The 104,784-nt window shown below is 32.3% G+C and overlaps 9 protein-coding genes, 3 long non-coding RNA genes and 3 pseudogenes across 15 annotated transcripts; 12 read left to right on the top strand and 3 right to left on the bottom strand.

Moving 5' to 3' along the window:
• Positions 1-2,345: 2,345 nt before the first annotated feature.
• On the bottom strand, positions 2,346-4,139 carry LOC123221750 (annotated as a pseudogene).
• Positions 4,140-7,360: 3,221 nt separating this feature from the next.
• On the top strand, positions 7,361-18,189 carry LOC123221511 (annotated as a pseudogene).
• An 870-nt stretch (positions 18,190-19,059) lies between these two features.
• On the top strand, positions 19,060-27,471 carry LOC123221124 (probable UDP-N-acetylglucosamine--peptide N-acetylglucosaminyltransferase SEC). Its single transcript, XM_044643836.1, has 27 exons — positions 19,060-19,389; positions 19,811-19,956; positions 20,078-20,176; positions 20,253-20,303; positions 20,385-20,501; positions 20,638-20,694; positions 21,195-21,314; positions 21,415-21,494; positions 21,635-21,660; positions 21,862-21,971; positions 22,088-22,141; positions 22,220-22,287; positions 22,385-22,487; positions 23,580-23,782; positions 24,013-24,109; positions 24,642-24,713; positions 24,812-24,888; positions 24,990-25,191; positions 25,288-25,455; positions 25,575-25,685; positions 25,757-25,843; positions 25,970-26,097; positions 26,189-26,271; positions 26,395-26,500; positions 26,616-26,762; positions 26,888-27,008; positions 27,110-27,471. The coding sequence occupies exons 1-27, from the start codon at positions 19,248-19,250 to the stop codon at positions 27,221-27,223; spliced, it is 2,889 nt and encodes a 962-aa protein (XP_044499771.1). The 5' UTR covers positions 19,060-19,247; the 3' UTR covers positions 27,224-27,471.
• A 765-nt stretch (positions 27,472-28,236) lies between these two features.
• On the top strand, positions 28,237-29,208 carry LOC123221125. Its single transcript, XR_006503214.1, has 2 exons — positions 28,237-28,747; positions 28,834-29,208. It is a non-coding gene; the product is annotated as an uncharacterized LOC123221125 (long non-coding RNA).
• A 3,157-nt stretch (positions 29,209-32,365) lies between these two features.
• On the top strand, positions 32,366-34,664 carry LOC123220350 (annotated as a pseudogene).
• A 3,014-nt stretch (positions 34,665-37,678) lies between these two features.
• On the bottom strand, positions 37,679-39,637 carry LOC123220469. Of its 2 annotated transcripts, none has more exons than XM_044642695.1 (4): positions 39,167-39,637; positions 38,860-39,093; positions 38,449-38,681; positions 37,679-37,941 (listed from the first exon to the last, which is right to left on the bottom strand). In XM_044642695.1, exons 1-4 carry the CDS (start codon positions 39,170-39,172, stop codon positions 37,932-37,934), a joined length of 483 nt encoding a protein of 160 aa, XP_044498630.1. In that variant the 5' UTR covers positions 39,173-39,637; the 3' UTR covers positions 37,679-37,931. The 2 variants fall into 2 exon arrangements, with proteins under 2 accessions (XP_044498630.1, XP_044498631.1); XM_044642696.1 differs by having other exon boundaries at positions 37,679-37,938.
• LOC123220470 lies at positions 39,413-39,870 on the top strand. The gene is made up of 2 exons (XR_006503050.1): positions 39,413-39,499; positions 39,632-39,870. It is a non-coding gene; the product is annotated as an uncharacterized LOC123220470 (long non-coding RNA).
• Positions 39,871-45,995: 6,125 nt separating this feature from the next.
• LOC123219965 lies at positions 45,996-50,621 on the top strand. Its single transcript, XM_044641941.1, has 5 exons — positions 45,996-46,506; positions 47,544-47,594; positions 49,673-49,806; positions 50,068-50,168; positions 50,279-50,621. Exons 1-5 carry the CDS (start codon positions 46,135-46,137, stop codon positions 50,458-50,460), a joined length of 840 nt encoding a protein of 279 aa, XP_044497876.1. The 5' UTR covers positions 45,996-46,134; the 3' UTR covers positions 50,461-50,621.
• Positions 50,622-51,443: 822 nt separating this feature from the next.
• On the bottom strand, positions 51,444-53,109 carry LOC123220457 (syntaxin-related protein KNOLLE-like). 3 transcript variants are annotated; one of them, XM_044642682.1, is made up of 3 exons: positions 52,972-53,109; positions 52,802-52,914; positions 51,444-52,705 (listed from the first exon to the last, which is right to left on the bottom strand). In XM_044642682.1, the coding sequence occupies exon 3, from the start codon at positions 52,677-52,679 to the stop codon at positions 51,735-51,737; it is 945 nt and encodes a 314-aa protein (XP_044498617.1). In that variant the 5' UTR covers positions 52,680-52,705; positions 52,802-52,914; positions 52,972-53,109; the 3' UTR covers positions 51,444-51,734. The 3 variants fall into 3 exon arrangements, with proteins under 3 accessions (XP_044498617.1, XP_044498615.1, XP_044498616.1); XM_044642680.1 differs by lacking the exon at positions 52,802-52,914 and having other exon boundaries at positions 52,915-53,109; XM_044642681.1 differs by lacking the exon at positions 52,802-52,914.
• A 3,400-nt stretch (positions 53,110-56,509) lies between these two features.
• LOC123221966 (aquaporin SIP1-1) lies at positions 56,510-59,787 on the top strand. The gene is made up of 3 exons (XM_044644955.1): positions 56,510-56,951; positions 57,391-57,663; positions 59,481-59,787. Exons 1-3 carry the CDS (start codon positions 56,655-56,657, stop codon positions 59,637-59,639), a joined length of 729 nt encoding a protein of 242 aa, XP_044500890.1. The 5' UTR covers positions 56,510-56,654; the 3' UTR covers positions 59,640-59,787.
• Positions 59,788-60,801: 1,014 nt separating this feature from the next.
• Positions 60,802-65,610, top strand: LOC123221277 (apyrase 2-like). Its single transcript, XM_044644075.1, has 9 exons — positions 60,802-61,506; positions 62,042-62,170; positions 62,292-62,348; positions 62,442-62,528; positions 63,455-63,660; positions 63,883-63,974; positions 64,569-64,783; positions 64,873-65,062; positions 65,161-65,610. The coding sequence occupies exons 1-9, from the start codon at positions 61,186-61,188 to the stop codon at positions 65,268-65,270; spliced, it is 1,407 nt and encodes a 468-aa protein (XP_044500010.1). The 5' UTR covers positions 60,802-61,185; the 3' UTR covers positions 65,271-65,610.
• Positions 65,611-66,285: 675 nt separating this feature from the next.
• Positions 66,286-68,671, top strand: LOC123220556 (pentatricopeptide repeat-containing protein At5g15010, mitochondrial-like). Its single transcript, XM_044642810.1, has one exon. The coding sequence runs from the start codon at positions 66,680-66,682 to the stop codon at positions 68,471-68,473; it is 1,794 nt and encodes a 597-aa protein (XP_044498745.1). The 5' UTR covers positions 66,286-66,679; the 3' UTR covers positions 68,474-68,671.
• A 5,514-nt stretch (positions 68,672-74,185) lies between these two features.
• Positions 74,186-75,865, top strand: LOC123220557 (NAC transcription factor 47). The gene is made up of 3 exons (XM_044642811.1): positions 74,186-74,495; positions 74,627-74,952; positions 75,024-75,865. The coding sequence occupies exons 1-3, from the start codon at positions 74,321-74,323 to the stop codon at positions 75,573-75,575; spliced, it is 1,053 nt and encodes a 350-aa protein (XP_044498746.1). The 5' UTR covers positions 74,186-74,320; the 3' UTR covers positions 75,576-75,865.
• Positions 75,866-83,740: 7,875 nt separating this feature from the next.
• On the top strand, positions 83,741-84,386 carry LOC123220026. The gene is made up of 3 exons (XR_006502971.1): positions 83,741-83,861; positions 83,976-84,195; positions 84,276-84,386. It is a non-coding gene; the product is annotated as an uncharacterized LOC123220026 (long non-coding RNA).
• Positions 84,387-95,556: 11,170 nt separating this feature from the next.
• LOC123220303 (NAC domain-containing protein 87) lies at positions 95,557-97,391 on the top strand. The gene is made up of 3 exons (XM_044642428.1): positions 95,557-95,885; positions 95,975-96,255; positions 96,465-97,391. The coding sequence occupies exons 1-3, from the start codon at positions 95,699-95,701 to the stop codon at positions 97,167-97,169; spliced, it is 1,173 nt and encodes a 390-aa protein (XP_044498363.1). The 5' UTR covers positions 95,557-95,698; the 3' UTR covers positions 97,170-97,391.
• Positions 97,392-104,784: the final 7,393 nt, after the last annotated feature.

Genomic DNA, 104,784 nt, shown 5'->3' with positions numbered 1-104,784 from the left:
GAAAAAAACTTTCTTTAATTTTAAAATATTATTAAAAGAGATTCGAATATTTTCTTAATGTTTGCTCCATCGCTGTTGGCAAGAACTTTATGTTGAATTAATGAATGACTCAAGGAGTCTCTGTCATCTCTCTCTTAGGGTTCTTTGAAATAATTAGTGGATTGTATGATTAGACTGAAGCTGTCACTGATGGGAAGCAACCATCCATGTGCGGTGGTTTAAATTTGCAGGTGAATAGAAAGAGAGCATTTAAGTGGATGCTGCACTTATTGGATTGTTGATCGGTGAATTTATGAATTCTATCGCTTAATTCAATTACAACTTGAGAATGACAAGTGAGTTTTAGATATTTATGAGTGTTTTAAAAGTATATCCACCGAATACGTTGAATATTGATTCTTTTATTAAAAAAAAAAAATGATAAGGAGATGGACTCAAATTCATAAATTATATGATAAAGATTAAATGGCAGTTTCCCATCCAATATTTTTCTATCCAAAATTAATCTTTATAAAAAAACTTACATTGTGTTATGAAGTGAAATTATCATTTTATCTCAACCATTTCATTTTTAAAATTATTATATAATTTCCTATCAACAAAAATTAAAAATAAACTCTTTAGATATTTAAATAAAAAAAGCACTCACTTGTTTCCTTTCCTTTCACTCACACCCCTTTCTTTCTCTCCTTTTGATTTTAAATTAGGAATGATGATAAGTGATAGTAGTATTGTTATAGATTGGGTTTGTCAATAACATGTATTCGTATGTTTGATCGTGACCTGTAATTTTTAAAATACTAAGGGTATTAATGTGAGTCAATTGAACATCTTCAATCATTTTTTATGTCATATCAAGCCCATGAGCATGTGCGCAATGAGTCTCATTTACCCATATCATCCAAGTGTACAAGAGAATGACACTTTATATACCATATAATGTCTTATAAGACGTCATTTTATTTGTTGTCTAATAACTATTATTGTAGGAGAACTACATTGGTGGCGCAATCTTAATCTAACTTGTCCTATAATTCAAATAATAAGCTTTTAATATAACCTCTAATAACTTATTTGTTCTATTACTCTGACTATTCATTTAAGGATGACATATTGTACTAAATGTCAAATTTGTGCCTAAAGACCTCTACAAACTCCTCCAAAAATTTGAAACAAACCAGATGCCTCTATTCGACATAATTGTCCTGGGCACTCTATGTGACTTAACTACCTCTCTCACAATACAATTAGCCTAGCTGGCTTGTGGAGGTGGTATCCTTAACTAATGTGTTTACTTAGTCAATTTGTCTAGAGCTATATTTAAATTGAGTTTGTTTAAGCTCGAGTATAAAAGTTCAATATTTTCGAGCTCTATCTTAGGGTGTTTGGTTCGTAAAGTTTATGAGCTTAAAAATTTTAATATAAATCAATTAAAACAATATAATTTTGATTAATACACATCAGAATGACATTGTTTTAGTTAAATCAAGTTCAAAACTTAAACTTGAGCTTGACTCCTCTTAAATGAAGTAAGTTTGATCTCATTTCGAGCACCTTTGAAATGAGCTTGAGTTCGAGCTTGGATCTATTGAAGCGAGCCGAAGTCTAGCAAAGAGATGTCAAGCTTGACTCGGCTCAAATCCAACCTAAATTTGTCAATTATCAACTATGACACATTATACTATTTTTGTACCCTTGGAGTCCAACAATAAAATCTAAAAAAAAATGTATCTCTTCATATCTGACCACCAAAAATTCCTTTTCAAATCCTGTACTTTTTTATATTCCTATAAAGGTTGTGTAAAGTGTACAATAAACATCCGACAAAATATCCTCTGTATCAAGTTTTCTTAAAACAATATCTTAAAAAAAAAAATTATGACTTACTATGATGTAGAATTTATTTCTATTTATATCTAGTCCAAGTTGGGACCAAAATTTTTTATAACCACGTAGGAATTATTCCTATGTAAAGTATGACTATAGGAACATTTTACTCCAAAATAAAACTAAGAATTGAATATGCTAAAATACATGACAGTATTCTTCACCAATGTTTCCTTTTTCGAAGCCAATTACTGTCCTACGGCATAGGAAGAAGATATGCTGCGTAATTCTAATTTGGGGGTGATCGAGTTTAAAATATGTAGAATAATTCAGAATCAAATTAAGCTATTATTGAAGCATACAATTTTACCATTAATTTGAGATACAAATTTTTGTTTATTAATCTAATGGAATCCAAAGGATATAAATAAATAAATAAATAAGTTTAGTTTCTGAACTATTATAAAAATAAAGCACTTCCAAACCCATTATTTATCTTAATTTCTTCCTCTTCATAAATAACTTAATAACCACCAGTTACGATTAGAAAATCATAATCAAAAGACAAATAAACAATATGATAAAGCATTGGACATGCATTATCAAAATACATAATTTCTATAGTAAAGAAATTAAATCATGAGGACATGGAGTCCAAGGTCAAGATAGTGCTGAGATTCATGGGGGTCATATATTTGGTAGAGCCGCTCATGATGCGCTGAACTACTACTCTGTTCGCCTTCTCCGATGGATGAAATGCATCCCAGAATGCATACTGGCTACGGTTGGCGCACAAATTCGACAATCTTGTGCATAAACCAAGCCCATTATATGGTCCTTGCCCACAACATGCTACCTGTGATGTTGTAAATCCTGCAACGTTAAACGCAATAATCAATTTCTCTAGCTTGTAAGTTGATTAATCACTGTAGCGATGAATAAATTAACTGGCATACCATATGCTTGAGGGTTACTGACGAAATCCGTGTGCATTTGTTGAGTATTTACTCCAATAAATACGGTTTTTTTCGATTTTTTTGTTCAGCCCTTGTAGCATATTAACTAATTGCGGTTGTACAAGGCTGCCGCTCTTTGCAGTTCAGCTGAGCATCCGCCGTTTGTTCCTCGCATGGCCAGTTCCGCCGGAACACAACCTATCGGCCCTGTGCCTGTCACTAGAACTCTACATACTCCCAGTTTGTAAAGCCTCTGCATGCAAGTGAATTATGACCATGTTTTTCCAAATAATGTTATGAATAGACATTTCAAGCATAAAAAAACTATATAGATGATAATATATCATCATTTGATTGGGTATAATTTTATCTTTAATTTAAAATCATCCAATTATTTATAACATATCATTTGTGTAATTATTTTGTGAATTCAAAATGTATGCATATAGTTTTTATCAGTATTATATCTCAACATGTGTCCAATTCAAAATGGAATTACCATTAATAGCTTGCTGTACTCTGAAATGAGAAACTTGACATAATCTGGCAAAACGAATTGGCGAGATCTTGCAGAGAAGGGAACCAAGTAGTAGTTATTTACAAAATCGTTGCCACCAACCGTGATAAGTACAAGCGCCTGGTTCACAAGTCGGCGAGATTGTTTAGTTCCTGTGAGAGCACTCAGTCGACGTTGGTATTCTTCGAAGTAGTCAAGTTGTCTAAACATCCTAATTATGTTCAGCTGCAAAATTTTCATTTCAAATTCAGAAAACTACTTTTGCAATACACTGTATGATTTTTCATTTCAGCTGCAAACTGTTGGCTTACAAATTGGACTCCAGTGTCATTGAGAATTCCAATCCCTGCCGAAGCAAAGTTGGCACCAACCAGAAGCCTTTGTCCAGTGAGCTGCGGACTCAAGTATGGCAACGGGGGTTGTGATTGGCCAATTTTCTCACCTGCAAGTGGTGGATGCATATATTACAATGTAAATTATTAAACATGATATGTATAAATATAATGTTAAAAAAAGGTTAATAAGTCTAGCTAACTGATTAAGTCTGGGATGTTGAAGCCATTAGAGAAACGGCCTGTGGGTTGACGAGTGGGAAAATCAATCCCATAAGGGGGTGAGTCAGCTCGGGCAGTTGTTGCTAGATAGTTGTTGTTGCCGCTATCAACAAGTGAATCACCAAATATGAAGAAGGCTCGAGCCTCAGCGGTAGGAGCAATAATGGCTTCCATTGCCAATACAAGAAGCGAAATGAGCCAGAAATTGAATCGGGAAGCAGCTGTGGACATGACTGATTAATTTCTTAAAAACCCCTCAGTAGCTGCTTACTGAAAGGGACTTAGAATTGTGATGAACCTGCTAAATGGAATAGCTTTATATAGAGCTTGTGAAATAATCTCGCTGTACTGAATAATATTAAAAGGGTCTGTGATAAAAATGTAAGCTATTAAGGGTAGTTGTGCTAGTTAATCAGTGCACTGAAATTGTCATATTGCTTTGTGTAGGTACGTATGAATTCACTTTTTGTATTATTATTTCTCTCCTAATTAAGATAATAAAGTCTACTTAAAACAAACTGTTTTAAACTCAAGTTCAGTAACTGACTATATAATTATTAATTAGATAATCAAATGTATGATTTCAATATGGTATTGTCGAGTCTCGAATTCAAACCCAAGAGATTTGACATACTTAGTCACTTAAACTACTCTTTTGGGACAATAGTAGATTGAGATTGATGAAATATACTTGTGAACGTGTCATAAAGGAAAACAAGAAAAGCAGAGGCTGGGTGGTATAGACTTGTGAATAGTTCATAAAAGGAAAACAAGAAAAGGAGAAACAGATCAAGAAAAGAAAGTGAAATCACATGATGATTGGTGATAGAGGTGCCATTGAAGAAAAGTTGTACGTATTGAATTAAATTTGTACACTACCACCAGGCTGCCATCAAAAGATGCTGACAGAAAAATCCAGTTAAGAAACTGATGGAAAGACAAAGCTAATGTATAGATATAATGTAAATTATTTAATGAGTGGGGAAAAGGGTAAACTTTCATTTCATCCGTTTTAATGTCTGCAGGAATTTGTTGTTTGAAGCAAGTTTTCATGTGAGTACTTATTATTTCAATAAAACTATGTGTACCCACTTTAGGTACACAAATATATACACATTTATATATGTCATTATGTGATTGAATGATTTTAAATTAAGAATAAAACAATAACCAATCATATGATGACACATATGAGTGTGTATACATTTGTGTACCCAAAGTGGGTACACATAGTATTGCTCTTATTATTTACTGGCCCATCCTTCTGTGTGACAATGATAAAAATGGAGTACCTCCGTAACGAAAGAATTAGTTGAATAGCTTTCCATATATTTACACAATAGAACACAAAATATAAAGACTTTGTGCTAGTATTATAAAGGGAAATAATTAGAGTTAATATTCTTAGGTTGAGAAATCCTAATCCTCTTATACATGGGATATGTCTATACACACTTAGGAAAATCAACTAATGAATTTAATTATATGTATTATAGTTATATTTCTTGATACTCTCTCTCTAGTTAGAGAATGAATATCATAACATATGCCAATTGTAAGTGGGTAGGTACATATGAAGGACTAATCATTCCAACTTATAATTTCTCTCGACTTATATGATAATCTATCTTTATGTGTTTTCTTACATATTTGACCCTTAGGTATTTTAATGATGATAAAAATATAAATTAAAATTATTAACATATTTAAAAAAATATATTAAAATATTACAAAATGGATAAAACTTAAAAAATATATAAATAGACAGAATAAACGACTATTACCAAACAAAAATTGACTAATTATGAAGTCGTTTGTAAGTCGTTCTTTCATCCTTCACGCTTTAGAATTATGACAAATTAGATAAGGTAATGAATGATCATTCACCAAAAAGTGTCATTAGTTCATGACCATTTTCAACCATGCACAAGAAAGCATCCCCGTCACTCTAATGGCTATTTCGTCTCTTCCAGTAACATTTGCCTATAAGTTGAGCTCATTTGAAGTTGGAAAAGGTTGACATTATATTGACAAAAAATCCTAAGCTCCATTCTTTTAGCTCAACACTCTCACTCTCTCACTCTCTCACTAAGCTCAAACTCAAATATTTGAGAGAATCATTGTACTAAATTTGTGTTATCCGCCTTTACAAGGCATTCAAACACTCTTATACTTGTATTCAATCATTTGTTGGCGAAATCTCATATCAAACATTGTATTGAGCGAAATCCCGAACAAACTAAGTGTACAAATTTGAAGTGCATAGTAAAATTTCAAACCAATTGTTTAAAGAAGTGAATATAAGAGACTTGTAAGAAAAACTCCAAATCACTATATATATTGAATACTTTCTTTCCCTTAACTCTTTAATTTTGCTTATATTTATTATTGTTTTGATTTTTAAATTTGTGCATAAATTTTTAAAGATATTATTCACCCCATTTTAGGATTATTTTAGCTATCAAAGAGTTTTTCAATACATTCATAAAAACGAGGTTTATTGCGATATATAACGTTACTTGATTATTACAAAACAATAATCTATTACATGTTTGTAAACTTTAAAATCTTATAATAGATATTGCAACTAAGTTAACTCTAAACATGTGTTAGTCATAGCTTGATATTCAACTTTTACTAATGATAAAGAAACATCGGTTTGTTTCTTGGATGTGCGAATAGTTGTAACATAATATTTATACTTCTAATTTATTGGCCTTTTTATTCAATTTTTAATGGGTGTAACCATAATCTTTGAAACTATTAAGGGGCATATCGATAATTAAAAATTTTGAAAAACCCCAAAATTTTTTAAATTTTCATAAAACCCACTAAAAATTATCATCGGCACACTTGATATTTTGAAAAATTACAACTTTTTTTAAACAAAAGATTATATATCATTGACTTCTTTATATATACTTGTAATGTGGGGTGTAAATGTCATTTTTTAAAACTTACTAAAGGCAAATATAAAATTTTCCCCTATCTTGTTACAAAAATTAACATTTATCTTATATATTTTGAAAATATAACTATTACCCTAATAATTTGTAATATAATATTTACACATCTAATTTATTATGTTTGTTGTTTTTAGGGTATAACAATCATTGTTTAAACTACCAAAGACATATTGAAATTTAAAAAATTCAAAAATGATTCCAAACTATTTTTAATTTCAAAAGACCCTAAAAATTCTCATTAGCATCTCTAATATTTCAAAAAGTTATGGTTTACCCCACATATATGAATTTACATCATTAACACCTCTATTTATATTTGTACTTCTAAAATTTATTATTATTATTAATTAAAATTAATATAAATTAAGATATAAAAATTATTTAATAAACTTTTAGGGACAAAATGTTATTTAATGTTATGGTTTTTTTTATAAATCTTTTCACTAAAATTAACAAAATTTGTTGATAATAAATAGATGAAAAATTGTTTTTATAAATATAAAAGATGGAAATTTATTATTCATATTTAAGTTATTAACCATGGTAAGAGTAGGTCTCTCTTCAAATAGAGGAAAAATTTAATCCAAGAGAACACTGGCCCATCAAATCTATGAATTACTCTCTTAATTCATTTCTTGATATGGGCAATCAACAGTTCTTTCATTCTCCCTTATATAATAAATATAATAATAATTCATATTTATTTAATTTTATTAATTTTTTAAATAAAATAATAATTTATATTTAATAATTTTAAAAATAATTTATTTTTATGATAATCTTTTAATTTTAATTATAAATATTCCATAAATTTGCACAATGCTGAAAGTTGCCTTTAACACGTGCAACTCGCGTGATCTGAACTGAAACTCTTATCTTCCTCGGCAAAATTTCATTTCAAAACCCTGTAAACCCCCACTCTCTTATCCGCAGTAGAAACACCCCAACCCAAAAAAATGTCGCTTTTCCTTCCACTCCTGTCCCTTTCAGACATCGGTACTCTTTAAATGTCATAATCAAAACAAAGGTGTTTTGGTTCGCGCCGCAACGTCCACTCCACCGCAGAAAAAAACTCGCGGGAGGAGGAAGCAAAAAAGTGGCGATGATTCTTCATCTTCGTCAAATCACGACGTTTCCGCGGCAGAGCAGGGGCTTAGACTTATATTCATGGAGGAGTTGATGCAGCATGCGAGGAATCGTGACGCGCAGAAAGTTAATGATGTCATTTATGACATGATTGCCGCCGGGCTTAGTCCCGCCCAAGGTCCTTCCACGGGCTCGTCGTGGCCCATGTGCTTAATGGCGACGATCAAGGCGCGGTATGAAGGCATAAATATTATACGTTTGTAACTTTTAGAAGAACTCCAAAGAAATTTGTATGACATTGTTACTTGAGAACCAACGTTGGAAACAATTTTTTTTTTTGAAGATTTTTTAGAGTTAAATTCTGTTATTAAAAGTGATAAATTCGATTTATATTGAGGTTTGTGCAATCCGTTACAAACACTAGCAGTAATTGTGGAACCAGAATTTTGATTTAAGAGCCGAGATATAACATATTCTTAAACTATCAAAGTCAATTAATACATTGAAACTGAATTGTTGTGAGAAGTTAACATTTTCCTGTTAACATACTGATATTTAATCGTTAAGTAAAAAACACGAAAATTGTAAAGAGATAACATTTGCCTACCGAAAACCCTGAAAAGGTTGATCTAATATTCCACAAGTGGAAAGGTTGAGAGTAAGGAGGATTAATGTGGCAAGCTTTCGTGTTTTATGATTTTTTTTTTAATTTTTAAAATTTACAGTATTTACTCAACTTTTATTATGTTCTCATTTTATATTTGTGTGTATATCTACAGGTAGCTGTTAATTTTATGCTATTCGGTGTTGCATTTAGCTTTCTTTAATTTATTCAAAGGATGAATATCTGTTCCATGACTGTTTGAGTGGAGTAGTTAGTTGTTTTTATTAATCTTAGCATTGGTGTGAGCAACCGTAGTTTTATTCGTAAGTGGAAATCACAGCAATCCATGGCCAATTAGTATTGCTTAGTTGAAATGGACTGAATTTTATTGTTTAATGATTCCTTTTGTAAGGAGTTAGGTGTTGTCTATGTGGAATTTGAGTGTATATGGGGTTTATGAATTCATGAACATATTTGTATAAATGTAAATATGTATATGTTGTAATTTTGATTCTTTGTTTTACACGAGTTGGATTGACATTACAATGAAGAATCTTATTATGCAAGTGCAGATGCAATCACTCAAAAGGCAGTTGAGTGCAGGTCTCGTCCCTCTCCGTGAAACACTTGTTTCACTCATTCGTTTGTTTGGGTCCAAAGGGCATGCTACCAAAGGCTTGGAAATCCTTGCAGCAATGGAAAATTTAAACTATGATATTCGCCAAGCATGGGTGATTTTTGTTGGTACTATATTTTGCTAACATCATTAATTAGGTCACATGAATCAGTTTCCTTTATACATTTTATCAGATCACATATCTAAGTTGGTGAAGTTCCTTATTAGAGGAGCTTGTGAGGAACAAGTTTTTGGAAGGTGCCAACCAAGTGTTCTTGAGGGGTGCCAAAGGGGGGTTGAAAGCTACCGACGAACTCTATGATCTCATGATTGAGGAAGACTGTAAAGCTGGGGACCATTCCAATGCCCTAGAAATTGCCTATGAAATGGAGGCAGCTGGGCGGATGGCAACTACTCGTCATTTTAATCATCTTCTCAGTGTGCAAGTAAGTTTTCTGAATGTTGTTATCTTTTTAATCAAATATTGGAATTTTGTGGCTACATGCAAACAGTTTTTCTTTTATAATTACAGGAATGGTAACCTTAGGCAATTGGAGGTTTGGTTTAATTGAACTAATAAGCTACCAGAAAAAGGTGTTGTTTGGTTTATTAAGAAACAAGACTTTGAGTAATGTGATGACAGATTTTTTCTCCACTGCTATTGTACCTAAATGATGGAACAGTAATTGGCAACTAAGGAAAGAGGAAATTAAACACATAGCATAGGGAAACGAGGATTGTCTTATGAATTTCTGGTGCCTCAATCAGGCTTCACTAATATCTCATGGGTTCTATTGTGCAAAATCTTTCCCTCTAGATTACTTATCTCTGTGATGTAGCTCGTAATGTATAATACCAACCTGTGTTTATTTCCATTTGAATACATATTTTCTTCTTGACTATACATCAATTACAGTTATGCATGGAGTGGAATTAGGCATCAGTCAAGTATGAATATGCTAAGTGTTGGCTATTTTAAAGCTAATTCATATGTAAACTTTGATGCTGTAGACTTTAAGTTTTCCTATTTATCAGCTTGTAAAGGTCTTGATGGATGATAGTTGACTCAGATAGTTGATTGTTTCAAACACTCACAAGCTTTGTTTTTCTACTTGGCCAGTAGAATGTGCCATGTATTCAATGTGTCCATTCATTTGTGATTTTTGTTAAGAATATGAAATTTACTTGTTGATCATCATAAAATTGGACAGCGATGTTAAATCTAACTTTGATTTTTTCCTGTTCATGGAACAGCCTGCCTGACAAATATTTGAACAATCTCACCATGTGACCAAACTTAATGTCAAATACAACTTTATGGGTGTTGCGTAGAATAATCTGCCTACAAAGACAAATGCAGACCCTAGAGAGGGCCTGCCTGAGTAAAAAAATTAATTTAAATTTTAGGATTTTATATAAGAAATAATAATATGAAGTTTAGAATTTTTTTTATAAATAATGTGTGTGTGTGTGTGTGTGTATTTATGTAATTAAGTATCAAGTACTCAGTTTTCATTTATTTATTTTTATTTTGAAACAAATATATAAGAAATTTTGAACAATTGTTTTTTCATCTCATTTAATTTTCTTATACCAAAATAAATTTTATTTATCACCTGAAGTATTATCTCAATTCTCATTCATAAATATGATATATATTTATGCTTGTTAAATTGGTTGTGAATTATGGTGTTTTTATTTCTTAATTAATTATATATACTTGTTTTGATTTCATTATATGTTAAATATATTATGAAAGTAATGCTCATTATATCCATTCATTGTTAAGTGCATACCTCAAATTCTTTTTATCTTTAACTTCTTATATCATTGAGGTGCACCCAAAATATTTTGTTGAAAAAATCTAGACTGGTCTTAGATAATGTTTTGGCTATGCCCCTGTATAAAGCATGTGTGAAAATCACTATAGGAGGCATTCATTGTGGCCCATAATCTGGATGTCATTAAGCAATTTTCGCTCTTACTGATTCTATATAGCTTAAGATTTTGGAGTTGTTTGGATTGACCTGGCTGTTTTGTTCACAGATTCCACAGTACACTGACATCATGGTTTTCTTATTTTCAGGCTACTTGTGGAATACCTGAAGTAGCTTTTGCAACATTTGAGAACATGGAATATGGAGAAGGTTCACATTCTCTCAATATATTTGTGCAATTTCATGAATATTAGCGCATCATAAACATTAATGTCATATCAAGAGGAGAATCAGTTTTATGGAAGGCATACTTGAGATAAAAATTGTGCCCCTAATTTTTTTTATAATGCTCTTCTTGTGATGAGGGTCTTATTCATGGATGAAAATTTAGCTTTCGTTCATTTTTGCTCAACCCTTTGAAGAATTAAATTTAAATTTTGGTATTGGTTGGATATCGTTAACATCAAACTACCATCTCAAATAACAAACAAATTGTTGGAAGGGAATGGTGTGATGAAAGGTTATACTTAAACCAATAAATTCTGTTATACCACTAATATAATTGATTGTTGGATTCAATGTTTGTTCAAGTTGCATGAAATTCTGAAGTTTTTTCCCTCTATGTCCAAAGTTTTTATTGCTCTAAGAATTTTCTTTCCATTCCAGATTATATGAAACCTGATACTGAGACTTATAATTGGGTGATTCAAGCATATACACGAGCTGAATCTTATGACAGGTGAATTCCTTAAGACATTAATGACATCAACAAAATTACTTTTAATTTAAAAAATATATTTTTTTAATCAGATTACAATAAAATTGGGTTGTTTGGAGGAGGTGACCTTGGTTTAAGTTGTTTGTCTCTTTTTGTAATGTAGGGTGCAAGATGTTGCTGAGTTACTTGGCATGATGGTTGAAGATCACAAACGTCTACAACCTAATATGAAAACCTATGCGTAAAGAAAATTTTCTTTTTTCGTTGTCCTTAATTACAAATTAATAGTTTCTTAATAATTGAATATCTTCTCCCATATTTTCCTGTAAATTTATCTGCCATTAATCTGTTTTAATCCAATGCTTTAAGAGTTGTTTAGGTGGCAAAGGAAATAACCACCTCCAACTTCCTTTTCACATCCATTGGATTGCTATAAACCTGTGGTTGAGAATTTGTATCCTAATTTAAGGCACAATTTTATGTTACTATTACTTGACCCTAATAGTTAACTTCTACTTTGTCCGATATGCAATCAATATAAGGATTTGTTGTAGTCAATCCTATGATATTTAACTTTAAATGGCAAACCAAGTTGACGGACAAGGCTTCATAAATCTTAAAGTGTTTTCAAGGATTCTTTAGCATCTTCGGTGACTTGTAAATTATTTCTCCTTTACTTTTCACAACCTATTGGTGATTCTAGCAAGGTGAGACTAGGCATGCCATCATTTATTGCATATATTCAGTGTAGGGTTTTTGTAACTTGGTGTTTTGATTTTTCCAACAATAATACCCAAATCAAGGATGATTATGGCATGCATGGTAACTGAGAGGAAAATACTTGAAATACTCAAGACCTAAGACTCCTGATGAGCTTCTGTTCTAACAGTAGTGGCAAGGTATGGGTTGATATATGTAATTGGAGGCAAAGTAAAAATTAATGGAACTGAGTTGTTTTGGCTCTTGTTTGGGTGGAATGATGAGGGAGAAATAAGAGAATTATTGAAGTCAATAAGAGAGATGACACTTCTTCATAAACCTAAATTTAGAGGGGCCATTGGCTCTTTATGTAAATGTTGATGAGAGTTTGTCCATAGAGAGCAGATTTATAGGCAACATTATTTTTGTTGGATTGCAACTTAGGAGTTGATAGTATTTCTTCTCATAAATTTGCAATAAAACTATATGCAATTATAGTGAATACCAAATTTGGTACCAATGATGATGTGTCACTATGTGATTAGGTAATTTTGAATTAAGAATAAAACATACTCAATCACATGGAAACATATTATTGGTACCCAAATTAATACTCATTAGAAGTGCACATAGCATTGCTCTTATATTTGTCCTTGCTTCACCTTAGTTGCTGTGGAAAACTTTTCAACTCTTTTGTAAATTTTCCTTCTCATTTTTGTTTTTGTTTTTTTTTAAATGAGAAACAATGGACTTATATCATTGAGTTGACAGAAGCTAAACAAAAATGTGTGATTGTGTATCTGGGATTTGTGATTAACTAAAGAATAATGGCGAAAGAGTAAACAATCCTATAATTTTGTGTTTTACTGTTTATTTTTGTTAAATTGCGCCTTTATTCTTTCTGGCTTCTGTGGATGACATTGTATCTTCATGAACAGGCTGATAGTTGAGTGTTTTACCAAGTACTGTGCAGTAAAGGAAGCTATTCGACACTTTCGTGCACTTAAAAACTATGAGGGGGGAACAACATATTTGCATCACGAAGGAAACTTTGGGGATCCACTGTCTTTATATCTACGGGCTTTATGCCGAGAAGGTACAGTTTCTTGTTGAAACGATCTCAGATTTTAAGCATTTTGTTTCTTCTTTAAAGAGCATACAATTGTTCGAGAATTGAAATATGCAAGTAGAAGTTGTGATTTATGTGGCCTTAAAATTTTGAAATTGAAGGTATGTTTTATCATATGAAGTAGGGCTGGACTCGAATCGAGGCAGCTTGAGCTCGGCTCGAACGAGCCCAAAACGAGCCAACCCTAGCCGAGCTCGAGCTCGAGCTATTTGTCAGATTTTTTAATTAAAAATTTTGATACAAAATGACGCCGTTTTGACCAATATGTATTAAAACGATGTCTTTTTAATAACGAAAAACGAGTCGAACCGAATTCGAATCGAGTTCGAGCTTAGCTTTTACGAGCTCGAGCTCAACTATATATGAACCGAGTCGAGCTTTTTAATAACAAAAAATGAGCCGAACCAAATTTGAATCGAGTTCGAGCTTAACTTTTACGAGCTCGAACTCGAGCTCAACTATATGTGAACCGAGCTGAGCTCAAGCTAGGCTCGAATCTAGCCCTAATATGAAGGGTATTATAGGTAGTTGAGGTCTCATGTGCAAGTGTTTTTTTTTGCTTTATTTTCTTCGTCTTGGCATATCTCCCAATCTCTTCTTCATTTTCTTTTATTGTAGAAATTTTTATGGCCAAAAAAACTTGATTTTAGCTTTCAGTCAAAATTACAAACCTGCAAATTCTGTGTTAAGCCTTCTGGAGCTCCACATAAGATGAGTTGCAAACAAATCACAAAACAACCAGAGTGAGCCAACTGGAAATTATTTTGAGTTTGATATAAATCAAAATAGTGTTTTATAAAGCTATTAGCTTGTTTATAGTTAGTCATAATTCTCCATTTTCATAGGAATTTCTTCGTTCAGGCCAATCTGTTATCTAAGACTTTAGATCAGAACACTTCTTTATTTTTGTGATATGTGGTGGCGTTACTGGGTTTGTCACATTGCATTCATGTTACCATTTAGGTCTTTTGTTGTTAGTACTGTGATATATACCTGGTCCCAGCTGAATTTTCTCCCTGCAGCCAGCCTGTCTTCACTCTGGTCAGCCTGCCTCAGCCCTGCAGAATTGCTTCCTGTCCAGAAATATATTTCACAGTCCACCGCAACAAGCAAACTCTCAACCACAGATAATGCAGACAACTCAAGATAATCTCAGGAAATAGTTGAATATCTTTAATTGAATGAACAACTGAGTTATAAATTTATCCAGTTCAGCACTGATAACACTTAAAAAGATGATAATAATAACAATGTAATTCTGGCAACAGAGGTGCTGGATCCAACCAGGCTAAAGCCCCCAAAACCCACTCTTTCTTCTGTTTTTCCTTGCCTTCTCCTCCTCCAGCTTCTTCCCTTTTTAAAATCACCCCAGTTGGGATCATTCTCCCTTTTGAATGCTCCAGCTTTATCTGCTTTCTTTTTAAGTACTCCAGTTTGAATGTTCCAGCTTTATCGACTGAGCCCACTTCATCATGTGGTGGATTTACACTGTTGCCCTTTTCCTTTGGTATACTTTGTCAATAGGTGGCCTATCATTCTGTAAGATAATGTTTAGGTTGCAGTTTGCAGAATTACAATCTCTTTTGGGATTTTAGGTAACAATTTTTACATTGAATTCTTTATATAAATCCTGAATGTCTTTTCGCTGAATCAGGAAGGATAGTTGATTTACTTGAAGCTTTAGAAGCAATGGCCAAAGATAATCAATCCATTCCACCAAGAGCCATGATCTTGAGCAGAAAATATCGGACATTAGTTAGCTCATGGATTGAACCTTTACAAGAAGAAGCTGAACTGGGATACGAGATTGACTACATTGCTAGGTTTGGTTCCTAGTGAACATAATAATGATAAATTGCATCAAGAAAATAGTGGTCATAAGTTGTTTTTCTCACTCTATTCCCCAAACACCAGTCATTAGTCATTATTTGTAAGTTATTTTACCATTTTCTAGACACATGGAATTGACATTAGCAAATAGTGTTATAGAGCACTCAGGGCCTGCTGGGCTTGCTTCACATGAGATTGGGTGATGGAAATGGGTTCATTAATGAGGTGCATTCTGTAATTTAAATCAGTGTCAGTACAGTACTGAGTGAATTGTTGTAGCTTCTGGCACAAGGATTTATCTGGAATCTGATTCCCCAATCTGACCTAATATTTGAAATTTGAAAAAGTCCTTTGGTTGAAACTCATTAATTGATCTTTATTAATTATTTTCCTTTTTCTTGCTTATATTATCAATGGCCTAATGCATGCCTTTGTGCATAATTTAGGTACATTGCCGAAGGTGGGCTTACTGGTGAACGAAAACGATGGGTGCCTCGAAGAGGAAAAACTCCTTTAGATCCTGATACTGTTGGATTCGTTTATTCAAGTCCGATTGAAACCTCCTTCAAGCAAAGATGTCAGGAGGATTGGAGGATGTACCATAAAAAGCTTTTGAAAAAACTGCAAGATGAAGGACGTGCAGTTCTGGGGGATGTGTCTGAATCTGATTATATAAGAGTTCAAGAGAGGCTAAGGAAAATAATAAAGAGTCCAGAGCGAAATGTTTTAAAGCCCAAGGCTGCTAGTAAAATGGTAGTGTCTGAGTTAAAGGAAGAGCTAGAAGCACAAGGTCTACCGATTGATGGAACTAGAAATGTGCTTTATCAGCGTGTCCAAAAAGCAAGAAGAATTAACCGTTCTCGAGGTCGCCTCTTTGGGTTCCACCTGTAGAGGAGGAGGAGGAGGAGGTCAATTGCTTGAATAAACTGTCTCTGATTTATATTTTTCAATATGATATTCATTGCTTTTCTCTCATATTATATTTCTACAGTAAGTGTTCTCTATCAAGGTTTTAGTGATTGATATATAATATAAATGAGTCTCTAATGGCAGGTTGATGAAGAGCTAGATGAGCTCATATCAAGGATCAAACTGGAAGAAGGAAACACTGAGTTCTGGAAACGCCGATTTCTTGGGGAAGGCTTGGATGATGATCATGATAAGACTATGGACATGGATGAATCAGAACTTCCAGATGAATTGGATGATGATGTTACAGATGTAGAAGTTGCTGCAAAAGATGTTGAAGATGATGAGGTTGATGAAGATGAGGAAGTAGAACAACCTGAGACTGAGTCCCAAGATGTTGACAGGGTTAAGGAGAGGGAAGTTGAAGCCAAGAACCCTCTTCAAATGATCGGAGTCCAGCTGTTGAAAGATTCTGATGAATCAACTACCATGTCAAAAAGATCTAGGAAAAAAATGGCCAAAATGGTGGAGGTATATAAAGTCAATAAAGTGTGCTTCTGTTTTCTTTTTATGTAACTTCTTTTGGGTGTCAAGGTGAGTTCTTGGAATTATTAACATGTCAGATATTGGTTTGGTGATGAATGGTACTTGTTTTTCCTTTCTTATTTTTTTTTTTTAAAGAAAAAACAAACCAGACAAAAAAAAAAAAACCCTCTTTTGAAGGTAATTGTTATCCCCTCCTATATTTGTTGATAGCACTTTACTGCTGAACTCTGAATTTCTGTAAATCATTTTTACGCCTTGGTGCAGGATGATGATGATGAGGACTGGTTTCCAGAGGATTTATCTGAAGCATTTAAGGAGATGAGGAAAAGGAAGGTGTTTGATGTATCTGACATGTATACAATTGCAGATGTTTGGGGTTGGACATGGGAGAAAGAACTGAAGAATAAACCTCCTCAAAAATGGTCACAGGAATGGGAAGCTGAGTTGGCAATCCAAGTTATGCAGAAGGTAGTTTCCATAACTTGCGTTTCTGTGCAAACAATTCGTTATATGCTCCATTTTATTTCAGATCAATAAAACTTTGCTTTACATTTGTCGCTTTCTATATCCTGTGGGCTTTCATATAAACATTAGTTCCTAATTTTACGCCAGCAGATTCAAGCTGACCAAAATACTGGCATATGTTTCAGGTTATAGAATTGGGTGGAAAGCCTACGATCGGGGACTGTGCTATGATATTAAGAGCCACCATAAGGGCTCCTCTGCCTTCAGCTTTCTTGAAAATCTTACAGACAACACACAGCCTTGGTTATGTATTTGGCAGGTAAAACTCTATTAGCAGTCTTAATTCACAAATAGGCAAACTAAGCACGTTGGATGTTTCGTTTTGATAATGCTCATTGTTTCTGCTTAGCATAAATTGCTTTGGCTTTTTTGGGTGTTGCAGTCCCGTTTACGATGAAATAATATCGTTATGTCTCGATCTGGGAGAACTGGATGCGGCCATTGCGATAGTTGCAGACATGGAAACTAGTGGCATAACGGTACCTGACCAGACATTAGACAGGGTGATATCTGCTAGACAAACGGCTGAAGCTGAAACTCCGGGCGATGATGCATCATCATAGCTGCAAATATATATGTAGCCTTCCATTCTTATTTTATAGCCCAATTTTAAATAACTGAAAGCGCCATCTAGTAGTTGTAGGAGTGCTGTAGCAAGAGTAACGTCTTCACATTTTGGCAATGGCAAGTATAAAATGTAGAAGTAGGAGTAATCATCAAAACTGATAGAGTATTAAAATTTTTATATAATAATTATGGGTTCAAATCTATGTTACGTTTGTGAAACCCTTTTATTAATTACATACAAAAAAAGTATAAAATGTAGCGTGAATGTTTTTTGATAGGGGGTGGATCTTTTTTCTGCATTTAGACCGTGGTCTCAATTACTATTAAAAGTCAATGGGATTTAACTTTCATGAGGAGTTAGATTCAATTTAAATTGTTAAACTTTAATTTGAGTTTAGATGGATCCCAATCTAAAAATTTGGATATTTTCATAAATAATTCGTATTTGAATTCAAAGCTAAATAGTTTTTAAATCAAGTTTGAATTTTAGTTCATTCATATCATATTGACATTTTTGAATTTGAATTAATTTCAAATTAAATCTTGTTCGGGTTTAATATGCAGAGAATTCAGCAATACTTCAATATTTATAAGCAGATTTTTAATTGTTCATATGGTCGACGGTACTCAAACCATTAACAGGACACTCAATTCATCTTCATATATTTAAACAACTTAGAAAAAAAAAAAAACGGATTTTTTTAAGCTATATCAGTAAAATCCAAAGAATATTAATTAATCCAATAAAATTAAATTATTTTAATTAATTTTCGGTTAATAAACTTGCCCAAATGAGTTTAATAGAAATTTACCAAATTAAGACAGAAAAGCTGACATGACCGAGAAGAAAGAGATGATTGGCCAAATGTCATGATTCATGAAAGTCTGAAGTCCCCGCACGTCAAGTCTTAACAACTTGTCTTAACCCCTTTAGATACGTGTCACTGTTAACAGAATCTCCACAACACCCACCGGTAGAATGTTAAACTGTAGTATTTTCATTTAACGCTTAAGATCATGCCACGTGTCTCTCTATCCTCTTATTTATCATTATTCCCCCTCTCTTTCTTTTTTTCTCAAACATTCTCTTTAAAAAAATAAAAACATACAGAACGCTTGAACTCTCTGTCGTTTTGAAGCAAGCTCGCGAAAACACCGCGCTAGGGTTTAATCGTACGCTGTTGGATCTGGATTTCTGTTAGATGACCGGGTTTTGTTTTGGATGTTTGAGTTTTTTAATTTGATTTGAGGGAAAAAGATTATGATGATTTCGTTGCAAAACGGAGTTTCCCGGGCGTCGGTGGGCTCGGATCGGGCCGGTGAGGCTGGGTTCCCGACTGTGAAGCAGGAGCCGGCATCATCGCTGAGTCTCTCGTCGTTCAAGGGTCACGATTCACATGAAGGTTTGCATTTTTTTCCGTAATTTTTTGGGGTACCTGTTAGGGTTTTTGGGGTGTTTGATTGGTGAAACTAGATCTGTGTGTGTTATGATATTGTTTCGTCCAGAATTGTAAGTGGGCTTTTAATCTTCATTGGATTGTTTTCTTGTGTGCTTCTCTTTACTTTTTAAGTTAAAAATGTTTCACGAAAATGATCCCATTGTCTAAAAAATTCAGGTTTTTAAAGCAAATGATTGACTTATTTTAGTGATCATGGTGTTTCTTTTTTTGTAATCAATCGAATTTTTTATTTAAAAATACAGTCTAGTTTTATGCCTAGTGGTTTCGTGTGGAATATCAGGTATTAATCTTGGGGAGGTTATTGTGGCTATATTTTGAAATCATAATAATTGGGGCTAATCATGCAAACCTTTTTATGCTAAAGTCGATGAAGATATGCAAATGGCCCTTGCTCATCAAATGTACAAGGCTGGCAACTTTAAACAGGCTCTAGAGCATAGCAACTGTGTTTACAAGAGAAGTCCTCTACGCACGGATAATCTTCTTCTCTTGGGTGCAATTTACTATCAGGTTAGTTTGCTTAATTTGTTTTTCTTGCCTTGTACTGTTAATGTGAAGTTGATTCTTAGTTTAATTATTTAGGATCTTGGATGCATCTAATCATTAAGCATTGCTCTCCATTTTTTTGCAGTTGCATGAGTATGATATGTGCATTGCCAGAAATGAAGAAGCTCTTCGACTTGAGCCACGATTTGCTGAGTGTTATGGAAACATGGCAAATGCTTGGAAGGTAATTGCCACTATTCATATGAAGTCTACTGAGTAATATTAAAAGCCCACTCAGCACTGTGACTTTTTTGTTTCAGGAGAAAGGTGATATTGATCTTGCCATTCGCTATTATCTGGTTGCCATTGAGGTTTGTGCTTGAGATCTTCTCCCTTCCTCTATTCTACTTGTCACTGAGTTATTTTTATCTATATTATATGCATCACTGCAGCTTCGTCCCAGCTTTGCTGATGCATGGTCAAACTTGGCTAGTGCATACATGAGAAAGGGAAGACCTAATGAAGCAGCACAATGCTGTCGTCAGGCGCTTGCATTGAATCCTCTTTTGGTATGTTGTAATCTGGTTTATCATTTTCTTTTTATGTTTCCATTGTTTATCAACTAGTTGGTCTTGATGAGAAGTTTTTTTTTTTTTTTTTTAAGTTTAGAAGTAATTTCCAATTCCATATGGTTTATTATAACAGGTAGATGCACATAGCAACCTTGGGAATTTAATGAAGGCACAAGGATTGGTGCAAGAAGTAAGTGATGGCACATACATTCACTTTATATAGTTCGGCTTAATATTATTTTTCCTTAAGAGCATATAGCCCTTGATTTGGAATATTGGGCTACAAAATATCTACTTATTGTTGTTGATGCTCTCAGCAGTTAGTATATATGCTGTTGGTTTTTTTCATATTCCCACTGCCACCAGTAGTGGGAAATCTACACATCTATTTCATTTTGACTGTATGCTGAATTGGAATTGGTTCACCTGGCCTTGACTCTTCCTTGACCAACCTGCATGTGGCTTTTGAAGGCATTGCTATTTTGGAATTTTAGAGTGTGTCTATCACAGCATCTCCCTTTTCCTGTGAAGTTACTGATGGAGTAATTGATGTGTGGAACTGTGTCTTAATTTACAGTTCTATACAGATGTCAAGTTGTTATGTACAGGCCAGGGCTCAGATGATGGTTGGTCTTGTTGTAACTTCCATGTGCAAGACTCCCAATTGTCAGAATCTAACATTTTGTGCAGGCATACAGCTGCTACCTTGAGGCTCTACGCATACAACCTACTTTTGCTATTGCATGGTCTAATCTTGCGGGTCTTTTTATGGGATCTGGAGATCTTAATAGAGCTCTTCAATATTACAAGGTATTTTTTTGCAAATGTGTCCATCTGTCTTGCTATCATGTGTTTCAACTGTTTATTGTATTATTTTCTTAATGTTATTTTAATGTTGTAAAATTTTCAGGAAGCTGTGAAACTGAAACCTACATTTCCTGATGCCTACCTAAACCTTGGAAATGTTTATAAGGTAAGATGTCATGCCTTGTGTTCATAAGGTCTGGTGGCTGCTATTGCCTGGAATGGTCTTCTGTATCAGAAAAACAAGATATTTATTTTGCCTCAGGCTTTGAATATCATTAAGCTATTGTATCAGCTGTGCTGCCTCAAGACGCTTGTGTTATCAGTCAGACTCCCAATGCTATAGCTTTTGGTAAGTGCAACTATATTGCTACCGATTTTAGATTCATTTGAAATGATTTGTAGGAGTTGACTTTGTTTATCTGTAAATTCTGATCGAGCCTGATATATTGTTGGCTTCCAAACTGTTATTGGATATATTTTGCTGAGCATTGATGGTTGAGAATGATTTACGTCATCAATTACATGACCACATAAATATTTCATGCTGCAGGTAACTTGGCTAGTGCATATTATGAGAGAGGTCAAACAGAAATGGCAATCCTTTATTATAAGCAAGCCATCTCTTGTGATCCAAGATTTTTGGAGGCTTACAATAATATGGTTGGTCTTCTTTTTTAATGCAGTATCATATGTTTTAGTATTGAGTTTTTATATTCTATGGATACAGAGGTTTCTAACTTTTGTTTGGTTGGTTTGGTTTGTTCTGTTACTGGTAGGGTAATGCATTGAAAGATGTGGGTCGAGTTGAGGAAGCAATTCAGTGCTATAATGTGTGCTATTTTTCTTATGATTTTTATGTCTCCGTAGATATTTGTTCTGGAATTGACATTTTCTGTGTCTTGGTGAAGCGATGTCTGGCCTTACAACCAAGCCATCCACAAGCGCTTACTAATCTTGGGAATATATACATGGAATGGTATGCAATTCTGATGCTGCATATTTTATTGGTTGATTTACTTTAATGACTATGTTAACAAGTTTGCTAATGAGAAATGATGACTTGGAATATGCAGGAACATGTTAGCTGCTGCTGCTTCATATTACAAGGCAACATTGATAGTGACAACAGGATTGTCTGCCCCTTTCAACAATCTTGCTGTAATCTATAAACAACAGGTAGTTGTCAGGCTTTTTAATTAGAGCTGGTTAGGGTATTCAAAACTAGTTAACCAAACCGGTTCTGTGGTTTTTTCAACCAAATGGAAAATTTGGTTAAACTAATATGTTGAACTAAAACTGAACCGATTTGGGGCAGATCTGTTTTTGAGCTGAATCAAATAAACCAGGTAATTGAATCGAATTTTAAAATTGAAATTCCTTCTTGATCTTCTGGCCTTCTGTCCATCCACTTCTTGTTCCTTCTCTCCTTACTTCCTGTTTCTCTTTATCATTTTAGGTACCCTAATAGTTTCAATCAATGCTGTATCATCAATTACTTCACTCTTAAGAGAAGGCCTAACATTCACATCACTTACTCTTGCACCATCAATCTCCACACCATTATTTTGCACCAATTGTGCATTTCTTGACTTGTGAGACCAGAAACTTCAAGTTTAGCCAATAACTGCTTTTTCTTGGCCTCCAACAGAGCCTCAGATTTCGTTTCTTTTCCATCTTCATTGTCACCTTCCACAACCCAACTCATCTCAACCTTAACCTCAGATCCCTTCTCTTCATTTAACTTATCACATTCTTGAACTCTGGACAACCCACTTCCAGTTTCACAGAATCTTTACTAGTTTTTTTCAAAATCAGCAACACAACCCACCTCGCTATTCTTTGTTTCTTCAACTTCCAAATCGGAAGCTTTCACCTTTCCATTACAAACCACCCCATTGCCGTCACATCCAGAAAATTTAGAAACCATCTCACCTCCAATTTCAGACTCCTTTGGCCTATGTGCGTATTGCAATATTTTGGTGAATTTAGGAATCACTGGTATTCGAACTGAAAAATGGTTTTCAATATTTGCAACCCTATATCCAAACCAGATTTTTACAATATCCGAATTTTTGGTTCAGATGTCAGATCAGTTTGGATATCAATAAAATTTTAACACCCCTAGAGCTAGTGTATTGATTTTCCATTTCTGCAATCTTCTTTTTTTTTTGGGGGGGGGGGGGTATGTTAAGTAGAGTTTGGATTTAAGCCCTGGCCTTTGTTTTCTTTTTTGTAGTTCTGAATTTTCTACATGTGTTGTGATGACAGGGAAATTATGCTGATGCTATATCTTGCTACAATGAGGTTCTCCGCATTGATCCTTTGGCTGCTGATGGACTGGTCAATAGGGGAAACACTTACAAGGAGATTGGTAGAGTGACTGATGCAATCCAGGACTATATACGTGCTATCACAATTCGGCCTACCATGGCTGAAGCCCATGCAAATTTGGCATCCGCTTACAAAGATAGGTAATTGTTGCTCTACTTGTGCAGTGGATCTTTCTACATATATCTGGGGTCTCTGATGTAGATAATGTCTTCTGGAGTTCTTCAATCCTAGAAAATGTGTGAATTGCCATCTTAGTTCCACTGCATTGAATTTGAATGCTATTGCTTTCAGTACCAAGACTTTCTGTTGGGCTGTGCTATTAAATGTAAATATCGTGGTATCATTAATTTGACATTCTTTTGATATGCAGTGGACATGTGGAGGCTGCCATCAAGAGCTACAAGCAGGCATTGGTTTTTCGAGCTGACTTTCCAGAAGCCACTTGCAACCTTCTACATACCCTACAGGTGCAGTCTTGATGTGTATTATTGTATCATTCTGTTTCCAATGGCCTATACCTTCTAAAGAAGTTTTTGAAGATATATAACCTGTTTATTTTATTCCACTATGATTAATTTTGTTGATGAGCTGTATTGATTCATTGTATAGTATTTTAGTGTCAATTATCTCAGTATTTTCATCAATGTGGCATTCTAATAACATTGATTAGAAGTAAGAGTTGCAATGCTGCATGAAGCAGGGGAACATTCATTTCTGCCATAGATCTGAGATTTCAAAATAATTTCTATTTGTAATGATATGATTGTAGATTATTCTAGGAATAACTTTGCGTTCTAATGCTGTGGAATGCATTGATGGTCATACCCTTCCTCCAAGTTTTTGAGCATACAAGTGTCTTGTTGTGTAGTGACCATGCTATGATTTCTTAAGGTTTTATTTACTTAATTTTTATACGTTAAAATTTTTATGCTATTTTATTTAGGCCGAAAATGAGGGATTATAACTTACGCAATTTGATATTGATTTTATATGTTGCAGTTTGTCTGTAGTTGGGAAGACCGTGACAGAATGTTCAATGAGGTTGAAGGTATCATCAGGCGGCAGATCAATGTAATAAACGATCTCTATAAGTTTCTCTGTGATATTTTATTGTTATTTTTTCTTGAGTGTTTCCTTTGGAGTCCTAATTGCTGCAATTTTTATTTCAGATGTCTGTTCTTCCTAGTGTCCAACCATTTCATGCTATAGCGTATCCCATTGATCCAATGCTTGCACTTGAAATAAGGTATGATTATTCTCTTATCACAGCATGTAATGAACTGCATTTGCTTGTGTGTATATATGTACTTTTTTCTCTTTTTAACAATTTATCTTTCTCTTATGCAGCCGTAAATATGCAGCACATTGCTCTATTATTGCATCTCGCTTTGCACTTCCTCCATTCAACCATCCTGCCCCAGTCCGTATTAGACACGAGGGTGGATTTAAGAGGCTAAGGGTTGGTTATGTGAGCAGTGATTTTGGTAATCATCCTCTGTCACATCTAATGGGATCTGTGTTTGGCATGCACAATAGAGAAAATGTTGAGGTCTGTAATTTGAATTGTTTCCTCTGAGTAAAAAGTTCAGTCGTCTTGCTTTATTTTTTATATCATTAAATGTAGGAATTTATAAGATTTTTGCAGGTATTCTGTTATGCGTTGAGTCCCAGTGATGGTACTGAATGGAGAAAGCGTACCCAATCTGAAGCAGAGCATTTCATTGACGTCTCTGCCATGTCGTCAGATATGATTTCCAAACTGATCAATGAGGATAAGATACAGGTCCTTGTGAACCTCAACGGATATACCAAGGTATAATTTAACTCTCTTTGAATTCTTTTTTATATTTTTTTTGTGTTGGGATGGTGATCGGCACTTTGTATGGCAACTTTGAATTAGTACTTAAATCCGTAGCTATTGTAACTATGCAGGGAGCCAGGAATGAAATATTTGCTATGCAACCTGCACCTATACAGGTTTCATACATGGGGTTTCCTGGGACCACTGGTGCATCATACATTGATTATTTGGTCACTGATGAGGTATTCGGTGACTCAGTTTTTAAATATTGAATTTCTTTTCCTTGTCTAACATGTTTTCTCTTGACTGCCAGTTTGTTTCACCTCTACACTATGCACATATTTATTCAGAAAAGCTGGTGCATCTTCCACATTGCTACTTTGTTAACGATTATAAACAGGTCAAATTTTTTATATGATGGCAGAAAGAAAACAATTAATATTATTATATGCTCTTTTGACATATTTTATTGTCTTTTTTCCCCTGGTTGTGTAAACTTACAAGTATCTGTTAATTTCGTTTGCAGAAAAATCTGGATGTGTTGGATCCAAATTGCGAGCACAAACGATCAGATTATGGTCTCCCTGAAGACAAGTTCATATTTGCATGCTTCAACCAGTTGTACAAAATGGATCCTGAAATCTTTAATACTTGGTAATATGAGGATGGCCCTTAAATTAATATATTTACATGTACAGTAGGCACACAGTTCTCCATCTCAAATTAACAATTTTGTTCGTTTTAGGTGCAATATTCTTAAACGTGTAGCCAACAGTGCTCTCTGGCTCCTTAGGTTCCCTGCTGCAGGGGAGATGAGACTTCGGGCATGTAAGGTTTTTATATATGTGTGTGTGTGTGTGTGTGTGTGTGTGTGTGTGTGTGTGTGTGTGTAAAATCTTTTAAATGATAAGTCCATTTGATTAAAGAGTGTCCCTGGATTATTTTGTTCAGATGCTATTGCCCAGGGTGTGCAGCCCGATCAAATTATTTTCACTGATGTTGCTATGAAAAATGAACACATCAGGCGCAGTGCTTTAGCAGATCTATTTCTTGACACGTTAGCTGTTTTCCTTCCTCTGTTTCAAATAAAATATCAAGGTTTTGTTTCGTATCTTCTGTATGCTTACAAGGAAAACCATGTTTTGCTGCTTGGGTGCTTGATTTCCTTTCAGGCCTTTGTGCAATGCTCATACTACAGGCACAGATATTTTATGGGCAGGTCTGCCTATGATTACTCTGCCTCTTGAGAAAATGGCTACTAGGGTTGCTGGATCACTTTGCCTCGCTACTGGACTAGGAGATGAGATGATTGTTAATAAGTAAGGCATTTACATTTTAGTATTTAATTTGCATTCACTGTTATAATTGTAATCATATTTTTCATATGAAAGTAAAAAATGAAGTTGACATCCTATGATTGTTTTGGCCCGTCCGTGTGATACAGTATGAAGGAATATGAAGAGAGGGCAGTATCTTTGGCATTGAATCAGCAAAAACTCCAGGCACTTACAAATAAACTCAAGTCTGTTCGCCTAACTTGTCCTCTATTTGACACGACGCGCTGGGTGAGTGAAAACTAACATAATATGTTCCGGTCATTCTGCAGTTGCCCATTTGATGAAAAAAAAAAAAAGCTTAAAATCTGCTTTTGATGAATTAAATGCAGGTTAAGAATCTGGAGAGGTCATATTTCAAAATGTGGAATCTCCATTGCTCAGGGCAGAAGCCCCAGCACTTTAAAGTAACTGAGAATGACTTGGACTTCCCTTGCGATAAATAAGGTACAGGGAAGTGAGTGGGATTGTAGATTAAAAAAAAAAATCAAAGAGAAATAACAGAAAGATGATTGTATTTAGGAACAGAAACCAAGAAAAGAAAAAAATCAAAATGATATCTTTACTTATTCAGATGATGCCATGGCTGTGCTGATGGATTTGAGTGGATGAAGCACTTGTTTATTTAAAAGGATGGATTGGTGAAAACCATGGAGATTAGAAGTAATAAAATTACCAAAAGTTTCTCCTTTTATATTCCTGTCAGCAGTTGACATCTTACATCCATCTGGCCTTTTCATTATTATGACCATGATAACCAGATATGAGTCGGAGGTAAGAAATCTCTCTCTCTTTTGCTAGAGTTCTAGGTTTTCTGAAAGATCGGCTAACATTTTCATCTGGTTTTCTTCAATTTTAGTTTATGGATAAATTATGGGTAGTATTGGTGATGAAGCAGTAAAGCAAAACAATATATGAATGTACAAAAAAAAAATTAGAAATATAACAATAAACCTTATCAATTATGAACAGGATGTTAAAAATCCCAGCTAACTCTTTTCAATTATAAACAGACAGTCTGTGGGATGGCTATTTAGGAGCAACACAGTAATGCTTTTAACATTAAACCTGGGAACGGTATCTAGAATGTGCATTAGTGTCACTTTAAATGTCACTTTAAACCTAAAGGATGAGTTAGGGCGTTTATTTTTTTTTCCCCCTCGACATTCACCTTCATAATAACCATGAAAGGAGCAAGGTTAAGTGCTGAAAAGCTTTATTCTTTGCCGAGCTTGTATTTATGCGAAGAGCAATATTTTGTGTACTTATTTTGATTATGTAATTATGTATACACTTATATGTTAATATGATTAACTATAATTTTATTCTTAATTCAAAATCATCTAATCATATAATAATATATATAAGTATATACATATTTGTGTATCTAAAATGGGTATACGTAATTTTATTGCTGTGGGAGATGTTTAAAGTTGGTTTGTGAGATAAAGCCGTTTAAAACTATGAACAGGGCTCAAAGAATACTAGCGTAGTATGCCTTCTCTTGGTTATGGTTCCTGGGTAAGAGCTGCACATATTAACGTAATACAAAAGTAAATGACATAAGAGGTCAACATTCTTTGAAGTCAATTACTTAAAGCTCATAAAAAAGGTAAAAATGATGAGTTACAGCCTGTAAGAGAACAAGCTTTCGTTAAAGAATCATCAGGCTCTGTGTGTCCAATAATCAATTGAGCAAGGCCACAAGCCTCAAAATATTCTAGGATTTTTCTTCTTTTTTCCTGGGCCAAAAGCAAAATATCTCCTGTTATAATTGTTTTTATCATCCAATTCACTTGCCTAAAACCTCATGGTCAATAATCTGCACGTCAATAATAGCTTATGTTGCTACCTGTAGATCACAAGCACAAGACAAGGCCACTGCTTCTGCAAGAGAAGATGTTCATACTTGCAAAGGTTTTGAGAATGCAAAACAGAAGTAGTTATTGTTCTACTAAAGTATCATCAGGGTCAGTTGGGATTGCTGCACAATCAATATATTAGTATTTTTGCTATTCTTCCTATGTAGAATCTCTCTATCTATAATTTATTCCAGGTTGTTTAATTGATGAGCAGTTGTTGATAGTGACAACAAATTCTTCTTTTATAGTGAAGATAAAACCCAAGAATATGAAAGCAAATATATCAGAACTTGGGGACCATTGTTTCTGACCAATCATTTTGTCAATATGATGATAGAATCGTTGGATTATTAGTCAAAAAAGAACAAGTCATGAAAATTCACAAGACCAAATGGTTGGCAACTTTGCCCTGGCAGTAACAGAATCTCACAACTGTGTGGTCACCCTCTAGTCTCTCTTTTTAAAATAATGCCATCTTTTAATTTTTCATAGAGGCAGGTTTATTCAGGAAGATAAAAAGTCAGCTTTTTCTTCTAGAAAAGGGTCTCAATGGAATATTTTTTGTATCAGGGAGATGGAAAGTTGATATCCAAAGGGCTTTTGGTGGCTCTTTTTTTATTGGTTTGGGAAAGATTTATCCAGAAGGGTTGAGAGTTTTTTTTTTTTTTAAATAAAAAATAATCTTTTTCAATTCAATATCTAAGGTCAGCAATTAACCTTACTATATTAAGGAATTAGAATTTAATTTTGATATGGGTTGGTCAAGTCTTGTACACAAGACCATTTTTTTTTTTTTTTTTTTGAGAGATCTCAAGCTAACACAATGCTCAATATACCTTTGGGGTAGAAGGGTTGAGAGTTTCCAAAATTCACATTTAAAATTAGTAATGTGTTTTGAGTAAAGACTCATTTGCTGTTATTGTTAGAGAAGAGAACATGTAACTGTTGTTACACTTTTACCATGACCCATTAAAAATGTTTTTTTTTTGAAGCACTGAAACATTACCATTAAACATATGTTTATTTCGCTTATTACCATTATAACATATGTTTATTTCGTTTATTTTCAAAGGAACACTTAAAACACTTATCTAATAAGGTGATAAATTCTCGATATAGTGATTAGATCTATAATTATTATATTAAATAAATTAAGATTTTATAAATATAATAAAATTTAAATTTAAATTTAAATTTTTATAATATTTTATTAATTTTATTAATTTTCGGCCATTTGATTTTATTTAAAATTAAAAAAAAAAGCTTTTTAAGAGGCACAGTAATTGAGATTTGATTGCAACTGATACTGTCTTTATTACTTAATTATTATATAATGCCTTAATGATTATTTCTCACCCAAATTTGGATGAAATGAAAATTTTCAAGAGTTTCATTCTACATGCTAATTTTGTTGTTTAAGATAAACATTGAGGGGGTAAAAGGATATTTTATATGAAAAAAATCAATAACAAAAGAAATTTCTGAAATGAATGAAAAGCCTATAGGTTTTAGAAAGACAGACAGAAAACCCCTCATAAAGGTTTGTTTTTTTTTGCAGTTTTGTCATTAACCATCTGTCTAGTCCTTGTCGAACTCCAATAATCCACTTTTGTTGTTGCCGATAAGGAGAATTTGTCGCCCTCACCCATTACGCCACCATATGTTGGAGCCTTATCTTGGCTTGAACTTTCATTCAAACCATTTTCAACTTTTTTTCTCATCACCTGTTATTCTAGTCTTCACACCACTCATCAATAACATCCGAATGTGACCCAACAATCAAACCAACTTTTCTACTTCATTCATATCACCCATATTTTCACCTATCTCACCGACCAAACGAACCTTACCTGTCACCTCGTTTATATAATAATTCAAATTCTTGTCTTTTTAATCTTTGAATGCAAACAATCAAAAGCCCAAGTTGAACATAGGTGAAGTAGTTTAATTTCTCTTTTTTGTATGTAAGTAAGAAATCCAAGGGATTCGCAACGTAAACACACATATTCATAAGGAAAATTATGCAAATGCTACGAGTACTAAAATTACAATAGATTGTCTCTATGCACATCCTAAGTGTTTTCCGACTACTAAGAAATGAGAAAGAAAGAAAAAAAATAAAAGAAAAGAAATTCTAAAATAATTATGGTGGAATTATTTGTAGTATTAAGGATAAAAGTTATATTAACCACATTATATAAAGTAATTAAAATACATTTTCGACTACTAAAACTAACATTTGATTTTGACGGATGGGTGTAAAAATAGATTTTTCAAAATTAAATATTAAAAACCCTTGTATCAAAATTGGGGTGGGACATAGTGATTTAGCCTACTTATATATTTATAGAAAATATTTGCTTTTGCATTTTTTTTCAAAGTCATTCCATAGATAAAGTGGCCAATTAATTAAATAGTGATCCTAATTAACTTAAAATGTCTAAATACATGAACCCTTTTTATCTTTTAAAATAGATTAGATTAACATCTTAATCACACTTAACAGTTTTTTTGATAGCTTCATCGTTTCATTAATTGAATCTAATTTATTGATTTTGAGTGCCTTTTGGATATTATTTTCATAATTTATGAAATATGTAGTCAACCTAATAATGATGGAATCTTACAAGGAAAGACTATACCGATATTGTGCATGTTAAACACTTTTGGATAATAATTTTTCAAAGTAATAGTAATAATAATAATAAAAATAATGGATTTTATGAATTTTTTTAAATATGTTATCTCAAAATTTATGTCAAATAAATAAAAAATAATAAAGGATATTTACTCTCTTTTGCTTTTAAAACTCATTTGCAAAGAAAATCCTTTCAATATTATTTATTGGTAAGGATATAAGTATTTATGCGAATAAAAAGTTATATTTATATAATAAAATTATATGTATTTTTTAATACATAAATAAATACATGTTTAATATATATCATCATATGATTAAGTAATTTTAAATTAAAAATAAAATATAATAAATATTATATTTAGACATTAAAAAACTCATATCAAAATTGTAAGTATTTACAATTCAGTAATTTTATTCATATTATTTGATTATAACAAAAGAGACCACAATAGTATCCAAAATCTCAAGTGGGTACAATATATACCATTATTAATATCCATGTAAATCATTTGGGAAGCCACTTTTACATATAAACATGGCCTCCTTTGAAGGAATTTATTCCTCAATTTATATTTGATCAACATACAAGGATTTTAGGAAAAAAAATATATAATGATAAAAAAATTCTAAAATCTTTTGTAAAAATATTGAAAACTCTAAATATTAATGTTTAATAATTTTGAATAAGTTGCATATAACAATCTCACAAAAATAAATAAAATATTTATTTTCTCTCTATAAAAGTATTAAAATTTTTAGAAAAACTTTAAATTTAAAATTTTATCATATTTAAAAATTTTAACTTATCTAATTTTTGGCATCACATGATACCTATTTCAAGTTTTCAACATTTATTCAATAATAATACTATTTGATATTGAATTTACTTAGATAACTTCAATCGAAACATTGAAAAAAATGAAAATGATAAATATCTATTAATATTTTTTAAGTGCTTTCTTCTTCCACCTACTTGCATGGCAACACATGATTGGTTAACTGTGACTGTCACCAAAGAACAACCTCAGCCGATGAAATTATCATAACCCAGCAGCCCTCTTCCCTCAGAAGGCGGCCAGCATCAACAAAGAGCCAAAAACGGTTCACATAAAATAGTGGAGTCTATAAGTAACAAGTGTAAGCCAAACCCAATTTATGCTTTTCTTAAGAAAATTCTATGGGTTACTCAACTTGTTATGAGTTGCAAACCCAGTTTTGAATTCTCTTCTTTGTTCATTTTCTGGTTCAAAGTTTCAATCTTTTTTGTCTCTTTCACTTTCAAAACTGGTCTTTTATGGCCAACCCAAAAGTTCAGGAGGCTGATCATGGTAGCAGAAAGGTTTTTGAGTTGAAAAAGGAGTTACAGAGACTTGTAAAGACCATTCTTGATGAAGACGATTATGGCATGCAAGCCACTGATGAGGCCTTGAGAGTGTTGTCTTGTTTAAAAGAGTTGAGGTTGAAGAAATCTCATTCTTTTGGTGTTGATGATTGTTTGAATGTCCCTGAGATGTTTAAGTGTCCTATCTCTGGAGAGATTATGGCTGACGCTGTTGTGTTGGCTAATGGCCAGGTTAGTTTGGGCTCCTATTTTTTTTTCTCAATTTTGGTTGTTAATATCTGGGTTTGTTCATTTTTTCTTCTTTTTTTTTTTTTTTTTGGTTAAATTTTGTGTGGGGTAGAGATAATAGGATTGTTAAGTGTTCAATCTTTTTGAAATATGATTCTTCTTTGGAATTTTGTTATATGGGGTTTGGATTTTGCAGAATTTTTAACTTAATTTGAAACTTTTTTCCTGTGTTAGGTGTCTCTACTTTTTAGGCTTTGGGGTACTGTAATTTTGTCCACTTCGTGAAATTCGGAACGTGCTTTGGTCTAAGAGTTTTTTCTTTGGATTTCCTTTTCTATTTAAACAATATTTTTGTTGGCTCATAGCGAAACTATGGTGTAAATTTTGAATGTTGTGTGGTAGTTACAAGGCATTGATTACATCATCTAACCATAAAGTTTGAGCTCTGTATTGTATGATGATTTTATGGTTTATTGTTCATTTTAGTTATCTGTGTTGGATTTGCAGACTTTCGATCGCCCTAGCATTCAGAGGTGGCTAAATGAAGGCAATCGGACATGTCCGCAAACCCATCAAGTCCTCTCCCATACTGTCCTCACTTCTAATCGTTTGGTGCACGGAATGATTTCACGGTGGTGCAAGGAGGAGCAGGCAATGAGCTGCCGAAAGCCATTCAGGATATTGATGAGGATTTTGTTACTGATGTTGACCAGAGCTATTTAAATTCGCTGCTTGAGAAGATGTCCTTGTCCCTTTCAGATCAAAAAGAAGCAGCGAAAGAGCTTCGGTTGCTAACAAAGAGGATGCCTTCATTTCGAGCCCTTTTCAGCGAGGCAACTGAGTCCATTCCCCAGTTGCTAAATCCACTTTCGCCTGGCAGAGCAAGTACTGATCCTGATCTTCAAGAAGATTTGATTACAACTGTACTAAATCTCTCAATTCATGACGATAATAAGAGACTAGTTGCAGAGAATCCATTGGCCATACCTCTGCTTATTGATTCCTTGAAAACTGGAACCATTGAAACTAGAAGAAATGCTGCTGCAGCACTATTCACTTTATCGGCCCTAGATTCTAACAAGCTCATTATTGGGAAATCAGGGGCTCTCAAACCTTTAATTGATCTTCTAGAGGAAGGGCATCCATTAGCCATGAAGGATGTTGCTTCTGCAATATTCAATCTATGCATTCTCCTGGAGAATAAGAGGAGGGCGGTCCAAGCAGGAGCAGTCAGAGTGATTATGGGAAAGATCATAAACTATACACTTGTAGATGAGTTGTTGGCTATTCTTTCGATGCTTTCGAGTCATCAAACAGCCATAGAGGAAATGGGAGAACTAGGTGCAGTGCCTTGCTTGCTAAGCATCATAAGAGAGAGCACTTGTGAACGCAACAAAGAAAATTGTGTTGCTATTCTGTATAATATCTGCTTTAACGATCGCAGTAAATTGAGGGAGATCGGGGCAGACGAAAATGCCAATCATACACTTTCTAGACTTGCGCTAGACGGGACTTCAAGGGCTAAGAGGAAAGCCAGTGCCATCCTTGAGAGGTTGAATAAAGCTGCTTTAGTTTCAAATACAGCTTGATGATACAAACCCCCAAATTCAGGAAGAATCCCAAGTTCTCATTGTGTAAATACTCTTCCTTTTTCCCCCAATATACACATTGAATTGAGCTGAATTCTGTAAAAAGTTTAACATATTTACACAGAGTTCCAATGCTCAGGCAAGTTTTTGTCAAACTCATGCTCATTAGATTTTGAATCTTCTTTTGGTTTTTTAAAAGTCTTGAAATGAGCTAATCTTCCTACCTAAATATGACTTGCACAGTAATATCTCTACCATTCTTCAGAAATCTTTGGTCTTTTACAACTTCCCACTGATTGTGGTTGATTTTAGCAGCTTCATTTGTCCATAGTCCACTTTGACAAGTAACCACTGATAGTCAAGCATGAATTGAGAGATGATCTGGATTGGTTGAATTTAATATTGTTAACGGCAGCTTTGTTTGCTTCACTTGTCACGCCGGTAAATATTCAACATTTTATTGGCCATTTTGTGTCACAATCACCCAATTTTTTACAAACCCTTATTTAAAAATGTGTACATAATTCATCAAGTCATTGGTCACGTCCAGAGGGACCTATAACACTACATTCGGTAGGTAAATTAGGGTTACACTTAATAAAGGTTTGAATTCTACTAATTTTGATATGAGACATTTGAAACGCATGAGTGGGTAATATAATGGCTCCTGAAGCAGCCACAATAGTTGACAATCTATTTTCTGTCAAATATCAAGCTCTCACCGACACCATATATTTATTTATTTATTCTAAGTTTCCAATAACAAATTGGCAAAACTGTCAACCTCTAAATATTCCCAGCTAAGAAAAAGCATTTGTCTTTCTGCACTGAAGACGCGGTTAGGAGTTTTAAGACGTTAGGGTGTTGCTCTCAACCCATAAGTCATCTGTCAAAACCAGACCAGGTTGGTGCAATAATAAACTGAATATACACAAAACATCTCAATTTAAGACTGCAACCACATGAGAAAATCAATGATAATATAACTAGAGCTGTCAAGGGCCTTGCCGGTTTAAAGCCTGGATTGGATCCGCATTTCAGGCAAGCCCCATAAAAGGTATGGTTTATTATTAGGCCAAACGGCTATTTCCCACGCAAGGTATGCTTCAATCTCAAGTTTTCACCCTTTAACTATAGAAATACCAAACACCAACCTATGAGCAGTTAAAATTAATAGTGGTAGGGGTAAAATCATTATTTTCTCTATAATATTAAAAATAAACTAAAATAGAATTTACTTTTGCCCCCTAAACTTTAAAAACTAAAATTTTCCCCAATCTAAGTTTTAAAAAATGGTAGTTTCATCTTAGGGTTTCGTTTTGAAATCTCCGGCGACATCTCCGGCTCCATTGCTGATGACCTCTCTCTCCCGAAGCATCCTCTCCTTCTGACGATCTCTTTCCTCCTATTTGAATGCCCGATCGGTGTCTGAGAAGTTGTGGAAGATGAAAAACTTCATCGGGGAAGACGAAGTCTTCCCAGTCATCGTCGTCTTCATTTGGGAAGATGATCGTCTTCCCAGACGACGAAGACTAGACATCATCTGGGAAGACGATTTCTCTTCCCAGATGACGTCTCTTTGCATCGGATGGGTTGAGGTGGAGTTGAGGGGGTCGTCGGTGGAAGAGAAACCATCGGGAGGGGAGACGACAGGCGATGGCGTCAGAGAAAGTGAAAGGGTTTGGAAACTAAACCCTAGGGGGGAAATGCGATCTTTTCAAACTTAGCTTAAGGAAAAAATGTTAGTTTTTAAACTTTTAGGGAGAAAAATGAGATTAAATTTTTAGGGGTTAGGGTTTCGTTAAATTTAATCGGTCATGGGTGGGTGTTTGATATTTCTATAGTTAAAGGATGAAAACTTGAGATTGCAGCATACCTTGAGTGGGACATAGTCGTTTGGCTTATTATTATAGTAGATTGTGTCAAACCTGTGGATTGTCTAAGCCATGCCCAAGTCTAGAAATTAGGCTCCTGGGTCGACTCAGCGTGACTCATTTTTATAGGGGCCATGAAAAACTTTTTTTTTAAAAAAAATTGTGAATAAAAAGGCCCCTCCTCCAATCCAATGACTACAGGCTGTTGGTTAAATTTTTTATTTTTTTTATATATATATTTTTTCCCTATATAAACTCTCAAACTTTCTTAATCAATTTTTAATTTTCTCTAACAATTTAGTTTCTATTTATTTTACAATTTTGTCTTTTTTAATCTTTTTGAATACTTTGATAATAAAAAAAAAACTTAATATGTTTTAAATGAAAAATATGTTCAGAGATAAAGTATTCAAAAGAAAAAATAAAATAAAATAAAAACTAAATTTTAGACATAATTAAAATTTGATTAAGAGAATTTGAGATTGAAGAAAATTTAAAGTTTCCAGAAAATGAATTTTTTAATAATATTTTAAATTTTATATAAATAATAGAAATACACAAATGATTTTAAATCATTTAAAAATAAATTAAAAATGTAATTGAGAAGGTCGTCCACAATTTTCAAACTGCTTCGATTATATTAATTTGAAATTGAATATGAATTAATAATATTTAATTATTTAATTTAAAAAATTTATTATTAAAAAATACGAGCTAACCCGCCACAAACTCGCTGGCTGATTCTGTGAGGTTCAGTATGATACGATGCACCATAATTTGCGCCATATTACAGGCCCTCATTAGCTAGCTAACTTAACCTATACTGTAGCGGCCCTTGGCCCAGCCCAGCACAATAGACCGAGCTAAAGCCAGGCCCCGCCATGCCGCTGACATCTCTTGTCATAACAACAATATATTATGCCTCTGTACGATGAGAGCAATCATTCTGTTGACTTTTGCACATGAAAAATATTGGTTGGCCTTAATTTTTTTTTCACTGGGACACTTGGATGAAGGAGCAATAATAGAATGATACGACTATATACATAGATGATGAGCACAATCTCATACACAAACAACGATATATCACCTGTGATTAAATGATTATAAATTAAAAATAAAATAATATTTACTTATATAATAATATATCGATATTTATTGATAAAATTATATTTATTATTTTTGCTAATAATGCTACTCATAACAGAATCCACTAAATATGAGCTGTGCAGCAAAGCAAAGTTTGTTTGTCTTGGCATCTGGGCTTGAAGAGTCTAGCACAATAATTCAATTTAGTGCCCATTAACTTGACCCTTCTCACCAAAAATTATATCCACTCATTTTCCTTACCAACTATGCACTAAATAAGGCTAAGAATCACTAACTTTATTATTTCACAATTTACCTGCTACTGAAATTTAACATCTATTCTTCTTCTTTCTCAGTGTGTCACAGCTTGATTTTAGCTAATATCACACATTAACTTTACTGGAAAATAATGTGCACAGAGACCATTACATTACTGAATTAAACATTCCACCTCAACCATAAGACAAGCTGGTTGTGAAGGTCCAAACTCAAGAGGCACAAGCAGGCACCAGGCATGAAAAGAATCCTGTCATTTTCTTCTACATCCAAATAAACAAACAAACAATCAACATTAATTGATAGATCCAGAAATTTATTTTTATAATTACAGAAAGTAAACATTAAATTTACCCAGTAGACTGAGCAGGAGGCCTCCGGGGCCTGCCATTCCCGAGCTCTAGCCCACTGTTTTATTCAGGCCGAGCATTTGCCTGACTCCATCAGGATCAGGTGCTCTCTTGCCTTTAATGACTCCATCCATATATAATAATAAAAAAACACACCCTTTAAGTTGATACATATCATTTTCCTGTGGGCTACTTTGTGATGATAACTTGATTTGAATTTTGTATCATCCTGGGCATTTTATTCAAAAGTTTTGCTAACTTTTTTCGTCTAATAAATGTCTTTTTTTGCCAACAATCCTTCCAGGGGACCCAATAGAGACTTTTTTCTCTTTCCCTAAAAATTCATCTGTTTGCATATTCTTTGATTTACATAAAATGAAAAAATAAGTTAGAAACTGTTTGAGTGAAGTGGGAAATTACCCTGTTGTTGTGGGAGTGGAGGAGCTCAGGGGGATTTTGTAGAGATCTTCATCGACGGCTTTGGGAGGACGAACAGGTGGTTGGGTGGGCGTGACGACGCCGTATTTAGAGCGTGGTAGTGGTGGTGGTTGCTTTCTCGGGGGTTGAGTCACGTGATTGTCACACACCTTCTTCACTTGTTGCTGCTTTTTCTGCTCCTTGACTTGCGGGCCTCGCTTTTCTCCCACTCTTGTCTGCAAATGTGTTTCATATTCCAACATAAATAATCACTCCTTCATCATTATGTTTTAATCTTCATTTCATATTTAATACCGCATTTATACACTAATCAAAACTTAAACCAAATGTTTCTGATTAATTCAAGTACGAAAAATTAATGCTTTTTCCCTGAAAACCAAGAAATGGAGACACCTTTCTGGGAAGAGAACCATTGACACTTCGAGAAGGTTTCTTAGAATCGCCGGCGGGTAAATCACGGCCTCCGCAGCTACGGCGTACGTAAAGATCAGATTCACCGGAAGAAGAACTGTAGCGAAGCAACCCAGCTTGCCTTGCAGACTCAAAATACTGAGTAATCGGCAGGTTGTTTGAATAATCCCAGTTACCAAAAGCTGGAATTTGTCCACTTCTTTTGCAGTGATATTCCTGATAGAACAAGAACAAAATATTATTATATTATTATCAAAATACAAACTTGTACTAAGATTTTGATACTTACATCCATTGTAATGCAGAAGATTAAAGACAAGACAAGAAGGCGAAGACAAAAACAAAGAGAGATGTGAAGTGAAAAGTGTGGTGTTGAAAGAATTAGAGTAAGTTTAAAAGGAGGAGAAAAAGGGCATGAGGTTCTGAAGAAACCCAGAAGAAAAATAAATTCTTGGTCAGAATTACAGAGGGAGAATCTAGCAAGAAAGATACTTCAGATCAGTTCTTTAAATGGAAAATAGTAGCAAGTACACTACAGACTACAGTAACATAAAGCAAAAAGGAAAGAACATAAGGAGAAAGAAGAGGCAGAAGTCTGAACTCGCTCTCCCACGGGAGACTGGTAAGTTTGCTAAACTTTTTCAGATTATTTTAATGGGTTTCTGATTCAAAGGGCTATCCGGGATTCACGCGGCTCTCGGGGCCCAAAGGCTCAGGTTTTCAACATAAATTTGGAGGTTTTTAACTGTTACAGAAAGTGGAAGTGGGTGTAGTTGTGACGGCATCGCCAAACTCAGAACAAAAAAAGCCCTTTTTCTTACAAAGTGCTTTTGGCATTCCTGTTTAAGGGGTTGGCATACGTTTACCGAGTAATTGGTACTTGGGTTCTGCTGTTTGCATTTGATGGGAAAAGAAGAAAATCAAAGTGCGTTTTTAGGAAGTACTTGTCAGTGAGATCAATTCAAAGGTAATTTAGAGGGAGTATTATTTTTAGTTGCTTTTGGGTTTTGGGTATTACCATCATCCCATATATGGAGTTCTCAATATTTGTGAAATGAGTCTCCACACAGATGTTGGAAAGATAATAGAGGGGCTCTGTGGATCAATACATTCTATAATATTTTTTAAATTAAAATTTTAATTTATCTAATATAATAATTTTAAATTATTTATTATACTTAAAATTTTATCTAATTAATATGAAATGAAATGAATTATTTAAATCTAGTAAACTAAGAAGAATGAGTTGACCTGGCGTCAAAGTAAAAAACTTGTTCCATGTGAGCCAACTTACAACCAAATTACAAGAAATTAGTTCAAGTGTCTGTCAATAAAATAACCCCACTTTGACCCCACAATTATTTTATTAAAAAAAACCATTGGAAAGATACAACATATCTTTAAAATTTGTCATAATAGAGTAATTAACTAAGAGATTAGACGAATTTCTAGTGCCAAATCAATGGTGAAGGTGGGTTTGTGGAGGTTGAAGGGCATTAACCGAAAATGACAAAGGTGGGAGGAAAAGAAACAGTGTTGACAATAAGTTGAAATATAAAGGAGAAGAAGAAGAAACAGGCAGAGGGAGGTTTAGGGTTTAGGCCCTGTATGAATCACAGAAAGATACAACAAACAAAAGGCTTCCATTGGTGCATATCTTTCTGATCTAATCTAAACCCAACAAAACCTCGTGGAGTGATTCATGGAGCAATATTTTGACTTCAATAGTCGATCGAGTGTTGGGGTTTGTGCACGCTGCCGCGTGTGCCACCATTGCTGTCTTCCTTCTGTCTCCTAGCTTGACTTGGGGCCACCGGCCAATGCACATGCAATTTACCCAACGAAACAAAGTAAAGTCTTAGCTTGAATTTGGAAGTCAAACTTAACACCAACACGCCATTATTGTTTATAATTAACATGGTTGGTTTAGTTGATCATCATGTTGCTCTGACTGAACAGTTTCTTTGCTTTTTGCCTGATTAGAAGTACCGGCCATCACCGCCATCACCATGGACGACAGCAAATTCATTATGAAACACTTTTGTCCTTTTCAATAATAACAAAGGTATCCAACATACATTTAAGGGGCTCTTCTGTTATCTTAGCCAAGAACGGTTGCCTGCAAAAACTGGATGGTGAGACTATCTAAAGTCATAGGAATAACGACATGGTGATGAGGCCACAAGTGCAGCTGAGTCGCGCCTAATTTGGCACAATCCTTTTAGATGGGTTGTGTTGGTCTGCCTCAAAGCTAAAGTCTATGGCACGACTTTAGAGAATTGTTGTGAATTTCAAATAAAAATTACCTAACATATTTTGTTGTTTATGATTAAAGCACTTCAGAATTTTTTCAATAACTTCTAACTAATTTTCACTCTTTGTAATTTTTCTTTGGAATCAAGTACAGTAGATACAATAATCAATATTATTTTAATATTTTTAAATTTTTCTTCTGTTGATTTTGTAATAGCTCCAAAAATTTCATGATGTTTATATTATTTAAAATAAAAATAAATTATATTATATAGTATAAAAATAAACAAATTATAAGATAATAAATCTTAGAACGTTAATCGGTGAAATTTTTAAAAGTTGTAACATATTTATTAAAGCTCATCCGCTTTTGCAGGCTATACCCCAGGATGGCAGAACCCATTCCCATTGCCATAATTTGTTTCAGGGAGAAATTTTTTTTTTCTTTTAATTGTTCTGTGCTTTTGATTGGAATTTGTAATGTGTTATAAATTTACATGAAGAAAAAAAGAAAAAAGGATATCTTGGTACTTGTACAAAAGATTTTGGGTTAGATGAAATTTGATCAAAGTCCACCGATTCAGAGTTACGAAAAAATAATAATATATTATTATATAATTAGATATTTTTTTATTTTTTAATTTAAAATAACTCAATTAGATAATAATATATTTTTATTTATATATAAATTATACTTATAATATTATTTATAATAAATCACGTGATAAATGGGTTTATACAATGTATTGTATTGATAGAATAATAAATTTAACTGAGACTTTGAATTAATAACTACGTTTATTCTTGTAACATTTCTTTAAATACTCGTGAGTTTCGTTTCCCCTCCATTAATTCATTTCAATAGGATTTGGTTCTGATTCTAGTCAATATATTAAAGTTTTCAACGGAATTTAAGAATATCGCAAGTATTCATGTGTATTCTGTGATTGGATTTGGATGGATACACTGCTATTTTCACTTCTTAAATGAATGGGCTGAATTGGGTTTTGGTAAGGCCAAAGGACTATAAGCATGCTATTTTTGTAAGTATCTCTTTTTTAATTTTGAAAATCTCAAATATCTTTCTATAAATAGTTAAAATTAACAGGACCTTAATCTTTTAAAATTTTATCTCTTTTTCCCCTCCAAACTTTAAAAACTAAAAGTTTTCCTTCAACTAAATTTTAAAAAATAACAGTTTCCTCTTAGGTTTTAGTTTTCAGATCTCTGACGTCATTGCCCACTGTCTATCCCTTCGAAGCTTTCTCTTTCTCAGACGGTCTCTCTGATATTCATCTGAGAAGATAATCGTCTTTCCAGAAGTCTTTTTTTGGGAGGACAAAGAGCTTCATCTTTCCCAATGAAGCTCTTCATCCATCAACACATAGCGGGCGTCCAAATGGATGGAGACAGACTGCCAAAGGGAGAGGAAGCTTCAGGAGGGATAGACGACAACAATGGCACCGGATTTAGTGTCGGAGATCTAGAAACTAACTCTAGGAGGAAACTATCATTTTTTAAAACTTTGGTTGAAGAAAAACTTTTAGTTTTTAAAGTTTAAGGGAGGAAAAAAAGATTATATTTTAGTTTATTTTTAATATTATAGATAAAATAATGATTTAACCTTTACTATAGTTAATTTTAATCAGTTATGGATAGGTATTTGAGATTTTCAAAGTTAAAGAGGGGAAATAACATATTTTGGGTGGTAAATAGTTCTTTGGCCTTTTGGTAACCATAGAAAGCCCATCCAAAAACCATTGCAATGGCCCATAATATGTCCATTTATGCCCAGTATAATGCGCATTTTGCTCCTTATGATCTTTAAATTAACGAGGATGAATTGGGGAATCAACAAATTAAGTAAATATTTAAGTTATAATTTCAATGCTTTTAGAAAATAAGGTCTTCCACAATTTGAAATGTATTATAAGATTTGGTATTGTCTTAATATGTTCTAATTGCTCTTTAATTATAGTCAGGTGTTCAACTTGGTACTGTTGTAATGTTGATTTTTTTGTTTTGGTTGACTGAAAATGGTGAAATGAGTGAGACTTATTCCGGTTGCAGGAGGAGGATGGAAGGATGGGTTGAAAATGAAACCTTAATAGGGTTGGATTCGAGCCGAGCTCAGCTCGGCTCGTAGCTAGCTTGGGTTCGGCTCGATTTATTTATGACCAGCTTAAGTTTGGCTCGAGCTCGACTGAAACCAAACTCGGCTCGGCTCGAGTTCGGCTCGTTTTTAGCTCAACTCGTTTACGGCTCAGCTCGATTGGTTTTTCATATCAAAACGACATCGTTTTGTATATATATATGGATCAAAACGACGTTATTTTGTATAAAAAATTTTAAAAAAAATTTACCTAGTCAACCCGAGCCAGTTCGAGCTCGATCGAGCCGAGTAGAGCCCAGCTCGTTTCTGGCTCGAACCCAGCCGAGCCGAGCTCGAGCTCGAGCTAGCTCTGCTCGAGTCCAGCCCTAAACCTTAAGAGGGATAATGTTATTTTTTAAAACTTAATCATAAGAAAAATTGTTAGTTTTCTAAAATAATGAGATAAATTTTTATTATTTTTAATGTATTATTAGTTAAATAACGATTTTACCCCTATAATTAATTGATTATATTAATTTTAACTAATCATACATGAAAGATTGAGTTTTCAGTACTTAATAAATACCAATTTGGGGTTTCAGCAAACCTTGGGTAGGAATAAGTTTTTGGCCTAAAACGCCTGTGGGAATATTTGCCTAAGACCGCACGGGCAGGTTTAGTGTCTCCTCTGTGGTTGTGAGAAAGGAAATGGACTGCCAAAAGTATGAAAAAGTGAAGCCAATACTGGCTGCTAGATGTGGAAAGATTCTTTATACTGGGTAATTGGTTCACTTTTCTATAATGGTGTCATTGATATTTGGCTAGCTCTCACAAATCTGCTGTCATTTCATTTGTTTTAATAACTTGAATGCTGCATATAAGATGCTTTCAGTTGTCTAGGATGCTTTAGTGCAAAGACTGCAAAATGATATAATGTCTATACTTGGGGTACTTATAGGCAGTGCAAAATTGTAGGTTTTCTTGGATTTTAGGTGGGTAAGTAAAAAAGGAAAGTAGTAGGAACTTCGGTCGAATAATACTTAAAAACCAATTGTTGAAATTAAAGAATTTAAACTCATATAAATCTCACATCAGAAACTTATACTTTTTAATATAATATCTAAGTCTCATACTTTACACTTGAAATTTTGTAAAACTCGGAATCAATGAGTTCTTCTTCACCCACTTGACAACAAAAGAGAAGAGAAAGAACTGTGCATTGCTTTTCTGCTCTTTTTCTCTTAATTAATCATTGTTTATCTGAACCATAAGTAACTCAAGATCAAATTTTTTCGCTTAAACCCATCTTGGACATGCACAAACATTTCCTCTGTGCTTCACTTCTTAATTCCTATGTTAAAGGGGAAAAAAAAACTTAGTCATTAGTACTTGATACTTAGAGTTTACGCAAGTAATGAAAAATACCATTGGTTTTCTTGCCTCACTGGATTATATTTTGATTACTGATGCTAGACAAAAATTAATCCATTTCCATGCTATTATTTTTTATTGAGCACTCACATCATGTCTCATTTAGGGAATGCAAATCTCCTCTTGCCTCTCCTACTATATTGTAATGTGAAGAAAACATCTGTTAAACTTTGATTTATAAGTGGGCTAAGCAGGAACTATAGTTACAGATTTTCTTCATGCAGGAGCAATCCAGTGAGCTTAGAGAATAGCAGAGGAGATCAAGTTTCTGAAAGCCACTTTGAGACAATTGAAGAGATTATTTTACACTAATATTTGAGACAAAGAATTGTTTGAGTTTCCAGCTGCTTGCAATATCCATGAGAATCAAAGAAATCTAATGTTGAAATTTCATTTTTAGTTTATGATACCATCGAAGGAGGAGGAGGGCAAGTTGCATGACTTGCCTTTTTGTGCATTGTGCCATAAAGAGGCCTGTTTTTGGCTCAATGAATGGGCTGCCTTCTTCAAATAACTAGCTCATTAATTGAGTCAGTCATTTGCTGTTGCTTTATGATCATAGACTGAATTGAAAGTGAATTTTTTTATGTCCTAAATTTGTGCTTTTCTCGCATTAGAGAAGTATACGTGAACTTATAACTTCTACAAAAGAAAAACTTGAATATAGTTCGATAATATGTCCAACACACCATAAGATTGATACATGATTAATTCTTTTAAACCAACTATATCGAATAGATAAATCCTCTAATTTAGTGATCGATTTCATAACTATTATATTAGATAAATTAAAAGTTTAATATTGAAATATTATTATAAATGATTTAAACCCATATTCTTCCTTGGACTCTCAATTTTTCTCAAATAGGTTTTGTGGATTTTTGTTTTGCTTGTCAACTTTCACTAAGCTAGCATTTTAACACAAGTAACTGGTGAACCATTCAAGTTTCCCATTTTCATTAGGACCATTGAAGATTGTGCTGAATTTTCCTCTTGTTTTTAATGAAATTCTTGAAAAGTTTATATAAATGAAATGAAAATTATGATGGTATATGATCATATCGATGTTCCTTCCAGGGAGAAAATGAAAGGGTGATTTTGATTGACTTTTTCATACAAGAAAAGTTCTGTTGATCTCAAAATTTGTAAGAAATATTTCTTAAAATTATAAAAATTAACATAATTGTCTCTTAAATTTGATTAAAAAAATATATAGAATTGATCAAAAACTTCTCCTTGTTAAACTTGATCTCTGTCTATTGGCTCTCATAACCAGAATTATTAGTACAAAACAATTTCTTCAGGTCGGTGAAATCATTGAATTGTAATAAAATTTGAATCAATATTCCTAAAATCTCACAAAAATTCTATTTATTTTTGTTTTGGGAAAGAATAAAAAGAGAAATACTCATGAACAACAAAACAGTAGCATAGTCTTCCAGAAAGAAACATTCTTCCGTATTTTCTCTCCAATTCTCCCAATGAAGCCAAATCTCTTAACACCAAACTCTTCTTATTCCTTCACTCCTTTTCTGTCAATTCCTGCAAAGAACCCTGTTTTAATTCCCAAAACCTCAATTTCGCTACCCAAATTCCTCCCTTTAACCTCCCACTTAATCAGAAAACACTCTCTTTTGCCCCCAGTTCAATTTTCAACAACTACTACTACACCACAATCCTCCAATGAACAATCAACATCAAACCCCATATCAGAAAGTTCAGTTCCTGACGAGGTTTTGCAACCTCAATTTAATGTACAAGTAGCAAGTCCCATCGTTCCCTCATATTTTCCGCCCGCTAAACTGAGCTTGAGTGACCAAGCTTTCTTTTTGCTGGCTTTTATTGCTTGCACGGTATGCAATTTTCAGGATTTTCTGGTCGGGAGTTTAGAAGCTTTCAATTCTTTGATGGGTATTTTTTGTTTGAATTATTCATATGAATTTTGTGTGAGTTTCAAGTTCGTTATGTTGTTATTTGGTCGTGAGTGTAATTAGGATCTGTGTATTGTGGTTTTGTTCTGATGGAGCTTAGAAGGTTTGAATTTATTGATGGGTCTTCCTTGTTTGGCATGATAAATGAATTTGAAGTAGATTATGCTACTGAGTAGCTCTATAATGGTGTTGCAAAAACAGAAAATGCATTATGAATGATTAATTTATTGTTTTGGCATTTGCAGTGATTAGGAGTTCAAAGATTTTGAATTCTTTCTTGGTATTGTTTGTTACATGTGGTTTTGTGCAAATTCGAACAAGGCACTGCTATTGGTTGGCTGGTCATAGCGGGGAAAAACAAAAGAAGATTGTACTAGGCTCTGAAAATGGTTTTATGGGTTTTCTTGTGATTGAGAGCTTAAATTGAATTATTTAGTTTATATTTCTTCAACATTTTATCCCTGTAGTGGTCTAATGATGTTAACTGTTTGATTGGTGTGCAAATTAGGTTACTTAAATGGTAATGATGAGATTATGTCTTGCAATATCGAAAATCATTCTTTTACTCTGGGATTTTATATTCTGAGAGGTGTACTTAGTGTAATTTTTGTTTGGGTTTTTGTAGAATGGAATTACATGATAGGGACAACCATAATTGAGCATCAGATATCTCACAAAAAAAGTTTGGATCAGTGAACTATTTGGAATCTAACTATTTCAAGTGCGTGGATTATTTAAGACAAATTTAAGAGTTAATTATGAGGAAAATTTTGTATCCTATTAAAAGTTTGAATTTTGTTGAAATTCTTTCAGTATCCTTATAGTGTTGTTCTGCTTGAACTTCGAGTTGATATATGCCCAATGTTTCTTTTTCACCCCTTTGGCTTTATGAGTTTCTTGACTGAACTGGCAAAGTTTTTCCATTATTCACAAATACAAACTACTTCTGTTGCATGCAGACTTCTGTTGCTTTCACCAGCCTTGTAATTACAGCTATTCCGACACTCTATGTAAGTAATTGAACATTTTCTTTCCATAATGGTCTGGCATATTCAGTATTGCATAATATTTTATGTTCTAATAGATATTGTTCCTCATCCCTAACTTGGAATTTTGAGATTTCTCTGCCAATATAAGCTTCAATTATCTTTATTTTAGCTAAATTAGTATTGGAATGTTCGACAAATTTGAACAGCTGTGCTACTGTTGGCCATCAGAGTGTCTAATTGCAGTTAATGAGAATCAATATAAGGCATGAAAAAATCCAAAAGCCATAGTCGTTGTTTCTAATATGAAATTACCAGACTGTTAGAAAGTGACCATGAGTATTTAGAGTTTCATGAGCTCTTGAATCCTATAATTATTGGAGAATGTTCTATTGCGGGTTGTATCTAGCTCAGCAGTTAATTAGTTAGAGTATTATGCTTGGCAACATTATATTCCTTATTCAAGTGGAATTTATCAACTTATATTATGACCATCTAAGTTAATGCCCTCGAGTAGTTGGATATTCAAATGAGAACTCACAAAGTACTGTTGATCTCATGTAGGGCTGGATTTGAGCTGAGCCGAGCTCGGCTCGCAGCCAGCTCGGTTCATATATGGGCGGCTCGAGTTCGGCTCGATTCGAGCTCGGCTCGGTTCAGCTCGTTTTTCATTATTAAAACGACATCGTTTTTAATATATATTGATCAAAACGACGTCGTTTTGTATAAAAAATTTTAAAAAAAAATCTATCGAGCCAACCCGAGCCAGCTCGAGCTCGATCGAGCCGAGCCGAGTCTGGCTCGTTTCGGGCTCGACCGAGCTCGAGCCGGCTCGGCTCGAGTCCAGCCCTCATGGATGCTAGGGGTGAGCGGGTCTGGGTTCATACTGAAAATACAAGAACTGGATCTGGAAGTGGAACCGGCTGGTTCTTAAAATTTAGGGCCAAAACTGAAACTGGCTAAAACAGGTTCCAACCTGGAACCTGTTCAGTCAGTTTTGGTTCTGCCCACACTGTTGACTACTTGGATTGTGCAGGGAATTTGCACAATCATCATACCCATCTAATAGCTTAATAAAAGTTAAGCCACAATTTTTAGACTATATAGGAATCGACATCAATTATTTTCAAAGTACATTAATATAAAAATCCAAAATTACCATCACATTTTATGAAAATTAAACTTATAAAACATACAAAATAATTAGCACCAACTTATCTCACTCCACAAGAAGTTCCTCTTGATTGTTCTTGCTATCAACATGAAAAGATAAGAAGCAGATTAGAGTGTTTTGACTCCCAATTGCTCACTAGACATGAACACCACAGATGTCATCATTTTATACAAAGATATTGTTGATTGAATGGCCCAATTGGATCACTATTGATTCTAGACTTAAAAAATAACTTGGTTGCAAATTGAATATTAAACAATGGTGCAGAGTATGCGATCAAAGCTCTTGCAAGACTAAAATAAACCTAATAGTAGAACTAAAAGAGTGACCTTTTTGAGAGAAGAATTGGGGCGTGGGGGGGTTGGAGGGTTCAGAGGGAAGAACTGAGTGAGGTCATCCATGTTATCATATTCTTCTTCTCCATTGGCACTCTGATATGTTGATTCAACCATTTTTATTGTCTCAGAGAAGACAGAAGTTGAACAAGGAGATTGGGAGTATTTGCAGAGAAATTGATTTTAGGGTTCACGGGGAGGTCTAGCGTGTGTAGGGCTGTCGTTTTTTATATAGTAATAAAATGTGTCATTTTGTTAAAGAAATTGAAAAAAATTGGGTTGTGCACCCGAACTTTTATTTGGATCCAATTCTCAGGTTGATTCCAATTCATTAGGGGGTGGAATCAGAACCTGACAGTTCTAGAAAAACTGGAAACTCTGACCTACTAGGGGTAGGCCAGTTCTGGGTTGGAACCGGAATGTAAAGCCAAGCACCCACGGTTCTGATTCTTACAGGGTATTTTGTGCTGGGGAGGTGAAAGTGTTATAGACTTCTTTCTTTTCTTTCTGCCTTTTTGTAGGCAATCTATGGTTCCAAGGTTCATTTTATGTAAGCTTGGTACTATTTATCTGTTTCATATTCTGGCCTGTAGGCAATGAGTAGAGCAGCAGCCTCTCTTGCTAAGCTGGCAGATACTGCTCGAGAGGAACTTCCCAGTACAATGGCCGCAATTAGGCTTTCAGGCATGGAAATCAGTGATCTCACTCTGGAGCTGAGTGATTTAAGGTGAAATTTAGATCTTTATGATTTAACTAAATTGTTTATAACTTTGATCTGGCAATTTTGCACCCTTGTATATGTTGGAATCTCTATATTTTTTCCTTAGTAAGTATTATCAGGACTTCTTCAGTTAACCTATGGAAAGAACGCCTTTCAAATGGAGATTGTAACAGAGTCGTGTATCCATTTAATCCTGTAAATAAGAATCATATTTTCTATCACTGATTTAAAGTACTTACCTTATTGTTTATGGGAATTGTCATTTAGCCAAGAAATTGCTGATGGGGTCAACAAATCAGCCCAAGCTGTGCAGGCAGTGGAAGCTGGAATCCGACAGATTGGCACACTTGCTCGACAACAAACAATCTGTAAGTATATAGTGGTGTCCATTGCTATTTCCCTCTATAACCACTAAAATTATCTCTTCCTTACTTTGCTTTACCATGACTGATTTTCTGCAACACGTTATATGATCCAGCAATGATTCAAGAGAGGGCGAGTCTGCCTATCATCTCTTTGCAACCTGTTGTTGCTGGAGCTGCAAAGAAGACCTCCCATGCTGTTGGCCAAGCCACAAAGACGATCATGAATATGATCTCTAGAGGGCATTTCAGCTCCGTGAATGGAGATGATAATGGAATTGATAGTGTGGAAATCTAAAGAGGTTGGCTGTATCCAGGTTCCCTTTCAATGAATTACATACTGCCTGTGTAAATAGATAAAAGAAACTAAGGCAACAACCCAAATAGTTGATTGTATTTGGACAATACAAGTGCCCATAAATTCCAAATATCAAAGAAATAGAAGGTCCATTTGTTGCAGGTCTGCTATTTGAAATGCAGGGCATCATGAAATTTCCTCCATGAAATTCTGGTTTTTTTTTTTTTTCCCAAACAATGAGCAATATTTATGAATATCATTTCAACTTCAACTTTTCTAGTCAAGAGGTTACATATTCCTTTACATAATTTGACAGGCCTAGAAACGTCATTAGCTGATGCAGACTTTATAACCACTAAAAAGATTTCCATATGACCAAAGTCTCATTTCTTCCACCAATATGATGAATTCAAGTTTTATAGGTTAATTAGCTCTTGGTGGGCCTCCAAAGCTCAAAACTTGAACTTTGGAAGTTCGTTTTTTTCTTTTAGGTGGGAAGATAAAAGGGAAAAACTAATTTCTTTCACCATTATCCCACAAAGTCTCCATAACTGAAAATTTTCACTAACACCATGCTAGACCATAGAACCAATAGCATCTGGATTGAAGTACTCCTAGATCATTTAAAATTCAACATTTCACTCATATTCAGTTGTATGCAGATGAAACTAGTTGATGAAATTAAATTTTCATTGTTATTATTCACAGTAATCTCATCATCACATCAATCTAGAAATGCAGAGAAGAGCATGTAATTAATTAACTTGAAACTGCGGTGGACAAGAATATTTAATTCGCTTTGAATTTATCAATTGGTATATCAAACAATCGACGGATACTTAGTATGTCCGATGAAAAGTACAGATTTTAATTTGTCTTCCAAAATAAAGAATAATCCAGATGACTACGTATTCGTGTACTTAGTGGAGAGACTGAGAAAAAAAACAGCAGAAGAGGTTGAAGAGATGGAAAGGCGGAGAAGGTGGTCAAAGAACTTCAACAAGATGAGGAAATTGCTTAACAGAGCTAAATAAAGAGGAGCTAATTATGATTGGCTGAGATCTTTGTTCTCCAACCCATGAAAGAAGAAACCAAAAACAAATTTTTGTAATTTTCAATCAAGAGATTTTATTCAAACTACAATCAAGAAAAGAATAAGAAAGAAAAAATTCTTAGACAGGCCAGTCCCTGCATTAGGACTTTGAGGCTTCTCAAACCCAAACCAGACATTTTTAACAGGGCATTAAATCCTCCTATAAAGAGAGCCTTAAAATTCAAGAACTGGTAAAGCTAGTGGCAATAGGTATGATAACCAATAGAATGATCAACAACAGAAGAATCACACCCACACACATCCACTTTCTGCTGCTCCTCTGGTAGTCCTTTGCGGCCTTGAGCTGCTTGGTGCCGTCCTTGACATAATGTGAGGCATTCATCACATGGTGCTCAATGTCATCCATCTGCTCACCCTGTGCTTCTACCATTACGGCCATGTCCAAGAAGATTTGGTGCAGCTCCAACAAGCTCTTCTCAATCTCTTTCGCTGTGACATGCCTATCTTGAATCTCCACCACAGTCTCCAACACCTTACCCCTCCCATGCTCTTGTATTGCCCTTGTCAAAAACTCCTCACCGCCATTACCCCCATCAGATATGATTTTCTCAATGACATCCTCATTTGGGTACTCTCCAGTCACAGTGAAGTATCTTCTCCCAACTGTTTCCTTGTATTCAGTCATCATTCTCTGCCTCAGCCCTTGAAAATCCATCATTAACTCCTTTAACTTTTTTCGTAAGCCATTAGTAACCGCAATCCTAGTCCTGTAAATTGAGGTCCCTTCTTTGCAGCCTGAGAGGCGCTTGTTAGCAGCATTGGCACGGTCCATGTCTTCGAGATGTGACCTAATTGTTCTGGCCCTCTTGAGCACTGTGACAATATCTTTGTTGATCTCATTGCGCAAAGACTTGAGAGCCTCAGGTTTGTGCAAGGACTTGCTTTGCTCATTGGATTCTTGGAGTTTGTTCAATATTTCCCGGATTTCCCCCATTTCCTTCTTCACATTCTCAGCTTCTTCTAGGAAAAGGTTGAGGTTTTGGTCCATAGTGTTTGCCGAGGATGCCATTTCCACATCAAAGTCAGGACCAGCTTCAAGATCTTTCATAGCCACCTTCTTGAGATCAACATAGCTCATGAAAGACTTGGTCATTAGATCATTCATCTTTGGAACTTAGATTCTTCACTCTCCTTAAATGAGCCAAACAAATCCAAAATTAGACTGAAAGTAATCATGCAAAAATGAACCCAAACAACAAGTGGGGTTTTGGAAAAAAAAAAAAAAACCTTTTTTGTTGCTCTTGATTAAATATATCTTCAACTCGAAATGAAAATTGAACTATAGAAGCAATAAAAATGAACTAAAAAAAATGAAAATTGATGAAATTGGTGTTGTATACCTCCTTGAAGGAAGCAGAGAAAAAAACTAAGCGGCTGATGAAATTGGTGTTGTATACCTCCTTGAAGGAAGCAGAGAAACGGGAATTGCGAATTTGCGATCAATAAGAAGATCTCAAGTGGGGTTTTGAAAAGGCATGAAAACTTGAGCTCAGGTGGTGATTTGCTTTGCTTTGTTGTCAATTTGAGATTGATCAAGAGACACTTAAATGGAAGAGAAACACAAATGAACAGAGACAAAAAGTAGCCGTTATAACTAGCTCCCAAGTTCCAACGGCTATATTTTCTAATGCCCGTTGGGCCGTTGCTGAATCTTTTGTGTTTTCGGTTTCTTTTTATTTCTTTTAAATAAAAAGATTTTAGCTATGATTTATTCGCCAAATGTGGTAACGATTCTCTACAACCGTTCCTACTTGTTATAAATACCATATCAAATGAATGGCTTACACGCCTCACTAGTATTATAAATCGAATAATATTATAAATATAATTTTATATATAAATAATAACTTATTATTATATGAATAAATAACTAAAAATTAAATATAAAATAATATTTAATTATATAATAATATATTATTATTTATATATAAAATTATATAAAAAAATTATATCCATAATTTTATTATTATAAGTCTCTCTTGCTTTATCTTTTTTTTATTTGTAATGAGCTCTTGATGTCTTCCTTATTGTCATCTTAACTTCCATTTTAGGCATGATTACATTAGAATAACATTACCTAAGTTTGAATAAAAATATAATATAATATTATTTTTTATTTAAAATTATTTAATTATCTTAATAATATATAAAAAAATATCTATATATTTAATACGCATAATTTTATTAATTAGAATATTGTGTTTAAGTTTTAAAAAAATTAACGATTTTACTAAAACTAGTCACTAATGCTAAAAGTTAAAATATTTTCTGAAGTGGCAAAATTGTTGAGAAACATAAAATGTTAAAACTGATGATATTTCCCACATTAGCTATTGCTCACTACAAAAATTGAAAACACAACATTTCCCACTCAAACCGAGTTAACATAAACTCAAAAGTTAATTTGACTCAATTTGATTCAGTTCAAACTCATTTATTTTGAATATGTATTGTAGTATAATTAAGAGATTTGACTTTATCCAATAATTGAATTGAACTTAAACTATATAGAGTTCTGTTCAGTTTGACTCATAAACTAGATAAATAACTCAATCTAATTTAAACTTAACTCATAGATTGATTCGAATTATATTAAATAATTATTAAACGATATCATTTTATCAATAAATCACGAATTTAAACTACAAATCTAAGTCACATATCTTATCCATAAATTTTAACATTAAGCCAAAGTTAAACCAAATTATTTTCATTCGAATTAAACTTGAATTAAACTATTTTTTATTTACGTTAAACTCAAATCAACCAATATTTAGAATCGATTTGACTCATATCTATAATTTTATTATTAAAAAATCTATCAAAAAATAAATAGTAATTTATTAAAAGTAAAATAGATATAAAACTTCCCGCATGTGCGATCACGTGAGTGGAGGAGAATGAATAGCCAATAACATGAAGCCAATTAGAGCTTAAAACATAATTGATGAATGACAACACTTGGGGACTGCTTTTCTTCTTTTACAAGAAAAAGAAACTTCTTTTAAACAACTTTTCGGTGAACTTTGCCTTTTTCTTCTTGTCGTTTCCACTTTCCAGATGGCTTATTTTATTAAACTTAAATGCACCGAATAAAAATAAGCAATTATTGTACATGCATCTATCTTCCGAAGAATAATATTTCTAGTTTTTATTTTAAATATATAAATATATATTATTATATAATTATGTATTATTTTATTTTTAATTTAAAATTATTTAATCATATAATAATATATATATTTATATATTCGAAATAGATATATATAGTTTTATTATATTTCTAATTTAGTAAATATCAAATCACCGAAGAAACAATTATTAGGTATATCATACTTAATTGAGTAAACACCAAAATTATATACACAACTTTATATGATTATATGTTATTTTATCTCTAATTTAAAAATATTTAATTATATAATGATATATTATTATTTATATATAAAATTACGCATGAAATTATACATGTAATACTATTCTTGTCAACTGTGAAAACGCATGAAATTATTAACTACAAGAAAAATTGATTTAATGGAAGTCTGTCCTCTTTTCATATTAAAGAGTGGATCTTTATTTACATTTATTCAAATAAAATAATTTTATTAAATAATCTAACAATAAATAAAAAATGTTTCACTTTATTATAATATTGCACTTCACCATATAGATTATAAAATAAAAAACATCAGATTAAATTAGATTGATTTGAAAAAATAAGAGAAGATATAATTTGATGAGATTAAGATGAAATAATTTAGAGAAAAGAATACCAAATCCACTTCTTCTCCCCCTTTTTAAATTTTAATATGATGTGCGTTAGGTTTAAATGAATTGACTATTTTGTCCCTTTATTATTCATTTTCAATTAAAGAAAGTTAGTGATTTATGTCATCATGAACAAAGTAATATGATATGTATATAATTTTTTATACATAAATATATATGTATGTGACATATTATTATATGATTGAATATAATTATTTAACAATAAAAGTCATTCAACAACTTTGATTTATATACAAACAAATCTTATTAATTTATACATACTATAATAGTCTAATTGTATATTAAAAATTTAATTTTTCGTATTATATATCTAGTATCGTATTGTATTATATAATTTAAAAAATAAAAAAATAATAAAAAATTTAATTGATATGCCATTATTTTAAAAATATCACGAATACTTTTAAAAATTTAAAATTTCTCACAAATATCTCAACTATATTATCATTTTTTAAAAAAAGTATATTAATCCGTATCGATAATATATATTTTATAGTATAATATGTATCATATTGTATGATACATTCATTGTATCGTATTAATTCGATGTACCTCATGATACATATTTTTTTATTTACATCGTATTGTAACATAATATGTATATCGTATATCTTATAATATTAATAATTATAATCCATACAACCTAATGTAACAATATGCGATTGAGTTATTTTAAAATAAAAAAATGAATATTTAAATCACCAAATCATATCAGTTTATACGAATAATTTAATAAAATTTATTTGTGCATATAATTTTATTTTTAATTTAATAATGTTATTTAGAATAATGGCATATAAAAGAAGACAACTATTATGTGATAAAAAAGTTTGGGTTAAAGATAAAGTGAGAAAGCCTTGCAAGGCAAAAGTTTGAGTAATATTATGTGTATTATTTTTATGTATGCTCTTATATAAAAATTGATATATTATTATACTATTAATAATTATAAATTAAAAATAAAATAATATTTAATTATATTATAATATATTATTATTTATATACAAAATTATAAATATTTTTTTATTAAAAATATTTTCTGAAATTACAAAATGGTTTAGAAAAGGTAATTTGGTAATTAACCAAGAGTCACAGTATTAACCAATCGTTGAAAAGAGATAAACATCAAATCAGTATTCAATATCAACAACAAAACGAAATCAATCCTAACCAGACACCAGAAAACTAAATCCATTCAAATTCCAGGTCTTCTATTTCACTTCAGTTCATCTCCAAATAATTTAAGTAAATCACACCCACTGTACACTACTCTCAGACTCAGGCCGAAGTTATGGGTCCGATTAAGGCCTCTGTAGGTGATTTCTTGGTTACCTTTATGTGGGTGTTTTGTGCCTCCACATTTGGTCTTTTGACATCAGAGATTGCTGCTCTTCTGGGTGTGCAAAACCTCTTTTGGCCCCCCGCGTTAATCACCACCTTCATTATTTTTGTTTTTGTTTTCATTTTTGATTTGATTGGTGATTTTCTTGGTGGGGCTAGCTTTAATCCCACTGGTAACGCCGCATTTTACGCTGCCGGTGTCGGCGATGATTCTTTGCTCTCAATGGCTCTCCGCTTCCCTGCCCAGGTTTATAGTACTTTTTATATTTAAAGTTATTACAAGGAATTATGAATTGCATGCTGTCATCTCTTTGCAATTTCATTTTTTCATTTTCAGTTGCTTAGTTTCGCAGAATTTTTATGCTTTTATCTTCTTTGTGTACCTTTTTGGAAATTTTTGTTGACAGAATCTTTGATTGGATCTACTTTGCAGTAGTTTGTTGAACTGTTTTCATATATATTAGAGGGTTGTTTCATTTGGGATTAGAACTACTGATTCTATTTACCAAAGAGATACAGTTTATGCTGAAACTTCAAAGGTACTTTTACCGGAAAAAGGAATGTGTGAACTGTGAACAAATTGCTGAAAGGTGTACAAGGAGCCGTTTACTAAAAAATACTAAAAATAATTCCTAAGTTATGGGACATGAATTTTGGATGTAAATATCAAGTTTTTATTTTGACAGGCAGCCGGTGCTGTGGGTGGTGCAATGGCCATCATGGAGGTGATCCCACCAAAGTACAAGCACATGATTGAAGGCCCTTCTTTGAAAGTTGATTTGCATACTGGAGCCATCGCTGAGGCGGTGTTGACTTTTCTAATTACCTTTGCTGTGCTTTTAATTATTCTGAAGGGCCCTCGTAACAGTATTGTGAAGACGTGGTTGCTTGCTGTGGCAACTGTAGTATTGGTTGTTTCAGGTTCCACTTACACTGGGCCTTCCATGAATCCTGCCAATGTGAGTTGTCTGCCTTTTTACTTCTGTCCTGCTTAGAATCATAGTAATATGGAATTATTAGAACATATTATTTCTAAATTTAATAAAAGTTAACCAATTAAGATATTATCATGAAGCTATGATGATATAACTTATCTAATCTAGATGCAGTTTCTCTCATGAACAACATATAATTTCATTAATTCACTGAATTATCAAATTTGTCTACACTTGCTTTGTTGTACTTACAAGGTGATGCTGCAACTAGATCGGGTGGAATTTGGAAATGCTTGGTTTTTGATATAATTGTTGCATCATATTGATTTTTGCACTACCCTTAAATATACTATTGATTCCATTATTTGGCCTGCACAACTTTACTGAGAAAGTATGTTTATTACTATTTTTGTATCAACTTCTTTGATTGTGTTATATCTTATTGTCTATTGAATGGACAAAAAAAATGCATAATTCAGAAAGATTATTGGAAATAGTGATTTACAAGGAAATATTGCCCTGTTTATCCTAGTGAGCCATGCATCTTTGCTGTAACTATGATCAGAAAGGAAGCATAACCCCTTAGCATCTAATTTTTGAGAAATCATTGCATATTATTTATTTATTTTCCATTTTGCTGGTGACTCTATTTCATTGTTTGAAATTCATTAATTCATCATTATTATAAATTTCCCCGTAGTCAAAAAGAGGAATGCAATTTTGATGAACCCATTGAATTCTCTTCTGCTGTTAAATTAACATAGGCTCGAAGTTTAGCTCTCTTTATCAAGCATAAAACTTCAGATCTCTGCAATTCTCTCGCAGCCACTGTGTTCATAAATCACAGCCTTACCCTTCCACATGTTTTCACTAAGTTCCTTCCTTATCAATCAAGTCCATGAAAACAGTCCCTTGTATTCAATTTCATGTAGATATGTTTCAATCACTACAAAAAAAGTAATGTTGTTAAATGCACCTAATATATTTTCTTAAGCGTTTACATAAATACTATTTTTTTTTTTTTAACTGCAACCCTGTCTTCAAATGAAAAAGAAAAATTATATATGAAAGTTGTTGAAGATCTTTTGCAGAGAGCTATTCTTGCTTCACGCATTGTTAGTCTAGGGATTTAATGAGCAGTTGGTGCTAAAAAAGATGAACTGGAGACTAATGGGGGTCAATATTGGTATTATGTGGTTATCGCAACAATGGTTGCCAGTGGTGATGAATATTGATATTAGGGTCAATATTGATATTCTGTGGGCCTTTCCCTTCCTAACTGCATTTTGAGTTGAGGAGCTACTCAACTCTGGTAGGATTTTGTCCCTTTTAATTCTTAAGTTATGCCAATTTAGGTAGCTGATTCTTGCTGTAATCTGCTTTTCAATTCTTTTTTAGTCTTTTGGCTGTGATGGAAGGGATTATGAGGTCTCTGGCTGTGTTGATGTGCTTATGTCACATCTTTATTCATCACAAAGCCAAGGATGAAGGTCTGGGAATTTGGTAATGGAAAGTTATGCTGACTTTTTCTTGTTTGCTTCTTTATACAGTTTCTTGTCTTTGGGTTTGCATCCATATGTGCATTGAAATATGTTAACCCTTATAAAGCCACAAAAATAAGTTTCTTCTGGATTTTTAAACATAGCAAAGCCAGAGCTGATTGCGTTGCTAAGCAAGGATCATATAACATGCAGTGTTTCTCCTATGAACGGGCATAAAGAAATTGAAAGATGTCTATATCTTTCTTCCTAGGCAGATTTGTGCATTTGTATTTACTTAGCTGTTTTTGCATTTGCTCTAACAACTATAGGACTGAACATATCTTTGTATTGTGAGCATAGGCTTTCGGATGGGCATACATAAACAAATGGCACGACACATGGGAGCAGTTATATGTTTACTGGATTTGTCCATTCATTGGAGCAATAGCTGCAGCATGGGTGTTCCGTTTTGTCTTCCCTCCACCACGTCCACCGTCAAACAAACAGAAGAAAAACTAAGGTGGGAAATATGTGTTTTTGTTTATTTACCATTAGATAAAAGCTCAATTTCAATATTCATGTAATAATAATATCTTATTTAGTTCTATAATGCACTCATTTTTTAGTTGTCTATGATGAAGATGAACTGATCTCTTTTTCAAGTCAATTTGCTTGGTTTATACTTTATTGAGTCATTGCTGCTTCTGCGTTTTGTTTCTTTCACAAATCATGATATGTTATTTTGGCAACAATAAATGGTCAAAACAGAAACATTTTCTTTGTGTATCTTCTCTCTTTTGGTAATTATTGAACCCATTAGGCTTTAAGGCCGAATTTTGTCTTTCAAGGTTGACAACGTGTTAAAACCGCCGATGAATAAAAAATCGATTCATATATATTTACATATATACATAGAGGAATGTTATGGGTATATATTTTTTATACATAATTTGCGTATACAGATAGTGTATCTTTATGTGATTGAATGTTATTTTATTTTTAATTTAAAATTATTCAATTATATGATAACTTGTTATTTATGTATTTAAATTGTATATAAAAAATATATACGTATATTTTTATTATTTTAAAATATCTTATTACATATATTTAGCACGAAGAGAATATACTAAAATTTATTAGTGATTATCAAAAAGAAATAAAACTTGATATATTTTATCAGAAGTGTTAAATGGGTTCGGTCAATCTATAATTTGACATGGGTTTGATTTTTTTGGCCTAAGTCATTTAGGCTTGACATAGAAAACCTTTAGTTGTGCTAAGCCACGGGTCGAGTAGAGTATGAGGTATGACCCGTAGATCGGCTCAAGACAACACGATATTGTAATAACATTTTTTATAATTTTTAATTTTTTTTTTTAAGAGACTATCCGTTATTTTACTGACCAAATTAATTTTATGTAGTTAAAAAATAACCAAAAAAATCATTTTTCAGGTTGGTCCTTGAAAAGTCTATGGTTAGCTCGTTAAAGATTTAATATTTAGATTTTTTTAAGTTAACCCGACACAAGCCTCCATCAAGTGGTGGACTTTAACGCGACCCGATATATGGGCCAATGGGCTGTGCCAAGATCAGTCCCCGACTGGTCTGAGCCACTGTTGCCTGTGTACGTTACAACATCACAGAAAAAACGCGGTTGCTTCCAAAAGCAAGAAAAATAGGAAAAATGTAAAAATAAAAATGAAAGCGCTTTGCATTGTACATCACGTCATCTCCCTTCTCTCTCCGGTGACAATGTATAGAGTAACAACCAACCACTCCAATCACACTTAACATTGACTACATGATACATACATATGATTAACGTTACCGTTATACATTTCTTCTTCCCAATCTGAATTCTATAATTCACGATCTCACCATTTCTCAAATTCATCAACCCTGGATCCCTCACCGGACCTGCCATCTCAGTCGCTAAAGCATCCTCCTCCTTCCTCCATCGGCAACGGCCAGATCCGCTACCGATCACCTTCCTCCGGCGAGCTGTCTGAAACCGGCGCCACCTCTCCTTCCCACTCCGCTGACCATCTCTTGCCTGAGAAGATGTCTAAACGACCTGCTATTCGTCAGCAGGATTCGTTGCCGGAAAAGATCCATCGCAACAGGAGCTTTTTGCTGGTGATTTCCGTGCCGCTCATGTTGATTTTGTTTGTTTTGTTTATAATGCCGGGGCGGTCGCCGTCTTCCGAGACTGTAGTCGAGTACGAGATGACTGGACGGAAGTTCTCGCCAGATATGAAGATGTTGAACAGTTATGCTGTTATTTTTGACGCTGGTAGTTCGGGGAGTCGTGTCCACGTGTATTGTTTTGATCAGAACTTGGATCTCGTGCCTATTGGTGAAGATCTTGAGCTTTTTGTTCAGGTAATCTCGTTGACTTCTCCTTTGCTTCATATAGAACATTTGTTTATTTTCTACTGCTTGAATTTGAATTCACAACCTCATTTTACTGGAAATGTAGCAAGGAAGATGAAATGCCTTTAGATATGGTTTTAGTAATATAGAAGGCTTTGTGACTGATCTGGGGACTCGTTAACCTAGCACTACACTTTGCATTGAGGACAATTTTGTGAACTTGTAATTTGATAAAAGGGCCATACTTCGTTGACAAGTACCGTTACTAGGATGCTCTTTTGGTGACTTGTGGTATGTTAGCAAATAGACACAATGTCTGTAATCTTGCCTAAATTTTGCACCCTATAGTGTAGCCATTCTTTGTTCAGGAAGGGAAAAAAAAGGTATAATCCTGTACTACTGAATTGTTTTGATGATGCTCAATGGTTGAAGCTGAGCAGCTGCTAGTGGTAAATCAACTACTTGAGTTGTTTTTCGCCCCCTTGGCTGCTATAAATTGCAGTATTTGTTTAGTTCTGATCTTTGATTGGTGTTGGGGTTACAGATCAAACCAGGGTTGAGTGCATATGCAAATGATCCACAGCTTGCTGCAAACTCCCTAACTTCACTTCTTGATAAAGCTCAAAGTGTTGTTCCTCAAGATCTACGATCAAATACACCAGTTAGAGTTGGAGTGAGTGGCTATATATTTGTTCTGTAATTTCATTTATTAGGTTTTCCTTGTGTGATACTGTAGTGTGATTTTCTGAAATTTTTGGTTAAATTACTCAGATGGGTTTTTAATGTTTGTCTAGGCAACTGCAGGGTTAAGGCAATTAGAAGGTGATGCGTCTGATAAAATTTTGCAAGCGGTAATTTTGCTCTGTTATGCCATCCTTTGGTTGTGGTCCAACTCTTTATTTTATCTTTCATCATCCTTACAGCTGTTTAACATCCAATTTAAGGTTAGGGATCTTCTTCAATATAAAAGCTCCCTCAAGCCTGATGGTGTTACTGTTTTGGATGGTCCACAAGAAGGCGCTTATGAGTGGGTATGTTGTTTTCTTGTTTCTTTTATTTGTTTATTGGTGTGCTTGAATGCATATTTTTTGAATATAAAAGGATAAAGGTTTGACTGACTGGTGCTTTTGGTCCTTCGGACATGGACTCCTCCCATGGTCATGCAGAAAATTTGAGCTATACTGGTATTCTGCTATTCCACTTAACCATTTCCTATACCTCCTATTTAGCAGAGTGACTGAGGGGTGTACTATGTTTTCCTAATCTAGATCATTTTGTCATTTTAATTACTGTTGAAATTTCTAGTAATTTGGTTTTTGCCTGAGGACTTGGTGGAAGGAATAAAATGATATTGGTTGGTAGCCACAAAATAAATTATTGAAGTGCTATGCTTACAAATAATAATGGTTTTTTGGTTTGGCTAAAACTCTGTTATTTTTAAGGCTATATTTCTTTGGTAACTCCCTGTCATCATAATAGATTGACAAGCAGGGTCTCTTTGTACATAATCTTTCAGTGATTGACTTTAGATTCTGATTCTTCTCTGCTTATCCTAAAGGAAAAGAACTTTGCAGTCCACTTTTTCTGATGTCATGGCCTTATTTTTGGTGCTTTCTTAATTGATTTTTGGATAGCCTCTGAGATAGTCTAATCATATTGACATGGCAAACTCTGAATTAAGGCATCTATCATGCCTTTTCTTTTGAGAGAAGGAAAGGCTAATCAAGTGATAATTGACTTATTTTGGGCCTGACAAAGGACATATTGAGGCATAAACAATGGTAGCTGAATCTTGTCCTTGATGAATAAAAATTATGATAAACTGAATAGTTGTTTAGCATATAATGGAAACTGATGATGAAACATACCCATTATCATATAATTTTCCTGGGGTCTTATGATTTCATTTGTTTGATTAGATATGGTGAAGGTCTCTTACATGGACCTTGTTTTGCAGGTAACAATAAACTATCTATTAGGGAGGTTGGGGAAGCAATATTCAGATACTGTTGGAGTTGTTGACCTTGGAGGTGGATCTGTACAGATGGCGTATGCCATCTCGGAGAAGGAGGTGGCAATGGCTCCAAAGGTATCGGATGGGGAGGATTCATATATAAAGGAAATGACTCTGATGGGAACAAAATATTTCCTCTATGTTCACAGGTTTCCTCCTCCTTTTCATGCGTTGGTCTCATTATTTATTAGATGATGTCACGTTCAATCACCTGGCAATCATCTATAACTGGAAGGACATTCTGTTCATGTTATAAATAATTTTCAAGTTTTAAATTTACTTAAAAATGTCTTTTGTTCATTGAAAGAACTGTGTTTTCGGAGATATTTTGGTATTTTTAAATTAATATTATTTTGTCTTTTTGCATGCAGTTACTTGCACTATGGTTTATTGGCAGCTCGAGCAGAAATCTTGAAGGTTACTGATGACTCTGACAACCCATGTATTTTGGCCGGATATGATGGTATGTTCGGTTAACTCACTGTCAGTAGTCCTATTACATGATAATTTCAATGTATAAATTTGAAGCTGTATTATGTTTGTGTGAAATAATTTTTCCTTTTTTAAATTCACTTGCATAATAAATAGTTCAAGTGCTTAATGCAAGATAAAAAGTTTGACAGGTTCACTACAAAACCTACGTAAATAACACTATCTAACACTGTTGAACTGAGAGTAAACCCTCATTTCTAGTTGCTAATCCAAGACCTGATGACCTGGAAGTGGGCACCTTCTTTATTTGTTTTAGTTTGTAATAAACCAGACCAGAGGTTTCTTTATACGTCATTGCAAGACATTTGATACTTGGCTGTAGAAACCAGCAGCTTCCTGCTTTCCTCTCACTCATCACACTGATCTCCCTCTCTCTCTCTCTCTCTCTCTCTCTCTGAGTTGTAAAGTGGTCTTCTTGGATGCTATGGAGATTGTGGGTGAAAATGTGGAAAAAAAAAATTGTTGCATAATTCAATATGAGGTACCAATTACATTACTCTGCCTTCCAACATTAGATACAACATTGATATTAAGCTCCTTTTCTCTTCTTCGTAACTTTTTGAAGGATCTTATAAATATGGAGGGAAGGATTACAAAGCATCAGCTTCTCCCTCTGGCTCAAACCTGGAGCAATGTAGGAGTACAGCTATTGAGGCCCTCAAAGCTAATGACTCATGTACTCACTTGAAATGCACATTTGGTGGAGTATGGAATGGTGGTGGAGGTGATGGTCAAAAGAGTCTGTTCGTTGCTTCATTTTTCTTTGACAGGGCTGCAGAGGTATGAATCCCCCATGAGAAAACTAATTCCTTGTAGGATTTCCTTTTCTTAGGCTGCATAGCAGTGCTAACTTAACTATTTACATGTAGGCTGGTTTTATTGATTCTAAACTACCTGTTGCCAAAGTTCGTCCGGCTGACTTTGAGACTGCAGCTAAGCGGGCTTGTCAAACAAGATTAGAGGATGCAAAATCTGCATTCCCACATGTCGAGGAGGCTAACTTGCCATACATTTGCATGGATCTTGTCTACCAGCATACATTACTTGTTGTCGGATTTGGTTAGTTACACTTAAATTGTGTCAATTTGCATCAGTAATTCTGGGTAAGATTATTTTCAATTTCTGATTGTTCCATTATGATCATTCTTCTTGGACAGGCCTTGATCCCTGGCTAGATATTACCCTGGTAAAGCAAGTTGAATATCGAAATGCTCGTGTCGAGGCAGCGTGGCCGCTAGGGAGTGCCATAGAGGCTATATCATCATAGACATGAATGAATCACATCATCAGCTGAATTACACATTGAATGATCATTCAGGCGACACATGGGTCTTTTGGCGCCGGCAGAGTTCAAGCTGCAGGATCCCTGGTTGGGAATCGGAATTTGGTTTATATCTTGGATCCTGATAATAATGATAGAAAAAGAAAAAGTAAAAAGATTCCATTTATTATCATTAGTAATTATGTTACAAAATGTTCTGATTCAAAATTCTTGAGAGAATGTTTGATTCAATTAGTTCATTTAGACTAAATGGTGAGATACCAATTCATTTTTGTTTCCCTTAATCATTTTTAAATCAGATATACGGATATACCCTTTTCTTTCTGACTCTCTTTTTATTTTATCTTTATTATTTATTCAAGTTAATTATGAGTCATTTCTCTAACTGCCCAGAATATTATAGGAAGAAAAAATTTTAATTTTTCTTCAATTTTCAATATGGGAATGACTGAGAATCTTTGTTTTCTCGGCTTAGAGAAAACTTTTCTCCCATTTTTTCTCTATTCCTCTGAGAAAAATCTTTTATACTTTTCTTTCTTATCTTTATTAAAAAATAATAAAATATTTATTAAATGATAAAATATATTTATAATAATTTAAAATTTTTAAAAATAATTTAATATATAAGAGTTTAAGAAATATATAAAGAAAGGGGCATATGGAGAAGGAGATGCATTGATAATATATTTATCATCGTTCTCGTCTCATTTATGATTATGAGAGTTTTAGTTATTCTCGTTTCTATCTTTACTTAGTAATCTCCTCCTTAAATAGAGAAGAACGGAACAAAAACCTAATTTTGCATATAAAAATATCATCTCTATTTGTATAATAAAATCATATTGTAAGCACTTTGTTTACTTATTTGGGTAATTTTTATATCTATATATATATTTAAGTAGTTTTGTTAAATTATTAAATAAATACAATTTTATGGAGTTGGATATTATAATTTAAAATCCTTGCGTAAAATTTATATTTAGTTTAAAATCAATCAATTTGCATCACCATCAGAAGCTCCGATATGATCTGACGGTTATAATTGACTCAACCACAGGATAAACGCCCAGTGCTCAAAACTCACTGCACTTGTACATAAATGCATGCTGCCAGGCTTTTACTTGACTGTTATTGAGTGTTCAATCTGTTTCGAGCTAACTTCTCCATGTTAAAACACACGAGGATCAAATTAAGACTTATCATTTTTCCCACCTGATAAACCCAGTAAGTTTCATATAAAGCTTATTTGATCTTGTTCTTTTCATTCAGTCTTTTTCTCAAATAGTTTCTGCTCGTATTTTTGTTTAAGAAAAGTTAAAGAATCTCGTGCTATTTATTTGGTTGTTTTCGGTTGCATTGTATAGTATTTATCTCTGCTGATTGAATTGCTGGAAATGCAAGGAATCAGAGTAATAAGATCAAACTTATCATGTGTCGTGTTTCGTGTTTGCACCCATTTAAGTTCTGCATATATAAAATCGTTCCAATACACCAACCCCATCAATGAAACAACTTTGTTCAAGCCTGTCAATGATTTTAGGTTTGCATTGCAGTTCTCTTGTTTCTCCACTTCGAATCTCAAAACCCCAATTCCACCGAACATATCCAAATTAGAAGAAAAGGACCTTGATGAGAGTGATAGCGAAACTGATAATTGTCATGATTATGATGATAAAGAGGTTATTGATGTAACTGATAATAGACAACTGAATATTAGTGATGAAAGTGTAGTCAAAGATGTGAAATCCCTTGTTGATATATTACGTGAATTTGGTGATAAATGCTCTGAAATGAAAGCCAAGATTGAGCAATGCAGTATTAGGATGTCATCAGAGTTGGTGGTGGAGGTTCTTTCTCAGGTTCGAAATGATTGGGAAGCAGCATTTACTTTCTTTCTATGGGCTGGAAAGCAGCCAGGTTATGCACACTCTACACGCCAATATAATGCAATGATATCTATTCTTGGCAAAATGAGGAAGTTTGATACAGCATGGGCATTGATTGATGAGATGAGAGGGGGAAGGAACGGTCCTTCTTTTGTGACAAAGCAGACTCTATTGATCATGATTAGGAGATATTGTGCTGTGCATGATGTCGGGCGGGCCATAAATGCTTTCTATGCTTATAAAAAGTTTAAATTTGATGTGGATATGGATGATTTCCAAAGTCTTTTATCAGGTCTTTGTCGGTACAAGAATGTGCAGGAAGCTGAGCATTTGATGTTTTGTAACAAGGAGGTGTTCCCATTGAATGCCAAGAGTTTTAATATTATACTTAATGGATGGTGTAATATCATTGGTAGTCCACGAGAAGCAGACAGAGTTTGGAGGGAAATGAGTAGGAGAGGCATTTATTATGATGTTGTGTCATTCTCAAGTATCATGTCTTGCTACTCGAAAGTAAATAACCTTCATAAGGTGCTCAGGCTTTTTGATCAAATGAAAAAATGGGGGATTGAACCAGATAGAAAGGTTTACAATGCGGTCATTCATGCTTTGGCAAAAGTTAGGTTTGTGAGAGAGGCAATTAATCTCATGAAAACTATGGAAGAGAAGGGTATAGCTCCAAACGTTGTCACCTATAACTCATTGATCAAACCTCTCTGTAAAGCACGAAAAATTAATGAAGCTAGGGAGGTCCTTGATGATATGTTGCAGCGGGGTCTCAAACCCACAATTCAGACTTACCATGCCTTCTTGCGTATATTGAGGACAGGAGAAGAAGTGTTTGAGCTTCTTGAAAGTATGAGAAAGATGGGCTGCCAACCAGATAATGATACTTATATCATGTTAATTAGAAAGTTTTCTCGATGGTGCCAGTTTGACAATGTCTTTAAGGTGTGGGATGAGATGAGTGATAGTGGAATTGGTCATGATCGTAGTTCATACGTTGTGCTGATACATGGCCTCTTTTTGAATGGAAAGCTGGAGGAAGCACACAAGTATTATGTAGAGATGAAGGGAAAACAGTTTTTGCCAGAACCTAAAACTGATGAGATGATTCAGGATTGGTTGTCCAATAAGCAGTTTGCTGAGCGTCAGGTGGCAGAGTTCAAAGCTAATAATCTTCAGTCAGGTAAACATATGGGAATAACCTACAGGAGATCTGACGAGGACAGAAATTTTCTTCGAAGACCTGAGACTAGAAGAGTTGTGAGGGAGCGTGGATTTTCTTTCTGGGAGCACTAGAATTAAGTAATAATAAATTGTCATGGTATGTGTTTTGTGTATGAATTTGATTATTACTGAAATTCTCTATGAGTTTCCTTATGAACATAATAGAGGTGAGTGACCCTATACATTGTAAAATCAAGATGCTTTTTTTCTTACTGTTATTGGTGCTAAAATTCATCATAAATAACCAGCTGTCTTCAATTTATAGATCAACTTGGCCCAGATATGCTGAAGTTCGAAGTGTTGCCACATGAAGGTTGCATATTTATGTTTACATTCACATACTCTATTGCCATACAATGAGATGTTCTGTCATTTATCTTACTTGTCTGCTGATTATGATACTGTTGATACGTATCAGAAACTAGAAGTGTGCATGGTTTTTTTCACCTGCACCTGTTTATGGTTTCTTTTGGAGCTCTTGAAATAAAGGCTGATGGTTTTGACTCTGTTGGGATAGAGTGGGGATGTGGTGATTAACCGTGCACCTAGCAAAAGAAAGTAGACGGAGTATGCAAGTTAATAAGCTTTTCTTACATTTCTGTGGTATTTAAGCTTTGAGCAGTGATTGAGTTAGACTGCCAAACTAGTGTAGACTATAGCTTGCTACAGTTTTCTTTAAAGACTTGTGGAATTAATATAAGTAATGTTAAGTTTAGTTCGTAGTGGGATGGCGGTAGGTTTTTCCTTTGTCAGTGTATAACCTAGAAACCTTTGGCCTGTGCACCAGATTTGAAAGTAGGATTACTGCAAGATCCTACAACCTTTAACTTTCAGAACAACCATGATATGATATCTCGGATAGATGGTTCCAAGGAGATTAGTCTTCAACTTTTTAATTGGAAAGCAAGAATCATACCATTCAACTCAGCCCTGAGGGTTGGTAGGATAATATTTGTCTTCCGGTGCAATTTATTGAATTTCGTTTTTTTCTATTGAACTATTATTGACTTAGAAACAATAATATTTAATGTAGCACAATTGACAATATTAGAAACTGCAGAAATGCATGAAAACCTTAAACTGTGACTTGAAGCATATTTAAATAGAAATCTCTGCATTTCTTGCGAAAAGAAAACTACTAAATTTATGACAAAATAATTTGTAGATTATGTTGGTAGTTATAAAATCAGGGTGATTACATAAGGGTCTATTTCTTTTTGTAAACTTTTATATTTGCATTAGATGATCCTTTCTGCAATTTACCAGATTGTTAGCCATATAACAATGGTCTGTAAAACCAAGTAAAACCATACAGGCTCAATTTTAGAAATTTGTTATTTGTAGGAGGTTTTATGCGTGTATCAGTGGAACTGAATGTTCAGTTTTGTAGGACAGGAAAACAGATTTGCATTTCCATTCAATATTGCTCTGTGTGAGGTGGCTTGAGGTTGATTTCCTTATTTTAGTTTGTTTGATTTCTACAATGAGAAGTGAATTTGAATTGGTTCTGGAACCATTCTTTGGTTCCTGTTGTGTTGTTAACTTTCTGCAGCTGAAGTCTGAGTGTGGATGGGTTGACACATTGAAAAATGATTGTAGTTATGAACTTTTACAGAAATCAGGATCTGAAATGTCTTAATTGACATAGTTATGCTACCATTTAGATTGCGGTTCAGACATAATGCTAATTTAACCTGTTTGAGATCATGTGGCATTACAGTGAGGAATTCTTTGTTGCAATGTTGCATGTCTGTATGTCATCCTCTGTAAGTACACCGTTTCAGAAAAGACTCTATGTACATTTATCTCTAAATTTCAGTTTACATTGTTTTTCCTTTGGTCCTAAGTGTTTTCGGTTTTAGTTACATACGCATTCTAAGGGAGTTTAAAATAGAGTATATTTGCAGACTATAGTTTGGTAACAGTTAAATATCATTGTTGGGATTTTTCTACAAGCTCAAGTTTTAGGATTAAATGGTTTCTCAAAATGGTATCACTGCCAACTTGACCCAAAGGTAATGTACTAAAGTCCTTCCATTTCATTAATTAAATTATGGTATAAAGCATATAGGCAATATATGTGTGTTTTTTTGTTAACTTGTGTGTGTACTTTTTGTGTTTGGATTCATGAGACAAATCTATTAAATTAATATTTGATCAGGCATGTAATGAGATGTGTTATAGTTTAATACTTCGGCTATTGCTTATCATCTTAAACTTTTCAGATTTAGGCTTTTTAACAGAGAAGACGAGAAATAAAAGTGTACCATCTTTTCATTTAGTATTTAAGAAACACTCAAAACTGATGCTGTGTCTGCAATATATATTGTTTAAGTATATTTAATCTTTTTCTTAGTGGTTGAGAAAACCCATTAGCACCTCAGTTTCTGAAACAGTTCTTTAGTTAGGCCTATATCAGTAATGTGAAATCTTGAATGGGAAATTTAGTGTATTACTATTTGAATAGATAAGTACTAGCCTTTAGATTAGGTAAACCACACATGGAAAACTACAGGGGTCACAATCAAGACTTTTTTGCACTTAGAAACTAAGCTATTGCATATTTTTTACATCCTAGCCATACCTTTGACCACGTTTAACATTTTTCGTCTGGATTATGATCCCATGTTCAGTCAAATTCTTCCCTTAACAACCTGATGTAGTGACTAGTTGCACGTTTGTCTTGATGAGAACTTGAAGCTGCCCAGAACCGTGTTGAGGTAAGAATCTTGTGCTTGGCTTTGAATCTGAGAAGCTAACCATGTGATTATTCATTTCCATTTCTACCTTTTTAGCTGGTCTTGCAGCGTAATTCTACTGCTAGATCAAAAGTCAAGGTTCTCACAACTAAGTGGAGAGATGCTTTTGACCATTTAAACTTGGCCTCACCGCATGAACACCCTTTATTGGCTTGACTATGGATTTCTTTGATATTTATCTGTAAGGTGAGAAAATGGAACTGAGACAAAATTATGGGCTACTTTATTAATTATATTGCTTATTGGGATGTGGGTATTTGAGTTTCAGCCAAACAAGTTACCTGGTTATTGAAAAAGTGGAGGAAGTGAAGCAAAGAAAGATTGGACTCCAGGTACTTATTTTACATCACACATGACGTAAGATTAAAGCATCTTTGAGGGATCTTATTCTTTGCAAAAACAAATGTAACGTTGAACTCATCACCCAATTTAAAGCATCTTTGAAGAACAAATATTGAAGTCTTATGGAGTCATGGATAATCCTGAACTTTTTTTTGTTTCCTGTTACTTTTATTCTTTAGCATATTGCTTCCAAAACCTATCTGCAATCGGCTTTGTCTCATTCTCTTCCTTTTGCCCAAATTCACCACTTCACCATTTCCTATTCTTATAGAGCAAGTCTTCCTAGATTTAGGGATTTTTTAATTTCTTTGCTCATTGTCTTATTATAGGCGTTCAATTTCAATTCCTTTCCCACATTTCTTACCTTAAACAATGTATGCATTCTCACTTTGAAGATATGAATAGATACATATTTATATGTATTATCATATAATTATATAATTTTAAATTAAAGATAAAATAACACTCAATCATATGATGACACATATAAGTGTGTATTGAAAATAAGTACGTATAGTATTGTTCTAATATTTAATGTATGAGTAATACTACATATACGAATAAATTATATAAACTTGTATATACAAACTGAGGTGATAACATTTGATAAAGTGATTTTGAAGTAATCAAATCACAAGTTATTATATCAGTTTGTATAAATAAATAAATTATTTATATATATAATTTTATTCTTTATGTATTGGTGCATAGTCAAAGCTCGGCTTCTGACCTGCATCAAGAAGCAAAGTACTATTAGGCAACTAAAATTTACAATCAAGATTGAGTGCTTACAGAGAGCAAATTGTAGAATTTTGACATGTGATTAACTAAGTATATAATATAGAACATGTGTATACGTATCTGACAAATTATTTTATCAAATTTTCTACGTAAATATACCGTATGTATAACAACAACATAGCTAGCATACGCATACACATACGGTTGGAATGAATGAGTCATAGCTTGTTGTAATCAGCAAAATTTTCTTGTTTAGACTTTGAAATTAGTGTTCTGAGAGATTCTTGTTAGGTATATTTTTGTATGACTTTAATGAAAAGGCACGAAATCTCTGTCGTTTCCATCACACGTGTGACTAGAAAACTGTTCAAACATTGACAATCCTTTTTTTCTTTGTTGTTAGAATTAAAAAAGAAATGTGTTGATAGCGACGTTGGACATGGCAATATTTTCTCAAAGCGTTTTAAGTCTTAAACAATGGCACGTGTGTCTGCCACGCTTCTACGACTTTTTTAGCTCTCATGTAAGTGCCATCTATCTCCTTTGTAATTTTGTGTTATTATAATAATATTCCAGATTCTTCCTAAATTAAAAAATATTAATATCTATTTTTTTATTTTTAGAATTGATCAAATCTACCTAAATTGATGGATTTGAATTTTGAAATTAACCACCATGTTATTTATTTGACTAAGAAATTGAAATGTTTTTTTTTTTCCTAAGAAAAAGATATTTGGGTCCCTTAAAAATGCAAAAAAAAATGAATTTAAATTTTTTATAATATTTTAAGATTAAATATTTTATTTATCTGATATAATAATTATAAAATAGATTATTATATTTAAAATTTTATTTATTTCGAGTGTGATTTTTCTGTTTGAAAAAGGTATTTGGGTTGTAATTTGCATTGAAATTCAATATTTATAAGTTAGTTTTTCTTCAACCAAAACCCAATTATGATGATAATATTATTACTTAAAAATGAATTAGGTAATCAAAATTAATAAGGGCTATGAATTAGTAGATGGACCACCATGAATTATAGTGGTCATCATTGATCATATGGTCAACAACACACAAACTCTTTGAATCTGCATTTCACATCTCAATCAATCAATCAATCAATATTTTAATATTTTTATCTTACAACAAATTAATAATTATTACATCAGAGATTACGTAATAAATCATTTGATTGATTTTGGATTCAATCCCAAATTTATAATAATCTTAATAAAAATTATATAATATATAAAAATAAAAAAAATAGTTTTGATATGGGTTAAGTAGAATCAATGAACCCAAAAGGATAATTTGAATAACAATAAAGATATTATTATGTATAAAAAATATAATTTTAAATTAAGTGTTTGGAGTTAAGGTTTTACGTTTCCCTTCTTGAAGAGATTGATTGGTTTAAGTAACATTTTTTGTTATTAGAAAATATTATTTTATACTTTTTGTTTATTTTCCAAAATTTGACCCACAAAAGTACTCACAAATTGGGGGGGAAAAAAACACCCTTGAGCCAAAATCATTATCTAAAGTTATTCCATCACTATATTCATCTTCATCTTTGAGTTCCAGCTCGGCTCATTGCTGTAAAAGGGCCCATCTCTGCAATAGAAAATTGATGAAGTAGTCAAGAGGAACACACATTCACGGCAAGATGAGGGGGACTGGCATAATAAGGGGTTTGAGTTGGGCAGAATAAGGACAAAAATCTTGGAGGATACGTGTCAAGTTGTGATCTGCAGAATGTGATGTCAGAAAATGAAACCTCATTCTTGGATGAGCCGCCATCTTTCTATTTCTAAAGCGCCAATAACATCACAGAAGCTGGCATTTGTGGGGTCTCATTATGCAACCGATTTCTTCTTTCTTCTTTGGCCTAATCCTTTTTTCTTTTCACTACATGACAAAATCCCACATCCTTATAACCCCCTTCCATCCGCCTATCGCAAAAATTTCAATTCTTCGCTCTCTTTCTCTTTCAATTGCCTCTTTGTTTAATTGTTTTTGCACTGCTTTCTTTGTACTTGTTACTCTTATAGCTAGTCAATAGTTTGTTTTTAACATGGTTTACATAAAAAACCACCCACAATCAACCTTGCCACCAGGGTTTAGGTTCCACCCAACTGATGAAGAGCTCATTCTTCATTACCTTAAGAAGAAGGTGGCTTCTATTCCTTTCCCTGTTTCCATCATCGCTGATGTTGATATATATAAGTTTGATCCTTGGGATTTACCAGGTTTTCTATTTTTCTCTTCTTGTTCTTTCACCTTTCTAATAGTATTATGTTAAATGAACTTTATTTTGACTTCTTGTTTGTGTGCAAGTTGTGTGACTGGTTGTTGCTTGTTGTGTTTTGTTTTTGTTCAGCTAAAGCCGCCTTTGGAGAGAAAGAGTGGTATTTTTTCAGTCCTCGAGATCGAAAATACCCGAATGGAGCTAGGCCGAACAGGGCGGCGGCATCCGGGTATTGGAAGGCGACAGGCACCGACAAGATCATTCTGACCTCGTCAGTGGCACCAGGAGGAGGAGGAGCTCAGGAAAACATTGGTGTGAAGAAGGCTCTTGTGTTTTACAAGGGAAGGCCTCCAAAGGGTGTCAAGACTAATTGGATCATGCATGAATATCGCCTTGCGGATAGCCCCAATGGCTTGAATAACAACAAACCAATGAAATCTAGAGACAGTTCCATGAGGGTGAGCACCATAATTGTACTATGCAAATGAAAAAACAAAGATGATTGACTAGTATTGTTTCTTTGTTACAGTTAGATGATTGGGTTCTTTGCCGGATCTATCGAAAGTCCCACGTCTCTTCGCCAACATCAAATTCAGCAGCAAGTGATGATCTTGAAGAAGAATTTTTGCAAGAACCGATCCTTAAAAGCCCCCCAAACCACAACACCTTGAGGTCTCAGAAGTCTTCTTCATTCTCCAACTTACTAGACGCCATGGATTACTCAATGCTGAGTAATTTTCTCTCTGAGACTCAAACAGGAATCGAATCCAATCCTCTGTTCACTTCTGGGATTCTCGAGCAGCCGGTTTTCAACAACGGAATCAACAGCGGCGGCAACACCAATGGCTACATCATTCAAAAGCTGCCTCCACTGAACTCTTCACCCCCCAACCTGGAGAACAAGCTGAAGCGCGCTCATTCAAACATGGATGATAATTTGTTGCACCCATCAAAGAAGTTCATCAATTCTTGCAGTTTCACTAATACAACTGATCAAACTGATCCTCAGAACAACTTCCTACTCCAGACATTCTTCAATCAGCAATTAATTTTGAGCCCACATCTTCAGTTTCAAGGATAAGTGAAAGAACCTAAAAAGTGAGACCCAAAAAAAAGGAAAAAAATCATCTAAAAGGAAAGAATATTAAAATCACCCAATGCTGAGCTAGCCAAGGCCTGGGTGAAGAAGTGTACACATTTATATGTGACTTTTCTTCTTCTTCTTTTTTTTTTTTTTTTTTTTTCAATTTTTGTGTTGGAAAATGACAAAGTTGGATTAGAAACATTGAACTTCTTGTACCAGAAGAAGATATCATTATAAAGTCAAAAAGTTGGTTTTAAAAAAAATGCACCAAGGGAGTTGATAAACAATCATATGGTATTATTTTGTAAACAAATATATCATGGTTGAAATTGGGAGATGAAATTCACACTCTGGACTTACTATGTGGCTTCAAATCAAATCATTTTCCTTCCTTTACCATGATTACATATTCAAAACCTAAATCACTTCAGCATTTACTAATTTCTCTTATCATGTCAAGACAAGAGCTTAATTCTATCATTGTGTCATGTTGAAACTCAACTCAAAGCCATTACACAAGTCAACTTGGATAAGTTATGTAAAGTCGATGGTTGCCGACCAGACTTTGGCCTTTGTTCTCATTCTCATCCAATGGTTTTCGAGCACGCAGTGTTCATGCCTCTCAATATAAAATAATTTTCGTCTTTTGTTAATTAGATTTTACTGAAAAAATTTCTTGTCTGTGTCCATATAGGAGTGCTGTTCTTATCCTTCCCTGTTGGTGATTATGTTGGAAAATTTACTGATGCTAGAAAACATTAATTATAATTTTGATTTAGTAAAATAGGATAATTAAATAGTTTAATGATAATTTATATATATGAACTTAAGTTATCAATAAAAATAAATTTAATACACTTAACGGTTATAATATTCTAAATAGACAACACAAATGTGAGTTTTACGGTTTATTAAACTCTTAATAAGGGTTTAATAATCTCTTATATATTGATTAGATTTTCACTTTGAAATCAATATAATCTAATTTTACCCACTAAAAATTATCATTCAAGAAGATTTTAAAGAGTGGAAGACAGTCATTCTAATTATGTAAGTAATTTCGACAACTTTACGGATTCAAATTCCCAAATTACATATTTTAGATATTCTTAAAATACTAAAAAATTTAATTTAATATTTTATACTTTGTAGTAGATCCTATAATATTAAGATTGAATCAATTTCATTTAGTTCATGTAAAATAAATCTTTGGTATTATTGATTATCAGTTCCTGTGTTCACACTATAATCTCTTAGATCATTGAGTGAGTCATGGTACATGCTGTAAGGATTGAAAATGATAATGGGAATATTCTTTTTTTAGTTTGTTTTCAAGTTTTCATTAGTTGGGACGATCATGTCATTAGAAGATAAGAATATATTACAAAAACTGGCACAATTGACTGCTTCACAGATAGCAAGATTAAGCAAGATAACACAGCACATTGAGCTAGCCTAGCTAGATAATATAAGTTAATATGCAAAATATACTCCATTTTTTAGAAATATACATATGTAACAGCACAGATCATGCAGACTAATCAATCAGATGGAACCCCGCATAAAACAGAACACAAATAAAAACTACTTTAACTGGTCAAAAGTCCAAGTTATGGTCATTTTTGAATCACTTGTCCTCTTTAGAGTCGCTAAAACTTGAAGCAGTAACAAAGGATAGAGACGAAGAAGAGGAACAATAATTAAAGAGTAAGTTGGGCAAGGTAGCTTATTGCTTTGGGCTTTTGGATGAAGATGATGCATGCAAAGTAACAAAGATGCATTGAACTGCTTAACATTTATGGTATACAGAAAAGGAGATACCCTTTGGAAAGTTGAAGATGATACCAGAAATAAAGAACCCAAATTTCAAAAAATGAATAATTGATAAGGGAATCAATAATATTCATGTATACGTGCATGATTTTTATGCAAGGAATAATAGCAAGGGCTAGACTGAACTGGCAGATCACATTCATATAATCCAAGGCATATTCTTCGAAAACTTTTAATTATTGTTATGCAAAAGATCTTATTCATTAATAAAAGCAAGCATTGATATATGCTGGAAACCAAAGAAAGCAATGGAAAAAATGTCAGATTGATCATGGGTCAAAGTATGTAAAATTTGATTTGACTCTCTATTTGGATTTTACTTCAATTGTAATAGCAACACCTTTCTTGTTGTAGACGCAAAGAAAGATACATGATTAGCTTGTTCAACACCTATGTTACAGTTGATATTTAGTTTGTATTTTATCCATTAAAATTGATTCAACTTATCACGAACGGATAGTTTAAATCCCAAAAGAGAAAGATTTTAAACAAGAAAATAAAAATATATTTCGATAATATTTTAAAATTAAACTTTTGAGTTAATTATGCTAATCAATCCTTTTACTAGAAGAAAAAGAAACTGATTGTCCTTACCTTATCCTTTATTATAAAATAAAGTTTAATACTTACTACAAGAGGAAATCTCTTCATGTGTGGTCAAAATTTGTTGGAAAACCACTATCTTTTGATGAAATTTATATATTATGAAATTAAGAAAATTAGATAAATTTTATCTTTAGATATATTAGTTAGAGTAAAATTAGCTCTCCCTTTTCAGTGGGCGGTTTTTTTTTAAAAGAAAAACCAAGGGCCTGATAAACATTAAAATGACATTTGAATTTCCCACTAAAATGTAGAGTTCGGTGTATGGCGTGCATGAACCTGATCCTGCCTTTAAGTCTTCTAGTGAGTGGACTTTCGGAGCCTGCAGTTGGTGCAACATGCTTTAGAAAAAAAATAAGATAAAGACTGACCAGACTTATTTCATTTATCTTTTATCTGTTTTTGAAAGCTACAACTTTATTGATTTAATTTGTAGATACTAGATATGTATCAACGCATGCAAGCAATAATTAATCGATAAAATTATGTGAATAAATAATGTATACGATTTTATACATAAATAATGATATATCATCATATAATTAAATGTTATTTTATCAGTAATTTAAAATTAATCAATCACATAATGATATATTATTATTTATGTACAAAATTGTATATATATATATTTTTGCTAAGCAAGTAATGCATTTAGCATTACTCTAGGGGTAATGTTGTGTACACAACTTCTATGTATAATTTGATACTCAAATAATAACGTGTCATCATGTGACTGAATAATTAAAAATTAAAAATAAAATAATACATAATCATATAATGATATATTGTTATTTGTATACAAAGGTTTGCACAAAAGTTATGTACATTGTTTTATTACTACTAATAATTAATTTAGTCCATTAACCTTCGAGGGATAGCGTTAATGATAAAAAAGTGAAATACCAAACATAAAAGTATGAGTTCAAGTTTCTCTCGATGATATTTTAAGATTAAATTATTAACTTATTTGAGATTTTACTCAATAAAATTTGTTCGTTACTTCAAAATTTCGATAAGGATGAATTAGAGTATAGAGTCTACCTTAGTTTTACAAGAAAAATTAATTAAAGCAGTATTCGGTGCCAACAATGTGAAAGATTGGTTTGTATTGTCTGATAACATCATAGTTTTAGTTTAAATCATAGTATCCATGATTTTGAAAGGCCAGATTCGGCTTCATCTTCAACCTTGCCTGCCCTAACCATTGGAGATCAAACTTCAAAGGTTAATCTTTGATTTTATTTTATATTAGGTTGAACTTGAAGTGATAAATGATATTAAAATGGGAGGGTGGTTTACAGAGGTAATCAGAGGAAAACCCAAATAACAATCTACAGAAAATTTGTCTTGTAACGAGAAACTAATGTAGGACTTGGGTGTATGAATTCACTTTTTTATTAAATGATGTGAAATAACATTAATGTTAAAAATGACTTGACAAATAATATAGTACATTTAGGGAATGACGGGTTATCGGTAAATGAATATTATCTTAATAATTTATTTTTTATTATTTATATTATCTTATTTAGTTTGTTAATAATAAAATATTATAATAATATTTTATTACCAATAGTGATATAACATATAATATAAGTAATAATCTGATTATTACTTTTATTTTAGAATTAAAAAATTATTAAAGGTATCTTAATTTTATTATAATTATATTTTTTTATTAATTTTTTAAGGATAAAAATAATCTCATTTCAATTATTATAACAGGTAATATAAAAAATATTTTAGAATAATTATAGTCAAAGATATTTAAATAAAATAATTTATTACCTCTAATTAAATATAATAATTATTTATATCTATCAAATTTTATCAAATATAATAATTATTTATACATCTTATAAGTAATTTATTTGTAAGGTAATTTTTTAATTTTGATAAAATATTTCATAACCTTTATTTGTGAAAAAAGATACTAGGTAATTTCATTCAATTTTGTGGCTATTAAGCTTTCAAGTACACAGTTTTGTTATTTTATTGATTTATTATGTCAATAAAGAAGTTAAATTTCTTTCCATTTTTTTCTATATATTTTTAGTATAATTAATGTTTAACTTCAAATTAAAAGAGTGAATTGAATTTGAGATGCCCGAAAGAGAAAGCGTAATATAATTGTGAAAGTCAGGAAGCTACTTTATATACTGGAATTTGGCACTGGACCATCATGTTTACTAAGAAATAGAGACATTATTATAATTAGGGGTATGTACCATTAATTGGTTTTAAAAAATTTCATATCAAACTGGAAAGAAAAAAAGAAGAATTGGCAAAATTTGATTAGACTCCCCCTTTGATTGCTGCCTAGTGGACTCTGGGCATCTCCAGTGAAAAAACAAATGAAGAGCAAGTTTATGAATAAAAGTGCAATAGAACAACAGTACTTGATGAATAAGAAATTGTTGGGGAATGAAACTTCAGGGCACTTGTACATCCTGGATAAGATACCTAGAAGTCAGAAAAAAATCACTTATCCTGGTCTGGAATAGGTTTCATAAGGAGATTGGCATTAGGAATTTCCCAGTCTGTTATCTCATCGCCCTGCAGCCATTGAGACATACATTTTACCACATTTACCATCCACACCAATCCTGCATCAGATTTCAAGTGCCCTTGAGGCTAGAAAGGAACATAGATTAGATTATAAGTTGAACTCAAAATTTTAACTCAGTGCCATCTCATGGAAACGAAAATGGCACATATCTTTAATCCATAAAAAAGAAACCATCTAATTATATGTCTACTGCCTATATCATATATAAACCAAGTCTCATTCTTAAAATTCACGATCCGCATGTCGACAATCGTAGATTTACTTCATTTGATTTTGGGGTTCATTGAGACAATGCTAATCTCTCTGAGGACAATATTGCATTGAATTAGTGAGTCCTCTACAGCTTGAACTTTGGCAGTTTTTGGGACATAAGAGAGGAGATTTGGTAGGGGTCTTCCATAGACTATCTCGATTGGAGTGACTTGAGTTGATAAATGTACACTCGTATTGTAACAGTATTCTGCCCAAGAAATCTACTTGGACCATTCTTTTTGCCTTTCGCTCGACAAAATAACAGAGGTACATTTCTATCGTGCAATTAACTACTACTTCAATTTGTCTGAATGTTTGAGGGTGGTAGACAAAGCTGAAGTTGAAATGAGTCCCTTGTAACTGGAGTAACTCAGACCAAAATGTACTTGTAAAAGGAGGGTTTTGGTCACAGACAATGGATTAAAACGTAACATGTAATTTGAAAATATGTTCAAAGAACACTTGAGCGATTGCTGTGGCAGTGTAAGGATGAGACAGGTGGGCAAAGTGAGTATACTTCGATAGACAATCCACTACCAACAGAAAAACAGTTTTTCCTTTTGAAGCCGGTAACTCGTATATGAAATCATAGAAACGTTTGCCCATACTTGTGTGGGGATGGAAAGGGGTTGCAAAAGTCCTATCAGGCCTTTGTGATAAGCAATTGTGGTCTCAACAACACCACTAGCTAAAGAGGGACCTATCGTGGGAAGACATGAAGGAGGAGCTTTCACACAAGTCTGGGACTTCTTTAAATCATAATGCTTTTGTAGACCTCTGCAAACTCAAGCAGACTAGCACAATGTATGAATACTAGGTGCAATTTGATAGATTGCTAACAAAGACAGGAACATTAATAGGTGATCAAGAGGTGGGATGCTTCATCAGCGGACAGTGATAAAATAAGACCTAATGTGGGATTAATAGACCTTAATTCTAAGATTTGATTTCTCAAATCAAAACCCTAAAATTGAAATTGAATATTTAAAATTCCATAACCTATTATTTGTCATACTATATTTTATAGAAAACTTGAATGAACCATAATTTTGAATCTGTAAAACTCATGAAAATCACCCGAAAATTGCTTGGATGTAGTGATTGGTCTTCCTCGCCTGAAACATCTCTAAATAATGACTTTCAATAAGTAAATTTATTATATTAGAGTTTCAGAGAAAGGGTCTAACCAAAATATAGGAGATTATTGAAATTCTCTATCAAAGATTCAATAGCTCTAAAGCTCAAATTAAACTATTTATCCAAATAATAATTTATTAAGTGTATTAAGTTTATCACTATTTTTTTTATAAATTGTTATTAAATTATTAATTATCTACTTTTATTAAGCCAACATTATAATTAATATTAACCCATTTTAAGAAAATTTTTAATCTGTATTTCATGTTTCTTGGTTCAGGCGAAAGATTTTTTTATCTTCTTAAAAACATATAAATAATGTTGACACAACAGAAAGCTGACTCAAATGTTCTTCCAACTTCAAAATATTGTGCTTGACAATTGTGATTTTCTTGAATCTTTAGATCATCTTCCCATTACTTCATTGAGATCTAGACTCCGATACAAGCATATAATAACATAGTTAAAGCACTCAACATCCATGAACATCTATTGCACTGAACTTTCTACCATGGAAACTTCTCTGCAGACGGCAAGTACAAATGCTACCCTATATAATGCATATGAGCTTGATTTGCTATAAATTTTAGTCAGATTGTTGTAGAGAAACCTGAAACAAAATGGAAAATTCCTTCACTAGATTAAGAGAGAAATAGTCAGTTGGCTGCTGAATACACTCAAAAGTTGCCACTTGTGAATTCTGAGACAAGTAAATTTTCTTACAAGATGACATTCTGACTAATATCCACTACTTGTTCCGATTCTACCTCTATCATCTTGAACTCCTAAAATCTTGCAACATTAGCCATCCCTATATAATAACAATCATCAAACACTTTCCACATCATCCAGGCTGCAAACATAGTCTCCAGAATTAACGTATACCCACAACAATGGATCACAACCATTCACATACTCATCATGATACTTTTTATCAACCTGATGCTCATGCAGCAAGAGGTCATTGGCACGACTCCGATAAAGATGATCACAGCCACGGCGGTAAAACTTATAGGATCTTCTGCAAGACTGACCCTAATTTTTCACTCGCTGTTAAGTATAATAACGTTCTGGTTCTTACACCATCTGACGCAAGAGAAGATGAGCAGGTAACATTTTTTTATCCTACATAATTGTTTGATGGGAAATTTTGGATTCAATTGTCATGCTCGTATAAATTGTATTAACTACGGATTCGAACCAATTTACACAAAAAAAAAAAATTTATTCAATATGGGTAGGAGAAATGCGTTATTTTGAAAAATTAAAAAAGAAAAATCGTAACAAAGTTAGGATGATATAGATGAACCCTTCCTCTTGTGCCGAATAATCTTATCATATCTTAAGAAACTGAAGTTACATCTCTATTCCATTTTTATTCAAGAGTTCTTCTGTGCCCTTTTAAGACCCACGAATAATTAATAAAACGATAACAAATTTTATAATAATAAAATTATATGTCATCATAAAACTAGTATCATTCAGATCAAGGTCAAAGTTATTACTATATCAATAAGTTATATGTACATATTTTTAAGTACATAAATAAGTATACATATGATATATTACTATATAATTGAATATCATTTTATCTTTAATTCAAAATTATCAAATTACTTGATTATACACATTAAGTATATACCTATTTGAGCACACAAAGTAGGTATACATAATTTTATTATTATCCTAAAGATTGCCCTAATCCAGCTTGCATGCAATCCATAAATGTAATTAACAATGGCTCTGTTTTGGTGTTTTTTTTATAGCATTGGTACAAAGATGACAGGTTCGGCCGTAACAGGAAAGATGAAGAAGGCTTCCCAGGCTTTTCTCTCATTAACAAAGCTACCAATCTCGCCATGAAGCACGCCAAGGGAGACCGGCAACATGTGAGAATTTCACGAAAGTTTTTTTTTTTTTTTTTCTCAATCATTGATCCCCCCATGTCACCTTCAATTTTCATTCTTATATATTTTACGAGAAAATGAAAAAATGGTGCGCAGGTGCAGCTGGTGCCTTATAATCCAGATACCTATGACGAATCTGTGCTGTGGTCGATGAGCAAGGATTTCGGAGAAGGCTACAGAACAATCAGAATGGTCAATAACATTCGCCTGAACGTTGATGCTCTTAACGGCGACAAAGGTATTCAGGACGGCACCAACATTGTGCTCTGGCAATGGAACCATGGAAACAACCAGCTGTGGAAGATCCAAAGATACTGTAAGTTCTTCAACAAATAAATTTGAACATCTAAATATAAATAATTCTCTGCATTTAATTAATTTCTTCCTAATGTGCAGGATAAACTTTGTTGTGTGATGGCTGAATTTTCAGTGATGGAGTTGTACTGTTGCTTCTCTATATTCAACATTTTCTTTGTTGTTTTGATAAAAGCTCATGGATATAAAGCAATTATAGCTCACACATTTCTTTTGGATTAATGCATACTTACCATGTCCTCTAAGAATAAAACTATCATAACAAACAAATTTTACAAATTTATCTGTACAAACTGATATGACAATTTATGATTAGGTAATATAATTGTTTATTTTTTTCTCACTTTAATTAAAATCACATATCAAATGTTATTGTATTAAGTTATATGAATAAGATTATATATGCAATATTACGTATCTTTCAATATATGATTATTTGATTCATCCACTAATCCTCTTTGGGGTTGTTTGGTTTGTTGAAATAAAAAATTACCTTGGTAATTTATCTTTTATTATTAACATTATTTTGTTTGGTTTATCAGTAACAAAATATTTCGATAATATTTTATTATCAATAGTGTTGTGATAGGTAATATAGGAAGTAATATGATTATTATCTCTACCTTCAGTGTTAAAAAATTACTAATATTATCATAATTTTGTTATAATTATATTTTTACTCATACATTTTTTAGGACAATAAGTAACGGAAGAATATTTTAAAATAATTATACCCAAGAATATTTAAGTAAAATAATATTTTTATTACCTTCAATCAAATACTATAATTATTTATACCTACTAAATTTTACCCAATTTTATCAAACACAATAATGATTTATGCCCCATAGTCTTTTAGTAATATTTTTTAAAGCAATATTTTATTTTTTAGTAATAAAAGATTATACAAATCAAATACACCCTTAATACATGCTTTGTGTTAATAATTAGAATAATTATCGATAATTATCTACTAATTCTTGATTGAATTATCAAAATGCTGAACATTAAAAATAAATTATGAGATTGGGTCTAAACCACAATGATGAATATTAAGCCAATTAGCATGTAACAAAAGTATTCACTTGAATATTCAATTAAATGTATATTTCGAATTGAAAAATATTGGAAAAATAAATTATTCATATTTTTATAGTATGGTAAATTTTAAATTTATTTTCATATCATAAAATAAACTCCCCATTTAAAATTTACTCTTTAAACAAAATATTTAGACTAATTTTAGTTGTCCTTATGAGATTAATACTAAGTTAATAAATCACTAGCCAATCACATTACAATTCTAAATTTCATTTTTTAAACTTCTTCTAAAAATTGATAAATTTGGGTGCGTTAGGATTTAGTCATGTTGAGGAATTAATTATTAAAACAGGTGTAAAATGACATCAAATCTGTCTTGTAATTAGAGTTGTTAATGACTTTAATTACTTAATTTTCTAAATCCATCCAAGTTTTTAATATTTGTCAAATTTTTCTTTTAGTTTGATTGCAACAACCAATCAGAACCAACTTCCTATATTTTTCAATTCACCCCCCATCACTATTTTTCACCTACTTTTTCACAATAATTAATCCTAAAATATAAATATATCTTTTCAATTTCATACAACTATTCAATACATCATCTATTTTTCTTTTCCCAAAAAAAAAAACATTAATAATAATAAAAGGGAAATTGTTAATTCTCTATACTTGCACATTTACTTATTTTAATTAATATTTAATTGCATGTTAAAAAATTAGGTAGGGTAATGTAAAAAAATTAAATGGGTTTGACACCTCCATAAATTAGGTAGGCTAATTACATGTTAATTATCTATGCATATCTATTTTGAATATATAAATGGGTATATACTTATATGTGTCATCATGTGATTACATGTTATTTTATCTTTAATTTAAAATCATCTAATAACGTAATAACACATATAAATATCTTCTAATTTGTATAATAAAAGTAAGTACGTATAGTTTTATTATCTAAAAATACAATAAAACTATGTGCACAAATACTATGCATAATTTTTGTATATAAACAATGACATGATATCATGTGATTAAATATTTTTTTATCTCTAATTTAAAACTATCATATTATATAATAATATATTATTATTTATGTATATAATACTACTCTCGTAAATATCACTTGATAATATTATTCAATATAATAAAATCTCGGTATTAATTTGATTTGACTTGATTATAGAAGGTTTTGCCTTAGCCCTTAATTGCTTTTTGACATATATTTCTAATTTCAATAAAACTATGCGTACACCCACTTAGTGTGTGTATATATATATATATATATATATATATATATATATATATATATATATATATATTTAATGTGTGTTATTATATGATTGAGTGATTTTGAATTAAAAATAAAGTAATACTTAATCACATGATGACACACATAAATGTGTATCTATTTGTATATTCAAAGTGGATACGCATGATATTTCTCTTATAATTTTCATAGCCTAAAAATTAATAAGTTGAATTAAGGTCAATAATGTAACAAATTTCAATCCAAAGACAATATTGTCACATGTATATAGTACTATTTTGAGAGACATTCATCACATTATATTCGTATTTTTAAACTTTATTATATAATATCACATCAAATTAGATAAATGAATTAATTTTGCGTAGGAAATTTGGATGCTAAGACTAAATCTATAAAGAGTAGTGTTTGACACGAACAAAATTGTAGGCTGTAGCCTAACGGGCCTAATTTGGCAGCAGTCCAATTAAACCAGATGGTACAGGGCCTGCTCCAACCTATGGTAATATTAATTTTATTTTTATTTTTTATATTTAGATGTAATTAATTGCATTAAACTGTCGTTATTTTCAGTTAATTTTTAATTAAAGCCTGACTCTGAGGCATGCATTCTTTTAGGTTTCTCACAAGGCCCTTAATGTTTGGGGGGATAACTTTTTTTCCCAGAAGTTTAAAAAACTAATGCTAAGACCCAATTCTTAGCTTGCCTATAGCCAATTGTATTTTGTGAGTTAAATAAATACTATAATATTCATAAAAATTATTTATAATATTTCCAACTATCAGTTCGAGTTGTTGCTCTTAAACAAAAAATATTTATAATATTTCCAAATAAATACTACAAGTTGTTGCTCTTAAAATCGAAAAACAATAAATTTTTAACCTTCGCATAATTTTTTTCGTCAACATTGACGATAAAAGTTTCCTCTTTTTTTCTATTTATTTTTATTTTTGTTATGTTTTTATATCTTTTCCTTCATGTCTTTACCATCAATCTCAATCTCTCTCCCATCACTACTCCACCCTTCCTCCTCTACTGTTTATTGTCAATCTAAATCCCAATAGAAATTAAATTGAGACTGGAAAAAAAAATTTCTTGATCCCAATTTGAATTTCTTTCAACCTCAATCTTAATGAGATTGAAAGAAATTTCTCAATCCTTACTGGAATTTCTTTCAATCTAAATCTCCCCCTCCAAACCACAAACTTCTCTCTCACTTTCCTTTCAAATTTTCTCAGCAGCCAAACTTCTCTCCCAATCAAAGTCATTCATTAGTTCAAGTTAAAATGATTCATTCATCTTTTGACAAAAAGAAGCTAATTTATCTTTGTCAAATTTATCTAACTTCTCATTAGTGGAGCTTATTTCATTACAAGACAATAAGTTAGATACTAATATTTCAAGTTTAATCATGTAAGAAAATTATAAGTTTTCTAAATCTGATTAGAAAATATATAATATTAATTGCTACGGGTGGATGTTTGGAGTTTTAATAGTTAACGTATACTAATTTGAGACTATAATAAATTTTGGGTGAGAATAAATCCTTTGGCCTTAATTTTAAAGTTAAAATTTTAAATTAATTCATTTGCTTTTACTTTTAACATGTAGCATCTTAATAACCGTATTTATCACTTTTGTAAGTTAATTTTATTGCAAATTTAATTAGTTTAATATTTTGCCTTTACTAACCACAATTTGTGGCCATGTCAATGAAGACAAAGGCACATGTGTCACATTGGCCAATTGGGTGTTGCTTGCCTTTACTAACTACAATTTGTGGCCATGCCAATGAGGACAAAGGCATATGTGTCACATTGGCCAATTGGGTGTTGCTTTCTTCTGCTGCTAAGTCTTCAGTTTTATGGATAGAGTAGTTATCCCCCCTTTTTTTATTACCCAAAATTTTGTATGATAGATATGTATACCACCAAACCCTAAAAGAAAAGTCAATTTAATTGACTTACAATAAATCAAAACCGCTTCAATTAGCGATTAAATAATGAGATTTGAAAGAGATTAATTAATTAGATTATCCTGATGAAGGAGACATGGGTTTATTAATTACCTTCCACTATTTTGTAGAAAACTAAACGCACCCAAATGTTTATGAAAAGCAACAATTCATCCAATGAGTTGTCAAATATAAGAAAAATTATATTTTTGGATATCAAATACAACCATAGATGTGGCAATGGACCTGTGTGGCTCACCAAACCCACATGTCGAGCCATACCCAAGGCCTATCACTTGGTAGGCTTTTGTGTTGGACTGGTTTGACAAAACTCAAGACTCGAGACTTGACTTAGTGACTTTTGATCGTGCCCTCATAAATCTTTAATGGGTTGGCCAAAGGCCTTTTATAGGCCAACCCAAAAAAATATTTTTTTAATTTTTTAATTATGGTCGATCCATTCAAAAAAATTAATAAAAAAATTAGTTCAATAATATCAAGTCATGTTAGATCAGTATGAAGATCTTATCTCACAATTAGTTAAACTCGTAGGTCTAGCATGATTCGCTTTTTTCCATGTAAAACTAAGGCAAAATGTGTTAAAATGTTTAAGTTATAGGTCAATTCCATTTATTTGACACCTCCATATACATGTTTTTATTTTAATTAATACATTAGTATCCATCAACTTTGTGGGTGTATTCGGTACTTGCTCAAATCACGATGATGACACTGTAATTTATCACGGAAATTTCTTAATTGGTGCTTGCGTTGTGTCGCAACGGCAGCCAACCGTCTCAAATCATGAAACAGTAATGGCTTTGCCTCGGCAAAAAGTTTAGAATTGCTGCTGCTGCTGATGTGTTGTTTTGAATATTTTTATTTGGGGGAGGGATTAGGAGTTACGATTTGTCAATGAAGACCAAAGATTTTATTTTATTATTCCAAGATTGGCAATGACGTGATACTCCAAGTTGTATGTTTAACCTATGACTTACATGCCATATGAATCATGGGCTAAGCATGTGATGGTGATACTAATTCAATCTTGCGGCTCTTACATAGAGGAAGATTCTGTTCACTCTACTACCAACCCCACCATGTTTTTCGACATTTTACTATTGGAGGAAAATTACAATGCTACTTGGAATTATCCAGTGATAGTAATTCGAATGGTCAAATCAAATCAAATCCTTGGGCTATGCCTCCGCAAATTTAGAGATGATTGTTCAAAAAAGACAGAAACAAGGGGCGAGAATATGGATAATTAAAATATATGTAATCAGAGATAATGATAGATATATTTTTAATTCATCTCCTTTTAAATCTCTCCTCTCCCGGGTTGTCCATTTTCCTATATATCTTTTGAATCTTTATATATTAAAATATTTTTACAAGTTTTGAATTAATAGAAATATATCAAACATTTTATTATTTTTCTAATAAGAATGAGGAAAAGAAAGGAAAAAAAAAATTTCCTTATAGGGAAAAGATGATAATTCATTGTTATTCTTATATCATGAACAAAAGGGGATGGGTAAATGTTTCCCTTCTAAGGATGAAAATTAGAATATTTGATCCCTCTATCCCTATTTGCCATTGTTGTCCTCCCTATAATTATCAATTAGATTGGAAGAAAGCGAAATCAGGGGATATGATTAGGGTTAAAAATTTATCTATCTTTAAAAAATTATAATAACTTACAATGTCTACTCTTGAATTTTCAATTAACTATTTTGCAAAACCATTGAAGTGAACTTAATTGATTAGGAAGAAACACATTAAATTCATAACAAAGTCTTTTTTCTATGTTGCTCGAGACACACAATACAAGTCTAATTGAAATTTCAAATAAATTTATTTATATGAAACATTTAAAAATGAATGTAGCATTTTTTTTTTTATATTAATCAGACGATTAAAATTGACCAATAATATTACCAACTACAATTGACTTTATGATATTAATTTCACCCATAAATTATATATTAATATAACAAAAGCCGATACTTATAATTTCCATGTTTAAAAATAAAGTTTTATCGTAGATGCCAAGAGAGAGAACAAATTGAAGAGATGGCGTTTGTCGTCACCAATGGAGTTTATTTGCACTTTCCCCCTTGACATATCATGTAATAACAATTCCCCTAATCAGTTTCTAATTTATGAATTTACCCTTAAAGTTTTCATTTTATCAATGTAACAAAACTATACGTATATATTTTTGGTATATAAATTATATATCATCATATGATTAGATAATTTTAAATTAAAAATAAAATAATATTTAATCATATGATAATATATTATTTTTACAATGTAATAAAAGCTTGTCCAAGTAATTTATTTTTTATTTGTGTCTCTGTCATCTTACTAAAATATATTGACTGCATGAGCATTCACCACCTAAACTTTAATGCAAGCAAAAATTCTCTACCTTTAAGTTTGAAAAACTCTGATTTTACTTCTTCCCATCAATTTTGTTGGTGTAAAACGTTGAGTTTAACTATAAATTATTAGGGTATCCTTTAAGTGAAATTACAAAATTACCCTTAATACAATTATTAATTAAATTCACAAAAATACCTTAAACTAATTTTAAATTATTTTATTATTTTTCTTTATTATAATTTTATTTCCTTTTTCATTTCTTCTCCTCCTTTCAATTAAAATTACGTGGCACTTCAATAGGTCCCCTATTTTATTTTTTTAATTTTCTCATTGTAAAACCCATATTAATCTCCTCTCTTACTCTGGGCAATTTGTTTTATTTATTTCCATATTTTTTACGTGTAGCTCACAGTTTGTTGATTTTATGAAGTTGAGATGGAAGAAGGCAAGGAGGACGATGATGAAGGGGAATAGGAAGTGTTAGGGTGACTATGAAAATTTAGCATACAACACTAACACGTGGAATGATGAAAAAACATTAGAAAAATTAAAAGATTTATACGATTTTAGTGTTTAATGTTAAAAAATTTTAATCATTTTTTGCGTCGTCTTATCTTTTCACACAACATTTTACACTAATAAAAATAATAAATAAGTAAGAAATTAGACTTCTCAAAATTGAAGGATAAAAAATTATCGTTTCATTAAAGTTTAGATGGGAAATAATGAGTTAGCCAAATATAATTTAATCAAATTTATTAGAACTCAAACTTAATTTAAATAAGCATGCTTAAAAGTTTACTATTTTTAAGTTCAAGTTTAAGCTTTAGATATATTCAACTCATTAAATTTGCGAACATAAGAAATTTGATACATGTACGATATTGTTTTGATGAATATATATTAAAATAATATTGTTTTAATAATGAGTTAAATTTAAAGTTTATAACGAGCTCAAACTTAAGCTTGATTATTTTGAAACAAGTCAACCTTAAACTCTTTTGAAACAAACATGAGTTTGGTTTTATACAAATCAAATTGAGTTTGAGTTTAGCTTGACTCGAATCCAGCTCATATCACTAATAGAAGGGGTTAAATTGTTATTGTTATACAAAAGGGGAACATGGGTAATTACTGATACGTCAGGGGCAACACAGAAATTAACTCAATCCAAAGCCACCCTTCTTTGCTTTGCAGTTTCGTTTCAGCCGAAAGTCAACAGTTTTAAGTTGACAGAGTTGGCCCAATACTTTCTCATTTCTGGTCCACACGCTATTCCCTCTCTTTGCTCCGTCTTTTATAATTATTATTTTATTTCCTGCATTTCATTCCGTATCAGGTTAGCGTATTATTTTTTTATTAACAAAAATTAATTTAAAAAACTATCGGATTTGCCTACCTAAATTTGATTACAAATGGAGCTTCTTTTCTTTCTTATTTATTTTAATCACATACGTCTTGCCTCAAGGGGATCCTTGATCATTCTTCTCCCCATTATATTAAATTTTATTATTTTATTTTAATCGTAATCATCTAGTTTAGTTATTCATAATAATATTATGCATACAAATTTTGAACAAGATTCGTTTAAATTTACGTGAAATAATTGAAGAATTTAGAAAATTTGTACTTATAACTCTCAAAATTAAAGTTCAATTCAAATTAATTTAGATTTAAAAATTTAATATTTTTGAGTTTAATTAGCCGATCTTGATTTTTAAAAGTGTTTAATTTATAAAATTTAGTTAAAAAATTTGATAAAAATCAATTAAAACAATATTATTTTAATTTATACATATTAAAATTATATTATTTTAATATTAAGTCAAATTCAAAGTTCAATTTGAATTTAAATTCATGCTTAATTTCTCTCAAATAATTTTGAAACAAATTTGATAAACTCAAATTCAGGGTTAATTTTATAGAAATGAATTTGCCCTTAAATTTGGTTTGATTTGATTCGTGCCCTGTTTAAATCCATCATAAACTTTACTGAATTTAAAAGTAAAAATCATTACGAGGACAAATTAATTTTCAATTAGTTTCCAGATCTAATGACGTAAGCTTAATCAAATCATTGATGTGAGGTTTATCAAGCTGTCAAGTAAGATACAACCTAGCATCATTACACTCAGATGTCACCACGTGGGGGCTGCCCCCACCATTCAATTAAAGACTAAATTATCTTAACAATCACCTAATCATGAGATTAATTAATTAATTAATTATTTTATTTATTTTTTACTCTAAGCGAAGAAATTGTTTACAAATTCTATGCTAAGACAAAGAGAGTAAAGATTTGATGCGGATTTCCAAGTGTCAGCGCCGGAATTTTGAACAGTTTTCCCAACTAACGCCGCGTTTGGCTTTTGTCATTAAATTGGAAACATGTTTTATTTTCAGTGGAAATTATGTCATGTAATGATGGATTAATCTAAATTAATTAATAATCAATTGAATTAATTTTCCCGAAACCGCGTACATTTTTTCTACGTCTAAATAATTATTGTGGATAGGAAGATGGTATTCAAGGTGTTTTCATTAATTTCTTTGTATTCATTTGACTGAGCACCCATCGGAATAGGAAATTTAAAAACAAAAACTCGTGTAAAAATAGTAATTTTCATTTTTAATGTTTAAAATTATATCTTTAGATTGTGTTTGATTTACATCAAAGAAATATTATTTTGATAATTTATTTTTTTATTTATAAATAATAAAAATTATTAAGATAATGTTGTTTTTATTATAATTATATTATTATTTATTAATTTTTTAAAATAAAAATAAATTTATTTTTAATTAAAATAATAAGTAATATAAAAAATATTTTAGTATAACAAGTATAAAAAATAACTTTATTTTTAATTAGTATAACAAGTACCATAAAATATATTTTATATTTATTATACCCAATAATATTTAAGTAAAATAATATCTTAGTATTTTTTTATTACCTCTAACAAAATATAGTAATTATTTATACTTATCAAAATTTATTAAATATAATAATTATTTATATCTAATAATTTTTTAATTAATTTTTTAATTTTTGTAATAAAACATTATCGAATTAATCACTCTTTTAATTGTTTTTTTTTTTTATGTCTTGTATTAGACGAACAAAGGATGAAGAGGTGAGTAAGAAAGTTTCAAAAATAAATAAAAATGAAAGTCTAGATTTAGAGGCTAAAACTAGTAAGAGAGATAGCTGGCATCTCATCACATAATTCCAAAATCTTTTGACTTTTGTGTAGCGATAAATTCTCTCCATTAGAAATGGGTGGGTGTGTGCTTTATGCATTTTGATAGAATCCCTTTAATTTATTCCAAATTCGATATGTTTAATGAGTCAGTAAGTCAGTCAGTCAGCCATACGTATAAATTCTAAGTAGTCTACCTTTTTCCATACGTTAATACATACAACTTGTGAAGAAAAACACATACCAAACCAATCCCCAATTGACCGAATTCATTGTTGCTTAATTAATGTATCTTATCTTTTCATAAAGTTCAATTTTAAAATTCATCAACTTCATTCACCTTTTAAAATTAGGTGGATAAAGTCATATAATATATAGGAAAAAAATAAATGAGGAGTAAAATTAGATATTGTTATATCGAAAGAGAAAAAGTAGGTCTACAATGCCCTTCACTCAAAGCGATAAGTGATGGGACAGATAAAAGTTGAATACATTAATTTTCATCTCCATTCCTAAAGGAGAAACTTTTTCCCATCTCCTATGTAGGATAACGGAGGTTTCTGTCTTATTTTCGTAAAAAAAATTTCTCTTTCTTTTTCTCCAAGAAAATTTCTCTCTTTTTTCTGTAAAAGAAATTTAGTAGATTTTTCCCTTTTCACATCTGATAGAAAAATAATATAATATTTATTATGTGTTAGAATCTATTTATAATAATTCAAAATTTTAAAAGTAATTTAATATATAAATGATTAGAAAATATATAGGAGAAAAGATGAATCAGAGGCGTGTTGAGGATATATTTATCCTTGTCCCTAGCTATGGGGGACTTTAAGCATCCCATTGTTTTTCTCATCTATATTTTTATCAAAGAATTATTTTTTCATCCAAGGAGAGACGAACTGAAGACCCAATTTTACTAATTGAATTACCATTTCTACCCTCTCATTTATACACAGATTTGTCTATGTTTATAATAGGAGACTTATCTATCTCTCTATGTAAATGAAATTGTGTTTGAAGCTATAATTTCTTATATTATCTCTAATTAAAATGTGTCTTCTATAGTAATTACACACGTTTAGAAGTAAAAAGTTGATGGATAAAAAGGAAATGCAGAAAAAAAGAGAAAGTGGTGGGCTGTTTTTTTGGTTTAAAAAAAGTTAAGGAAAAGAGATAAAAGATGAAAAAGGATGAATATATAAAAGAGTGTGAAAATAATAGATGTGTCCCTCTTCTTCTAGCTTACGTGGATAGTTTCCAATTTCACACATTGATTTTCAACATAAACAGGTAGATTGATTAGGCTAAACAATTTATTAAATCAATTTTTAATTTTTAATATTAATTTGTATTTAATATAATCTAAAAGTCTTTGTCACGCTATGGCTTCTCTAGAAAGTGCCTTGCAGGCTACGTTTCTGTTGCATCTTCTTTCATCATCTGCCTGTATTAACCTCTTTCTTCTTCAAGCTCCTCTATTTAAGCCTTCCCTTTCCCCTTTGTTCTGCTTTCTTAACCGTTCTCTCTCTCTCTCTCTCTCTCTTGCTTTCTATAATTTTTTTTTTTTACATTAGTATTGTTGTTGCCTTTCTTCTGTAGATATATAACACAGTGTCTCTTTAGTTTCCGTGTATTGTTCATATGGAAGAAGCTGCAGCTGTGAACAAAGGAGACGACTTGATCCATTTGCCACCCGGGTTTCGTTTCCACCCCACCGATGAAGAGATTATCTCTCATTATCTCACCGAGAAAGTCTTGAATAGCGGCTTTGCTGCATGTGCGATTGCTGAAGTTGATTTGAACAAGTGTGAGCCTTGGGATTTGCCCAGTAAGATCTATGGCTATAGAGCTTTTCTGATTCATATTGTTTTTTCCGGGTTTTAAGTTTAACTTTTGTACTTTTTCTTTTCTGTGCAGAGAGAGCGAAGATGGGAGAGAAAGAATGGTACTTTTTCTGCCAAAGAGACAGAAAATATCCTACTGGCATGAGAACAAATCGAGCTACTGAAGCTGGATATTGGAAGGCTACTGGTAAAGATAAAGAGATTTACAGGGGAAAAAATTGTCTTGTTGGGATGAAGAAGACTCTTGTTTTCTACAAGGGGAGAGCTCCAAAAGGAGAGAAGTCCAATTGGGTTATGCATGAATATAGATTAGAAGGAAAATTCTCTTATCACAATCTTCCCAGAGCTGCAAAGGTACCATTTTTTTTTTTTTTTGGTTACACAAAAGACTCTTTCAATTTCATACAGTTTCTCTTGCTTCCATCTTTTTCTTGATCTTCATTTACAAGTAAGAACTTGTAAATGATGATGATGTCTTCTTCAGTTTTTGTCCTTTTACTAACTTTTTGTGAATTTTTTGAGGAGGAGTAGTTTTTAACAGTTTTTGTTGTTGAATATTACAGGATGAATGGGTCGTGTGTAGGGTTTTTCACAAGGGCACAGGGATCAAGAAGAGTCCAATTCAAGGCCTTCTGAGGATCAACTCTTTAGGCGATGATTTATTGGATTATTCTTCACTTCCACCTCTAATGGATCCTGCTTACAACTCCAGCAAACCCGGCTCAAGCAATGAAAACGAATTCAAACACATCAACACAGCTTCATTCTCAAGATCTTCCCGCGGAAATTACCTGTCAAACCTTCACACAAACATGAACAACAACAGCAACAACGACCAAAACTTTCTTCTTCCTCCAAATAGTACGAATTACCCCACACAAACTTCCGAATTTTACCCTCAAGTCGCAATCTCATCAAATCCGAATCCTGCAGGCTACTTGCCCCGGGGGCTAATTAGGAGTAGTCCTGGTGCAATCACAAGCTTAGCCACTTCCGGGTTTGGTGCCAGCGATCAGGCGATTTTGTGGGCACTAGCAGCCGGCAATGAAAGGTCTCAAAGGGAGAATTATCAGTGCAAGGTGGAGCAGTTTTCGTCAAATCAATCGATGGTCAGCCGCTCACAAGATACTGGACTTAGCACAGACATGAACACCACTGAAATATCATCGGTTGTGTCGAAGCAAGACTTAGCAGGCAACAAATCGTGTGAAGATCTCGACTGTTCCATGGCTGATCTAGATAGCTTCTATTGGGAATGTTACAATTAAGTTAATTCATCATCAGCTTGCTTGTTTCATAATTTATTTCTCAGGATCGGTATATGATTTTTAAACAGTGATGATATGTATATCTGCAGGTAAAGGTGTAAAATGTATTACTTCGGACTCTCAAATGCTTGTATAGAGATTCAATTTCAGTGTGAAGAAGTTACCAATTTGCAGCGAAAGATTCCATATTAATATATACCTCTTGTATATATATTCTTTCTATATTTTAGTGCATTTATTCTTTCTGTTTCCTCTCGTTCTTCCCAATTTTATATACACTGAACAATAAATAGCAATTTGCCAGGGCCAACTACAGGCAAAACTTCAAATCTAATTGCCGAATCCACAAACATATAAGTCAATAATTTGATGAAGAGATATAAACTTATACTCTTTTATATATACTCTTTTATATAGAGAGTGTTTTTTTTATACTCAAATTACTATTGAAGCACCATAAACTGCAATGTTTAGATCATTTAACTAGATTACCCAGTAGTGAAAATAATTCAAGTAAAGAGAAGGATTAAGGGTCCAGAAAGCTTGTAGAAGAATGAATTTGATTAATTTGAGAATTAGCAGAAGAAGTTGAACAAGGAAGCTTAATTAAGTTGATAATTAACTTGTTAAATTGAGATTAAGAGGAGAATGATGAATAATCACGTGCATCATTCCCTGAATCTATGGAGCAGATGCCTCTCTTAATAGTTTAAAATAATCAGAGTGACAATAGCATAACTGTCATACCTAGATTTCTTGAAACACAGTTTAATCTTCTGTCCAAAGAAAACTTAAAACATGTGCCCTCCCCCACCACGCAAGTTCTTCTTGGCTTCATCGATCATATTATTATATAAATAAAAACGTATTTCCATTATTAATTCATTAATTATATTATTCTCTTTGAAGAAAAATTCTAATCCAGCTGTACTTTTGCATGTGCTTAGACCAAGTCTCAGAGATGTAAACCGTGTTAATTGTAAAAAGATTTGAATTAAAATTTTTATCTTTACTAATGATTATAGATTTAATCATTATATTCTTAAATTTATTTATTCGATCAAACTAATCGAGATCAAAAAATAAAAACCCTTCAATATATATGTTTAAACCATACCCATAGTCTTATCGGATGGCATATTGATAAGATTGGTAATAAATAGTTGGTAGGTCCATTTTCATTCAATTTTATGCTCTCTATATATACATATATCAGAAATTTATGAGCAAATCGATAATATTTATACGTGTTGAAGACAAAAATGATAAATGATGAATAAATGGAATCGGTTATTGGAAGAGAAGAAAGGTTCATGGGAATTTGTGGTGTACGATGAATTAATTTACTTTCTTTTCAAAGCAAAGTTTTCTCTGCTCTTCATACTTGCAGGAAAATTAAACGCCCTTTATGGTTACCTTGCTGCATATTTTATTGCAGAAAGGAATAATCAAAAACAAAACCAAACGGAGAATATTCCCTTATATATGCAACCCTGATTTGTTGCATGAAAACATGGCCACAGGAGCCAATCAGAAACTTCTAGCTCTTCTTTGTCCCGTACGAAAACCAGTTTTGTTGCAGCTGTTTTCCACCACCACCGCCCCCCACGTGAATCTATGGATTTGAAACCCCACCGCCGTGCACACCCGATTCTATTATAACCCACATGAAAAACAATAAAAATCCCTTTTAATTTACCATGTATATATAGCTCAAGGACGAAGATTTGATAGAACAGTGATAAATGTACCAAATTCTTTTTAGATTTCTTAAAAAGAAAAGAAAACATGTTCCTTGTATTTTGTCAAAATATAATGATATTCGGTTGAAAATTATCTGAATCTGGTCAAGCATCTATATTGTTTTAATTTAATAAACAATCAAATTATATATATATATATATATATATATATATATATATATATATATATATATATATATTCTTATATTTATTATCATATGATTAGATAATTTTAAATTAAAAATTATATAATAACATAGATAAATATATACATATAATTATATATCTAAAATAGATACATATAATATTATTTTTTAATAAGAGCGGATAAATGTATAGTTGAATGAATTAAGTTTTATGGTCATTAATAAAACAAGATACGCTTCATAGAAAAATCTAGGTTATCACAAAAATTCTGGGTTATCATAATATAAATGTGGGTTATTGAGTTATTATAAAAGGAAGCTAAGTCCCCTTTCTCAATGCATGCGATTGTTCGTCTATCAAAATATCTTCATTTGAGAGCATATGGGGAGGATGACCAATTTCACCAAATTGATAATCAATTGGATTCTGAATTGATCATGCATCAACTACGATATTTCAGATTTATCTGAATCTTTAAATCTATAATTTTCAAGTATTTTATAACTTTGTATATATGAGATTTTGTTGTGATTAATTGATGGATTACATGAATATTTTTTTATGAATTTGAGTAATTAATCTGAGACATGTTCATGGATAACTGTAGTATTTGACTGAAATTACTTCTCAAATATTAACAATGAATAATGTAATTAATGAATAATAAAATTATATATACATATTTTTATATTTTTAATTAATAATTTATATAAATATATAATATATAGTTAAAATTTTAAATTATAAGTAAAACAATATTTAATTATATAATAATATATTTTTCATATATCTAAATTATATATTAAAAATATATATATATAACATTATTTATTAGCGAATAATTATTGGTAATTTGATAGGTAAATATGGATTATTGTATAGATAATACGTATCCTTTAATTATAATTATCAAGAATTGAGTTGGACAAGGAGACAAATCTCTATCATCGATCATCATCTTCATCATATTTGATCCCAAGTTAAAGTACAAATAATTTAACATTTTTCATAATTTGATAATTTTTAATTATGATACAACAATTTTCCAATATTAATATTAATTATAAATTCTAACTACAATTTCTTTTATTTATTCTACCAACATAATTTTGTGATAGTTACATCCCATCTTTCTTATTAATTATTAGACTTAGAACTTAATTTAAAAAAAAAAATCCAATTATTCTCTTGATTATGAACTTGTAACCAGTGTTTTTAAAACAAAATGGGATCAGTCGATTCGATTAGTTAAATCATGAATCAATTTATAATCCAGTTTGATTTCATAATCTGGTTTTATCTATATATAAATATTGATTTGTTTAAAATTTGATCAAACTTGATAGACCTATTGAATCAGAAAAACTATTTAAAACTGGGGTTACATAATACATATTTAAAATTATAATTAATATGTTTTATATTTAAAAAATATAATAGATGTTTGATATTATTTAAGAAATATATAATAATTTGATAATATATTGAATCGATTGATTATCCGATTACATAGGTTAAACTGCAAACCATTGAGATAACTGATTCAACCACTGATCTAATTTTAAAAACGTTACTTATAACTTTGTCATCTAACACATTTTCTAGAAGTAATAATCTAAAATAGTAACAACCCTTAAATAAATTTAAGTATATACTAAGAATTTTATTAGTTGATATCGACTCAATAACATAATTAAGAGAAACGTAAAATGACAAGTATGAATACATTTATTTATTTTTTTCATTTTAATCAAAGTTAAAGTCAAGTTATATGAACAAGATAGGAAGTGAGGGGAAATTTCTCGTTACATTGACTTCTGGAAAAATCAAACCTTTAACCTAATCTCTTTCCAGCTTCTTGACGAATTAATGGACATACAAGATGAAACATTTATGTATATAAAGATGGAATAAAATTATATATTCAAACAAATCTATTTAACTTATTCATATAAATTGAGATTATAATATGTGTTTAAATAATCACGGCAACAAATATTCAATTTAAGTGTGGTTTTAATTTCGTCATAAAATATTACTTTTAAGGAAAAAATCTTATTTTCGTCCATAATAAGTTAAAATTTATTTTTAAGGACATTTTCAATATCATTCCAAAATAATAATTTATTATTTTGATTTATTTATATATGTAATATTAGCCATAAATATTATATTTTAATTTTAAGATAATGACTATGAAAGTATATAATAAAGACATTATCATAAACTTCTAGTACTCATATTATTCTTTGTTCTAGATCTTCCACGATTAATTTGTCTTTGTCATGGTTATGTATAGTTGGAAAAAGATTACCGAATATTCAAAAGAAATGAATGGGAAACTTCTTAGAAGTTTACAAGATGAAGATGAAGCTGCTTCTGTGTTTAACTTTTTTCAAAAGCCATGACCAAATGGATTGAATCGTTCAACGATTGGGAACCTCAACCTACATTCATCTGCTAAATTGGAAGGGTGTTATAATTATTAATGCTTTCACATGTTATATATAGAACTCTTCAAATTGCAATATTCTAGATCGATTTGTTAAATTGTAGGAAATTTGTGATTTTCCTACCAAATTTCTTCTATGGAAAGATAGGTATCGAAATGAAACACCTCTCCTAACACAATATAATGTCGGTTATTAGATTCGAAATTTGTTTTACCCAGTGTGATTGGTTCGATTCTTAAAGTGGTGATTCAGTTCGAATAAGATTCTTTGTTATGAAAAAAAAAACATTAAGATAATATTTTATGGTGCAAGTAATTTAAATTACTATAGATGAAGAAGATGACACACTACGAGCTATTGACAGAGCTATCTCTTGTTGATAGGGCTACTTAGGGGTGGATTCAAACTAAGTCAAACTTGAATTCAATTCGATTTGTAAAAAATTAAGTTCGAGTTTGAATTGAGTTTTTAGCTTAACATGTTATTAAAATAACGTTGTTTTAATACATATTAGTCAAAATAACGTTGTTTTGATCAAATTTTATAAGTTCACGAGTTTGATGAACTGAACATTCTAAAATTCGAGTTCAAAAATATTGAATTTTCAAATTTGAGTTCAAGCTAAATTTATTTCGAACTCGGTTAAACTGAATTCAAACAAGTTTTGCTCGAATCCAGTTCTAGAGCTACCCACTGTTAATAGGACTAATTGACAATATAATAAAAATTAACTCAAAATTACTTGCTTGCCCGCTGTCAAAAGCTACACCATTTCATTAACGGGAGAAACATTTTACATTTTTCATGTTCGAAATTAAAGAATGTGGTTTTAACTTGCCCAGTGGCTTAGATTCATCAATCATGTCTCTGCCGTGATAGACTCTACGGGAAATTATTTATTTTACCCCGCTTACCATGTGGGCTATCCGTGGCTAGATTATTTTAATTGGCAGATTAACAAACCTAATAATAAGTTAATTCTTTTTATTCTTATTTATAGAGAAATTGTTAAATTTTAAATATTATAAACAATTTTAAAAATAAATTGTTGAATATTTTATTGCATTTATTATCACATTATTAAAATATTTATTCTTATATTATAAACAATAATTCTTTCTCTGGCTGTTTCAAATACACCACGATTTAGATTTGATCATTGTAGTTTGTCAAAATCACTTATGAGTCAGCTTTAGAGAAAATCAATTTTTGAAATAATCTACAAAGATGTTTATTTTTCTTTATTTTAAAGTCACTTTTGTTTTTAGGATAGGATAAAAAGACGAAGCCTAAAGACAAAAATGTTTCGTCGAATCGGCTTCAGACAATGAGAATTCGTTGAGTTCATGGTTAGACAACAGGCCTTTGTCAACGGTCATCTAGATTTGAAGTTGAATCAAGAAAAAACACAATGGATTCTCACTGTCCGAAGTCGATTCAATGAAGCCTCTTCGTCACTGTCACAGCTTCATCAACCTTCATCTGACATCGTTTACGACAACAAAGGGAGATGCATAGAAGGCCGATCGACTCCGAAACCAATTGGTCGCAACCGTCATCGTTGCGGGAGTTTGCAGCAAACTAAAGATTTGAGAGAAAAAAGTTATTTTTCAAACTATATAAATTTATATTTTTAACAACGAATTTTTCGAATTTCCTATTAAAAAACTTATAAGTTTATCATTATTAATCTTAGAAATGTGTAAAATATTACAATAACATCCTTACTAGAGTGAACTATGAACAACATTATATAAGGCTTAAATCAAATCGACTTGACTTAATCTTGAAAGTCACCTTAACTTTGTTTGATTTGACAAATTCGTTTTAATTCAAATTTAAATCGAATTAAAACAAAAAAATTAGCTTATCTTTTAAATTGAGCGGAACTTGAGTTAAAAAGTGTGTTTGACTCAATTTGATTCAAGTTTAATTTGAATTTATAGTTTATATTTGTGATTTAAATTCGCGACATATTAATAAAACAATGTCATTTTGTCTATTATTAGATAAAATGATGTTATTTTATTAATAAATTGTAAATTTATATAAAAAATTCAACCTAAATTGAATTGAATAATTTTTTATTCGAATTGAACATAAACAACTCTCTCATTGTTAATTGTTCACACACAAGTAGAACTGACAATTGGATCAGACAAATCCGAAGCCTGAATGTTCACTCTGAAAAAAATCATCCGACTAAACAATTTCGATTCTGAACCAAGTCTGGGCAAAATTTTTTTCCAAAAGTATTTTTAGGCTCGAGCTTGAACATTAAACTATTCAAGCGTGAAGCCTGATAATGCCGATAATATTTATGAAAGAGTTAACTTATTCCTGATGCAAGATATGACTATACATCCAGCATAAGATTGTTTTACCCTATTTGTCGTTTCTATATAATGCCTAACCTAATTCAAGCCTGACCCATTCATTCAAGCCGGCCAACCACTTTTAACCATTGTTCAACGCCGAACAACAATCCATCTTCAATCTCGTTTTAGAAGACAACGTTTTCAGAGGTACGGTTTTTATCCTTTACGTTAAGGACTACAGAGTGAATTGTATTGGATTTTCTGCTTTAGCTACTCAATTTGATGAATTTTACTATGTTTTGGCTTTGATTTTGCTACTGATTTCATTAAATAAAGTTAGATTTTTGAATGGGTTGGAGAATCATTTGATTGGGTCTTTGACAAGAATGTGTGGAAGAGAAAACTGATTTTTGGTTTATTTTCTTGCAAATTGTAATGAATTGGTTTAAACCGTAAAGTGCATAAAGTTGTATGTTAAATTTATTGCTATTTTATGAATAAAAAATGAGTTTTTTTTTTTTTTTTTCTGAAAGATTTTGAAGTTCCCCAGATTAGTTTTATAACCATGACATAACTAGAGTGAAAAAGTGTATTTTCATTTTGAAAACTAGCCATAATGTGCCAAGGCTTATTTCTTTTCATAATTTTTGAAAGTGTTTCAAGTGCCAAAAAGGTGCTTGATGAAATGTCCAACACTGCACAAAAAGGGAGACTTTGTAAAAGCCTCTTGTTTTACCTATTATATTTTGGGGAATAGCACAATTTCCCACCTAAGTTTTAGTTTAATCTCAAAAGCACACTCACGACAGTTAAAAAATTCAGATACCCATTCATGGGTTAACTTCTATTAAAATTTTATGTTAGAGAAAAGGGTAAAATCGTTATTTTATCCCTAAACCCTAGAATCCTAAAAATTTATAAAATTTTCTTCTTAGTTTGGAAAACTAATATTTTC

Source organism: Mangifera indica, chromosome 7 (assembly GCF_011075055.1).
Source record: "Mangifera indica cultivar Alphonso chromosome 7, CATAS_Mindica_2.1, whole genome shotgun sequence".
In the NCBI taxonomy this organism is placed as follows: domain Eukaryota; kingdom Viridiplantae; phylum Streptophyta; class Magnoliopsida; order Sapindales; family Anacardiaceae; genus Mangifera; species Mangifera indica.
Note: the sequence above shows the minus strand (reverse complement) of the source record. Positions and strands in the feature narration are given on the sequence as shown.

Excerpts from the sequence above, each read along its gene's own strand:
- LOC123221124 (XM_044643836.1), top strand. The coding sequence starts at position 19,248 with ATGATGATTTCGTTGCAAAACGGAGTTTCCCGGGCGTCGGTGGGCTCG. Across the intron at positions 21,661-21,861 it reads TCCCAATGCTATAGCTTTTG|GTAACTTGGCTAGTGCATAT; the intron begins GTAAGTGCAACT and ends TTCATGCTGCAG. Across the intron at positions 24,110-24,641 it reads ACCTTCTACATACCCTACAG|TTTGTCTGTAGTTGGGAAGA; the intron begins GTGCAGTCTTGA and ends TATATGTTGCAG.
- LOC123220469 (XM_044642695.1), bottom strand. Across the intron at positions 38,682-38,859 it reads ATGGTTCTCTTCCCAGAAAG|ACAAGAGTGGGAGAAAAGCG; the intron begins GTGTCTCCATTT and ends ACACATTTGCAG.
- LOC123219965 (XM_044641941.1), top strand. The coding sequence starts at position 46,135 with ATGAAGCCAAATCTCTTAACACCAAACTCTTCTTATTCCTTCACTCCT. Across the intron at positions 49,807-50,067 it reads CTGGAGCTGAGTGATTTAAG|CCAAGAAATTGCTGATGGGG; the intron begins GTGAAATTTAGA and ends ATTGTCATTTAG. Across the intron at positions 50,169-50,278 it reads TGCTCGACAACAAACAATCT|CAATGATTCAAGAGAGGGCG; the intron begins GTAAGTATATAG and ends TATATGATCCAG.
- LOC123220457 (XM_044642680.1), bottom strand. The coding sequence starts at position 52,679 with ATGAATGATCTAATGACCAAGTCTTTCATGAGCTATGTTGATCTCAAG.
- LOC123221966 (XM_044644955.1), top strand. The coding sequence starts at position 56,655 with ATGGGTCCGATTAAGGCCTCTGTAGGTGATTTCTTGGTTACCTTTATG. Across the intron at positions 56,952-57,390 it reads CTCTCCGCTTCCCTGCCCAG|GCAGCCGGTGCTGTGGGTGG; the intron begins GTTTATAGTACT and ends TTATTTTGACAG. Across the intron at positions 57,664-59,480 it reads CTTCCATGAATCCTGCCAAT|GCTTTCGGATGGGCATACAT; the intron begins GTGAGTTGTCTG and ends TTGTGAGCATAG.
- LOC123221277 (XM_044644075.1), top strand. The coding sequence starts at position 61,186 with ATGTCTAAACGACCTGCTATTCGTCAGCAGGATTCGTTGCCGGAAAAG. Across the intron at positions 61,507-62,041 it reads ATCTTGAGCTTTTTGTTCAG|ATCAAACCAGGGTTGAGTGC; the intron begins GTAATCTCGTTG and ends TTGGGGTTACAG. Across the intron at positions 64,784-64,872 it reads TCTTTGACAGGGCTGCAGAG|GCTGGTTTTATTGATTCTAA; the intron begins GTATGAATCCCC and ends ATTTACATGTAG.
- LOC123220556 (XM_044642810.1), top strand. The coding sequence starts at position 66,680 with ATGCAAGGAATCAGAGTAATAAGATCAAACTTATCATGTGTCGTGTTT.
- LOC123220557 (XM_044642811.1), top strand. The coding sequence starts at position 74,321 with ATGGTTTACATAAAAAACCACCCACAATCAACCTTGCCACCAGGGTTT. Across the intron at positions 74,496-74,626 it reads TGATCCTTGGGATTTACCAG|CTAAAGCCGCCTTTGGAGAG; the intron begins GTTTTCTATTTT and ends GTTTTTGTTCAG. Across the intron at positions 74,953-75,023 it reads CTAGAGACAGTTCCATGAGG|TTAGATGATTGGGTTCTTTG; the intron begins GTGAGCACCATA and ends TCTTTGTTACAG.
- LOC123220303 (XM_044642428.1), top strand. The coding sequence starts at position 95,699 with ATGGAAGAAGCTGCAGCTGTGAACAAAGGAGACGACTTGATCCATTTG. Across the intron at positions 95,886-95,974 it reads TGAGCCTTGGGATTTGCCCA|AGAGAGCGAAGATGGGAGAG; the intron begins GTAAGATCTATG and ends TTTTCTGTGCAG. Across the intron at positions 96,256-96,464 it reads ATCTTCCCAGAGCTGCAAAG|GATGAATGGGTCGTGTGTAG; the intron begins GTACCATTTTTT and ends TGAATATTACAG.